This window comes from Coturnix japonica, chromosome 1, assembly GCF_054131305.1.
Source record: "Coturnix japonica strain WE chromosome 1, WE-NBRP24, whole genome shotgun sequence".
NCBI classification, from domain to species: domain Eukaryota; kingdom Metazoa; phylum Chordata; class Aves; order Galliformes; family Phasianidae; genus Coturnix; species Coturnix japonica.
In genome coordinates, this window is record NC_140663.1 from 60,986,334 (window position 1) to 61,130,512 (window position 144,179).

General features: G+C 39.0%; 3 protein-coding genes across 19 annotated transcripts; 1 reads left to right on the forward strand and 2 right to left on the reverse strand.

Annotated features, from left to right (window-relative positions):
- Positions 1-6,514: 6,514 nt before the first annotated feature.
- On the reverse strand, positions 6,515-80,312 carry ABCC9 (ATP binding cassette subfamily C member 9). 16 transcript variants are annotated; one of them, XM_085542032.1, is made up of 42 exons: positions 79,861-79,974; positions 78,726-78,765; positions 74,638-74,706; positions 72,952-73,114; positions 70,159-70,300; positions 69,589-69,710; positions 68,313-68,479; positions 67,293-67,535; positions 60,939-61,133; positions 57,302-57,460; positions 55,788-55,943; positions 52,788-52,922; positions 51,336-51,498; positions 50,709-50,749; positions 49,546-49,688; positions 47,153-47,261; positions 46,066-46,176; positions 45,448-45,520; positions 44,257-44,362; positions 38,904-38,942; positions 37,139-37,240; positions 35,711-35,795; positions 34,289-34,369; positions 33,949-34,086; positions 33,339-33,464; positions 32,685-32,781; positions 30,779-31,026; positions 29,681-29,829; positions 29,457-29,526; positions 28,529-28,686; positions 24,768-24,860; positions 22,168-22,270; positions 19,972-20,073; positions 17,233-17,353; positions 16,089-16,219; positions 14,406-14,484; positions 11,659-11,767; positions 11,338-11,441; positions 10,589-10,722; positions 10,162-10,224; positions 9,220-9,399; positions 6,515-8,143 (listed from the first exon to the last, which is right to left on the reverse strand). In XM_085542032.1, the coding sequence occupies exons 4-41, from the start codon at positions 73,094-73,096 to the stop codon at positions 9,262-9,264; spliced, it is 4,680 nt and encodes a 1,559-aa protein (XP_085398158.1). In that variant the 5' UTR covers positions 73,097-73,114; positions 74,638-74,706; positions 78,726-78,765; positions 79,861-79,974; the 3' UTR covers positions 6,515-8,143; positions 9,220-9,261. The 16 variants fall into 16 exon arrangements, with proteins under 16 accessions (XP_085398158.1, XP_015724818.1, XP_015724831.1 ...); XM_015869332.3 differs by lacking the exons at positions 9,220-9,399; positions 79,861-79,974 and adding an exon at positions 80,097-80,279; XM_015869345.3 differs by lacking the exons at positions 9,220-9,399; positions 79,861-79,974 and adding an exon at positions 80,126-80,209.
- A 24,744-nt stretch (positions 80,313-105,056) lies between these two features.
- On the forward strand, positions 105,057-115,616 carry CMAS (cytidine monophosphate N-acetylneuraminic acid synthetase). Of its 2 annotated transcripts, none has more exons than XM_015869423.3 (8): positions 105,057-105,237; positions 106,843-106,985; positions 107,185-107,340; positions 108,896-109,029; positions 109,758-109,852; positions 110,982-111,153; positions 112,789-112,939; positions 113,576-115,616. In XM_015869423.3, exons 1-8 carry the CDS (start codon positions 105,077-105,079, stop codon positions 113,806-113,808), a joined length of 1,245 nt encoding a protein of 414 aa, XP_015724909.2. In that variant the 5' UTR covers positions 105,057-105,076; the 3' UTR covers positions 113,809-115,616. The 2 variants fall into 2 exon arrangements, with proteins under 2 accessions (XP_015724909.2, XP_085398201.1); XM_085542075.1 differs by lacking the exon at positions 105,057-105,237 and adding an exon at positions 105,270-105,316.
- A 7,514-nt stretch (positions 115,617-123,130) lies between these two features.
- LOC107317127 (sulfotransferase 6B1-like) lies at positions 123,131-129,162 on the reverse strand. Its single transcript, XM_015869435.3, has 6 exons — positions 128,941-129,162; positions 127,861-128,045; positions 127,136-127,262; positions 124,674-124,768; positions 124,327-124,513; positions 123,131-123,277 (listed from the first exon to the last, which is right to left on the reverse strand). Exons 1-6 carry the CDS (start codon positions 129,083-129,085, stop codon positions 123,159-123,161), a joined length of 858 nt encoding a protein of 285 aa, XP_015724921.1. The 5' UTR covers positions 129,086-129,162; the 3' UTR covers positions 123,131-123,158.
- Positions 129,163-144,179: the final 15,017 nt, after the last annotated feature.

Here is a 144,179-nt window from a genome sequence, read left to right on the forward strand (position 1 = left end):
TCAAGGAAGCCTGTTGGGCAGTGGCCACTGGGACATGAGAGCCAGGAACACTGTCAGCAAAAACCTTTCCCTCTTCCTAGTTCAATAATATATGACATTATTTTGAGCACAGCGCACGCCTCCCCAAGCTACAGTGCATGAATATGCTTCAGAGAGTGACAGCTACCAAAAATGTTCCCCTTTGCCCTTTCAAATATTTGCTTGGTTGCCACATGCACATGGAAGTCTGGGAGTTCAGTAATAGCTGGGAAAATCTTCTGAAACCTCTTTGGGCCCTTCTGATTAGGAACACAGTGTCTAAGTGCTGTGAACACAGCCTGCTCAGGGAACAAATGGTTGGAATTGCTTGCAGGTTTGGGTTCAAATGTTCTAGGATCCATCATGCTTCTCCCTTCCTGCTGTTTCATTTGTCCTCCACCCTCATGAGTTACTTGTATGATAGCAAATATCACTTTAGAATTATACTTATCAAAAAGGGATTAAGTAAAGTGCTCAGACACGAATCTGAAATTTCCACATTATAGCTGTGTCCAGCCCTTTGACAAAATCCTGCTTTGTAATAAGTTCTGTTTGAAATTCTAGCCTTAGCTTAGAGATAGGATGGCTTTGCAGGCGTCCAAAGATGTCAAGCACTCAGCATGAGGCTTCCGCAAAGACACAAAGCTGATAAGCCATATTCGGACAGTGTGGATGAACTCTTCCCCAGCTGAACTGGCAGTAGATCCATCAAACATGAAAGAGCAGAAACTGCAAACTAAGGATGTCTGTTACCCCAAAACAGCTTTTTTCTTTTTCTTTCTTTCTTCTTGTTTCATGCAAGAGCTACAGGACAAGTCTTTATCATCCAAATGCATGGAACTCGTGCCCCTTGTCCAATATTGCTAAGTTACGTAGTAGAGTCTGGAGATGTCCTGGGGGTTTGCTGGCAGTCTTTGTTTTGCATGAAAGCTGTCTGGTTTGGAAATGATACATGTTGATGAGATCTCAGCCACTTCTTGGAGAAATAGTCATTCCTTTTGGCTTCCTCTGTCTCTGTAGTGGACCTCCTCCAGGGAGATTTGGGACAAGACGTTATGGAACATGTGACAACACATGCATCCTCGTGCACTAAGCAAACTAGGGCCAAGCCTGCTCACATAGGAACACATTTGGGGGGAGTGGGCAGCAGTTCTCCAGCCAAACCTGCTCACAGCCAGTCTCTTCTGTCTTCTCCTGCTTGCAACACAACTCCCTGCAACCTTGCTCCCTGACCACTCCAAGAAGTGCTGCCATCCTTCGTGAGCTCTCCTCGAGCTACAGGGGATCAGCATTTCAGCTGCCAGCATGTATCCAGGAGGGAGGACATGACCTTAGGGCAATTCTTTCTAACTCCATGGTTTGGGAGAGCAGCCCATGAAGCCTTTGGGCTGGGGCTCCTCGGTCGGCACAGAGAAGGGAGGAGGGAGAGGAGAGAAAAGGTTATCACATCCAACTGCATCATCCCTACAGTGATCTGATTTATGAAATCCAGCGTCGTTTAGTCTCTGTTTCCCTTACTCCACCTCTGCTCGGGGGACGTGGCCGAGCCAAGGAAGGGGTAGTTAAAAGAAATGCCTAATGCTCCAGGATATGCTGCCCAAAGTCCTAGCTTCATTCCCTTTGGAGATGACCACATCACATTATATCCATGTGGAAAACACACCAAGACTTCTCTCAACCCCATGTTACTTACCTAACTCCCTATCTTTGTAATTTTAGCTGTGTGTTTGTTTCTTTCCAAATTTCTAGTTTACAGAGAAACCCAAAGGATGCAATTTGTTGAGTCTCAGTTTTGTAGAGACTCAGCCTGTTACAGCGTTAGCTTTTCAGGGAAAGTAGTGCCTGTTTTACCCAAGCCAGACCTTAGGTCATGGCATGCTTGGTTGGCAGAGCTAAGAAATCATCTCATTTTTCAACTCACAGCAGGTACTGGCTCCTACTCAGTTCAAGCCGATGTATCCTGGCACTGAAATACTGTACTGTCACATCTGGGACTAATACGTCAGTCTCTTACTACATGGTCAATTGGCAATAGCCACTCTGGGACAGGTTGTATGTATGACCATAGAACCATAGAATCACGGTATGGTTTATGTGGAAGGGACCTTTAAGCCTCCCCCAGTTCCAACCCTGTGCTGTGGGCAGGGCTGCCACCCATTAGATCAGGTTGCCCAAGGACATCATCCAACCTGGCCCTAAATGCCTCCATGGATGGGGCACCCACAGCTTTTCTGGGCTGCCTCTGCCACTGCCTCACTGACCTCTGAGTAAAGAATTTCCTCCCAGCATCTAATCTAAATCTCTCCTCTTTTAGTTTAAAACCTTGTCCTGTCATCATCTACCTATGTAAAAAGTTGTTCTCCGGAATGCCCCAGGCATGGTTCAGAGGCTGTTTTAAGTCTGTGGGATGGATAAGGTGTTCTTCTTTTGGGGTAGATGAGGTTTCAGCTATGTGGTTGCTCTCATGGGTGGACTGTGCCAGGTTTCCTCATGGCAAAGAGCCGGCTCTGGCCTATTCTACTTCATAGTGTAGTAGAGCCCAAGAGTTGGCTCTAGGGACTGGCAAAGCTGCTTAAGATGGAAGAGTGCTGGCTATAGCAGAACAGCCACCACGTCGTTTCCCTGTGCCAGAATTTTGGAAAACCAGAAACCAGTAGAGTGTATGTGCTCATATTGCTTGGGCTGTGACAAATGGTAACTGCTGTTTTTTTTCTCCTTTTCCTCTGGTGGTATCTGGAGTAACAGAGGAAGGTTTCAAAGGGTCTCCATTTCAGCTCCTTGTTCACATTCTGCCCATTCCTCTTGCGTAACGAAAGCGAGCAAACTTGGGGTTCTCTTCGGCATAATCTGATTATGTCTCCATAAAGTTCCACAGAGCTGTGGAATGTTTTGCATCTCCATCTCTGTGCCCCCGTCCCCTTTGCCTACAAGCGACTGATCCAGCAGCTGTCTGATGGCTGCAGTGAGGGTTAAATGGAGACATGCCATTGACAGAATGCCATCTCTTGTCTTCAGATCATATTACACAGTAATTGGCATCTCTGGGCCCTCTGAGCTCATGCTGTGGTGGGACCTGGAACAGGCCCCAGACCCAAATGATTTGCTCTTAGAAACCTCCGGGACAAAGATCCTCTCAGAACTTCAGGTTCTTGACTCTGACAGAGGGCTCTAACAGCCATAGCTGGCATTGCTGAAAGGGCAAGGGCCTAATCCAGCCAGTGCGATAAAGGTACTGATAGCTGTCAGCCATGAATCTGTAACCTTCTGCATGTCAAAGCATATGCAGCTTTGGGGCATCTGTAACTGTGATGCTGAAGGATGGTGGTTCTGGACCATGTCATTTACACTGAGCCGCATTAGTTCCTTAGTTACATGGTTAAATATTTTACTGGATGTTTAAGTGGTATTTATGGATATAAGCTGGTACAGCCGGCAAAGCCTGAAGTAAAATAAGGGGAGAGGTAAGAAATGTCATGGGAATTGCTGAGAGACAGTCTTATGGGTAGTATTTGCTGGTACTGTTTGTTACATATTTATAACTCTTCTTCCATGGATGTACAACTATGTATTTTTGTACAAAAATGACTAAGATGCATACAGGGGAATGAATGCACCAGGCAGTGAAATGTGCCTACGTGATATGCCTGTTATGGTAACATCTGAGCTGGGTGCTGCATTGTTATAGGTAATTTGTAGGATGGAAATCTCTATGTGCAGTGAAAATCAAAGCAGATATCTTGCACAGAGTGAATGTCAATACAGCCAATAGAAACGAATTTTTGTTAATAAACCAGGACTTTTTTACTGCTTCTTTATGGTCTGATCAGAATATGGCTTATTGTACTAGATGCATGAAAATCATTAGCCAGGGATGTTTTCTTTCTGTGGGTAGCGTTTAACACCAGACAGATACAATCAACAGTGAGTAATTAGTAGTAACCATGTAGGAAATTGATGAAGACCTTTCTAAGAATCTCCTCTTGAAGGATGACATTTGGAAGCTTCTACGAACTCCACAGCTTCACAGAAGCCAATAGTCAGAGCTGTCCTGCCAGAACAGCGTCAGCACATCGCTAATTTGTAGGAGCTGGAGAACTCCTGCCTCACAACAATTCCTTGATAATCTGAAAACCTGATAATCTTTTCCCCACAGTTTTACACAGAGGTCGGTTCTGGCGGAGAAAAAGCAGAGCAGTGAAAAAAAACAGTGTGGAAATGATTGGGATGTTTGCATGGCAATGAAGAATTTGATTTACTGTTTTGTTTTCAGCCTTCTTTTTCTTTTGCCTCTGAATGATTTATTTCCAAAGAAGCTGAAGAGCTCCTCACATGCCACCACTGAGTTCATATCAGGGAGTTTATAAAACTTATTGGGCCTTTAAATAAGGCTTTAAAAAGACACTGCTTGATGATATTATTAAGTTAATCTGGTGAATTCATTTTTGCTTTTTAACACATTTTATAGGAGAATCACTGCTCCAGAGGAGGTTTAACAAGTAGCCGTGTGGTTTCACTATATATTTTAGAACTAATTTCTACTGGCGCTATTACACTGTGGAAGTCAGGCTGCAGTGTTCACAAGTACAACGTGCCCCACCTTTTGCTGCTTGATAGTCACATTGAAACATTTCATTTCCTGATAATAAAAATGGTTTTATCCACTGTTTTTAAAATAAAAGAAGCTTTTGCGTCAAATAAATTATATTCCACTTTGTGATAAAGTGCCTGTAGCTTGTATAAAATGTATGTGTAATGCCACCTTCATCTTCTCATGAAATGTGAGTATCATCGTATGTGAGTGGATCAGCATCTTTTTACAGTAAAGCCCTTTGCTTTGGGAAGCAAAAAGAAAACAATTAAATCAGAGATTTTATTGTATAAGGAGCCTGAAGAGACTTGCTTGACTGTATTCAAAAATGATGCTATCTGTTGTTTAAGAAAACATATTTCATTACTATTATTTTTGCTGGCATTGTTTGCACATATAATGAGATGCCAGATCAGCTAGGTTGTATTTGCTGTTTGTACAGATTGAGTTTTGTGGAGGTGTATTAAATTATAGCAGAGGTGTTCTGGCAGGAAAATAGACATGACTATTCCAAGTGCCTGAGGAGCCTCTGATAGTATATTCTTTCACCTATCTGATCTTTAATGATAGCTGGAAAAAGGAGTCAAGCTCTTGCAAATGAAGGTCTACAGTGAATTTGCAGCTTGAGGTGCCTTTTCTGCCTACTGCTTTTCCTAACGAAGTGATGGTTTCTCTCCTTAAACTTTGCCTTGATTACATCCTGGGCTTATCAGAGCTGTCCCAAACTCTCCTCACAGGAAATGCCATGGATCAGTGCTTCCTCTGCGATCAGTACATGGTGAGAAACACAACAGTTATCCTATTTGGTAACTGCATTGTTTAAAATGTCAAGTCCAAATAATTGTAACGCTCCCCAGATTCTTGAATCTTAAATAGCAATTAGCAGATCACAAGTGGCTTAGACTTACAGACGTTCTCAGGCTGCAAACACCTGAAATGCCAGCAGCCACTGTGCAGGATATTGAGCAGACAAAAGCTTCCCCTTCCTACCTGTCAGCAGTGTTGACAGCAGAGTCTTACAGTCCTGCCTCAAACACAGCTTAAAACCCCTATGATTGGATTCACAGCATATTAGCATTTTGGCTCAGTAATAGGCATAGTGGTTGTATGGGGCATATCTGGTGTATGAGAAGCAGCAATAAGCAGCTAGCTCTTACTGCTGTGATGAAAGGCCACATACAAGAAGAGCACAGAACCATTCATGACATTTTTTTTCCGGTGATGGGAAACGCAGAGAAGTGGAACTTTGTGATTATATGACATGCACATAGCGGCTATAATGCAAGGAGATCTCTTAGGCCAATGACACTTTGTTCTTTGCTGTGTCTCTTGGAACCTGTGTATGCTAAGCATAATTGCTTGAGGATCTAAGCTGTGCCTTTAAACCTGCTAGGGATATTCTCTAGTAATTGGCAAAATGTTTGACCACAAACATGTAACATTACAGTCAGTACTCCTTCATTCCTCCAGCAAAATGACTGAGGCCCGTAATTCATTTTCTTTTCTACATATTTAAATAGCAGTGTTTGATTTGCTCCATACCTCAGGAGGGATGAATGAGCAAAGAAGGGGATTCTTACCTCTCTGCCGTCTTTGGGACAAATGTAAGAGGAAAAAAGAACTAATTTTGGGGTCCTCTTAAGTAATTCAGGATGCCTGACACGATCCCAGCCCCTCAAAGCCACATAATATAATGTAAAACAGCATTTCATTGAACTGATTAGCACCACTTAAAATAAATCGGGACTGCATCATCATCAAAGTTATGCAGATAAACAAAGTTATTTCTACTTCACAGTGACCGGAACTGACAACAATGAATCCAATTAATTTTTTCCCCGAAGACAATGAAATTAAATCAAGATTGATGCTGGCCGCTTTGCTCCGAAATCTGCGTAACAGCGTTGCTTTTCCACTGTAAACATCTGCTTTATTTTTTGTTTTTCTTTGTAAGACAGAGTTCAACACAGAGTATTAATGGAAAAAAGAGCAATAACTTTTCACAGCAGTTCATAGGGAAATCACAGAAGTATTTTCCCTAGTAATATGTTCCAAGCTGAATTTTGTGTTTAGTTGTATCACAGAGATTTTATTTTTAATAAGATGAAATAAAGAGAGAAACCATTGTATCATCAAACTAAGTGTAATCTGAATTTTGAGTCTTACTTTTCTTTTGCCAGGAATTGTTTCATGTTTTAATTATATTAACAATAAGCTTAAGTGCACTTCATGTTCATTCTAAACCTTATAAAAACAGACAAACAAGATCACATTGAATATTATGAATGAAGCAGACATTTCAGACTCTGCCTTTGAAAGAATGTCTGTGAAACTCCTAGAGATTTATTGTCCACTGGGCAATTATCATGATTCAGAATCTAGCCCTATGCATTAGCCAAGTGTGGGCAATCTCTTGAAAGTCTTATGAGGTAAATACGAACATAAGTGACCTAAAATCTTGAAGATGCAGAAATCATTTGATGATTGTTCCAACATAAAAAACAATCTGAAGGGCTTAAGACATATGAAACAAATAGTGACCGGCTGATTACATGCCATTTTAAGTAGAATATTTTAGTGGAAATTTTTAAAAGATTGATTAATATCAACTTTATACATTCAGATTAATTTCAATACAAAGTCTTAAGATACTGTACAAAATGTATTCCTCTATAAGTCTATTAAAGCATGCAGAATTCCAAGATGATTTGTGTCCTTGGTTCAAAGAATTCTGTAGAACAAATATGGATGTAGGAACTGACTGTAGGGGTAAGTTATCCTTGCATAGAAAAAGTAATACTGTGCCTACTACAGCGTGTGAACTAATGTGAAGGGGAGAGTTTCCTTATTTCTGATGAATTTCCTTTCCCTCATTCACTGCTCATCCCCTATAACTTGAAGAGCAAAGTTTATGCCTTTGGAATGCAGCAGATTGCCCCAAGAGTTATGGGTTTAGATTTGTTGTCTTTTAACTTTTCCCCTCCGGGGACAGCATTCTTCTGGGGGTCTCTTGCTTCCTTGACAAACGGCACGATTTTATTCTTGGTTCCAGAATAACATATGCAGCTTGTAAGAGCACTGCATTTTTTGTGCTCTCTACAAAAGAAAATAAAGTCACTGTGTCTAAGAAAAATGCCAGATTTCCAGGAAATCAAAACTTCTGCCTCTGTGTGTGTGTGTGTGCATGTGAGCATGAAGTTTAATGGCTTTTGGATTAAGTGACATTTTTATTGCTTTCAGAAATACATGCATTGCAATGGGATTTGTTATTTTGGGAGATGGAAGTGTGAATAAAGAAGCTCTGAAAAAAAAAAAAGCTGAAAGTGATGTTACACTGAATTAAAAAATATGCATTTCATTTGTTTAAAAATAAGCTTTTAAAATACGTCGTGTGATCCTTCACATGTCAGCCCGGACAAATGAAGCAAAGATGCCGTCCTCTTGAGAAAGCAGGTTCTCAGGCGTATCATATTCTAAAATGTTCCCTCTCTTCATGACAATGACCAGGTCTGCCGTTAGGATAGTGTGGACCCGATGCTGCCATAAAGAAAAGCATACAGAAGTTTTAATTATGATAATTCTCATTGCAGTTCATTAATGGGCCTAATCAAAGGTGTATGAAGTTGATAAAAGACTTGATTTCCTTACAGCAGTATTTGGAGTAGGTCTTACTTCACAGCCTCTGGCACCTGGCCTGAAAACACTTACGCATGCACATGCCTCATTTTTGGTCAGCTAATTGCTATTATAGACAAGACAGCTGTTGGAAGAGGTCCTCTAGCATCAATGAAAGATATCTTCCCCTTAAGGAAATACAGGTGAGAAACATCCTTGCACTGTCAGGTGGCATGGCATCCTGCTCCACTCCTTGGTTGTGCACCCTGCTTGCCCATGCTGAATCCCTATTAGGACACCCTTAGGTTGTTTCCTTTTGCAGATCAGTTAGCTCCCTCCAAGATTAAATTGGTGCTTGCTGCAGGGAATAGGTTAGTCCTACAGGTAACTGGAGGTAGAGTTTGTTTCCAGTGCCATGCAAATATCACAGAATCACGTAATCGTAGAATATCCTGAGTTGGGAGGTACTCACAAGGGTCAAGTCCAACACCTGGCTCCACTAAAGACCACCCAAAATTCAACTCTCCTAGCACAGACTTAGAAGACTGATGATAGCAAGTTAGGGCACAAGCAAGCCAGAAATCAAAGAAGAGTTTACTAAAATGCACATTAAGAAATGGCAATTGGGGATCATATGAAGGCTTACTGATAGCCATAAATCTTAAAGAGAACCGGTTGCAAGATGCAGTGATTTGGTACAGGAATGTATTACTAAGAAGTGTCCAGTCAGGTGCAGATGGGACTAGTTCTAGAAGTGTGACATTTCACTACAGAGGCAGAAATTTAGGGATTAATTTAAGGAGTGTACTTGTTTAGCATCATAGATTCAATGTTAGTTGCATGTCCAGGCTTTTATTAAATGTAATTCACGTAAATAGTGAAGAAATTAAACAAATCCAGAAGCTGCATAATAAAAACGTTCTTACACTGTCATCTCAGAAGCTGTGCAGTAGAAAGGAAGAAGAATGAAAGGAAACTAGAGAGGTAAAAATAACTACCAAATAGTCAGAAGTCTTGTGAACAGTGTGGACTGAGAGAGTCTACTTGTGAGTCTTCACCAAAGTGGTGAACAAGCCGTCCTCCTTGAGGAGTAAGTTTGAGGCAGTGTCACATTCAACTAGAAAACCATCAGAAAGGACTAGGACAATATTGGACTCCAAGATGTGAGATACACGATGCTGGAAAAAAAGAAAAGAAAAACAGGTGGGTGAAGGAAGGAGCAGCCATGAGTGAAGAGCAGAAGGAAATGAAGTCAGCTGTGTGAGGAAAGCTAAATATTAATATGTGCCATTTTGCTTGAGACAGCATGTTTGGAAAGGCAAAGGTAAGGGAAAGTGAAATTTGAGTGAAAGTGACAATACTGAATGTTTGAATGGCATTTAACTGGAAAGGAATAAGCTTACCGTTAGCATGTTCAGCATTTACGTATCTAAGAATCTTACAGCCTGTTGTAAATGAGTCTGGGTTAAGTCATTCATCTACACAAACTAGTCACTGACAGCCTTGAAACCAGACTCCAGGAGACATAACTCTAATCTCTAACCACAGGACTGGATTCCAGACAAAGCAAATGAAACAGCTGTTGAAACACAAATTTATCTCTCTTTTGTAGCAGCTTTCAATAATTGTTTAGCCCATGGCTTTGGTTTCAATTTGTTATTGAGAAAAACTTTATAGTTTTTTTTGGAGGTAATGCAGATGCTGAAGTTCCCCATAAAGTCCTTTAGATCTCAATGCTTTGGTCTGGCCCACCTGCAAGATATCACTTAGTACAAAAATTCAGGTTGGTAGTATGTGTCCTATCCTGTTGCAACATCTGGGAATATTCTGACTTTGGGTTTTAGTTTTACTTTGCTTTCATAGTGATGTTTAACTGGTGAAAGTCAAGAATAACTGCTTGAGAAATAAGAACAGAGCATCTGCCAGCATTTAGTACTTACAGCTATCGTTACAACTGTGCGGTCTGCAAAGGCAGTCATCACAACCTTCTGCAAAATATTTTCCTACAAAGCAAAAGGCTCACCTCAGTTATTTCATCCTTCTATATTTTACTTCGTTGTGCATCTTCAAATATCAAAAAGACAGACTTATATTCCACACCATTCTTCATCTGTGAACCAGACTCCCATCAATGAAATGCTGCACAGGTAAAAGCAGACTCTCTAAAATATTACTTTTATTCTTTTCCTTTCGCAGTAATAATCAAACCCCAAACACCAACAGAAACAACTGAAACTAAACACATGCCAAAGGCAGAAAACTTGACAGTTTTCTCTGCTAAATAGACCTCATGTCTGACTTCTGGGTAAGATGATGCCTCTTCTCCCAGCAGATCCACATAGCAATGGAGAAAATTGCTATACTCACAGTGGCCATGTCTATAGATGCTGTGGCTTCATCCATGATAAGAATGCTGCTCTTGCGAACAAAGGCTCGGGCTAGGCAGAACAGCTGTCTTTGCCCTACACTGAAGTTCTCTCCTCCTTCTGTTACCATTGCATCTATAATAGAAACCAATTAGTAAAATTAGAACACAGTGATTTTGAGAGGACACCATGAAAGCTTTGCTTGTATGCTATTCCAGCGTGAAGCAAAATCCCTACAAAAGTTATAGTTAATTCATAGCATATATTTGAGTTATAGTTTAGCAAGTGAACCAAATTGTTAAATCTGGTAGGATACAAGATAAAATCTTAGTAATATGATACAGACATTATGGAAGGAAATAAATAGATAAGCTTTCTTCATGAAGCAGATCACAAATGAAAAGGAAAATGCTTTGTGTTCTAGATAAGAGCTACAACTCTTCTGGCCAAGCAAAATTCTGCTGAAGGAGCAGAAGTAGAAACTTTTTTAACAAACTCTTCTGACTAGTCACTCATTTATAATGTTGAGGTGCCACAGGATTTTTCTGCAGTGAATGGAAAACCAGACATTTCTTCAGATTTTTAGTAAGGTTATTTGCTCTGGCATGGAGAAAGAGTATTCATGAGGTACCTGTCAGACTCCTACATGATGCTTCAGAGTGTAAGATCCCACATAGCTATTTATGTGCATACACATTTATGCATGCGTAATGCCGTTATTGACTTATATTCCTAGTAACTTGGACATACCAAGGCCTCCTGGCAATGATTTGACCATGTTCTTCAGCTGAGCAATCTCTAGAGCTTCCCAGAGTCTATCATCGGTGCACTTGCATTCTGGATCCAAATTGAAGCTGCAAAGAAAAACAAAATAGGAGTCTTGTCACTAAGGTTACAATTCATAAAGACCTTCTGCAAAAAAATAAAGTGGAACTCTGTACCTCACTTAATTTCTCATGGACAGTCTGTGGCTAGATTGTGGTGATGTAGGAAGGTTTCTTCCCTTTTCCATCCCTTCCTGCCCACATCACCCATCACAAACACACTGCTTCTCTTTTTGCATACACCTACCGGATGGAACCACTGAACAGTATTGGATCCTGGAGGATAATAGAGAGTCGGGAACGCAGAGTGTGAAGAGGCAATTTGCTGATGTCTATGCCATCAATCACTATCCTTCCTGTTTAAAACAATAAGCAAAGGACACATGACAGAACTGCACAATCGGATAGCAGGCAGAAAGATAAAGCAGATACTTTGGGCTGGGCTCCAGCTGATGAGACAGCATGCCTCTGAATTCTCTCAGTGTCGTTACACAAACATGGAGGAGGTGAATGCATGTAGAAACACAGCCCAGAGGGAATCCAGCCTTTTGGTGCTGCCTTTCCATATTTCTTTTTTTTTTTTCCCCCTCAAATTCCTTTAAAGGAAATTAGTGGATTAATAGTAGCACTGGAAGTATAATTTATTATGAGGCAACCTAATATTTACAGACAGAGTGAGAACAAGAGCACGAGTAATTAGCCACATTCTGTATCTTCCTCTGTTCTTGACTTTAACAGTAGCAGGAGGTCTGTAATCTCTGTGCTTATTTCTTTTGCATAATACTGTATTTATCTACAGTCAATGCATCAGGAGCCAAAAATCTCTGGAACTCAAGGCTGAATAGGACAACATAACTTTTTAACACGAGGCAGATCAGGAAAAAAAAAGCACCAAAAAAACCAATCCCATACTCCAAAGCATTTTTATGCCATTCATGGTGGTTCTTACATATCAGTTTTACTTAAATATTTGGTTATGAACTAGTTACATACTGTTCTTCTAGCAGATTACTGGAAGCAGTCACATTAATCACTCCTTAAACCAGTAGTTCATTCCCATACAAGAAGTTGTAACAGCTGAGAGACTTCGTAAAGTAAGATTTTTCCACTTCTAGTCACTACTTCAGGTCAAAGAGCATATGGATCTTGTCTGAAAATCTGACTTACAGTGTTCTAGCTGTGGTAACTGCAGATATTCAGAGTGGAGAGACTGGAGAAACATATCAGAGAAACTGGAGATGGGTATTTCATAAGTAGAAAAAAGTGGGAAGGGTAGAAGGAAGCTTTTTCCTTGGATCCTCAAAGAAAAATCAGGAACTAACTAAGTCAGTAACTTCCCCTGGACATAGAAACGTCCCTTTGTATATGGGGAATCAATGGACCAGAGGAAATTGAATAAGGGTACCGTAAGGGCTATTTCTCATCAGGCTCAACTCTTCATTTTCCCTGTGGATTACTCCATGGAGTGGCTGCATGCAGCCCTGGGAGGTGCCTACAATATGTTCATTTGTTAGGGAGAACCTAACCACAAACTGACAAATATATGGATTTTCAAAGCTGCACGTATGGCGCTCTGTAATTCCAAGTTTTCATAATATTGCACTTTGTAGGTTACTCCATGATAAATATTACTGTGGCATGCTGTGGGAAGAAAGTAATGCATTTGTGTTAGAAGCCAGAGAGAGGGGACCTTTAGGAAATAGTAGAGAGGAGCTGGGAAACCAGGAAAGTAAAAAGAAGTACTCAAGCAAAACAGATAGGTGGTTCAAAGAGAGGACAAGAAAGGGAAAGCACTAAATAAAGAAGTGAAAATAGGGGAATAACGTGGAACATACAAAAAATTTACGAAATAACAAAGACATATGGAACCAAAGAGGATACCATGAATTAAATTTGGACTTTAGTAGATGTACTCAAAATCTTGTTATGCAATTTTTTAAGAACCAGGGCTCCACTCAGAATTGAGCCAGCTTAGAAACTAAATATGGATTGAGCTGAGACATCGAGAGGATTGTGCACAAAGGACAGAGGTCAACTAGAAAATACTTAGGCATTCCCATTGGGAAAAATCAGTTACACAGAAGGAACAAAGAAAAGATATAGAAGGAAGATTAAAGTAGAAAGAAACTGAAAGTTGGGCACAGATATAACTGTTTGCACTATTTATGTATCCAGGATCCCCAGTCATGAATCAGAAACGTATTGCCATAGATACATACAGGCACAGAACCACAACAAAAGCAAGTATTAGCATTACTTATCCTCCCACATCTTACTGGGATTTCCCTAGCAAACATTTGATGCACAATGACCAAATTAGAAACATGGAAATCTTTGTAAAAAAAAAAGGCAAATTTCTAGTAGTTTTCCATACACCCGCAACAGTTCACATGTATCTCTATTATAAAGGCAGGGTGCATATTGCTGCATACTAGTTCATTTCAATTAGCTAGGAGAATGAAATGCTGCAAGAGTGGAAATATAGCAGAAAGTTTCCAAAACGTTTATTCAGTTTCTGATGTAGCTGTGGGAAATTGCTATAAAATAAAAAATAATTATCATGGGAATGGATTTGTTGAGTTCATTTCTACTCCACTAATGTTATCATAGTTATAACAAGTTAATGCAGTTATTCTTTAGGGAGAAATTTAGAGCTCTAGAGAGTTGCATATTTTCCCTCTTATCTCAAAAATGGCATAGTGTTTTCTTAGAGCAATTGCCAAAACTAAAATATATTTTTTTATTATTATTTTTTATATTTTTTTTTCAGAGTGGAAGTATAATCTGTACATAATGTTTCCTGGAAGAACCAAGTGTTGCTCACAATAGGACACTTCGTACTTTGAGTGATCAGGCACAACAAGCCCCATTCTAACTGAGTATCTTCTGAGAGAGAGAGATAGGATGTAAGCGATCAAAAAGAGTCCCTGCTTTCTCTAAAGAAATAAGAAGGGAGTGGGTCTGGAGTGACAACGTACTCCAGTGAAAACTAACCATCAAATATGTCCACCATTCTGAAGAATGCTAAAGACAGGGATGACTTGCCGCTGCCTGTACGACCACAGATCCCAACCTGCAAAAGAAAACAAGATATTCCATATAAAAGGCAGCTGTAAGTCAGACTTGCAGTCCTAGGGAAGCTGGACTGGACTGCTGTCTTAGTGAGAAGAAAGGTGCTTCCCAATGGCCAGCGGCAGACATTAGAATAAAAACAGAAGACTGTGTCAAGTAAACTCTCTGTTCTATTTTTGCATTGTTTGGACTTGTAAAACAAAGGTAAAAGATGGGCTTAGGCTGTCACTGACGCTGGGGAGGGTGAGGCAGAGATTATTACACTGCTCCACACTCTAGGCAGAAGGCAGTAACAGAAAAAAAAACCACATAATTTAACAAATCTTAATTAAAAGTGATGTTTCAGCTGCTATGGACTATGCCTTATCTTCAGAAATAAATAATAAAAAACAAAGCCTGCATAACTTCTTATGGTTTGTGCAGTGCTGAAATCCACAGAGACCTTTAACTGAATGGCGAAGCAGTTACATCTGTGCACTGAAGAACTCATGTAACATGATAGAAATTCCCACTTGTCCTAATAAACAATCCTATCAATCACATAGTAAAAGCTAGGTGTATTCAAGTTGATAAAAAAAGAGTACTGTTTGTTTCACAGTGGGACATCACAATGTCTCTAATTTGCATGCAGTGGAATTTCCCTTTTGTATGCAATGGGTTTGCATGTATGCATCATGGATGATGTCCTAATTGGACAAGGAACTTAAACAGATATGCTTGGCTGAGCAACTGTGTTTTAAATTTTATTTTACAGTGTAAAATCCCATTTCTGCAATGTTAGTATTGTCTTCAGAATAAATGCTATTTTAAACACCGGGGGAAAACATTTTTTGTTTGGTTCACATAGAACTTCATTATTTCTGCTTGTTGAATCAATCCATGGGGCAACATAAAATTTGTGCCGAGGAACATGGTTTAGTGGGAGCTGTTGGTAATAGATGAATGGTTGGACTGGATGATCGTAGGTCTTTTCCAACCCTGGTAATTCTATGATTCTATAATTCTGTGACTTAATATTACTTTGATTTGAATATTCTATAGCAGTTCAGTAGCTGAAATTTAACATAATAACAGATTTTCAGGTATATTGGGATATTTAGTCAAAAATTCTTAAACAAAATAGTTCCCTTCGGCAAAATAATCATTGGAAACATTTATCCCAGGAAGATTTTATTGTTTAGTGGCTTGTGGTAGCAATGGTTATGGGAGGACGGTTGGACTAGATGATACTGTAGGTCCTTTCCAACCCTGGGATTCTATGATTCTATGATTTCTGAAATGCCAGAATTTTTATCTGTACTACAATGACATTATATGCTGAAATTTAAGATGTTCTTGTGTGCTTTCTCAGCTCTTGTTTAGTGATCATCTAATCTCATCTCACCAACTACACACGCACTGTGCAGTGGGGGTGGACATGGACATGGAAAGAGATGGGTATCTAAGAAGAAAAATGGATCTTGGCCAATAAATGATGCCCTCAGTGTATGTCTTGACCCATGCCCGTGTAACTGTCACTGCAAATGGTCATTAGTCTTGCTCTTCTGCTATGTTAGAAAACAAACTAAAGATGGGCCTGCTCCAGAAGGACCAGAAGTACAGTACCTTTTGTCCTGGTTTAATGTAAGCTTTAACATGTTTGAGGACAGGCTTCAGGTTGTTTTCATATCGCACACACAAATTTTCTATCTTGATTTCCCCCTCTTGAGGCCAGTCTTTTGGGACTTGAGAAGCATCTGGAATGGTTACAGCAGAACAAAACAAAACAAATGTTATCAGAAATTCACTTTTTATGACAGTTCCTTTTCCCCTCTCTCTTTCTGGGCACGTTCATGAAACCACTTGAAAAACCCAGCCTTCAGTTCCATGCCAAATACACACTGGGTAAAGGAGAGCCTTCTAGTACGGTAGCATGCTTGGGCTGTTTCCCAAGGGATTTCAGGACTTCCTGATGGTCATGTTAGCACTTAGCTTCCTGATCACAACACCTAAGATGAGAGAGTGAATGCCTAAGGAGCTCTTGGCAATGAAATGGGGAGAAGCAAAGCAAACAGAAAAGATCAGTGCAGTGTAAACGTGCTCTGAGGCCAGTAACCGGCAGAGGAAAGAGAGTGCAAGGAAAGATGTTGTTACTGCGTGACAACTTGAGCTGCTGACATTATCACAGCTCGTATGTCATCCTGATTTGCAAATACGTAGATAGGTTTTGTCTTGACTAAGGAGTCTGGTTGTCAAGGAAGTTTGCTGACCTTCAAGTTTTTCATCTCTGCACTTCTAAAACACCAAAACCAATCTGAAATATGTGGAGAACAAATAGTAACAAAAGAGTTGCTGAGGTCTGACTACCACCGTGCCTTTGTCTTGTAGCCCCCATTTGCTGCAAAGATCACTCATTTGGAAGTAAGGAATTTTAATGCATTTCTGGTTTTCATCTGTCTTTTAATTTACAGATTAGCTACATAGGTGTTTTGCCCTGGAACATCCTGATTGTACTCCAGTGTCATGCACTGTATCCCTGCATTTTGATTTCTACTGACAGTCACTGGTCTATATATCTTCTGGCTGCTTTTGTCTGCCTTTGTCATTCAAATCATTGGGAGCTCCTACATGCAAATACGAAGAGATTTTGGCCAAGGAGACCAATGTATTTTGCATGACCCAATATATCTTGCTTTAACAATCCTGGAGAAAAAAGAAGCCACACACAAAAAAATACCAAAACAAACCACAAAAATTTAGAGTGCGATACCCAAGTAGCCATCATAGTTCTCCGACTCCATGTTCAGGAAGCTGTGTACTTTTTTTACAGCACCCATCTGCACCTCCAGATCAGCCAGATTCCTCACCACCCAGTTCAAATAGTTGGTTATCTACATCACAAAAAGAGAAAAAGGGTAGGGTTCCGATTTCTGTCTGTGCATCTGTATGTTTGTGAGTAAAAGTCAGATGAATCTGTGAATGTCTTTAGCCTAAACCAGCACAGTGGGTCAGTTGCTGACATTACAGCAGTCCTAGACTCAGTGCAACAGCATCACATACATAACAGACTAGTCATACTCCAACACAAACAACAACCCCGACATGTTAATTTACTGCTTGGTATTTTCATCTTTCTTTTTTGGAGGAGAAGGATGGAAACATCATACCCTCCGTGTGAAGCTGTGACTGACTAGAAGTCACTTGTTCCCTAGTTCTGGAAGGTACTTTCTGTAAACACACAGACACAGAATAAATAGAAATTGGCAGCACTCTTTGTAAATGCTTCAGTTTCTAATCTTTCAAAGACTGAATAAAGATTAAGAAAGTTGACTGTTTGCAAGTACATTGCAAAGAATTTGATGGTCACTTAAATTCTGTTTCCTTCTGTGTATGTTTAGATGATTCATTTATCTCTGTGAAAAATGTGTGGTTTTTTTTTTAATAGAAATAGCAAAATATATTACCTATTCACTGGCATTTCATTCTTAGTTTTTATTACCATTTGTAATCAAACAGAATCTGATTAATTGTAAATGTACTGCTTGTAGCAAGCAACTGTTAATAATTAATTGTAGAACAATACCCAGCTTAGAGAAGCTGACTTCTAGCAAGGACTGAGTATTCGAGGCAGATAATTTTAAAGCAGTTTCCTAAGCATATGTTCCTTAGTCTGTTTGTAGAAGCCCGTTACCAACTGTTGATAGTCAAGCACCTTCAAAAACTGAGCCACTTAGGTACCTAAATAAGGGCTTAGAAAATTCAGTTTATGAGAACACCCTACAAACAAATGCACTTGGAGAAAGGTTTTGTCATTTATTCGCTTGTTAAATCTGATAAATAAGATGTTTGTTATGAATAAATCACACCGCTTCACTTCTTTTCCACTCACCTTATACAGATGCAATATGCATACAATAAATATTTTTCACTAAGAGTGAATAATAAAATTTGTTGTGAATTTAGAGGATTTAGTTGATTGTCTTGCTGATGAGTGATGAGTTATTTGCTGTTCAGAAACATGCATCTCTGTCCAGCTTTTGATTCAGAAATGTATCTACAATCATAGTTCTGTCAGATCTGATAAAAGAGTCTGGCATCTCAAAGGCCCTGCCCATAGCTTCAGCCTTCATCACTGCTCTGAAATAGTTGGCAGTGTTTAAACAAGGGAAGAGAATAAGCTTCTGAACGCCAGCTATAAACACCATGTTGCTGCAAAGCTTGACCTTATCCAGGTCCAAACATCATCCCTCTCTTAGCTCCAAAGTTTCATTAGTGCTATTGTGAGGAAGGAGAGACAGGTTCCCACTTTTTGACCAGAGCATTGTCTGCTCCAGACTTCAGCCAACGGCTAATTTGTGCTAATGATCTGTTTGCAAATACAGATTTAGTATAAAGTAGCCAAGGCAATGCAGACATCTTGGCGCTTCAGATCTCTGCTAATGAAGCAGGATTACCAGGAATGTTTTCAGAATGAAGCTGGAAGTCTGGGACAGATTCTCAGTTGCTGGCAGATGCTCACAGTGATGTAACAGTGGCTCAAAGGGGATCTAAGGCCATCCTAAGGCAGCTGCCAGGAATCATCTGCTGCAACCATGGGCTTACCAGCATTTAAAAGTAAAGCCAAATCTTGGTGCTAGACTCATACCCATACCCTCTATATGACAACACTTTCCACCCACTAGTGCATAAAGCAGCCAGCTTTTTGCCACAACCAGTTTCAAAAATTACTCCTGCCACTATCCTCATCCTGATTTTATCCCCACTCTTTTGGTGAATTCAATTATATTTTTGCTCTCTGTGATGACAATAGTCATGCCATGCTCATGATGCTTTGTCTCTTTTACTGCCTACTATGCTGAAGGACTCTTCTGTGACTCACCTTAAATTGTTCACAATACAGTTAAAATGAATTGGTTACTGTGCCACCAAAATCTTGTCGTTCCTAACCCCACCTCCTCTTTCCTACTGCTGCTTGTCATGATGGAACATGCCTTCTAGCCTTAAAGATCCCCAGCTCCATATTCATTCAGAACTGGATGAATAATGTTAGGCATCTGAGTAGATTCTATCCAAAGACAGAATTAGCATTTCAGTTTCTTCAGCAATGATTACATTGGTCTTTGGTTAAACATTACTAAGGTTATTTCAGCCTGTGAGGGAGCAGCATCTGGCAGGTTCTGCTATGTACAAGTGCAACCAACACTGTCTTGTGCAAAACAGAGTGCACAGCAGGTCCTCTTACGCACTTTAAATTCTTCTGCTCTGCTTGGGAGCACGCAGGGCCTGGGAATGGTTGTGTTTTTTTAATTGGCTCATAAAATCTGAAGCAAGTCCAAGTTGCTCTGAACTCTGTCAACTTTGGCTTGAATCCATTATTTGCAAGAATTTATTTATTTATTTGTTTTCACAATTAAGAAAGCTGGAAGATAATCATATATATGTATTTTTTTTTTTAAATTACTATAAAATGAATACATGAATCTCAAAGTTAATGTGCTTTGGTACCTACCGTCAGAGCGTACAGGAGACCTAGCCCCACAAACCCCGAGTTTGGCCCTTCGGTGATGGAAGTGATAGCTGCAGTAAGAACTATGCAAGCACCAAGATAATCCTAAAATGAGACAGAGGGAGAGAGAAAGATTCTAGACAACATTAAAACGCACTGATAATAACATTTCTTCTGTTGCACAGCACATTCAATTTATTGAGAATTATTTCTGTAATGACACCTTGTCCTTACAGCTGGGTTGCTTTTCCTGGAAAAGATCAGGATTTTTGGTGTCCAAAACAGCCTAAAGGATCTTGCTGGACACAAATGAAACAGGCCAGTACTTTCTGCAAATCTGTTTGGGCTGGGGTGTCTCCATGTAGCTTCTTCCAGAAGAGGAGGCATAAAAGAATGTAATGAGAGTGTGAAAAGAAGTCATAAGAATGACATAACATCCTTAATCACAACCTTTAAGCAAATCAATTCCACTCCTCTCTACTCTCTCTCACATCTTCTCAAATTTGAATTCGCTTTCCAAAATAAAAGTATCAGACCATGAAGGGTTTTGGAAGGATTTATACAAGTAATGCACATGTTTTTTGGGCAGACTACATTCTGTAGTGGGACATCGTGCACGGGGAAGACATCCCTAAGCCTGCTATGTGCTCATAGCCAGCAGCAAAACACCATTTGCTTGTTGGTAGCAGTAACTCAAAGCACTAAAACAGTGTAATTGTGGGGCTACATCTGGTCTATTAAGTCTTGCTCTTGCAGAAATTGCTGTGGAGGTAATTGCTGTGGAGGTTGAACTGGACTTCTCATAGGCTTTTCACAAGCGTCAGCCAATTGTCTTGATGTGTATCTATCTCCATTTTGAAGTGAATGACAGATACACAGTGGTCTCATGCAGTCATCAAGGTGCCTGATTCATGGGACTGCTGGTGTTCCCACTGTCCCACTGTTCCCTGCATGATATTTACTTTGGATTATAAAGTTAGCATTTTCCATCCTTTTTTTTTTTTCTTTTTCTTTTTTTTTTTTAATGTCCTATTTGATAATGTCCTTCCTGGAGTCTTTCCCTAAGAGATTTGAAATGAGGGCTTTGTTGTTCATGTATCTGTAGGAAGTGTCGATAGTCAGATCACAGACTCTAACTTAACTGCAAGGAAACAGAAGTAGAGTGCTTTTGAGTCTTCATGAGCAGATGGGACCAGTTGCTACTGATCCCTTCTGAAGTTCTGGGTGATATTTGTACTACTGCACCATTAGGCAGAGACAAATGAACTATTCCTTGGTAAGACCACATTATTTTTGATGCTATGATGAAGTTCAGCATGATCTCTCATACTGTTAGCTTCATGCACAAAGGGAAGCTCTGACACTTAAGAAATGAAGCACAACTTTGTTGCTCTGTCAGTGAAGGGGAGGATAACACCCTTGATGAATGAATCATGCCTTTTACTGCTTGTGACTGTCAAAATCAAATCACAACTCTGTTCATTCACTGCTGTTTTAGAGCCAATACGTGATGAAAACACAATGATTTTGCTTGCCCTCATGCTAATCACTGAAGTTCCTCACACGCTGTCATGGGAGGACCCCTATAAAAAACAGAAGCCTGTCTCACTGCCTCTGGCTGTGCTATGGATAGGAGTCATTCATTTTTAAGTTGAAGCCAAGCTCTACTTTTGTGACATTGAACAGTTCTGTACCTTACACACAGTATGGACTCACAGCAGAAGCAAGGGCACAACAAACAGAGCCTCTAAATCACAGTTGTGGGATTAAACCTGTTGCTGGGGAGACACCGTGGTGCCTGTAACAGCCCTGGCTGACTGATTGCACAGCTCAGAAAATTACTTAAAAGCCACCCTCTGCTTTGAAAGTAGCTGTTACAGGGGCAGGTCTGCAGATGCTGCACAGTAGTAGAGAAAGCCTTATTTCAAATTATGTAAATGTTTGCTCTTGCACTCTCTTCAGACAGCAGACCTTGCAACAGCAAAAGATGAGGGAGGCTCATATTTTCTTACTTCTGGCCAAGAAAGCTGAAAAAAACCTTATGTGTTTAACATAAACAATCCCGAGCTATTTTAAGTATCAGTGTGTATAATCTCAACGCGAGATTAATTCCCGTTACTATCTTCTCCTCTACATCAGGCTAAGTCTCTGTTTGCTTCCAAGGTTTCAAAACCATGGCTGGGACTAAACTGAACGTACCGTCCTGACCTCCAGCCATCTGTTGGCAGCCGATAGAAATAAGTAGGCAATGTTGTTCGTATCTGTTAGTTCCAGCATACGTTGTTTAAACCTGGATTCATGCCTGCCAAGAGCAAAGTTGTTATATTACAACACATTACACACATACACAAAACGATGAAACACTGAACTTCTCTTTCCCGCCCCTTCCCTCAACCATAGGCTGTTTGTCCTTATGTCTTTGCCAAGCTTCATGTTACAAGCACTTCCCGAAGGACCCATGCCTTTTGCCAGGGCTCTTTCAGGCCAAGAAGAAGTTACCTGGACAACTTCGAGAGCATTTAACATGGGTAAGGTTTCAGTGTTTATTAGGAGGCTATAGATTGATTTGTGGACCAGTGTTTCTCAGCTACTCTGCTCAGCTGTTTTCTCAGCCTAAGCTGAACTGCCTAAGCATTTTAGCCAACTGCAATGATGGAATAGAACCCATTTAGTCAACAATCCCTATAGACTGTTTCTGAATTGCAAAAATGAATGGTGTCACCTCCATTGTCACTTGTTTCTCCCAGGTAATGCCTGTCATGTTTAAAAACAGGTGCAAAAATGTCAGAGCACCAGAAAGTGAAGGTAAATGATGGCAGTAGAGGGGTGTAAGCAAAGTCTCTGTTGACATAAATGTATCACATTCATGATGCCTTACAGTACTTTTGAATCTGGCCCGCAGTCATGTGGACAACATTTACTTGTTTCACATTCTACAGTCAGTTCAATACAATCACTTGAAAGAAATTGCCAGACTTGATTCAGCAGCTTATCTCCTGTTTTGTCATGGAAAGTTCCTGTATTTCAAAGTTTCAGGGCTCTGCCACGAAGCACCTGTCATCCTTGTTCTGCCAGAAACATCTTTTATCTATTTATTTATTTATTTATTGCCTTTTCACGGTGGTATTTCATTTCTCTACACACAGCTTATAAACATAGCAAGTAACCTCCCCAAGGCAACAAGCGGTAACAGCAGTGACGTGGGGAGGAGCAGAGATACACTGAATATTCTGCTCGTCTGCCTTTCTGGCAGCAGAACTTCTGTTTTCCTAATGGAAAATCTGACATGCTTAATCTGTATCTTTTCATCCACCTCCAGCTCATCTTCTGGGCTGTTTTAGACTTTTATCCTATCAGATGACAAACAGCAAAGGTCACTGAAATTGCTTACTGATCCAACTGTGCTACTTTGCGAGAAGTTATGTGGATAGCTGCTCTATTTTATCCTGGAACATACTGAACTCAAACTACAGAGAATGACTAATGGGATTATTAGTAAATATGACCTTGCTGACAAAAACCACTGGATAATTCGGGATTGGTTGACAGAGGAGCACAGAGGGGGAAATGAAATGGCAGTGGTTTGCACCAGAGATTCACAGAAAAACTCAGGTGATGGTTGTGATGCCTACTCATTTTCTAAAACTGTGTTTTACTCTCTGCCATCCAGGCCAACAGAGCTGTTTTGCGAAGCAAAGAGGTGTTGATTAACTCCCAAGAAACTGTAAGCTCCTCATCTTTCTCAATAGATATTGTGATGAAAGGCCACTATAAATGTCTTGAGAAGCACTCAGCACACATCAACATCAGGCTTTAATTATGAATTACTGGTTTAATATTTCATTCTGATTGATACATCTTGTGAAACCATTTTTTGTTGACAATTGGCTCATATCTCTTCAACACAGTGCAAATATTTTAGTTTGTCTTACAATAGTCCTTTCTGCAGCACTCTGAACTTATAGTCCTAAAGCCAGCTTGAAGTGATGAAACAGACTCAGGAACTGTGTAATTTATTGAGAAGATGAGACTGATCATCTAGACTGTTGAGAGGCTGAAATTCTATTGTGTGCAGAATGAGTGCAAATTCTGCTTATGAAGGGACAACATCAAGTACTGTAATCATGCTAGCTGTAATGTAGTTGATATACAAAGAGAATTTAGTCTATAATTCCTACAGTAAGTAGAAAAAATATACTCATGGTCAAATAGAAATGTTCTCAGAATATTCTGGGATTAAATATTTGAATTTGGTTGAAAAGGCTTGGTCTTAGAATATCTAGATTGCTTTTGACATAATTTACCTGGAAAGCCTTCTAGTTGCAAATTTTCTCTCCTAGTTAGCAAGTACTGCAGTAGTGCATCCCTGCCTGAGATACAGGGTAAATACAGAAAGGTTTAGAGGCATTTGGATAATACAGCTCGTAAGATATAGCACAAATATTGGAGGTGTGATGCCTGCTCTTGCCCTGCAAAGGAGTTTCTTACTGTCCAAGTAAGGCATGATTAAACTAAATATCTTAAAAAATTTAAATAATATATCAAAAAATGTTATCATCTTTAATTATTATCATTAAATTATTGAATTATAATTAATTCAGTGAAAACCAATACAGATACTTATGTTGCTGAACACATGTGCAAGTGTTCAGAGGTGTAGCAAAACAATAAAACAAACCCTGCTACCCTTTTATATGATTGCTTAAAGTCTACTAAACCAAATAAGTTACCCTCTGACATGCTCCGAGCAAGCTATATGAGTCAGAGTGGAACCCAAGCTTCTCTCTGATCATTTTCACCTGAATGCTCTGATGGTGGTAAGGCCTTCTGCTGTTTCAGAGAAATGACAGAGTAATGGTAGCTGGGTGCTGTCATCGAGCTCCTGGAGGTCCCTGGGGCAGGAAAACAAAACAACAGCTATTACATCTCTGTCCATAGAAAAAGTACCTCATAATGGACAACAATCAACACCTTATCTATTGTACATATTCTTTTCAGAACTGCACAAGTTACAATTTCTATAGTGAATTCCTATATTCTGGCACAGAAATTTCACATTTCTCTATTGCTACAGAAGACTTTTGCAGATGACACCAAGTTGGCAGGAAGTGTTGATCTGCCTGGGGGTAACAAGGCCCTACAGTGGGAGCTGGAGAGGTTGGATTGCTGGACTGAAGCCAATGGGATGAGGTTCAACAAGGCCAAGTGCCAGGTACTGCACTTAGGCCACAGCAACCCCAGGCAACATTACAGTATTGGGGCAGAATTGCTGGAAGACTGTGTAGGGGAAATGGACCTGGGGGTACTGATTGATGTTTGGCTGAACATGAGCCAGTAGTGTGCCCAGGTGGCCCAGAAGGCCAATGGCATCCTGGCTTGCATCAAAAGTAGTGCTGCCAGCAGAAGCAGAGAGGTAATCATCCCCCTGTACTCAGCACTGGTGAGGCCGCATCTCGAGTACTGTGTTCAGTTTTGGGCCCCTCACTACAGGAAAGATATTGAGTACCTGGAACATGTTCAAAGAAGGGCAACGAAGCTGGTGAGGGGTCTGGAGCACAGATCTTAAGAGGAGTTGCTGAGGAAGCTGGGATTGTTCAGTCTGGAGAAGAGGAGGCTCAAGGGAGACCCTGTTGCTCTCTTTAACTACCTGAAGGGAGGTTTTGGTGAGCTGTGCATTAGCCCCTTCTCTTGTGTAACTGGTGATAGGACTAGAGAGAATGACCTCAAGTTGCACCAGAGGAGATTCAGGCTGTATGTAAGGAAATACTGCTTTTCCAAAAGTATAGCCAGGAGCTGGAATGCACTGCCCAGGCAGGTGATGGAGTCACCAACCCTGGTGTTCAAGGAATAGTTAGATGTTGTGCTGAGGGACATGTTTTAGAAGGAAATATTGGTGATAGGTGGGCATTTGGACTGGATGCTCTTGTAGGTCTTTTCCAACCTTGGTGATTCTATGATTCTATGAATCACCTCCCAGCCATCTCCATGGCTCCAGTCTTTGGCCACAGCTGAGCTTCTTTTGTCAGTAACGTCAGCAGCTGTCTCCTGGCTAAAACCCTGCTGTCAATTATAGCCAGCAACTAGCAACTCAAACTCACAGACACTCCAGTTTATTAGTATAATTAACATAACTAGCTCAGAACAGTTTGAAACTTCATAGCATATTATCTGTGGCTCTTACATCGTGTACAAAACAGAGCTTGTATGTCTGCAAGCTCATCCATTTCATCGTAAGCATATCGTTGGCCTGACAAAGATAATGCTTTTCCAAGTAAACCTTTCCTCATTTTCAGTATCTCTAAGTACAAAAACATGCTGAACATGAAATACGGCAGAGTATAACTGATCTAACTGTAGTGTTAATATTGCCCCACTGGTTGAAATAGAGATGGCACCAATAAAGAAAATATATGAATGAGAAACTAACTTCCTTATTTTCAAAACCTGAACACAGCAATGGTTTTTAAGTATAAAAGTTCCAGTCTCCTGGATCAAGAATGTTTTCCAAGGCACAGATACAAATACATCTTTCTTTAACACACTACTGTTGGCATACCAGTCAGCTGTTGAAGTATAAACAGAACAGGGGCCAGAGCATTAGATATTTAAACTCCTTATTAAAATACTACTATGTTTGCATGCTGTATTAGGTAGGCCAGCAGAAATAACTGCTCCATGATGCTGAATGTTACAATATACAGAACTGAATTTGTTGCTAATGTTTTGATGATAAATATGCTCTATTTCGGATTGATAATGGAAAATACACAGAGGGTTTTGAGAGATGTAATGGAAAAATACAAGAAAGAGTCTAAGTGCTGTAAGAAATACTGTAAATATTTGCATTTCTAAAAATTAGTGAAGCTTATATGTCTGGAAAGTACTGCATGCAAATATGTTATAAATACTGGACTAAGCTATTCATTCATCCTCCGTTTCCCAGGAATATATTTTCTACAAATAACCATTGCATTTATTTATTTCTATCATGAAGTGAAAGAACACAACAAAAACTTATATACCTTACAGGTGATTTAAAAAACTACCATTTAAAAGCATTTTTAAAAAAGCACTTGCTGATGCATGTTTTCCCAGAAAACTGTAAGGAGATAAAATGAATGAAGTTGTTATACACTTGCAACTGCAGAGCCAATGGATGCATGCGTGTGTGCACTGACCTACAGGGGTAATTCGTGCTGGCTATGTATGCTATGGCCATCAATATAGCTTGTGAAAAAAACAGTTCTGGAGATGGATAGAAAGTTTACTCACAGAGAGAAAACATAGTACATTCCAGGGCCCAAGACATCAGGCTTTGCTTCCTCTAGTGTATTTTAAGTAAGAAATTTAAACAATGTACACTGCTGTGTGTAGAAGGACAGAGTGACACTCAGAAGATCGTAATGGATTTATGAATGAAATCCAGGTTTCCTGGTTCCTTAGCTACCTTGAGACCTTGGTCTGCCCTGCACAGCATTAATTTGGAAAAGCAGGGAGGAAAGATCAAGGTTTCCACAAAATCTTAAACAAATTAAGCAAACTATTTCAGATATGAACAGTTTGTATTTTATCAATTCTGATATTATGGAGTTTTCTTATGGAAAAACATCCTTGGAAATTCTGAGAAAAGCTGGAGACAGTGAAGCTAAATTACTGCTATGTTGCTTTATGTCCCAGCTGATGCACTGATTTAAATATCAGAAATAACAGGCACAATTTTTTCTCGGGCTGCCTAAACAAGAAATCAGCGATACTGTTACATTCAGTTGAAAATCACTGTCTCTCTTAGATGGATGCTACAGAACAAGTTAATGCTTTACCATGTACCTCCTGTGGATACAGGGTCTGCAGTGACAGATGCTGTCTGGTAGGTCATTTTGGCTTCCATGCATTTTATGTCAGCAGGCACCTTGATGTGTATTTTTAAGTATCAGAATGTGGAGTAAAGCCAGCCAGACATCTGGCTTATTAAAAAAAGAAAATGAAAATAAGAAACATGACTGGGTTTAAGAAAAACGTTTGAATGACTTGCTTAAGATGTGTTAATAAACTATATATTGGCACTAAAAACAGAACTCTGAGACTCTTCTTGCTGAAACTTATGTACGCTTGAAAACCAGCCAAACCATTCTGAATATGAGATGTTGCTGTATGGTAGAAATGATGTTATGCAGATTTTTCTTTTTCCAAAGAAAAAGCAATGACTGACATTAATCCGGGAAGTTATTTTCCATTTGCTACTGACTCTAAAAAGATCAAAGCAAAACCTGTAAGCTGTCTCAGTTGACTAACAAATTTCAAGCTCATTGATCTCCATAGTGAATAGTGTACACATTTGAAGCAACTAGTTAGTTCCCAAAATACTCTATTTTTCATCAGCTCACCTGGAAATATTTTCTAGCTTATGGCTCAAACTCACACCTCAGAATCAGATACAAGACACCATGGTCACTATGACAACTTACCCCTTACAGTAGTTTCAACAACCTCACATTCCTACACAATTCTTATGTATCAACTTTATAAAAGAAATTTTTGGGGCACTTTTTTTAGTACATACTTGGAAGCAACTCTGAAGTATTTCTGGATGAAGTAAAATGCTATCCCAAGGGGCACCAGGGCAACAAGGAACCATGGAGTGGCATATGAGATCATTCCTATGGCTGACAGGCAGAGTAAAGTGGACCGGGTAAGAGACTCCAGGGTAGGAGGAATGTGCTAGAGCAAAAAGAAAAATATGTATAAGACAAAACAAACAAACAAACAAACAAACAAACAACAACAAAAAAGACAATAGTAGCACTACGTGCTTTTTCCTAGTCAGTGCCAAAGGGAAAGTGGAATTATATTTCTATAGGTTCCTTGATTCTTGCTTCCTACCAAGAGGCTGAATGTGCAGAAGTTAAAAAAAAACTTCTTTTTCTAGAGGTCAGTATTCCAAAGACCATTTCCACCTCAATCACATAACAGGGAAGAAAGTGAATACTGACGTATCAAATATTTAGAGAAACAGCATACACTTTCACAGAACCTCTCAATTTTACTTTCATGTTCCCATCACTCGTACATTCTGGATTGTTGCTCATCCAGATGTTTTGATAAATAGACACAGTGAAAGTATCCATCCCTTAACCTGAGTGCTCCAAATTTGTATATACTGCTGACAAAATGGACCATCTACTTATCTCACAGATACTCCTCATAGTAAAAGTAATATTCTATTCTCCGTTTTCCCGATTTGAACCCCAAATCTGGTGTTTTGCTAATCCAGTTCTCTTAACAGAAGCAACTAATCTGTTTTTGAAGTAATTAAGAACTAAGATCTGCTACCACTTTTAACTAGTTGCATGCCCTCATATTTTGAATTTGTCTATTATCATTTCCAGAGCTTCTATTTGCTATGTTTTTCTCTAATTAATACTTTAATGTGTTATCTTATTCACTTACAAAGCCAAGATATAATAAATAGAATACATTGATACATCTACCTGATCAATTATATTTGTATCAGCAGAAAAGCGATTCAGAATTAGCCCCAGTGGAGTCATATCAAAGAACCTGTGGAACAAATTAAAAGCAAAAAGTTATCTGGTTTGGAATTCCAATTTTGGATAAAAGTCTTAGTCAGGCAAAATGCAAGGCTGTGTACAGACATTTTCTAAAGCTAAGCAATAAGAACAAATGTGCAGGGATAACATTATTTTCGTTGTACCTGATTGGTCCAAGGATGATTTTATTGAGGAGATTATGATGTAGATTTTTGGCTGCTGTGAGGCCCATCCACTCCACAGTCAGGGAAGTGATGAGACATAGGACAATTCCTGCTCCAGAGAGGATGCTGAAGACAGCTACATGGTAAGTCTAATAAAATGACAAAAATATCAGACATAGATGTAAATACTAATGTTTTTTTACTGTAAATTTCCCAAGGTACTGCTCTTTGGAACTACTACCTCATACCAAATAGCTGTTATGTCATATTGCAAATGCTTTGTTATTATATTAATATCATTATTGGGGAAATAAAAAAGTTATCTTGGAACTGAGATACATCAAGTTCACATAATTAGAATATCTGTCAGTTTCAAGATCTCTCAAACTACTGGTAAGTATCCTTCAAGACCCTGAAGTAATAAAACTAGGAAGGTAGACTAGCTGGGTAAATACAAAATAAATACAGAAGTGTGTGAATGATTAGTCAAGGAGCTCGGACAACCAGGGTAGAACCTCTCAAGAGCTTGAGGCACTTTGGAGACTTTGGAAACTTCCACATTATTAAATTCAAACACTACTAAAATTCTCAGAGCAAATCAAATTTCCAATCAATCTGCCAGGCTATAAAACACTTAAGACTTCTAAAAAAATCACCAGATGGATTTTGATATTTGCAGACTAGTCAAATTTACAGCAATAAACATACCCTATTTCAGTAGTATACCTGAAGACTTCTTTTTTTATTATTTTTGACAGGCCGTAAGTGGATAGTTAGTACTTACTTAGAAAAATGGAGTAATTGACATAAGTATTAAAAAATTTAGATGAAAAAGTTTGGTATGAGAGTGCCCATTCTTCAACTATTTTCCTAACCTCTGCTTTTGGTTCTGTTTAGTCATTTTGAAAAGACTGATAAAGTTTGAATTGCCTTATATTTTTGCATTAATTACTCAGTGCATCTAATGATTGATTTTATGATATCTATCTGTCTTTCCAGTCCAAATGGTTTTGACATAACAGCAAACAATTACTTTAGAACATTTTCTCTCTCTCTTAAAGATTATGCTTTTCTGTCAAGCTCCAAAGTATGACCTACCTTTTCTGCGCTCTGAACATCATCAGCATTCCTGAATTCATTTACATTGTCCATGGATGTCCATGTAGCAAGCCAATAATCTATAGCCACTATAACTGAGTGTTTTAACAACTTTGAGAAAATCATCAGAAAGAGCAAGAAAAATCCTCCAGATGTTAGATATCTCCAGCAGGTTTTCCATGGCATCTTTGTTCGGAGCCTCAAGACAGTTGACATGTTATCATCTTCATCTTCTTCCTCTTCTTCCTCTGTGACACGGATATTTTATCAAGTTAGCTTGGATTCAGTACAATTATATATGGTTTTACTGTATGTGGTTGACATTTTTTCTATGAATTTTACTTCTTAATGGCAAAATTAAACTTATCATTTGAAAAGAGAAAATGCTCTAGACATATCTTCTTAAGGCCTCACCTACGGTCTTTAAGTAACCTATAGACTGTCTTTGACAAGATACAGTTTTGCTAATCAAATATTTTTATAACTAAAGTCTTTATTACTGACTGTATTAATAGTGGAGACTAGGTCTTTTCCAACCAGTTCTGCCTTTGTTGTACTGTCAGTAGAATTCTTTGGGTTACATGAAAGACTACAGAATGCTCACTCAAGTTTTCCAATCAAGACTCTCTGTCATCTGTTGCATTAAGAATTTCTAGTCTTGCTTTATTTAGAGGTACTTCAATTTTGTCTATTTACAAGACCTACCATTGACTGTATAATAGCTTTCACATCATATGAAATACAATTGATGGCAGTCTTCTGCTATAGAAAATATATATTTCATATATGCGTAAATATTACCATTAATATTTTCTCAAAATAAAAAGAAAATGCATCTGACAGTTTTGCAGGCCACACTTAGAGAAGAGAAATGATTACCTTCTCTTGCTTGATAGCTGTAAACTATTGTTGTAGTTGTAAATGCAACTCTTGGCAGCCCTAAGCTGACATACAATTTACATCTGACTTTGAACATTAAAAATGAATCAGCAAGTATTTTCTTCAAGTTGTTATCATTATTATACACTTTTGAAATGTGTATACTTCTTGGGACACAGAGACTTTATGTACTTTCCATAGGTCTCATAATAAGTACTGGATGATCTAGAATGTATTGTCAGGTTATGTTTTAGCCCTGAAGTTACTGATGTGCATTTTATAATCTTAATGATGTCTAATTTTGGAGGCATTCTATGGACTGTAAGGACACATCCTTCTTCCCTGCGTTTTCTATCTCATTCCAAAAAGAGATAATGCCTTCCAGTTTCTGAGATTAGGTTGTTGGCAAGGCTTTCCTGTATAGAGGAGCTTGAAAGTGACCTCAATTTAAACTCCACCAAGCATTCAGCTGATAAAGTGTACTGATGATTGCACATAGTAAGAGGTGTTCTGCTCAGATCTGCCAAAGAACTAAGACACTGTAACATTTCCATCTCAAGGACTTTGGTATCCAGCTCTGCCTATTTCACAGTGATTGGGAATCTCTTCAAAATGCAGCTGTCCAAGCCCCAGGGACCTATGACATAAATGGCAATCTGTCGTGAATTTTGCCAGATTAAACACAAGGAACAATAAGGAGCCTGCAAATAGCCAATCTGCATTCCACAGTCATTCCAGCCAACACTGACATGAGACTGCCTGTGATTAATGCTCCCATTAAGAGGAAGCCTGTAGTTCACCTTTTCCCTGGCACTATCCAATTGTTTCTTAGAACTAATTTCTCCATTTACACCTGGTGTGGCATTCCAAGGATGTTCTTGATGGGTTGTGTTGCTAGCTGCAGATATCCAGCCTCTCACCAACATCTTCCTATTTTATTGCTATGAACTGCCAGGATTGGATATTCAAGTGGAATAGCAATGATATACATGACAATAGAATAAATAAATGAAATGATAGAACATACCTTCATCTTCATCTTCCAGTTGTGCTTTGGATTCCCTGGGGTACATGGCCCTTCTAAGAGTTTTTCTCTCCAGAGTAGTCTGGTCAGCTTCCATATCCTGTAATAAGAAAGCTTAAAGATGTAAATAAGAAATAAATAAAATAAATAAGAGTGCTGTCTGCCACTGTGTTAGCACTAACATTAACCTCAAATAGACTTTATTTGGACCAGTTAGGCCACAGAATACAAAATCACAGTATTTAAGGATATATCTTTTAGAAAATCCCTCTTTGTCCACTTTATTCCTTCTGTTTTACTTGCTCATTTGGGCATGATAAAACCTTTTAAAATAGTTATTAGGGAATCCTAAATGATTATGGCAATATTAGAACGTAAGGCTAAGAAAGAATTTAGGAATCCCTTAACCTGCCCCTTGCTGAAATAGATCAATTGGGTACAACATTCCAAAAAGATGTTAAGCTAATGTGTTCTTAAAAACTGCTCATGATGGATGTACCACACACATCCCAGACAATCTATTCCAGTCCTTTAAGCTCTTCAGAGATCATGTATTTTTTCTTAGCGCCTAGTTCAAAAATTTCTTCCTGAGATGTTTTGTTTTGTTTTGTTTTTATTTAGCTGAAAACTATTTCCTTGCCATCCCTGCCTGTTTACCTTTTCCAATTCTTGATCCTGGCGATTCATCAAAGTTTTCCAGTGTTCATAGAGCTCAACATCATTGTTTTGGATATCCTTGAGAGTCCCTTCCCTAAGCACCATTCCATCCTTCATTGCTATGATCTAGGGGAAAAAGCATCCAGTAGGTCCAGTCAGCAACATATATAGCATATATATGTATAGCATAGTCACAGATGTGGATTTCACAGTGTTTGGTGTATTCAGTGTTTAATAATACTTTTTAAAGTTTATTGGCACAGCTCATAAACTGAAACTTCTATAAGCCAAGCTTATCTGTACTTGTAAAAAACCAAGGATAAGTCATAATAAGTTATAGTCATGATTGCAATTGAGTCACAATTCTCTGGTGGTTTTAATTAAAAAAAAAAAAAAAGACAAAAGAAAAAATAAAAAATAAAATGCTTTTCGTATTGTAAGATCCCTATTTTGTAATGTTGCAATTAGACACGTGGTATATAGATATATATAAAATTAAGGGGAGACTCTATTATCAAAAGTAGTAGTAGATTTGTTAAGCACTTACAGTACTAACTTCAAATATCTGTTGTTCATTACCAAATCTGCACCATGACATCTCTTCCCTTACCCAGTCAGCATGTGGTAGATACTGTAACTTATGCGTCACCAGAACAAGAGTCCTCTTGTCTTCTTGAAGAAACTTCAGAATCCCTTCCTGCATTAAATGATCACTTAAGTGAATGTCCAGAGCAGAGAATGGGTCATCCTGCAATCAAATAATAAAAAAAAGAATAGGATTTTACAAAATGTATATTTTTAATTTCAATAATTCTTTCAAAATGTAAGGCATTTGTCATTACTAATGTTTCAACTTTTTCTAATAATTAAGACCTAGTCAAAGGGCTACAGGATGAAACAGTGGGCTAGAATCCATTATTCACGATCCATATGAAAAAGAAAAATCTTACCAAGAAGACAATGTTCGTGTTCTGATAGAGTGCTCGAGCCACACAGATTCTCTGTCGTTGACCACCACTTAAATTAATCCCCTAATGAATGTAATAGATCAGATATACAGAACTGTGAATAAACATTATGACAGGAATTGGAAAATATGAGTTTTTTACAATTATACAGTTCCAATAAAAATCAGTGGTTAGTTAAATTGCTAATCCTGTTGGCAAACAAACACAATCCTCTCATAATAGTCAAAGTGACTGTTCATCAACTAATCTTGGATAAGTATGAATTATGAAGGGCTTCTCTAAGCATACTGTGCTTCTTAGATTGCAAAATCCAACTAATACTAGCATCAAATTCTGCAAGCAAAACTTGGGAAATTATGATCAAAATGTCACCTTGGAGATACCGGTGAAAAAGGAAAAAAGGTTTTCAAAATGTTGCTTAAAATGTCAATAAAATGAAAATCAAGGTGCAGCTGTTTAAAAGGAGCACATTAATGTTGTTTGTTTGTTTGTTTCTCTGCTTTTCAAGAGTTTCTCAACCATTAAAATGGCACTTTTGCTTCAGGCATGTCTACTGTATAGTTCAAGGATGAAGTGCCTGCCACTCATGCATGACCCTGAGCTGTTAGTAAACTTGTTAGTTTTTGTACCAAGACCTCTGCTATAGCTGCACGGGGCTCAATCTTGTCTAGATGCTCAAATATTTAATAAAGGATATTCGATCAAGACTTTTATGGCCATGTATGCCGTGTTGGGATACCAGAATTTGCTTTTTAAAATAAAGTCGTTCAACACACATTCAGAGTACAGTTGAGATGGGCTTGACAAGATTTTGAAAATAAAGCTCTTCTGGCTTAAGATCAGCGCCAAGTAACCCTGTCTTCCTGTAGGACCCTGCACACAATATGAGCCTTCTTCATGGTATCTTACAACAGCAGCACTCTGCTATACAAACACGCTATAAAAGGGCCATTTCCCCCCTCACTTTAAAGCCTATTTATTCTGTTACTGATGGCTACCACTGTAGGTTTCTTACACAGTGAACAACAAACTCACTGAAATAAGTCCAGTATGAATCTTTCCCAGTTTTCTTATGAAATTTGCACAATCCTCTTCCCTTGAGGATCTCTGCTTTCCACAATGTATCAAAACATGCAGTGCAGTCATTCCGTGGCACAACAAAAAGCAACATATGCTAAATACGGGGGCAAAATGTAATCTCTTAAATGAAAGACATTGTTTAAATTAATACTGTCCTCTCCAGATAAGAGATCACAAAACAATATTGTCTGGTGTCATAACACCTTTCTCAGTGTCACGATTCCTAGAACACTGTAGTAGCTCATACAGAACAGATGAGTAGCATCAGGGAGACTCTTCTTAACACACAGATTAAGCAAATATGAAAGCCTTCAGGTCATTTACCCTTTCTCCAATTTCGGTTTGATCACCAAATGGTAGTAAGTCAATGTCAGGCTGCAGAGAACACGCATCTGTAACAGCTTTGTACCTATAAAACCAATATGATCATTACAATTATTTAACTAGCCACATACTTCATTAACACAAAAACCCTGTAGGTCAAATTTCCTGCTAAGTTACTATGGCTCTGTGATCTTTGGATAATTGCAAAAATAAGTAAGTCAAAAACACTGTAAAATTCACATACGTATTTATTGGAGATCTTCACTGGCAAGTTTACTTTAAAAAAATTCAGTTACCTCAATTACTGAGTATGTTCTTCCTCACCACTGAGCAGTTTTGTTGGACTCTGGAGTATTTGAAGGCATTTTTCAATAAGTTATTTTTCTTCCCCTTTTAGGTGCCTCTTTGCTTCAGTGTGATATTAAAGGGCAAAGGATCCTTACCGTGCTTCTGATCTTTCCAGAATCAGAAAACCACTCAGAAATATTTGAAATTTGTTGTGAATTTACTAGGCTTATGGGGTGTCTCAGGTCATCTGAGGTCAGAATATTCGAGTGGTGTAATTCAGCTTTGCCCCTTTGATATGAATGAAGTTAGGCTGATGAACCGAAGAATCTAGTCCCTGACATTCTGGAAGCTTATCTGGATTTTGAGACATTTCTTTACTTTTATTAAATAAGAACGCAACCAAGCAGCTTATCAAAGAAAACACTGAGAGGAATGAAATGTATTTTTAAGAATTTAAAACAAAGTTAGTATTGCTTTGTTTTACTGAAGTCATTTTTTCCACTACATTTGTTATCTGGCCTTTTTGGAAGGATATATGACACAAGTACTGGATAGGCAGAACAAAAACCACATCTCAGCTTTTACATTCCTTTCTCCTGTACTTCTACATGAAGAATTAAGGTTATTTCTTGGAGGCACCCATATATACATAGGTGCACTGTTTTGGTCAAGTGAGTGCTCCAGCAAGCTGATCACAGCAGGATAAGGACATAAATTCTGTGGAAACATGCCTTGTATTTCTGTTTCCAGCATCCTCTGACAAACTCAAGTTCCATTAAAAGAAAAAGCAAGGCTGGATAAGGCCCTGGGCAACTTGATTTACCTTTGATGTCCCCATTCATTGCAGTGGAGTTGGACTACATGGCCTTCAGAGGTCTCTTCCAACTCAAATGATTCTATGATTCTAAAAATATGTCACCAGCATCCAAAGATGGGTTTCATCTCACATAAGTTTAGCTGCTTGAAAAATGTTCGTATGGCTTCTGTTGTACCCACAACTGCCACTTCTGCCATGTGATTCCTCACACACATCCACATCTTAGATACTCACTACCAGAAGAAGTCAAAGCACCTTAAAGGAAGCAGTCAGGGTTTCCTGTTTGCTTGTTTGTTCATTTCTGTGACTGGATTGATATTTACCTCTGTTTATTAAATGGACTCCCAAAGATAATGTTTTCCTCCACTGTTGCGTTCAACAGCCATGGCTTCTGAGCTGCATAAGCCACTGAGTATCTGTTTTTACTGTAGATAAAAAAAGAGCATTAGCAAAAAGCAAAGCACCCGCATTATGAAGTGTCTGAGAATCAGGAAATTATATGTGTTCATAAAAAATACAGAGAAACACATAGACAAAGCAGTTGTTACAGAAGTGAAGGGAAGAACTGCAAATGAGCTGCTTTTGTTAGGGCGGCACCCACTCTCTCTGCTGGTGGCACAGTCTATATCCTATGTTATCCCATGTACTCTATTCTGCTGTAAATGGCTGATACCTACCTCAACTGAGTAAATGCAATTTCAAACCAAAAGAGAATTACAAATACTCAGAATAATTATTGCAAAGAAAAACAAAAAAACAAAAAACAGATTATTTCTTTCTTTTTTCTCCAACTTTAGAATAGGTAATGAAAAAGCATTGTTCAAATGTAATCAGTATCCCTGACTCACTGTTTTCTGAAATTTTAGATTATTGTACAAGGCTGCACATACGAAATACGTTTTCTTTTGGTTTTTTTTTTTTCCAGGTAATATTTTTTTCCTCTAAGCCTATTAGTTGCTCAGTGACTGACTTGGTAGTGGCAGAGAAGACAGCTCCATACATTCTTGGAAGGAATCATTAGGCATGGTAGTGATGGGCTGATGATTAGACTTGATTATCTAAGTGGTCTTTTCTAACCTTAATGATTCTGTGTTTCTACGATTACAGTATCCCAAGTACTTACCAGACTTACTTTTAAATGTGTTTAAAATTCTCATAAAAAAGGTAAGAATAAAGAATATTCTATATTTCTGTCTGTTTTGTGTACTGAGGCAAAATTTTTATGTAATGTCAGACCTCTGATATGCTGAGATGTGTGAGGAAGCATTGTTAATGTCTTGTAAATCTAAACACCTGTCTTTCTTTTCTTTGACTGTATTGCTTCAAAACAAATATTTGATTCAATTTTTAAGGTAAGTATCCAGGATTTGGTATTGAGAGAGAGGGTGCTAGGGTATGAGTAATAGCTGGTTAGAAACAGTCAGTAGTATACCAAAATTTTAGCAGTTCATAGGCATTTCAATATGGACTAGCATGAAATATGTCAGATATCAAATAATGGTGTGAGTCCCAACCACAGCTATCTGTGCCACTACTTGTTTGCCATTGATGGCACATCTTTTTGATTTAGCTCGCCCTTCTTTTAAACCTGCAGGCCATCTCACAGAAAGCAGGGCTGGAATCACAGGCTAACTTCAGCCAGACCACAACCAGCTCCCTTTGCACACTGTGTGCCTTGCTCCATCACACAGCTGCCAAGCTGGGTCTGCAGCAGCACAAAACCCAGTGCTGAACAGAAGATATGCACATGGGCGGGTATATGTAATGATGATTGTCATCTTGAGGCCCTGCCTTGTGAGACATGGAGCACAATGAATTCCCAGTGATATCAAATATGAGATGGATGTGCTCAATATCTTTCAAGCAAGACTTTGGCCTTTCTGAGGTGCTGGACTTGAGACTGAGGTAGTGGTACAGTGGCTGGGAAAGATCGGGATCCACTGGATTTAGCACAATCTGCCAGTTATTTCTATAGTAAATGATTATCAACAGGAAGGAAACAGAGATGGCTGAAGGGTACATAGATGAAAGCTTGAGGAAATTCTGAAAAATGAGTGCATTATGATACACTAAAAACAGAGATAATACCTTCTGGATGCTTCAAAAGAAGGCTCAGTTTCATTTACACTGCAAGTTACGGTAAATGACATTTAGTAAGCAGAAAACACAGAGAATAGCTTATTGTGTAAATTTTACATACAGGGAACTGTAGCTAAGTACATATTTAAGAATGCAACTTCAGTTTTTGTGTGTGTTGTTATCTTTCAAAGAGAAAATAAACATGGTTCAATCAAAAGCATAGAACTTTTGTAAACACTACATCTTTATATCTGTTGTGCATGGTAGTTAAAACTGTGTTGTTAGAAAACTCATTAACAATGAAAAATGTGTCTTATAATCTGTTCAGCCTGACATTGTTAATGTTGCATAGGCATATGAAAGACTGACAGGCAATAATTCAGCTTCTTCATACTGTTCCACCAATGACCCGTGGAAACTGGCAACAACTCTAATGACAGATTTCTCCTGCACCAAAGAGAAGCTCTGCAGATATAATTCTGCATGGTGCAGGTGACACATTTTTGCTTTTGAACCAAAACAAATTCTGAACTGCTTTGTAGCAGAGAGATGTCATCAAGCTATGCATAGCACTGCAGCGCCTAGACTTTTATGAGGTCAGTCTCTACTTCTTAAGGATTTTCAAGAACATGCACATTCACTGACATGAATGATTTGTAGTGTCCTGTGCCCAGTAACTGACTTATTAACAGTGTCAAGGGCGTGGGATACTAGCTGAAAGAGTTCTAGACCAGCAATTATGATTGCTGCCAGGAATGATAGCACATCACTGCAACTGCAAAACCTTAAAAGAGAAACTATTTACCAGGTGAATGGAAATTGGCTAGAGAAAGAAAGGACTAAGAAAATGATATTATTGTGTTATTTGTCTCACTTAAAACAAACAACCAAATGAGCAAAACAAAGAAATCCTCTTTCCAAATCTACAAACCCTCCAGATTAAATACTTCATTACTGCAATGGAAATGTCTGCTAGCCTGTTGGAATACCATAACTGCATCTGCGCTCATAAACAGAGGATCCAAGTCTTGTAGAGGGCAGAAAAACTCTAATAGCAGAGCACTTACTGTGCCAGACTAACACAGTAAGCATCTTCTCAAAGTGCCAGAATTGGGACATGTTGCTTTCTGTGCTGTACATCAGCTCTCTAAGAACTCTGATGATTCAGGCTTCTTTAAGTGCACCAATTTCTTCATGCACCAATTGCCACAAAATATGTTTGATCAGCCCTGCTGATTATCTCAGAAGAGTCAGGGAGGCACAGAAGGAAGCACAAAACAGATATTGCTTCATAAAAGTTGATCCTTCATCAGAAAAGCTTCCCACCTTCTCTACAGTGGAAAAAAGTTCAAGGGAAGCAGAAAATGAAGACAAATGAGAGAATAAAGAGAAATCAGAATTTAGGTCAAGCCAAACAAAAAAGAAAACCTAAACTTCCTCTATTAAAAGAGCACAGACTTTTACACTTACAACAGTGCATTAAAATAGTGGAGAAAGAAAGTGATAATGTTTTCATGAATGCTTCTGGGGATGACTTCAGAAGTAAAATTTAGGAAAAAGCAAGAACAAGCCCTACAAAACACCTTAAGATTCCTCATGAGTATTATGTTTGTCATTATGATCTTATAGATAGCTTATCTGAATGAGCAAGAACAATCTTTAGAATCTTGATTCCTTAAACTCTTCTTCCTTGGATAGACATTTTTCATTGCACGCTTGATGATTACACTTCAGTTTTCTTGAATTCTGAGTTCTGTGAGAACCCACATTTTCTAATAATCCCACTAATAAACATATGCAAGGGGATTAAGTATTTGGTTTTGTGCTTTCAGTAGAATTCAGAAGGGTGATGCAATAGCAGGGCATGGGAGAGGGATGAATCTGAACCTTCTGAGATTTCTAGAGATTTTCTTTGCCTGCTAGCATTAGTAACCTTGAACCTTGGTTCAAATTTCTTTATTTATTAAGTATGGCTATCTATACTGATTTTTATTCTGTACTATAAAATATACCACAAAATGAAGTATGATGATTTTCAGTCTGAAGTGTTAAGAAAAACCTGTATATGTGGACTGATTATATTTTCAGCATATAAGCTGATCTATTAGAAATGTACTTAAGTCAAAGCTTTGAGGAAAAGTAAGATGGAAAAAAAAAAAAAAAAGAAAGAAAGAAAAAGAAAAAGAAAAAAAAGAAAAGAAAAAAGAATTTGGTTGGAATGTTGGCAATGTGTGATAGCTCCATGTATTTTAAAATAGAGTAATGCTTGTCTGACCAGGCCCAGAATCCCTCAGCCTACACAGTGAGTATGGAGGAAAAAAAAAAGGAATATAAAGTCACTAGGATACCATTGTAATGGTGGAAGATATGATAGATACAATTTCCTTTACTAATACAGGCAAGAGACCTGAGGCAAGACAAGGACTGAGCTCTACAGAGATTCTATCCAGCAGATTGGAATAGTTTTATCTAACTTCTAGTTTTTGAACCAAGCCAAAGCAGTAAGACAGCACTAGTAGATATACTGACTTCATCTACTGCTGTCTATATGGCTAACAATGTATCTGTCCATGATGATTGCATTCCAGTGTTTTCTATGAGTTATAGTGTTTGCAGTCTTTTGGTAGGCAGACGTACTTGGTGATCCTTCTAGGGAAGTGATGTCTTTTCTTAATTTTCTTGAAGTATTCCATAGCTAGCATGCAGAACAAGCCATTTGGGAGGATTTATTTTCTTCAGTAACTTTAGTTTTCCGTGGTTATCATACACAGCAACGTGTTTGCACAGGAACCAGTTCAATGGGTGGAAGATGTAACCCAAGTGAAAGGCCTTCCATTTTGCTACTCTTCTCCCTTTAACTGTCTGAGAATAGGGTCCTGACTCTGGCTTGGGCTGCAAGAGAAGAATACGTCTCTCTACATAGTCCCCATATCCATCCCTTAGATCTGAAATGGGCATGGCTGAATCACTGAATCCAGATAACCACATTCTTCAGTGTTGAAGAACTCTCTCTAGCTGATTGTTCACCAGGAAAAGAAAAAGCCACTTCCTTGTCTAACATTTGCAATGTCTCATGTAACTGGCAAGAACTGAGGTCTGGCCTGTAAGGTTGGTTCTGTTCATAATTTCACATACACTTTCTTTCTCCAACACAGCAGAATGATGACAACTCATGCAATAGCATGTACAGTTCTTACTGCAGCTAATCACAAGAGCAACAGGGCATTCAAGCCTCATGATGAACTTTCACAATAATAAATTATAGGATCGCTTCAGTATTAACAGCGGCTGAAGTCTGATACATCATTACTATACTGTATTGTTACACTTGAATTCACCTAGACTGCACTTCATACCTGGATCAATAGCTACATTATTCATGTGTGTTGAATCTCATGGAGAGGGATCTAATGGAGTAAACAAGACCTTTACCATGTAAAGGATAGGGTCCACTTACTTAGGTAAATAACTAATAACTAAAATTAAGCTCTCTGCCAGCAGTCTGAAATTATCAGCAAAAGCCATGCTTGCATCAGCTATAACATGATACCAAATTATGGATTACAATGAAAAAGATACTCAGGAAGCCTGAGACACTAGCAAAAACTTGAGTTTCTCATTTGGTTATGTGCAGACTGCTTGCTAGCTGACATTGTGATCCTACCCTCTTGAACACTGTGAAGTTTCAACATTATTTCATATTTTTTACGTAGTGTCTTTCAATGATTGCTCTGTTTCTCTAATCTAAGATTTCATATCCTTCCATAGGAACTGAGTCTCTCAAACACATTAAAAACCAGTTGTGAGAATAAGTTATATCCACGCTCTTCTGATTTCTTTCTTTTTTTTTTTTTTTCTTTTTTTCTTAATCTACTCAGGAAAAAATCCACCTCATTATGAGGTCAATGTTTCCATGATATATCTCAAAGAAATTAACCGTGGCAAGTCACATATTCTTTTTTCCATCAATGCTGAAGTTTGCATGTGACTGCACTGAAGTTAGTCTTGCCTTGGCTCCAACTATACCTACTACTCCAGTGAGATCATATGTTTAGAATAGCCAACAGTGAAATACAGCTAGAGAACAAGAAAACGGCATGCATACTAACACAGGAAAGCAAAAATATCCAGCTTTCAACATTGCTGTAAGAAAAAAGATGATGATACAGGTTCCTTACTTTAATAAGGGGATGGGGCAAAAATAATATTGGCCTCTGTGACTAAATTCATCCTTTCAACCAAAAGAGCTATTTAGGAAGAGTTTGGCTTGGTAAATTCAAGGAAACAAAACTGATCTTTAAAACCAGAGAAAAAGTCTTTGAGTTACAGCACATCTCTTCAATAACCTCTATGTAGCCTAAGCTGGAAAGGAGGTTGCTGTCTCACTTAGCTTCCATAGTTCTCATGCGCTGACTCTGAATTTATGTAGAACTGGAGAACTGACTCCATCCACAATTGCCTCCTCAACAACATCTTTTTCAGAACCTTTGCTTTTTAGTATTCAGCACCCTCAGTCTGCTTTCTGTGTGCATACTGTGAAGAGTAGCACTGAATCAAACAAGTGAGGCTTGGGCAGATATCAGGAGACATCATTGCACACATTTTATTACTTAATCCTTTTATTTCTTTCTGCTAGCAGAGTGGTAAAGTAAGTCTTTCCCATATTTCAGTACACCAATAACACCTCTCAACTGAAGAAGCTCCACCCTGTAATTCTCTCACCTATGTACAGTTGCAGCACAACAAAGCCAATTTAACAATCTAGGTGTGAATACAAATCACAGCATCAGTTTTCCTTTCACATTGGTTTATTCTATCATCCCTCCAGTGCTTCTTGAAGAATCTCATTATTGGCACGACATGAGGTGAAAATATTATGTAAAGTGTTACTAGACAACAAACCCTTCTGATGAAACACAGCAGATTTATTGTTCGTACTGCATGGCTGTTTTTTTGTTTTTGCAGCAAGACTTCCTTTACATATAATGACTACTGCAAATTAGAGCTGACTCAAATCACAGAAGGTCGTTGGATAACATTCTGTTCTTTCTATGTAAAATATTCTTTCTATTCAGGTCATCTGCTAGGGCCAGTATATTAGATATTACCAGACTAGATTTTTTCCCTTCCTAAGACACTCTACTTTACCTACTCTGACTCTGCTCTACCTGCTATGAGACATGAACAAAACAGCAATGAAAAGCATAAGTAGCTGATGATGCTTTTCAGAGAAGATCTAGGTAATGCAGACAGGTAATTCTTTAACAAGCAGTTCTGAGGCATGAAGTTTACATTTCCCACAGCAAAATCCAACTTCTCCTTCTTTACTGAAAACAACAGTTAGTTGCTATGTGATACATACTTGCTCCAGTGCACTTTTCCCTCCAGTGTCTGCATCTCTCCTAATATAGCGAGGAGAAGTGAGGACTTGCCGCAGCCAACTTGACCCACAATCATTGTCATCTGACCTATGACAGTGATAAAAAATGTATTATAAAAACACCCCAAAACATAAATAAAACAGGAAAAAACAAAAAAACAAAAAAACACATTCTTCTCAACTTTACAAGACATAGCTAGATTCCATTCCACAGGACATGAGATTGTTTACACCCACTGTGTAACCAAACAACATTGCATCTATTCATTCATGATATATACTTTAATGGAAAGTACAATTACACACTAAGCTCCAAAAGGATGAAAATATTGTTTTGACATGTATTATCTGCAACTGAAAGATCCACTATTTTTTCTCCTTTGCTGTACTATTCCTTCTTCCAGGCACTGTTTTCCTAACTGCAGTTCCTTCTTACAGTGGCAATAGGAATTTTACATTCACCATCACCACCATCATCAAAATAAAAAGTAATAGTTTTCATACTTGTTATGTAGGTCTTCCAAAACAAAACCATAAATATGTGGAACTCCTAGCCAAAAAATGTCGTGGAGGCAATAAGCTTACAACGGGCAAAATTAACAACTTGAAAGATAAATTCATTAAAGATTCTTTGACAGATCACGGCAGGAAGGTCAAGGAATGCACTGAGATGAAAATAGTTCTATACTGGGAAACTGTAATATTGAAGAAAGGCAGAAAAAGTCTGCTATATGATTGCTGTGTCCTTGTGTGCTAATTTTTGCCTGCTGCTTGGAGCAAAATCCTGGACTAGATGGACTCGTGGTCTGAATGAATCTAGAATTCTCTCTCTCTTTTTTATTTTATTTTAACTCTTTTCTTCAAAATAATAACACAATTTTCTGCAACTATCCTTTTAGTATTTATTCTTAATGTTTATGTTCTTTCTGCCTTAATATAATATGAAGAATGTAAGTATATGAAAAATATGTAATTTTTTAATTATTATTTAAAGCATTCTAGGTTAACAGTGAAGTTACATACCCAATATAGTTCACAACCTTGTTTAACTTTTGATTTTCTTTTTCTTTTTTTTTTTTTTAAGTGTTTTTGTGCTTTTAGTAATGTTAAGAAATTGAATTAGTAGCAATCTGATATAATGTATTTCATATTTAAGACGCGCTTTTATCCTACCTGTTGGGATTCTGATATTTATATTGGACAAAGTAGCTAAACCACTTCCCCATGAAAAGTATCCATTGGTCACCTGCAAAGAAATTATCACATATCATATTGCTTTGTTTGTTTGTTTGTTTGTTTGTTTTTGTTTTTTTGCATACCTTCCTTGGAGTTAACAAGAAGCATTATTTGCATAAATGGAAATGTATGGGGGAAAAAAAGTCCAAAATGACTTAAAATAATGTAATCATAAGTTATAGTTCATAATAAATGACAGAAAATGACATAAAAGTTTTGATCCTGATTCTAAGAGTGAGAGAGAAGAAGGGAAACTCTAAACAATCTCTTCATTTCTGAATATGGGATTCTCTAGTTTTTGTTCCTTTATGCTCATGAAGCCTCTTATTCCCGAGAAGATAAGGAAGCACTATAAAGAATTGGTCTGAAGAGAAGCCTTCTCATTCAGACTTTATTTTTGTTTTAAGTGCTAATTTATTTAGGCATTTTTGGCTTGTTCTTGAATTGGACAATTTTCCTTTGGAAAAGCAGCAGTAATTGCACTCTCTCTGGTACTGTTGTAGGACCGAGCAGAAGAACCTGCTTGGAAAGTATGTACTGATGTTTTCAGACCACCTTGATTGCAATATCATCTGTCTCCACAGGACGTGTTTGCCTTCTTGATGACTGTTCATAGTTTTCAAGCTGATACCTCAATGGCTGCCTCCTGTTGATGGCCTTTGTGTGCTACATCATGAGGAGAAAGAAAAGAGAAAAGTTGGAACTTGCAAGAGAGAACAGCATTTGGTTTCTTAGCAAAAAGAGAATCTGTTTCCATTTCTTTCACCATTCTTGATCACAAGAAGAAAATGCTTTTCACTATCTGTCTTGTACATTCTGTAAAATTTTAAATATTCTTAATTGAAGCATGGGGATTGATCTTTTGATGTTTTCCCATGCATAACCAACTCAAATTTCAGCTTCCTCAGCCTCTTCAAGCACTAGGTAGGCCTGCCTTACCTGAGGTAGCTTCAAACAGAGCTGTGTCAGTAAAAGTGTAATGACATATAGAGCTACCATCCTAGTTCTTTCTTGCTTTTGTCAAATTCTAGTCACATTTGAAATTATATAATCAGTTTTAAGCAGCTGAGTCAGCTAGATTTAGAAAAACTTTGAAGGGTTTTCCCAAATTGTGTGGGTTTTTTTTGTTTTTTTATGTCTGTTTTATTTATGTATTTAGGTTGGCTGGTTGGTTTCTGGCTAAAATGACTCCTCAAATTTTACTCAAATTCACTTGTGTTTAGCACCCCTAGAAAAAAAACACTATGGAATGAATTTCTATTCCACAAACTTTACTGTTGTTTTTCCAGTCTCCAGTTCTGAATTTCCTAGGGCAGGAAGTGTTCCTGCTTAAAAATGTCTGACGTACCATGATACTGACAATATACACTACAATCCACATAACCACATTTGAATTTGAATCCCCACAAGTAAGTGTGTTCTGGCATTTTTATTACTACTAGCAGTTCTGTAGAGCTTCAATGTGTTTGAGGACTCTTCATGCCATAGAAACACAAGTCCCTCAACAGAAGAGGCAAAACTGGTCAAGAACAGAGTCAAGCAAGAACCCCAAACTCCTCAGCACCATCAATCGGGCATTTGCCTCATACTGGTCTGTATGACCTCTCTGCTTTGAAATTCATTGTCATAAAACAGAACTTACAAGTCCTGTGTGCTTCTTACAGGATTCATAAGCTACAGAATTGTCCCCACCTCTCCAGCTGTCATCTCCAATCTCATCACTGAGGAGAAACTCATTCAGCTTCTGTACACTTTAAAAAAAGCAAACATGGGATGGTTAAATAAACCCAAGTTACTAAGGGTACATTTCCAGTTATCTGCAGCCAAGACAACAGGATACACCCAAAAGTTTTCCAAGAAAAGTTGCAAGATACATTCCTCTGCCTATTGGACCATCGTGTTACCCAAGTACAAAATTATATACGTGGTAAAGGACATACAAAAATAATTAAACACTGTACAGGGAACTGGAAATGAAGAGGAGAGCTAAAGTCATGTGATTTCTGCTAGAGCTCTGTGGGAATTATTTCCATCTCAGCAGATTTCTCTCCGCTGTTCTTCTCCCATGTCTACACAAGGGACTTACATAAGTCATTTACTTGCCTACATCCCCTGAAAATGCAAACACAATAGGTGCATCTTGAATACAACTTTGGCATAAACAGCATACTAACAGGACTGAATAATGCACAAAACTGCATAGTCATAGCCAGCTTCAGAGCAACACAGCAACAGTTCTCTCTATCTACTTTCATGGGAAATACAGCACACAGGTTCAATGCATTCTTCATCACAGAAGGACTTGATTCTCCTTCTGTCCCACTTCCTTTAAGTGTGCCCTAAGTATAGGGCTCTATCATCCTAGGAAAGGGATCAATACAAGAAATGACCTGCCATGGTGAAATTATGACACTGCAAAAACTAAAATCAAGGTGCAGGAGAAAGTAGGAGAACATATGACTTTGGATCAACAATTTGAATATTAATCTGAAAATGGGAAAGTAGACCTGTTTCAAGGCCTGTATGTGTATTTTGTGTGAAATTATCAATAGCTGTTCAAGCTATGGAGGCATATAATTATTTTGTCTTTCCATTATAGCTGTTCCTATCTCCTGTTTTGAAAAAGGAAACTTAGATTGTCTAACAACAGTATTTCAGTCTTTCATAAGAATATCTGTGTCAAGAAAGGATTTCTCTTCTAAAGGAAAAGAAACCTCACACTGATCATCACCCTAACAATACATAAACCATTACTTTCTGTTTGAATGAGGACAGATATCCACAAAGGCTTTCATGTTATTGGAACTACTCTTTAAATTGAAACAGAGTTTTGGACCAAAATTTTAGGGCTTAATCACAACACAAATGACCGCATATTTGATTGATGATGGATATTCTTCATTCTTCACTTGAGGATGTGATGTTCATGGGAGAAAGATTACAGGAAAGAAGTTTGTCAAAAGCTGAAGTTTATTTAGGCAAATATGGTATTAAGTAATGTTCTGAGGGATAGCCAGCTGCGATAAGGAAAACGTCAGCACAATTTTGACATCAAGGCTGTGCTAAATGTAGTGCAAAGATTTAGAGGCTAGGATGATTTATAAGGGAGAGTTGGTATTTTCCACTAGTCAGAACTCATTTTCAGAGTAGGGAAAATCTCTCACTTAGTTCTCCTGCTGCTTTGATAAATAACGTTTGTTTATTTTTTTATTTAGTGAGTGAATGTGGTGCTGGTAAATTACAGCTATGAAGCTTGAAGTCCCCCTAATTACTATCCCAAGGAAATATTGGGAAGACCAGTATGATCTTCATGTCATACTAGTGCTTGGCATCTGACATGTTACTGCCAATCAGGTGTCAGACTCTGCCTCTGCTTGGCAGTGTCTACTTCTACATAAATGCCCCATTACCACGACTATTTCCATACAGACCTCTGATGCAATAAGTGAAGGTCTAAAATTTGTCTTACTGCCAATATGGTCCCTTGAGACTAAGTGGTCCACAGCCAGGAAGATGTTTTGTTAAGTTATTTGCAGAAGCAAATGCCTGGCACATACACGCTTCTGATGAAGCAGTGCACTTTATGAGTTCCTTTTTCTTTTTCTTTTTAAAAATCTTTTCCACTTTGTGCCAGCTTCTTTACTGTCCTGCCATGCAGATCTCCTGCACTCAGAGATTAAACTCCCAAATGTCTGCCTTGCCAACTCTCCTCTCCTGCACCACTCTACTGCCATTCAGGAAAAAAAAGAATTTCCTTCATAAGAAAAGTCCTGTAGTGCTGTTTCTCTTGTGTACATAGTCCTTCAGTGCCCAATGTTCCTCCAAACATGCTCCTATCAAAAAGAGTCCATGCTACTGTTAGAAAACGAGAGGCATGGCAATACTGAATTCTCAATGAAAGCACCATGCGTTTAAATCCCCTTCCAGGTGAGCAAGTAGAAAAAACCTTTTCTCTAGCACCTTCCTTGTTGTGCTACTGCATGTAGATATTCAAGAGCTGGAGAAACAATCATAGAGTAAGTTGGGACCACTTACCTTATGATAGCCTTGACTGCAAAACGAACCACAGTGGAAAGCAGAAATAATGGTGTGACCAGGATGTGGAACAACGACAGTGATGCAAAGGCCTGGGCAGGCTGCAGGGGCTTATCATTGGTGTATGCATAAGTCACGAAGGTCTGTCACGTCAGAAGAAAAAGCATGTTATATAAAAACTCTATTGAATAAGACGGGTAAAGAAAGCAAGAAGTTTTGTTTAAATAAGGCCAGTAACTGTGTACCCCTAATGCAATTCCAGAAAATTGAAGGGAAAAGTAACTCCTGTTACAACACAAAAGATTCAAAATTTTGACAGTGATTTCAAGCAACTCAGCATTTAAGAATGAAAAAAAAAAAAAAAACCTCTTAATAAAACTGAAGCATTTAGCTTAGTCAAACCGTTAAGTACTATGAAGTTTTGTGACTGATTTCAGTGCTCTGAGGAAGTGGACAATACAGACAAATCAATAGAAATGTGTTGTGCTTTTTTTCCCCACAGATACAGCACCATAGACACATTTCACTCAATCCTGGTAAATATCACCAGCACAATCTGAGGAACGCCCTCAGAATTCGGTTTATGAAGAATTCTTACTGACCAGCAGGTGGTACTTTTCTAATGTATTAGACTGAGATTTAAACCTGGCCAGAGCACCATCAAAAATTTATTTCACCTTAAACTCCATCGTATGATTTTTTGAATACTGAAATGGTGGCTTGCAGTACATTTTGTTTCAGGAATGATTTTCACTGTTAGCAGGAGAGCAAAGCCAACTTAAAACTCTCAGAAATAGGAGCTTCTAAAAACAGGTCTTCATCCAAATTGATACAATTATGTTGAATTGGTCGTTTCTTTTTTCTTTTCTTTTCTTTTTTTTTTTCTTTTTTTTTTTTTTTCCTGGCAATAAAAGCCTGTATTTCCATTAGTCTTCAGTTTATTTGTTTTATGAACCCAAATCCCAACTGATGAAATACCAGTACACTGGAATGGGCATTTCTAATATAACACTACCTTCCAGCCAGCGGGTGCACTCATCTGCTGGTTTTATGAACAGTAACAATGGTCCTGCAGTGACAGTAGTTTTTTGTTTGTTTGTTTGTTTCTTCTCCTCTCTTTTTCCCTCCCCTTTTTAAAGAAAAGTGAAAAGAAAAATTCTTACTGCAAGAACAGCTGCTATTGGTATGGCTGCGTTCATAAAAACTAGGAATAGAAAAAAAATAAGCATCAGATTACATGACATGTAAAATAGACTTACAGTTAGTCCTATGACGTGAGAAGAATCTGTCTATTTCCAATTCATATACTTAAAATTCCAAAAAGGAAAATCCTTCTGCAGGAAGAAATTGCCTTCCATGACAGAGAGAGATCATAAACGCACAAATGCGTAAGCCAAATAATTATTTTCTTTGTATACTTCAGTGATTTAGGATAAAACATTTTATGTGCATAATTATTATGCTGCAAAACTAAATCACCTGTCAGCTCTTCCTCTGGACAAGAAATACAATTTCTATCAGTCACTTATTTATCTTTGCTGTAATCTAAGCTTCTGATTTTACCTGGAAACTCCTTACTATAAAACAACTTATAATGCCACAATTAAGGTGACAAACAAATTTCTAAAATAATCAGCAAGATATATTGCCAATATTTCTATGCTTTGTATTTGTCACATATTTTGTTCCAAGTACATTTCACATATAAAAAAATGCCATAGGCACAGCTGTGTCTTGCTCTAGCTGAAGTCAGAAGAACCCATTTCTGAGACCTAAGAATAGTTACTTACTGGATAGAGATGTATGAAGTGCAAAGGTTTTGAGACTGGTGAGTTCCTTCATTCTTGTTTCCTCTACGCTCTTACAAAATATGTGCTCCCAGGCATACAGCTTTAATAATTTAATGCCTTTTAGTATTTCATTGGTTTTCTTTAATCTCTCTGTAGAATAGTCCTTCATTTCAAATGAAAACAAGGATAAGTAATTGAAAATGGTTTGTAGTTTTAATGAGAATGCTTTTTTCCCCCCCCCCCCCAATTAATTCTCTCATAAAGTTCATTAAAGAGATAATTTACTTATTTTTTTTTTTGTTGTTTATGAATTTCCACAGGCTTTCAGTTGTCACACTGGGTAAAATAACCAGCAATTATTTCAGGCTCTTTGGAGATATTAAAATACCTATAATCAGAGGGGAAATTAAATGACTCTATTTGAAGAAGAGAAATAAAATATCCAACCCCCTCAAACAGAAGTTGAAACTCAGGGAGGCAGTATAATAGGCCGATGATGTTTGTAGGAATAGATAAATGTGTAATTGTTGATAGAATACTCATTTAGGGATTCATACAGAATGGTCATTAAAATAGGTGAGATGTTTATTCATGTATTTATCTAATCTAGCTAATTGCTTCTCACCAGAAAACAGTGCTCATATGTTTTGGTAAATCATAATCCAAATCATTTTGTGAGCCAGAAATCAGAAAAAAGCAAAAAGATTGAGACTATTTCTGAAAGTGTACTTGTGAGAACTGAAAAGAACTGAAGTGTACTGAGGAGTAAATCTACTTGCCTATTCATTTGCTTACTGAACATTAAGATAACAAAGATCCTTACATATTTGAAGACTAACATATCAAAGGTTGACCAAAAAAGTTCAAAGACCATGAAAATAAGGTTAAATGTGAGATGAAGTATTAGAAAACATTTGTAATTGGTGTTGTAGACAAGATGATAAAAAGTGTATAATAGATATTTATCAAGCAATGTCATCTAAGTTTTAGAGGATGCAAAAGCTTGGAGTGAGAGTGTAGAGTCTCTATCCATTTTAGAGGAGGACTGTACACATTCCTTAATAATGTACTCCCATAATTTATCTGTCATTTGTACTATTCGTTAACATCCCATGACATACAACATTTGAATTCAGTAATAATATCCTTTCATGGAATTGAATTCAGACAAAACCATGCTATTTGGGTGAATATAGACTCTGCAGAGAAGGCAGGTCAAGGCCCGCATACTTTTTTGGATTCTTATCTGACAAACGCTGAGGTACTTTTCTGAGGCAGGAAGGGCTGCTGAGCCATGCAAGGTGAAAGAGGAAGGGAGGGTTGTTGGAATCTAGACATGTTTTGCCTAAGCTTCTGCAGTGAATAGTTACTAGCAACAAGGACAGAATCCAAAACTCCTGATTCCCTGTTCTCCTTTCCAGATCAGAAGAACCACTACAATAAATTACTTACCAGCGTGCTCTTCTGAGCCTCAGCCAGCTTTGTAGCTATGAAGTACTGTATTGGAGCTAACAGTACAATAACAGCAGCACCAACCAAAGCACTCACTCCAAGCAAATTATAAAGTAGGATTACGCCCATTATTATCTATGAAGAAAAAAAAAAAGCATAGAATAAAATGTCCACTTTGATAAACCAGAATGATAACAAATATTATATATGCATATATTTGTTCTTCTAATAAAAAAGCTAAAGATTCACAGGAATCAAGTGAGACTTTATTTCAGGAGTTCACATTTAGAAAGTGAAGTTAACATTGAATTTTAGAAAGAAAATTAACATAGAAATCTTTATTTTTGAACACGAATTTCATGTTTTGTTTTAGTACCTGTTAGTCCTAATTCTGGACAAATATTTCCACAGAACTGAAGCAGCATCAAAAAGGTTAGTTCTTGCCCCAAAGCATGTGATAGAACCACTGGCCTCAAGTCTTATTTACACTAGATCTCCTTACATCACTCTGGAAGCATTCAAAGATCTTGGAACTCTCATGAATCATTTTTGCCTACTGTCCTCTGGGTCCTCTTCAACTGGAGACAGAGGCATTTCTGAGACAGGCACCAAAGCACAAAGCAAATGTGCGGGGAGTGTCACAAACCTGAGCTTATATTTCAATACTACATAGATCTGTAGGAAAGTAGCAAGATGCTGGCTGAGCCCTGCAAAGAGGGTAGGAACACTTCCCACTGTGGTTTATTTGGGAATGATTTTGGTGCAATTGCCATGATTCTGGTGCCAGAGCTAACACAAGTTCTACAGAATTAAGAAGTTTTGTATAAAGCTCCTCTTCAAGGTACAGAGATATCCTCAGTGAAAACAGGACATTCAGAACTAGATTCCTAATTTGAGTCAGATTTCTCTTTAAGTCTTCTTAGACAGTATCAGAAACAATTATCGGCGGAGTTGGACATTTTGAAAGCATTATTTAGCTTTTCAGGCATCTGCAATGTAAGCTAACGCCCCTAGATGCCTTTTTCTTAGCAAAATAGTACAAGGTTAAAGGTAATTTCTACTTGGGCTTAACTCTCAAGCTCTTACTGTGGGTTTCAGTCTGCAGTGTGTTGTTGTCCTTGATAGCAGGCCATACACAGGTAGATGCACAATGTATTTCCCGAGGTTATTCAGTCCTCAGCAGTCTATGGACAGTTACACTATCATTAATCATGCTGTGCAGATGCAAGTTTGGTATTTGCTATAACCTGTTCTTCCTGATGAGGGAACAGGTTTGACTGTTGCTGTTTCTTGGGACACCCATTGGAACTTATTTCCTTTGCATAAGGCAAGACAGGATAGTCCTGTCATTTTTTTTCCCCAGAGCAGTATGGTTCTAATCCAGCCCTTATTTAATAAGGGTTATTTCCTTAACTTCTTTTTTTCTTTTTCCTTTTCTGTTTTTGTTTGTTTGTTTGTTTGTTTGTTTGTTTTTCACCCCATAGAGCAGAGAGTTGAGCTCATCAGGAGGCAGTATGACACCTTACCACAAAAACAGTATCACTGACATCAGCTTTATAATACTTTGAGAAGGAAATAGTAGCAATTTTCCTTCCATTTCTACTGTTGAAGCAGAGCTGTAAAATAATCATTACAATTAATAGAGCTTAAGTGCAGGAGCCCTGTATAGCCCAGGCCACAGATGTTACTCATCAGGTGCAAATTCATGGGTGAAGCTATACTCATTCTTGAGCAAAGCTGTGGTCAAGCTGTCTCTGTGCTCACTGTCTTGTAATTCCCTGAGGCTGAACTACAGGAACCACTAAAATCAACAGAAACTTTCTCAAACAAACCTGTTAGGTTACTGGTGAGGAAAGCCATTACATGTCTTCAGCAGCTGAGACAGAAACTGTTTATTAAAGAAATAGTAAATGGTGAATTTAGGCTATGTGTATTTAATTTTTCACTAGCTACAGGAAACAGACCACCTGTTCATTTAGAAACACTCCAGTATTATCAGCATTGCTTCCAAATAAACATGGATGTAAAACAGAGCCCTCTTATTATTGACTTATTACTTGAAATAGAATCCTCTGTATTATTTCTAACTTCTGTTACTATGCAAACTTCTTCTTTCTTTTCCTCCATGAATTATTTTTATCACCTAAACCTTACCCAGTCCTATTTGTTTCCATTTGTGGCAGTCATATTGCTGACTATTACAACAGCTTATTAGCACAGCTCCAGGAGTTTCAGCAAGAAGTGTGGCTTCTATCCCTTTTTTAACTTGTTTGGTGTTGGTGGGGTCATGTGTAGGTTAGAACCATTCCATTTCTACCAGAAGCTAAACTTTTGGAGATGCTATAGGTTTCTGGCATTGTGGAAAATAAGTATAGCTCAGGTCCTTAAATGATTTAGACACTTCTGAAGGTTTCCTCTAGGTTAATAACTTTTAGCTTTGTTTCAAACACATCTGCTTTTCCCTCTTTCCTGCCTTGATAAGGACTAGATGTTTGCAGTAACTAAGGTTGTTTAGATTGGAGCTCCTCTGAGCATTTCATGCAGCCCATCAGTCCTTCCATCAGTCATCAGAGCATAATTCAATTGCTTTTTGTTCCTACTGCTAAGCACAGCTACAAGTAGGTGCTGCAAAAGCAATGCTTGGCACTTCAGAGATGCTGCTTCCATACAGCAGAAGAAAATGAAATGACTTGTGTCAGTACGGGAAGACAGAGCAGGGAAAAGACAACAGGTTATCACTCGTAAAGTCACAGATTGTACCCAGGATAGCAAAATCCTAGTCAAAAAATTCTCACTTTACCAGCCCCTAGAAAGATAATCTCCAAGCTCTAGGAGGAGATGATGGGCCACATTTCTGCATGTTAGTCCTCCTCCTGGCAAATGAGTGTAAAGTCCATTGTTAGAGGTTCCCCTTTGGATTAGGTGGTAGTCTCACACATGTATACTCTTTTCTAATGGGCTGGAGGATCCCAACGTTATGTCCTTATTTTGATGCTCTACCTGAACAGGCATAGCCCACAAATTGGGGCACAGGAACAAGAACCACATTAACTGATTTGTTTCTATGGCAACCAAGTTATTGATTTGTCCCAGCGTCATCTCTCCCATGGACAAGTTGGATGTGGAGAGCCTCAGGATCTTATCGTATATCATTGCCTGTGGAGGGAATAAAATGGCATCTATGATAAGGATGTCATTATGAAACAACAGGAGCAGCAGGATGTTTCAAAATGCAGTGTTGGTTATTACTTAGCACAGCCTTTCTCTCACATGAGACAGACAGAGGCAGAAGAAGAAAAAAAAATGAGGGCAGACTTTTAAAACCTCCTAAAGCATTACTGCTTAATGTAGACCCAAAACAGAACAAAATGACAACAAAACGTGAAAATTCAGGAGGCTGAGCAAAGTATTTTTTTAATAAACACTTGGTGAGCCTGGTTTTCTGTGGCGCTGTCAAAGAAATTATTGTTTCCAGTGCAGTAGCTGAACTCATGCAATGAAGTTTTGTACAGAATGGTTTTATATTCCTTCATGTTTCTTTCCTGCACCTGGTCATCTGTTTCCATAAAATATGTCAGAGCACAACAAGGTTTAAAATTAATTGAGTAGCTCCCAGAAATTTAAAGATAAATACTGTGAGATCAGTTGAAGCTGTAATCAAATTTCACAGGTTGTGGCATCAAGGAAGTTTTAGAAAAAAGTTTTGTTCTTTCAGGATCAAGATCAGATCTACAGGATCTATGGGATCCTGTAGAATTCCCATTTTGGCAACTGGGAATCATAAAAATATAAGGAAATGATGAGGTACTGTTTCTTCACCAAGTGCACCCCCTCTATTGAAACAGCTGCATCAATCACAGAGCAAGCATAAAGAGAAGCCTTCACACTGGTATAATATTCTGTGATTAGCTACACCTGGGAAAACATCAGTACCAGCTTCTATTTTGCACAAATTCCTGCTACTGTCTGTGGAGTTTTCTCTGCAGATGTCCTGGCTACAGCCTAAACTGAGCTGGAACTTCTGTCTCTTGTTTATAAACATGACTTCCATAAGGGGTTAATGGATGCTAGTTTTAGACAGTTTGGGGGAAGAATTACAGGGTAAAAGGGCATAAATATTCATAATCACCACTAATGTTTCACAGACAGTACCCCAGTAGAACATTGCTAGGGCAACGATATGGCTGTTGACTGTTACAGTCAGCCAAAGTAACTCATAAGTAAATACAGAACCAAAATAACACTGCTTATCTTCAGACTAACTAACACTATTTGGAAAGATGTGTTTGTAGATGCACAGAGTGAGTGTTAAATTTCTGAGTATCTACTTTTTGGTGAAATGAATTACTGCCATCAGTTTGGCAGTGAAATGGCCATTTCCAGTTTTCTGCATGAAAATATCATGACTATCTTCTCCCAGACTATAGTTGTTAACTGAGTTTTTAGATAAAGGATAAGATAAATGAAAAGATGAAGCAGGAACAGTGGCATATCATGGGAACATCTTTGCTCACCAATAAAGCACCTCGTAGATTGATGCCAGTTTCTGTAGTCACGTAGTAGGAGGCCTGCAGGAATGTCCTCTGCAGGATAAGGGCCAGGAAGAGGAGAACTGCCAAAACGTAAACATTCCTGAGGAATTCCTCTGAGGAGAGATATGAATTTGATGGATCCTTCAAATGAAAAGGAAAAATACTATGACAATGACATAGGATGGATTATCTCTTCTTGAGATGCTAGATACTAGGAAATTCAGTCCTTGCATTAGAATATATAACATTGATGGTATTCTGGGAACGCTGCAGGAATCGTAACTCTCACTGTTCTACATATTGTGTACTTCGATATAAATTAATCTCTCTGCTCATATTCCAGAGATTTAAGAGTGCAACTGTTAGCAATTCTGAAATAGTTTTTCTTAGCAGGAAAGGGACAGTGAGATTGCCATGTCTGTCTTATTCCTTAGATTTTCATTTGAATTCCGATGATTTGGCAGATAGAAATGCAACTTTGCCTGCATATAAAGAAGCTACAAATAAATTATTTTTGTAATGTATGACTGGTTTATTGCATTGATATTGCAACATTGATTATGTTGTATTTGTACATTGTTGGAACAATTCCTTCCAGGAATAGTCTATGATATCTGTGAATTCTGAATAAAAATAAAAGCGTTTCTTCAAGTATTTCCCATGAAATGAGATGTACATGCCTCAATAGGAGAAAAAAAATATTGTTTATATAATATTGTTTTCCTTTTCTAGTTTTTACATTTGCTGTGTTGTTCAGCTTCATTCAGAGAAGGAAATAAATGTATCAAAATACTGCAAGGAAGGCTGTTTCTTTGGCACTTCCTATCCAGCTGGAAGCAGGATATACTGGAATTCTAAAAAGAGGAATTTCTTCTGAAATGCCCAGCCTGATGTTGAGAAGAAAGGTCTAGTAAATCACAGATTCATAGAATCATAGTGTGACCTGCGTTGAAAAGGACCTCAAAGATCATCTAGTTTCAACTGCCCTGCTATGTGCAGTGTTGCCAGCCACCAGACCAGGCTGCCCAGAGCCATATCCAACCTGGCCTTGAACACCACCAGGGATGGGGCATCCACAGCTTCCTTGGGCAGCCTGTTCCAGTGCACCACCACCTAAAAATACTGGGAGGTAATCTGAATGTCTACACTGTCAAAGTCTCATCAAGGTCTCATTCTGGGTTACTCTCACCTGCAAAAGGACTAGAGGCAGGAGAGAGACCCGAGCTTGTAGGCTCACTTTACCACAATAACCTCACCAGGAGAGGGTAAGACTGAGCATTAGGGAAAAATTATCATGAAGATGGTCAAACAGCAAAACAGGCTTCCTAAGGAGATGTTTAATGTTTGCCTGTGTTCATGTGGCATTTGGAAAATGCCATTATTAACATGCTTTAACTTTCAGTTCCATTCCATTCCATTCCATTCCATTCCATTCCATTCCATTCCATTCCATTCTATTCTATTTTGTTCTACTCTGTTCTGTTCCATCCTGTCCTATCATATCCTATCCTACCTTACCCTACCCTACCCTACTCTACCCTACCCTGCCCTACCTTACCCTACCCTACCCTACCCTACCCTACCCTACCCTACCCTACCCTACCCTACCCTACCCTACTCTAACCCATCCCATCCCATCCCATCCCATCATCTTAATCTCATCCTACTCTCCTCCATCTATCAAAGGCAACCAGTGGGTGGGTAGTCTGGATTTGGGATGAACCAAGTGACTGGAAGGCAACTGTGTCCCATCCCTAGTCAGGTATGTCCTGTAATAACCAAGCCATAAAACTTCGAAATCAGTATAAGTAGTCAAATATTTATAAACACTTACTGAGCAAAAATAACTTCAAAAGTGCCAAAGTCTCAAACATCTACATCCTGCTGAAATAACAGGACAGGGTTCCTTCATCAGATAAAGACTCTTGGAAATGAGGGTTGCTTCAGTGAATGATTGGTCAGGTACATGCTTTCTCTTAATGTCCTGTGTCATTTAACTTTTCCATGTGAACATAGCAGGGATAACAATAACAAAGTAACTTTTGTGGCCACCTTTGACAATGTAGATAGAATTACAGGGAATTAAGGGGGAATAACCATAAAATTAAATCAATTTGAATTTGTTGAATCTAGAGAGGATTTAAAGAGAGACTCATAATGGCAAGAACAACCAAGGGAAAGTTTATCAAAATATGCAAATTGAAAGCAAATGTATTCTGAAATGTATCCAAGAGAAATAGTGACTATCTGTCACAAAGCCAGAATGTTGAAGTGCTTTCAAGTTTTCCAATTTATTTTAATCTTCCCTTTAGCCAGTGTAGATTAAAACATTTTAAAATAAAACATTTCAATGAAGAGTGCAAAAGGAAAAGGTGCAAGTTTCCAAATTTGAGATCCAGAAATGAAAATTTTCAAGCAAAACCATCTCGTTTGCTCAACATGAAAAAAAAAAAGATAAACAACAAAATCCTGTTACAAAACAAACCGAAACCCCAAAACTCTATTTCTAAGGCAGAAGGCATACTTTGCTATTTGACTCTGTGGCTCAAATCCAACATGCTGAGGTTCAATGTGACAGAGCTTTATTTGATAAGCTGTGCAATTAAACTCTATTTTGTCAGCAGAAATGGCTGAAAGTCTAAAGCCCAATTCAGAGAATCAGTCAAGAAAATGAATGTTGGAAATAAGCAGCCAAGGAGAAGATGTTTGTACAGTGATGACAGTGACATGCTCTATCTGAAAGGGAAAATTTTATTCCATTACATACCTATCCCCTCATTCAAATACTATTCAAACAAACATTCACTGTATAAAGTGTATGGGTATATTTCCATATCAGAAGAAAGAGAAAAATTTCCTCCCTGTGTCTTATCTAGTGTCATCTAGTAAAATTATTTTGCCTTTGTCTTTTCACTAGTTTTTAACAAATTCTTGTTCTTAGGATAGAAAATGTTTTGTGTCAGATGCTTATTCAGTTGTCTTATAGAGACGACTTCTGCAAATACAAGTCTCAGTGAAGAGCGAAACGCGATGTCAACTAGCATCTTCTGTGCAAGTAGTTCATTGAATAATCAACTTCTTTCATGCCCAATGCATTTCAACTCAGCATCAGGCAGTGTAATTGATCACAGAGAGCGACTACTCTCAGATCCTAGTGGAAAACAGGTTACAACAGGCTCAAACTTGTCAATGAATGACAAATGGATAGAGGGACAGAAATCAGGCAGAACCCACAGACTCCTCTTTTCTGGATTCATCACTGGGGAGCTACCAGCAGATGTCCTGAATGAAATGAGGAGGCACAGCTGAATAGCTTCATAAAAGCTGTTACTTCCCCCTAGAAGTTCAGAACTGACTCCATGAAGAGCCAGCTCTTCCAGCTGGGGGGAAGACTGCCTTGTCTCTGTTGCACTACTTGTGTTGCATTTGTGATGAAGACTTAAGTCCGCTACTTAGGTCTTTCACTTGGTGGTCTCTAACAACAACAACAAAAAAATTTACTTGAAAGTTATAACGAAACATTACAATGATGATATTTGTGCACACACAGTATTAAACACTTGATATGAATCAAGAACAAATGCTAGAAAAAAATCCTTAAATAATTTTATAAAGTTACCTTTTCTGTTGTATTTGTGTTATGGGTTGTATTCTGGAAGCCCTGAACAATGCCAGAAATGCACAAAGGCCCAGCAAAACCCAGCAAGTCAGCCAAGTAACGGAAGGTGCTGCTAAGAAGAATCGGTCGTCCAAAGGCACTGTACATTGCCAACCATATCGAGGGACTTCGATTGGGCTGATCTGCTACTTTTTTCTGGAATACAGAGAAACAGGTTGATAATGCATCAACAAGAGGCTTCCCTGGCAATATATGACAACTTCCGTTTCATTGCTGTCTGAATTCCCAAATGGTTCCTGTAGGTTTGTAAAGGCAGAGAAAGTAGCAAATGTGATATTGGTATCGGTAGATTTCAGACACCCTTCACAGCAAATTCAGATTCTACCTCCTCTTGGTAACTGTGGTTCCTCCCCTCTAAATCCTAACACTTTTCTGAACCCAAGAACATGAATACGGGTTAAAGATACTGGCATGTATATGTTGCTCTTTGTCACATGCATTCTCCAGAAAGGGGAGACATTTTCTTGACCTTTCGAGACCTTACTCCTATGGATAATCTTTACTTTCACAGCTGGTGTGAAACCACTTGATTCAGTAAAGCTTTCTGATATGAGAAAGGGATTGAAGGAAAAATCATGGAGAGATAGCTACGAGAATATAGTTTAATTTAATTTATCTGGATTTTTCTCTCTGGCATGCCTTCTAGAAAGACACACTTCTGCTTATAGCTAATTATTGGGCACAAGAGCGTAAAAGTAATGAATTATACTGGGAGGTGAGATTAAATCATCTAATGGTCCTTTTGAGCCTTTGGTTCTGTGAATCTGTGCATTATCTTCACTCATGTACTGAAGTACCAACCAGTGGATATCTCTGAGCTCGGTCTGAGGGGTGCTGGTTTTGTCAAGGTCTTTTTAATCTAAAGAAGAAAGAGTTTTACTTAACAGATCCAATGTCTGCAGAGTGGTTTCCTGTGCCTCAGGCAACAGCTTTTGACACTGTAAAAAATCATCTGTCATTTTTCAAGTAGCGCAGATGCCTGCAAGTTGTAACTGAAGCCAAGCCCTCTTGAGTGTTCACAGAGACATTTTAAGTACAGCTCAGTAATAACAAGCCTCTGGCCCGGCAAGTTATCCAACAAAAGGCAAGCATGTATGTGCCCTGCCTGGCTACTCTCTGTCATGTTTTCTCCTTTCACACTTTTTCCTTTTATGACAGTTAAACAGTGAGGTAGAATATGCACATGGTGCCAAAAATGTACAGATATGTGTGAAGGCCAGATAACTGCTTCCTGGCTTCTAGAGATTAGATCAGGCTGGTCTTAACCAATGACAAGAAGCACTGTATAGGGAAATAGTCAGCACAGGGACAAATCAAGCTAACAGGTTGCTTTCAAGTTCATCACTTTGAGAGGGTATTAGATGTGTTCTGCCCTATAGCGTGCCAATGTTCCTCCTGCTGCTGGGGCCAACACTGATCACACTGGTAGGTGCTGGTTTCCCGTGCATACAGGCACTCCTGAGCATCCCTCCAGCTGGTTGCAGAAGTCTCTAACCAAATGTGGCACAGTGTCACCCCATCTGAATTAATATGTCTAAAACAGTTCAGATGGATCTCTTCCATAAAAGGAGCTGTATCTCTCTACCACTTATAAGAAAGAAGGTTGGCTCAGATGAGGACATCTATGCTGCAATCAGCAAAACTTATGTGAGATAAATGCTACCAAAAATTCTTGGTTCTACATTTGCCTAAATGCATTTAAAACAGCTATGGGCTATAAGACATCCAACAGAATTTCAAAAATTAACATAATCATGAAATTACTTCTGATTTGGAGAAGTAGTAAAAGACTCTTATGTGATTTTCCCAGACAAAACAGTCTGAATTTATTGCCTAATGGGACTGAACTGCTTTAAAGGGTCTACTGTCATCTGCCTCCAATACAAGATCAGCATTTTAACAGTTTGATAGGAGCTGAGCTAAATTACTTGGAAAATACATCTGTTATCTTCTAGAAACAATAGCATACACTGTCTTGGGTATTTAATCAATGGTAAATTTGGTAAATGATAATGGCAAATTCTTATTTCTTTATTAAGCTTATGCTATTTCAATAGCCATTTTCACCACTGTTATAAATTTCATGTACTTGTCATCACTGCATAAAATGTATTTACTCTTCATTAGAATACTACTAATAAAATTAGCATTCTAAGAGTCAGTGGAATTGTTATTCTCCTTCCTGTTCAATCTAGATGTATTAAAGACAAAAAAAAAAAATAAAAAAATCTTAAACTTATTTTCTTTCCTTGATGTGTTGACACATCTGTGAAGACATTCCATAAGCCTTCAAATAATTTTCTTTAAAAAAAAGATAGTTGTTATTAACAGGAGGATAGAAACAGGAGGATAGAGATTTGAATTCTCTGAGTGGGTTTTTGGGCTATTAATTTCTATTGCTTAACACGGTTTCTTCTTTGCTTAATCAGGAATTTAACATAGCTGAAGTACCTAAAGTGAAGAGTGGAGAAAGAAGACTGGATTTTTTTTTCCCAACAATGATAAATTTTGCAGAATTTTCCTCTAGTGGGCTTGCAGTGTACTGTGTTATGTGCTGCAAATCTGGGATATACAACACATGTGTTAATATGCAGTTTGAAACATCTAGACTGCTTGAAGAGAAACCCAAAAATAACCATGTAGTGACAACAGAAATCAAGTTTTTTTAATCAGGATTAGGACAGGTACTACCCATGTGTAATACTTTGATTCAAAACTTTGGCGGTAGGAATTTACTTTCATACCACCAAGGACTTCTTTACCTTCTTAATCTTATTAAAAAATCCTTCATCTTGTCCAAAATGTCCTTTAGTTTATTGGGAACTGTGAACGTGTGTTAAAGAGAATGTATGGATTTAAGGTCGTGGGTGCTACCCCATGTTTATGACATGCACAACAGCTTACTCTGCAAAAGCAACCTCCCTGTCCACAGTTAGAATTTATACAGAGCACTTAGAAAGATGAGACAAAAAAATGCTGTAAGATGAGGCGTTTCAATTTCTATGGCAGATTATCTAGAAAAGAAAAGAAATGCAGTATGTTCATCTTTTATTGTATTTCTGATGGCAGAATAAATGAGAAGGAAAGCCAACTGCAGTGTGTATTTTTGTCAATAAGTTGTTTATGAAAAACCTCAAACAGCATATTTGAGTAAGCTAGATTACCGAGAGAACGTTTTAGCACTCATTTTATAGTACCTTTTAATCTGAAAGGACATATATGATGCTGTCTTACAATACGTTGTGTACGTTGCCAGGCACAAACTACTCACAAAACCAGTAACAAATGATGTGCCTTACTGTAGAAGCTGGAATGCCTTCTGCTGTAGCAACTATCAGATTAATAGCCAATTAGAATGTTGATCTCCAGTTATTTACCCTTCAATATGCTGCTTTACATTATGTTATATTAAAACAAAATTATTGATTGCTGACTTTAAGATTCTATAAACAATAATTCAGCCTGAAAATGCTTTGAAAAAAGATTTCAAAAATATCCTACTGCCAGCAAAGGAAAGAAGAAAAGGTTCCTCTTGGTGATCAGTCCCTGTGTTTGGGACACGGGTAAGGACAAACAGTGATTTTGGTAAACGGTCATCAAAATTTAACCTGAATCCTCTGTTCCATTTTATTTTATTTTATTTTATTTTTGGTAGAGTACTTGATTTCAATTTTCATTTCAGGCAGAATTAGGAAAAAAACTTAAAAGCCACACACTTTGTGTCAACTGTCTCAACAACATTTTACAATACAGAACATTCATGTTCATGTTCAGTGTCTTCTATCAAGGTGTGATAAAAGGGGACTGGAAAGGAGCAACAGCCTTCATCCCACATGGCCAAGGAGTGCAGCTGAGATAAGCTCTCTGAAGGCGCAGGCAGGAGTAAACCAACTTAAGCCAGCAGATCTGGGGGGCTCCCTGCCCCAGCTGTGGAAGATCAGCATAAAATATACCCTGGCAACAGAAACAGTGACAAAGGATCTCTTCCAGACTGCAGTCACGCTTCAGCCTGAAGAATTTAACTAATTCTGTGGCTGTTTTCTAGCCCAGCCATGCACAAAACCAATGCATTAGTTTTAGTCTTTCTGTTTACTTCAACATTATCAGTAAAATATCCATTTATTTTAGGATTATCAGCTGTTTTAGAATATTATCACAAATAGAGGCTATGATAATCTTGAGAGATTATGCAGGTTAACAGGAATAAAAGAAATCTGATCTCAGCCAATTTTTGCAAATGTAGGTGCGTGTTACCATGGGTAAAATACTGCAAGTACTCATATATGCATGACATGCACTGATGGAAGCTAAACAGTGAATGTACATGAACAACAACAGAGTTAACTTGCCTTTTGGCATATGAGATACATATTTTTGCAGGCACATGCTGTATCTGCAGATATAAATGAGATACAGACAAGTGTTTGTACTCAATCACGCACACTTGTCATTAGGAAAGGCACAGAGCCTCTAGTTCTAAGGGGCATGTAGGTACCTAAGCCTCACTGGTCTCTTTAAGTAAGATAAGGTCACCAGATGCTTCTTTGAAGATCTGGCCTAAGAGATGTATTTCTCCTTTGGTGTGAAAAGCTCGATTCCAATGACTCGGTAGATTTCTGCTTTAAGGGTCTTGGACTCTCTAATAATGTATACATTGGTTGTGAAAGGCATGCAAAGCAGCCTCAGTCTATTTAAAATATAAAGACTTGCATTCATTAGTGCTTCATTTCAGAAGGCATGGAAAAGAGTCTGCACCTCCACCAGCTACCAAGGTAGAAAGAGCTGCTCTTGCCATACTCCCCTTGTGTTGCTATTCTGAACTGTTTACTGCTTGGAAATAAGTTTACCTGGTGTGTACAAGAAAGGGATTTACATGCCTTCATCTTATGTGCTATATTTCCAAAGTGGCTTCTGACTGCCCATATCCTTCCTGTTTATGCTCGAGAACTGACAAGTATGCACAAATCAGGGAGACAGGCTCCACAAATGAAATTCCACAGTTTTGCCTAAATACATGCAGAACTTTCTCTGGAAACATCTCCACTGAGTCAGTAGGTAAACAAAAGCCAGCTTTGTTTTTCTTACTGTGTCTGGCTAGGATGGAGTTCATTTCCTCACAGCAGCTTGCATGCTGCTGTCTTTTGGATCTGCAACTAGAGCTGGCTGGTAAGACACCAAGCTGTTGCTGAGCCATGTTTGCATCCCACCAAGGATTCCCCTTTTCCTACTATAACCAGTGAGGAGGCTAGGGGTGCTCAAGACCTTGAGAAGGAGACATAGCAAGGACAGATGACCCCAATTGACCAAAGGGGTATCCCATGCCATTTCATGTTGTGCTTGATAATAAAAGCTCAGGCAAAGCAAGAGAAAGGAGGAATATTTGTCATTATGGTGTTTGTCTTCCCAAGTAACTTTCACACGTGCTGAGGCTGTGCTTATCAGAAAGTAGCTAAACATCTGCCTGCTGGTGGGAAGTAGCAATGAATTCTGTACTGTTTTTCTTGCACGCACAACACTGGTTCAGTTCGTAAGTTGCCTTTAGTTTGACTCACCAGTTTTTAGCTTGTGCTCTTGTACTTCTCTCTCCTGTTCCACCAAGAGAAGAGTGGGCAAGAAGCTGTGTGAGTGCTTGGCTGTTCCCTGAGGCTAATCCACCTGCTTCTCTTGGTATGTGTTTTTGAAATGAGGGTAGAATTACTGGAAAGAAAATTACTGTAACACTTGCCTATGCCCAAAGATTTCCTTGTTCAAACACCATTCTGTCTAAAGCAGGAAGGATTTGCTTCCCATCCAACATGCATCTCAGAGGAAACACAACTGAGCCCTTACCTAATATGGACATGTTTTTTTTTATGAGTTTGTACACTCCTGCAAATGCAAAGGACAAGAATGACTTTAATGTGTAATATTTATAAGACAGGACTTCTGAAGAAAAAGTGGAGATGTTTCCAGTTGAAACTATGGGAAAGTAGGATGTTTTCTAATTTAAGATGTTGTCATGAATATCTAAGATTTAAACAAAGCTTTCATTTTTATAATGAAATCTAGCAAGCGACCATTCTGTTATGGTTTTGGTTTCCAGTTGCTCTCAATTTGGCAACTCTTCCCTGCTGTAAATTCACTTAAAACCAAACAGTAACTGTTGCATTGGAACTTCCTATGACAAATTTCACCTTGGGACAAACAGTCCTAAGTGAAAAATTCCTAAAACTAGGATTTCATCAAAGCTGAAGAAATTCAAAGTGACACCACAGTTTTTAGGGCCAAAATAGTGGCACAGACATCTTTGCTTACCTTTTGTTCCTCGTATGCTTCTTTGAGACAAACATAATTTGTCAGCGCTCTCATTGCAATTGGAAGCTTCCCAATTGCCTTCAGGTCCACAGGTTTCTTGTGAGCAGATATAATAAGTGTGTTCATCCACCAGTAAGTCGCCTTTGAGAGCAAATTGACAAATGGCTGAAGAAACCTCACCCCAAGATCTTGTAGATCCTCTGGTGGCTTCACCTTCTGAGGGTTCATGAAAAATACGTACCTCTGGAAGGAAGAAAATGGAGAGCACGTTCTCAGAAAATATATTATTACAGGAAATTCTAAGTATGTATAATAATATAATGGAAGCATTAAATTTGTGTTCATAGATAATAATACACTGAATTTAGGTATGAATTTGATTTTAAACATGAGTCTTTCCATTCTGATAATGTAAATGTTAAGAAATTAACAACTGTGGGATGTGGGCACAGCTCTTTAACATCCCAGTACCACCTATCTCTGAATAACAACAACAAAGAATTGTTGGGATATGTTCTTATTTGCAAGGGGCAAAATATATGCTTGCTTACACCTTCACTACATATATAGTTTATCTGTGTTAACATAGAGTATAGATTACACAGTTTCACACTCATACCTATAGATGCAAAATACACGTGTATATCTGTCTGTCTGTCACTGTCTGTATGTATACACATGTGTATGCACACATACATACCCAGACAAGGGCCTAAACTGAGCATTCATATTTTAAAGAGATGCCATGTCTATAGAATTCATAGTATCATAGAATCATAGAATTGCTCAGATAAAGGTCCTAAAGATCATCAAGTCCAACCACAACCTAACTATACTACCCTAACTCTGACAATCCACCTCTAAATCACGACCCTGACCACTGCATCCATTAACTAGACATTCATAGTGACACCAAACTTGGACCAAAACTAGATGAGAGACAGTTACTGGGGCTAATGGCATTTTCACCTCCCAGAAACTGCAGATATTTATTCAGATATGGATCAAGAAACCACATACCCTAACTCGAATGACATTGATCTCCACAGCCATTAGCAGCCCATAGAGAATCACCATAATTCCAGTGATGCAGAAACGCAGCTGAGAAAAAGGCACACCGTCCTGGCAGTATCTGACAAGCTTGATAGTTTTGGTGACAAAGGCCATTATCCAATAAAGAAAGAGAGCTGTAAAACAGATGCAAATGCATATTTCAGCTATGTTAACACTGCAGAAGTTGCAGCTCTCTCAAACAGAAATATTTCATAGCTTAGTTCAATGCAAACATGGCAGTCCTCTATATCACAGACCTGCAGAATGGCCCAGGCTGATGTCAGACAGCCAGGAATACAAAATGGAGAGATTTGCTTTGCACTTTCTTTTTCCAAGTCATTGTTTTCTTTCCTGAGTTACCACCTTTCAAAAAGATCCACGACTGTAGAGCTTCGCACAATTACAAAAGTCCATTGAAGATAACCTGATGGGAAACTTTGCTTCTAAAATGAAGTAAAAGTCACTTCACATGACAAATATCATATTGCCTCTTTGAGAAAGTAGGATTCATCACAGGTGTGCATTTGGAAACATGATTATTTTAAAGAATTTGTGTAGTTTAATTACATCCTGCACTCTGGTTTGTATGACTGGTTCAGGCTGTTGAGTCATAGGTAATTGGTAAAAAATATACATGGCAGTATATTCCCATGAAACATTACTCTGCAGAGCCTGGTCAAATTCTTCTGACCATTTCCTCATCTGAGATGAATACCAGGTAGCTATGCTTCTTGAAGATAAACCTTCCTTATCCTCCACACTCCCACACGTTTGGAAAAAGTAAGTGGTGGTATTAATCATTAGACCAGATGTTGGAATCTACTGCAAAGGACGTTGAGGAAAAAAAAAAAAAAAAGCAGCAATCTTCACACGATGTCTTCTGAACAGATCCCTGTTTCAAAAGGCCTTACAAAATAGCCATTTTGAATGAATACAAGTCTTGGACATAAAATAATGAGCAGTGATAAAAAACAAACAAACACAAGATGACCACAAAGCTCGTGCTAGAAACACAATAGGCTCACTGTGTTTTCCCTTCTGAGATAATTTTAAAAAGCAGTTTTCAATGTATATCTAATAAAATGCAATATAACTCCTACAAAAATACAAGTTCTATGAGCAGAAAATTACTCCTCTCCCTTTTAATGTTCTCCTGCATTTCATTATCCTTTTCAATCTAAGCAAGGTGACTTTGGCAAAAGTACTGTTTTTTGTAAGAGTACATAATCAGACTTGGACTTACCCAAGAGTAACTTTGGAAAGTTAGATGTTTCAATGTTATGGTAATAGACTATGGATACAGTGGCAGCCACAAATCCCATTATAGCTGGTAGGAAGAGATGGAGATGTCGAGATTTCATTTGTCTGAAATTAAATAAGGCATAAATTAGTGACTTTGGTTACATTGTAACACCACTGTTACATTCATAGGTGTTCTGCTAATGTAACTAAGATGACAAATATGACTTTCCCAATGACACAAAGGTGGGTTTTTTTCTGAGTCTGTGCATTAACTTCTGTCAATATTTACTAGCTGTTGTATATTGACTGGAGAATAACGATGTGCTAAGAACAATCAGTTCTTATTATATAAGAATATATTATTATATAATATTCTTATTATATAAGAACAATCAGTTCTCAATAAATTTAGAGTTCTGAAATGGTGTTCCATCCTTTTTTGGGCAAAAAGGAAAAAAGAAAAAAGAAAGAACAGAAGCTCTCTACATCTAACTAGCAAGCATATCACATGATAACGGAGTACACTGACAAATTAAGTTATCTTGGCTATGCACCTGTTACTGTCACTTACGTATCAGAAACTATGCCCTCTGCTATTTCACACACGTGTACGAACAGGAGAGTGAATGTCAGAATCCACCGCAGATTGTGCCCAGGAAAGTGCAGCCATGTATTGTGGTGAATCTGGACTTTGGAGCTTTGGCTTCCCCAGCCTGGAAAATAATAGTATTAAAGGAGGAAGGTTATCATACAGTCAGCCAGGGATATTCTCAGCCATAGGTTATGGTTCATAGCCTAGAATTAGCACAGAATAGCTATGAGACCATGGAGAGAGGCTGTTGTTACTACCTGGACATGATCCACAATTGTCTGAAAGCCCTTAATAATTTAGATCAAACTTTGTAGACAACAGGACAAAAGAATTCCTAACACAGAAATCAGAGGGAAGAGGTCCCCAGTCAAGAACAAAGATGAGAAAGACAATAAAAACCTCTCAGTCTCACCCTATCTCACACAATAGAGGCTGGCATGGAAGGTTCAGGTTGGGCATTAGGAAAAATTTCTTCTCAGAAAGAATGGTGAGGCAATGGAACAGGCTGCTCAGGGAGGTGGTGGGGTCACTGTCCCTGGGGATATTCAAGAGGATGTGGCACTAGGGGACACAGTTAATGGGCATGGTTGGAATGGATTTATGGTTGGGCTGGATGATCATAGAGATCTTTTCCAAACTGATTAATTCTACAATTGTACAACTGAAATGATGGTGTTTTCATAATTTTTTTTTTTTTCCCCAGTAGATCATCAGAATTCAGTTGGTTTAATCAATGAATTAATTTTGAAGTTTATTTCAGATTCATCACCACAAATATCAACTAACCACTTCAGACAAGATTGTCTCTGAAGCCAGCACCCTGATGACAAGCAGAACTCCAAGAACCTGATAGATGTATTAGTGTTGGGAAGAGCTTAGGGCTGGGGAAAGGTTACCCTGTCAAGGGCTGTCCTGCATGTTGCTCTGGAAGGCAACTTGTCTTCTGCCCCTTTCCCATCCTGGTATAGGTCTGTCCTGAACCACTTAGTCTAAATGATTTGGCCCATACGTATCCCTCTTACTGTAAGCCAAATTCTGGAGCTCACTGGTGAACTTACTGAAGCATGGAGATGAACCCAAAAATAGCTAATTTAGGGAATTAAAGAAACAAAACAAAACAAAACAAGTCCAAAAATTTATTTAGGATACTGAGCATCACTATTTCAGTAACTGCATGGTTGAACTTAAAATTCAGGATGTGATTTTGTTACACAAAGATCACAGAATCCTAGAATGATTTGGATTGGAAGAGACCATAAAGATCACCTGGTTCCAAATCCCCTCCCTTAGGAGAAAGACAATGTCTCCTAATGCCTACAGTCTCATCAGGAGAGTCAGAAACATAAACAAGATTTCATGCTTCTTAGTCCATGGAAATAATTAGACTATCACCATAGTATAAAATAGAAAAAAATAACTGTATACATAAACACATTCCATATAATTTAAGATACCATGATTTTTTCCTATAGCTGATAGAAAATAGAGTGCATTCTTAGTGGCCATGACACTACTTCAAACTTAGTTGGGTAATATCTGCAGAAATATTGAAAGAACTTGTTACAAGTTGATAACATGGAATGATGGTCTACCTGCAGACCTTGCATTAACATACTGTAATTTGACTCATAGTTTATCTCAAAGAAAGAAAGACCCAGCACTGCTAAAAGGATTTCTGTTGGAGAGAGCGTGGGTTACTTTTTTTGTTATTTTGTTTTTCCGTCTTCTATTAAGAAATGTTCATTGTTCCGCTGTTTAATTATTTAGTTAGCTTGCAGTCACAGGATCTTATTTTTGATTTCTAGTTACTCAGTGTCTCATTCCCACAGGTTCCTGTCACTTGTTATTAAATCATTTCGGATTCTTTTTGTGCAATGGAACTCCTTAAATCTCTAGTTCAAATACAGTCACAAACTAAAACCTTCCACGTGGAAGATATATATTATTCCGTCAATGCATAACACCATGAAATTAACACGGAAGAAGTAACATGTCATTTCTTATGCTGTTGTCAGGAAAATAATGAATTTTTATTACATTATTGCTCTTTAAACAGATATTCAAATGTCTTTATGTACTATGATAACTTAGAGTGGCATTGTTTGACAGCTCAGGAAAAATATTAAGCTGTATTTATTTCATCACTGCATATATGCAGGATAAAGAGACAACAGTGGAGAAAAAAATTAATTAGAGTCTTAGTTTAAACACGGCTTTTTACAAGAGTATATAAACTTGAGCTCTTACAATGCCTTAAATTATTTGAGAGAGATTTATCTTTTCTTATTTTCATTCCCATGGATAAAGATCATCTCCTTTGCTCTCCTTTTGTTAGCAAATGTTGGCAAAAGAAAGTATTCCTACTTCTCCTAGCCTTAGATCCAAGACATTCTCTGAAATCTGCATAACTTCAAGGGAATTCCAACTCACTGCAATAAGTCTTCTAGCATGCAATAATAGCAAAGATTGCAAGCTGCTAATTTCAAATTTGAAGAAAGCTTTCCCAGAAAGAAGTTTCAAAGCATTTGGAACTGATTTCTCTAGTTCCCATTGATCTTCCCATGTTGTTTACTTCAGATTTGTATCTAAAATTCCCACTATTTCAAGTGGGTTTATTTCAGGTCCTCTGTGTTAAGCCATTCTTTCTTAAGAGAAGTAAATACAAAGCACCTAATAGTTTACACCACAGCCCAAACACACACATACACGTGGCTGAGTTTAAATACATGCTCAAGTGCACGTAGGATTGCATGGCTCCAATTAATAACTCACCAATGAACAAAATTGGAAAGGTGATAAAAAGCAAGAAGACATGAGGAACCAAGTTGAGGGCATCCACAAAGCAGACATTTCTAAGGACACCAGCAGTGATGTTGTATGCTGAAGCATTGTCATTACCACAAAATGCGAGCCTCATTGCTTCCAGAAGGTCTGCCTATTACAAAAAGAAAAAAAAAAAAACAAACAGAGAATATAAGAGATGTGTTGAAGTACAAGCTGACTCCCAAGAGTGCTAGCATTTCTTTTAGCCTGACATGAAATTAATAAAATAAAGAGATGGACGTGGAGCACACTGAACATCTGACAGAGGATAATGTGGTTGTGTTTTGAAATTGTTTTGTGACCTGATCATGTATAAATGTACAAGAATGAAGGCTGTGCTCTTATGAAATATATTAAATGAATATATATTCATTAATTATATTGTTCAGTGTTTTCTAATGTTATATGAACATGTGTTAGGCTGAAACAACGAAGTTTGGAAAAAATTACTTCCACTTGTAATAAGAAAACTCAAATTTACATTAGTTGAATCCTGTGTGTTACTGCTACTTTCGTAAGCCTAAGCTCTACATAATTCTGTTTGTATAATTTGTTGCACTACATATTCAATATAGCTCAAATCTTTGATATTTGTGATTTGATAGCTTTGAATTTACTAGCATTTTACATTTTTGCACTGTCTCATAGAACAACAGTGGTCACATACAGATATACTCATACCAGATGAAGTCCCAAACTCTTAATCAAAGTGAGTCGTACTGAAGATTGCATAGGCAGTAAATCAGCATTTGTGCTTGATCCTGCAAATCCTAATGGACGTGCTTGGCCTCAGCTGAGCCAAGATCTGGCTTCCATAATTTCTTATAAGAGTATCTTTGGACACAAAGATAAACTCACGCATTCATAGTTATGGAGTGTGGGACACAGCTTGATCTAGAGTTACAGCCAGCTTCTGGATTTTATCAGTCGTCTATGCATTATTCTTTTATTCATTCTTTTTCATAGAAAGATTGAATCAAAATATCTTCTTGGTAGTTTATTTTCCCCAAACTTATACTCAGCAACATAGTGCTGTAGAACATGCTGTGTAAACTTATTTTCTTACAATATGTTTTCCATATTTACCTACTAAATGGAAAAAATGACTCTAATTCAGCAAAGCATACTGTATAATTTGGTGAACACATCTTTCTGTAATAACACGGGCACCTGATTTGTGGAATCAGAACATATACATGCAAAAAATACACAAATACAGTTAAAAAAAAAAATTAGTTCAATGGGGAAAAGTGTTTTCTTTATTTCCTCAGATAGCTCAGATTAGTTTTGTGAGTTTACTTGTTTTATAAAGGCAAATATAAACTGCTCAATTACTCTCTTTGAGAGCACAAACATAAAGGTCTTCAAAAGAATACAGAGTTCAAAGAGCCAATTTGAACCTCTGCTAAACCCTGTTTTTTATTTTAAATAGCTTTTTGCTGGGTCCAGAAAGCATAATCCATGTTGAAACACATCAGCAAAACATCTAAAGTTAGTCCCGTTGGAAAGAAGGTGCAAATACAGACCCTTTTCCAAATACATCGGTGATCCATGGACTAGCATTTACCAGAAGTTAAGCATAACTTTGGGTTATATGGTAGACCATGGTCTGTAGAAATGGATGCATGTACTCACTGTGTGCAAGAGCTGATGGGCAATTCAATTTCGGTAGAGCAAAATTTGATAGATAATGTGGCCCATTCCCTAGAATGAATAGCATGATACAACCACTATCAATCTGCCATTACATTTTAATATAAAATATATTCAAAATGGCAAAAGATCAATAATGCAAAGTAGGCATTATGTTAACATGAATTCTTTCTGAATGGACTGAGGAGTTATTAAAAGAATACAGAACTTATAAAAGAATATTTCAAGGAGATTGTTTAATATGTAAAAGCTTGACATGTCTCCTTTAAGAGTACCATAATGGCAATGGTAATCTCTTGAAAATCAGATGTGTTGTTTCCTCATTTTTATTGAAGGTCAGAAGTCCAAGGGAGTTCTGCTGGGAATTTTCCTCCCTTTCCCACAAATAGGGCTCTTTTCTGAGACAGCATAGATGCTATTGTGGTCTAGTGGTACTGAAAAGCAGGGGGGATCCTGGGCTCCATCAAGCACTGAATCACTGACTTCCATTGTAGTTTTTGGCTTAGAGTCAAAAATAAATCTAGGAGAAAGGATCAAATCTGTGTCTAAGAGAAACTAAGGGAAACTGTTGGTTTTTTTTCCATTTTTCTGGAAGGGAAATGGACCACTGACCACTTGGAGAGTGCTCTCTCCTAGCTTGGAGAGCACCTAACCACCAGTCTGTAGAAGTTTCACGTTACACCTCAAGTTTTAGTCCCTAGAAGTTATCAAGAACGATTCATAGCACCTGTTCTTGGAATGAAGTAAATTTAACAATATGCTGTCTTAAAAGAAACACTGCTCTTTATGCCCTTTAGAGGAGAAAATCTGGCCCGATCAACAATATCAATATATAAAGACAGTGCCCATCATACTGGTGATTATTTTCAAGGGTGTGTATAAGAAGCAGAAATCCAGTGACCACCTTTATTAATACTCTCCCAGCTTAAAATATATTGAAGCACTCCCAACAGTGTCATGGTGCGGTGTTGACCCAATACAGCTCGTGATTTTGTCTCATAAAATGCTCATCAGATCCAACTTCCCTTTTCAGCAGGACCCATTTCAGGCCATGCATCTAGTGTCATATGGCAGTGTTAGGGAACAGAAGAGATAAGAACTGTGGGAAATATTAGTGTTCCTGTGAGCCTTCCTTCCTTCCTTCCTGGAGATGCATGTTTGAAATCTTTCACTCAAAAACCTGAGCCTGGAAATAAAGACCGTTTGGAAGATCTTGACAGCAGATCAAGAAAAGGCAGAGTGAAAAAACTGTAATCTCTCCTGTTCTGTAATACCATATTTCATATATACCAATTTCATACCAATTTTATATATAACAAGTTTTCACAAAACAAAAATTTGAAATGGAAGAACATCAGATTTAGAAATAATGTGAAAATTTCCAGTTTTGCCAACTGCTGAATCTCAATCATAGAATGATTGCGTTGGAATGGATACCAAATACCACCCAGTTCCAACCTCCTGCTGTGGGCAGGGTTATCATTCACCAGCTCAGGCTGCCCAGGGCCCCATCCAGCCTGCCTTTGAACACCTTCAGGGATGGGGCATCCACAGTTTCTCTGGGCAGCCTGTGCCAGCACCTCACCACTCTGAACAAAGCATTTCCTCCTAACATCTCAGCTAAACCTCTCCTCTTTTAGTTTAAAGCCATTCCCTCTGTCCTATCATTATTAGACCACATAAAAGTTGGTCCCACTCCTACTTACAAGATCCCTTCAAGTACTGGAAGGCTGGAATGAGGTCTCCCTGGAGCCTTCTCAAAAACTACAGCTAGATTTAGAATAGAAGATCGAACATGACTGACACCTGACCAAATTTGGATTCTTAATAATATAGGCTTCTCTTCCATTGGATTTAGTAAGACTATGTCAAAGTTCTGTCATAAAAACACTTACAGAGAGGTGAATAGATGTATATTGCTTATATGAGAAAGTGCTGCTTGTTTTACTTGGTGCAAAGCATCACGCAAGTTCATAATTAAATTCACTGAAGAGTTTTTGCATGTGGAAACAGAGTTTTCACACTACAGAGGGTATGAGGGAGAGATCAAAGGGGGAAAGCTAGGATGCAGAAGTAAATGAGTGATTTGAAGAGATTTATGTTGCAAGGAGAAGTACAGCAAAAAGCAGGGGACATTGCAACTCTAGAAGGTTATCACCTTTCCAAGGAGCAGTTACCCTTCTACACCCTCCTGTCAACTCTTCCTTGGTGATGCTGGCAGCAGCACTGAGCTTCTCTTATAGGAACTGTAACCAGGTGAACTGAGTAGCAAAGCCAGGTGTTTATCACCTCAGGAGCAGCTCTAGGCAGCTGCCTGCTACACTGAGCTCTGCACAGTACAATGGGGAGCCACACAAATATTAACTCTCAGAATTAACTGACTTCTATCATCAAGATACTATTTCCTAGATAAGAAGCCTTGCTTGCTGCAAGCCTGAGATGAGATCAGAGCTGAGCTGTGGCAGTTGCCATGCTTCAGACTCAGTCAAGACAAACTCGGGGACCTCTAAGTAACAGGAAAAGGCCCACTGGCTTCTTAGCATATCTTTCCCTGAGTGTGAAAGGAAGGGGCAGCCACTGGAAAGCACACAGCCCTCATTTTCCCATACAGATTACCAAGAACCTTTTTCTGAGCCTCTGCCCAGTTTGTAATGTTTGGAGCTGTAGGCTTATTTACAGGCAGATGGCTTTGACTACTGATCAACAATGTTTGCAATAAGTTAATCCTGACAGCCACTTTAAAACAACTAAACACATGACCCAAACTTGACTATATAGAAAGGGATGGGTTGTTTTGAAAGTTGTTGGCCACCTGAAGTGATTGACTACTATTTCTCATCAGGTTGCAGTAGCTTTTCAGCATATCTGCTGAGGTCCTTGTACACACATTTCAGAAGAACAAATGCTCATAGCTATTACCAAGAAAAAAGAAAGTAAAAGATTTCCCTGCAATAACTTCTTTTTCTATTAAACACAGTAGGCCATCAAATTACGCTGAGCTGATTGCACCAAAGTGAGTATCTCACTACGTATTTACTTCACTACTAATTACAGCAGGAACATTGTACTTTATAATAATGTTGCCAAGCATGCTAGGTTTAATCTAGCATTTCAGTCAGGGGGGATGCATTAGTGTGATAAAGACCTTTTGATAATAAGGGCATGCCCTCTGAGGGTACCAGCTACATTCAGCACCTCCAGTAAGGCTGCCAAATATCAGGTAATTTATTTATTTTTTAAATAATGTGCACTCTTGTACACTGGAGGACTTTGTTCTCAAAAATTAATGACAAATCACTCACTTTAACCTCAATCTTTACAAACACTAGAACCAGTCATAAATTTTCAGGGGTGTTTTTTCTTTCTCCCCTTAAAAAATGGCCTTTTTTAAGCAGCCAGCTGCAAGCCAAAGCAAAAAGCAGAACTTTGCAGAAGAAGGGAATGGAAAGAACAGTCAGGAGGATGGGTCCTTGATGGTGCCAGTGGACAGAGAGTCTCAGCTCTCCTTGACATCATTTGGGAATCTGATTCCCTTTTGGTTTAATTTAATGAGGATGTGAACTATCTAAACAGCAGCTCACCCTGCAATGAAATGGCTAAAAAAACTTATGCCCTTTAAGCATTTACATTTTCATCCTAAAATCACCACTAGAAACTGAGATTTTCTGGTTCTGGGTTTAAGGTGTACAGACATCGTCATAATATACTAAACAGAAATCAGTACCAAAGAGTTTCAGGAACAAAAAGCATTTTGGGGAGAAAAAAAGAAGGAGAACAAAGTATTAAGCATGAATGTGATGTAGCATTTAGCCTAAACACTTACAAATCTAATTTTAACAAACTTAAACATGGAATTCTTAAGGCATAGAGTTAATTCCTGAGATACATTTTACCTAAGCTATAGAAAAGAATACAATGGGAAAGTGGTAGATAATGTAAATTTTCATAAAAACAATTAGAACATCCTCACTGAGTGCAAAACTGCAAGAATTCTAGTTAAATATATTTTAATTATCTTAGGGTCTTTTAAACTGGGCTTAAAGCCTTCATATTCAAGAGTTTTCTCTTACCTGGATTATCACTCTGTTCTGCACGCTCTGCAAGATACAACTGTAAAGGAAAGAGCATAAATACTGTCCTCAGGTGGACCTTACTTGGGGGAAATATGAAACTTATGAGAAGTTTTTGGTTCAGTATTTCTGCTGCCTGAACTAAAAAAAAAAATCAATAGCTGCACTTTCTGATTAAAATATATCAGCTTACAGAGCATACTTGGGTCTCAGTTCATAATATATATACATATTTTTTTTGTCTTACTTATAATGTGCATTATATGCCCACATATGCCACATATGCATATATACAAGTATACATATATACATGGGTATGTGTACACATAGAGATGCAGAACGGAGAAAGTACTCAGAGTTTTGCAAAAGCAGTCGGTTCTTAATTTCTGAATAATGGAGTCTTCACCAAAGCAAGCTTTTTTCTTTACTTCCTGAATTTCATAGAGAAAACTTTCTCGAAGTTCAAGTGAAGAATTTGTAAGTTCAATGAGCCCTATGGAAGGCCTACCTTGCCACAGATTTTAGGTTAGTGCTCTACCTCCCTAAAAGCACCTGACCTAATGGAACCTGTAAATTTGCAAGAGTAGTGCTAAAGCAATGACAAAGAAAAAAAATAAAAATAAAAATAAAAATGCTGTCCATTAAAAATCCCTTTTATCCCAAATGGTCCGGAACAAAATATTGTTTTTCTTTTCATTTCTATTTCAGCTGTGACCAACTCCCCTAGATAGACCCTGCCTCCTCACTAAGCACTGTCCCGGTTACTTTGGGCCTTAAGGTGATGAATTACTTCAGATGCTTTTCAGCATTTGCATCGCTCACTGGCATACACCAGCAGCATGATCCAAACCTCACTAAAGCTAATGCAAGGAATCTCATTGACTTCAGCAGGTTTTGGATCAGGCCCCAAACACAAAGAAAATCCCATCAGCAAAACGACTAAACGCGGTACTGACTCTGAAAAACATCGCACACCAATATCAGCAGTGCTCTCACACATCCAAAATATTTATTTTTCTTTTTTGTTAAGCTCCTTAAAGCAATGCAATTTCAAGCATTGACGTGCTATGCTGCCTGCTGCAAAACCTATGACTCCACATGCTAAGACAGAACGGTTTAAAAAAAGAAACAGAACCATGAGCAGAGCGGCAAAGAAAACATCAGCAGTAGGGGACTGGAAAGCCTGAGAATGCCTGAGAATGGAAAAGGAAAAGGAAAACAGATCTGAGTCGTAATCCCAGGAAAGAACGAGGAGCAGCCCTGTCCCACAGATATAAAGGAGGAGGAGGAGGCAGTTAGTGGGGACGACAGGGGGGGGTCACTGCATGCCCCGCTCGCCTGCTGGCTGTTAGAGCAAACTCTGCAGCTTACCTTTGCAAACACAAAACCAAAATACCAACCCCAATTTTCACTCGGTTGTGCTATGTGATCAATATCATCCCGGCGGCAGAATTTTCTTCCACTTAACGAAGCAGCTCCGAGCCCTGGAGTGAATTATTTTTAGGCTGGTGATGGGAAGATCAGCTGCTGCCTCCTATCGAGTTTCCAAAGTGCACAAACTCCACTCGTCTTTCTCACACGCCGAAAAGGGGCAGGAAGCTGGGAACAGACAGGCAAGCAAGAAGCACCAATTTTTCGCCTCCTGCAGCCGCAGTCCCCTGGGATTTCTTCTGCTTGCTTTTATTTTCATTTTTACTCACTGGAGTGGTAAGAATCCAAGAGGCTGCATTGCAGTGCACAAGCTATGGCCAGATGGGTATCCTAACATAATTGACTTGGACAAGGTAGTCTAACTTTTGGCAGGCATGAGAGCTTCAGCTTTTGAGGGTTTTTTTGAGTTTGGCTTAGTTGATTTGAATTTGACAGCATAATTGTATACATTCTCCATCATGTTGAGTCGAAGTGAAAGCATAAGTCTACTCAGATATTTCACTTCACCCTAGATTCCTCCATACTCGTCACCTTAAAATCTGTTTACTAATCACAGAGAAAAGAGGAACTGAGGCACTGGACAGCTATTCTTTTGAAACAGATTACTTTTTAAGCTTGAAATAAAAGGTAAAGCAAATTTTATGCTCACTCCAGGGATAAATTTTTCCACACAACTGCCCTCGTTTACAATTTTGGAAGTACTGAAAGTTGCTACTTTGAATGAGGGATGCTCTGAAAGTTATGCCTCCTATTTTATTATGTTGTTCCATGACATCAGTGCATCTTAGCAGTGGCAGCAGTGACCGTGGGTCACCTCCACTGATGCAGATTTGTATGAGCAAGACATGCAGCTCTTGCTCCTTGCTGGTGAAAATGCACAGCTAGTAGTGGAGACTATGTTGCAAAATAGTGTACTGTAGCTGAGAATTCACTATATCAAATAGTGTTATTGTGCCCTTCGTATTTTTTATAGTTCCTATGGAAATAAATAGGAGTTGTTGCTTTCAGTGTAACCAGCATATATGTTTCTTTATTAAAAGATCCCCAAAGATCCCTTAATATTCCTTTGTTTGGAGATTTCTAAGTTGCCTACATGCAGCAGGCTTGTTTGTTATCTATTTCAGTGCCATTGAACCAAGATACACCAGGGTGGAGGAATTCCATCTTGATCATTTCATGCTACCAAGTCATAAAGCTTGAGGCCAAAAATGGTAAAGGTGTTTGAGTCAGATCTAAGACCTGGTTGCAGCACAGACCATTTGAGAGCACAGTGGTTCAGAGGCTGAGCGGCAGACCTGGAGGTCTCTGGGGCAGTTTGCTCAGACCCAGCAGGAACCAAAGGATGAATCTAGATCACTGGAGAGCAAATGGTTTCCAGTGGATTGTGATCACAACATGCTTTCACACTATGAAAAGTATTTCAGAAAACTCTGAGATGAAAATGTAGGGGATGGATGAACGTGTCCATGTAGGGGAATTCATCCAAATCTTGGCAAATGCAGTTTTTCTTTTTTTCTATGGTTTTTATTATTATTTATTTTCCTTCTGACTGTAGTGACACAAAAGAGGAGAACTCAGATCTGAAGAAAGTCGGTGCCTTTTGAAAGTACCCATTGACTTGAAACATCAACACAAAAATTATACTGAGCAACCTAGACAATTTTCAGTCAATTACACAGCAATTGATATGTTTTACTTGCTTTTCGGGTTTTCTGCTAAGTTTCCTTCCCTCTGGTGTATGTACATTCAGTGCTTTAGGAGGAAGGATCGGAGTTCTCTTATAAATCCATGTTTCGTTAAAAGAGTTTTAAAATAAAATCTTTAACACGTCAGGCGGAATTTCTGAAAACAGCTATAATTTCAGACCCAAGTGAGTGAAATTTATGATCAGACCTTTATTTATCAAAACTCCAAAAGCTTATTCACTCATTTCCATAAAATTATTTTAAAAGGAAGGGAAACAAAACAAAGTAAATGAAAATAAACATAGCAGCTGCCTGCATGAATAATTTTGCTGATTTCTAAATGAAGTTCTTTCATTTTTTCTATGTGACAAGTTAAAAGGCTTTGTAATGCTCATTTAAAAGAATTAAGGAAAGCAGAAAAGGAAAACCCTGAAATGTCAGAAAACTTTCTGCTCTGCTCCAAAGTATTTGTGACAATTCTTTTTGTATTTGTCAGAAAGAAAAATATGAGCAAATAAACAAAACAAATAAACTAACAAAAAAAAAAAAAAAAAAAAAAAAAAAGACACAACAAAAACCAGAAACTCAAAATGGTTCAGGGCTGCATTTGAATCTGCCATTAAAGGGAAAAATGAGATGATGTCTGGATACACGTGTTTGATCCCCTCTCCCAGTCTCATGTGAACATCCCCAAAGCCCAACAGCCACTGCTCTACACCTCCAGCTCATACTGCATCCTGCCCAAACCAGACCCCAACCTAACCCTGTTACTGTCCCCATCCCTGACACTGGATCTGCAGAGTTGGCAGCTCAGTACCACAACTACTTTACCTGGTGACTCAGAGGGGAAAATAAGTGGGTCTTACAAAACCAAGGAGTTTGGGCTGCTGGCTCTCATGCAGGCAGCGGTCAAATGCCAGAGCCCATTAAGATGCTGGTGATGCTTTCCATGCTGCTTGCAGGCTTGCATCAGTCTGAATCAGCTGAACCCAAGGGGATCTAAATGATGGATGAATACCAGGAGTGGGAAAAGGTTTTAATAGAGTAATACTAACTTTTGTGAGTCCAATCCGCTGTGACTGTGGATTAATCTGCCACAGCTCCCTTTGGAGCACTTTCCACTCTAATTGTCTTGGATTGTTTAACACACTACACAGCAAAGGGTTCTGTGCTCTGGACACAGTTCACATAACGAGCTGACCAAGAATATGAGAATATGACTACAGCTCTCTCAGCTTTTCCCCATATTGTAGATCAGTCCATAGATTTCCCTTTACATGTATTTCATGGCTCACTGATGCTTACAGTCAAGTAAAAGAATCATGGAATCATTTAATCTCAGAATGGTTTGGGTTGGAAGAAACAACAGCGAAAATTCTGTTCCAACCCCTCTGCCATGAGCAGGGTTTTAGGGCCCCATCCAACCTAACTCTGAATACCTCCAGTGATAACATTTTCCACACAATTGCCCATATTTACAATTTTGGCAGCACTGAAAGTTGCTACCGTGTACCACAGAATTGTAGGGGTTGGAAGGGACCTCTGGAGATCATCGAGTCCAACCCCCCTGCGAAAGCAGGCTACCTACACCATGTTGCACAGGTAGGCGTCCAGGTGGGTCTTGAGAGCTGCTCTGAAAGCAATGCCTCCTATTTTATTATGTTGTTAATGATGTCAGTGCATTTCAGCAGTAGCAACAGTGACAGTGTCACATCGGCTAGCGCTGCTTGTTACAAATGCAGTATGGTGCTCTTGTTCATCATTGGTGAAAATGCAAAGCTAATTCTGGTAACTGTTGAAAAATAGCATACTGTAGCTGAGAATTTGCTCTTTTAAATAGTGTTATTGTGCTCTTCGTATCTGTTGTAATTTCCATGGAAACAATTAAGACAAATTACTTCCAGAGCAACAATTGTAGAAGCGGCCATAGACAATTCCTCTTCACTCATTGTGGCCCAGGAAAGCTGGGAGGTCGGACACCAATGTTTTAAACCTATGTGTATCTTTCATACAAAAGCTTTTTGTTAATAAAACTGTATAGGCAATTCTAGGTGTAAATTATATATGCCGTGGTCTATCAAGTATTTATTCTACTTCTAAATTTGTCATGGTACTGAACACTAGAAGTGCTGTGTCAGAGCTCTTGCCATCATATAAAAAGACCAGACTGACACAGATTCAAGATTAATTTTAGTTATGCTGACAGTCTTATTTAAAAGAAAAAAGGTTTCATATCATTTTAATTTTATCTCAAAAATAAATATAGTTCAACCAGAAATTGTTAGTGAAGTAACAAAACATCAATTTTCTATTCTAAGTTTTTTAAAAAATATATTGGAAAATGCAGCCTGGTCTTTGAATAACTTCTCCGTCTCTTTTAAATATTTATTGTGATTAAGCTCGGAAAGAGAAAGCATCAGAAGATCGGTATTATTTCAAATATTTTCCACAGCTTTTTAAAAAGTTATTATTCCTTGTTTCTATGGGGAAAAAGTGTTGTGGAAAATATATACAGCAAAAGTTCAACAGTGCAACCTAAGTAGAAAAGAACTCTATATGGAGAACTACAAGAAAATCCCAGACTCCAGACTTCATTGCTATAAAAGGTGTACAGAGACACAGAGCTTGAGCAGGGATTTACCATCCCTCTGATCTCTGATGAGCAGCAATGTAAGTGGTGATACCCAGGCACCAAATGCAATGCTATGTTTATCTTAGTATTTTGAAATGCTGGCTGAATTAGGGTGAAATGTTGCAGTTTATTCAGAAGTTTTCACTGCTGCAAGTATCCGGGTTGCTTCTGCACAAGGCTTGTAAGCACAAGGCTGAAACACAACTTACTGTCATTACCACACACATCCTTCATGATGCTTCCTCACAGCGGTTTTTCAGGGGCTAACACTGGCAATATAGACTATTATTGCACGTTGATCCTAAAATCTCATTTTTACAGCAGCCAAGCTAGTAGTCTGATTTTATTCTCTCAGCAAATGTGGTAAAGCTAGGGAGAGGATAATTTTCTCCTATTGAAGTCAACAAGGTGCCTATCTTGACTAGTCCCCTTTTTCAAATTTTGGCTTCTAGGTACATCATAGCCAGAAATTAAAAGGGTTTTTAGGTGTCTAATTTCAATGCAAATGCCTGAAAGGGCATCACAGAATGCAGAACTCACCTCAGTCAGGATTAGATGGCTGCTAGCTGGTTGCTTATGTCTGACAGTAGATTCCCTATACTGAATTTGGAGAGAAAAGATATATTTCTAGACATTAATTCTTTCCATCCTAAAGTAAGAATGCATCCTAAAGCAGACACTGAGAATTCATTCTCCTCTGGATATGACTATTTCACCTCATAGACTAGCAGAGTCTATATGGTTGTTTTAAGTGGTTCTCACACTAGGGAAGTTATTTCCTGCTGCTATGCTACGTTTAAAAATGAGAATTATGAACCTAAATTACTGAAGCATTTTTGGAAGTTCTATCTTGTATCTATGTCTTCCCTTTCTTTCTTTGAGATATGGAAATGGCATAGCAGCATGAAATATCTTTCCATGTGACCACTTTATGTTCCAATGTATAGCAAGAGAGTCTAAAAGAATGTGATAGAAAGAGCAGTAAATATGACAGGTATCTGGTAGAATCACAGAATCACAGAACTGTAGGGGTTGGAAGGGACATCTAGAGATCATCGAGTCCAACCCCCCTGCCAAAGCAGGCTCCCTACACCACGTCACACAGGTAGGCATCCAGGCAGGTCTTGAATATCTCCAGAGAAGGAGACTCACCACCTCCCTGGGCAAGAAGTCATCCCACCACTATTACTAGACAGGTAGAACCCACACAGTCCTCCTACAACATCTTTTACCAGCTCTGATTGTAATTTTGACACATATCAATCATACTCGACCACTGCTGTGCTCTGTGCTGGCATAATTGCATAAATGTGAGGAAAGATAAACAACCAAAACTAAAAGAAATACAGGAAAAAATGGAATTCATTTGCTTATGCTAACCCAAAATGTTGACATCTGCTGTATCCAAAACACATCATTTGTTTTGTTATTACCACCATATATATAACACATTCTTCAAAAAGCCACTACCATAATAGGATGCATCCAATCCTTACGAAGGTCCATATCATTCTCTTTTCTTTTTTCAGACAAAATATGTAGTGCAGTCTCCTGTGTTTCTAAAACAAATCTTTAACCATAAAGGGTCCTGCATTTGACTTCTATCTTAAACCTTAAAGCTCAGTCTCTGAAGTTACATCTCACAAGCCTGGAAGCTTTATAATAAAGTCTCTGTTAAGGTTTCTGGGAATAAAGAAAGACTTCTATTAAAATTCACTTATATTAAAAAGGCAAAAATTTCAAATATCGGTAAAATTCTGTATATATTTAAAATTACCATGATCACACTTTATGTTATATTTGAATTAATTATGTACTGTCTGGATAGTTTAGCCACTGCAGTATAAGTGCAGTATCTGGGGAAGACTGAATATGTTTTTTTGACTTCTCAACTACATCTCTATTTAGTGGGTACTAAATGCTAACTACCTTGTCTTTTTCTTTCCTCACTGATGCCATCTGTGACCTTTGCTGGAAATCAGGAAATGGTAACATAAGTCTAAAGTGTATCTTACAGCACACAGAACTTTATTACACCTCATGGTTATAAGGATTAAAATCTGTGACAGAAGTTAGACAAATGCATTAAGATTAAAATATTTCTACTTCTTTACAGTAGGACATTGTCAGTGATAGGGCAGTGAAAGGCAATCTCTTAATAGAACAAACAGAAGAAAACTGATGAAAAACAAATAAAAATATCCTACTCAGTGATCAGCACACTGGAGAAACACCATGTATGAAGGAATGCTGCCCCCACTGTCTCTATGAAAACACCTTCTGAAGCTCCTCAGTAGGGTATACCTAAGGTACTTCTGTAATTCTTCATCATGGTCCTGTGACAGCAGCCTGACTGCATGGTCAAAGGGTTTGTTAAGTTTAGAAAAATCAAGATAAATTGTTACAGCACAATTTGGTTCAGTTCCAAGACAGCAATAAAGGTGACACTATATGGTACAAAATGGTAGAAAATACAAGTCTTTGGGCTGGAAATAACAGCTCCAGTAGAACAGTAGTAAAAAACTAACACCACAAAGTGCATAATGCTTCCAGGCAGGCTCTTGGCAGGCAATGCAAGATTTATTAGCATGACTTCAGGGAGATTTATATCGTATTTGCAGCAATAAAGCAAATGGCCTGAGAAATGTATGAGGGAATTAAACCGAAATTCATTAGTGTTCGATCCCTGTTTTACATCCTGTCCCTGCAATATCTGTGGGCTTGATAGGGAGCACTACCTCATTTCAAGTGGACTAGCAGATTATTTTGTAACCTTGCATATGAAATGCTGACATGCTGAGGCAATGTGGACAACATCGAAAAAACATGACCAGATTCCTTCCAGCAATATTTTCAGCTTGTGAATCTGTAAGCCAACCACACATGATCCCACATGCAGCCATTCGAATTAACCAATGTATCTCTCATCCTAATTATCTCAGGGTGCAAGCTATTGTATGTTCATGAGTATGCATTATGTGTTACATATCACTTACCATTCTGGACACAGTTGAAAATGAATTCGATTTGTATGACTGAGATCCAAATCTGGTTTTATAGATGTTTTGAATTAAGAGAGCATTTTACTACCTACAGTGAGACAGATCTTGCAGGAACTAACTGCTAGATGTAGCTAAGGAATGCCTGAAAGCAGTGCAATATAATTGGTACTGTATTTGAAGCATAAGTCAACAGCCATTAGTTACAAGAATCAACATACATTACATGTTATGTCTGAAATGTTGTATTCAGAATGTAGAACTCCCATATCCCTTTTCAGAAAATCCGAGGTAGAAACATGAGCTCATGAAACTGGAATGCAGTACAGCCAATATATTTTTCATACTTTACATTGTGTCCTGAGCAACTAATATATGTGCACATTCTTTTATTTCCACTTAAGGAACCCTACAAACAACCCTCACTTTATCTGTTACTGTGGCAGTATTATATTATCGTAAAAAGTAGCAAATGATTAGTCTGATTAGTGTGGCTCCACAGAACAGGGAAACACTGTAAGAAAACATGAGGAGAAGAAAAATAAAAAAATAATCCTAGGAGAATTTATGTTTTTGAGGGAAAATACAGTTGCACACTGCCAGTCTACCTACATTAAGCAGACAGTCTTGTAAGACAAGATTTTGCAAGGTAAGACTGGATGTTTGGCTAAAGCAGTTTGAAAGGAGAGATCCAAGAGAAAAAGAGGTCAGTTTCGGAAAAGAGCACAATAGTGATGAGGACAGTCAAGTTAACTGTGTGCCAAATGTGTTCTGATGTTTCTTAAATTCATATGCTCCCTGTGGTCGGAAAGGATACCTTGTTCTGATCTTTATCATTCAGCCCAAGTGACAAGTGTTTAATCAAACTGGTTCTGTACTACCTGGTAGGAAATCCATGACAAGGATAGTTCTTTGAAATCATCCTGCTTTGAAAAGATAATTAGTAATAATAATAATAAAAATAAAATAAAATAAAATAAAATAAAATAAAATAAAATAAAATAAAATAAAATAAAATAAAATAAAATAAAATAAAATAAAATATTTTTTAAATTTTCTACTGATGCAAAATACAACCTTTTTTCTTATTTTATCTTTTGCTCACTCTTTTATTTTCTCTCTTCTTTTTGCAGCAGAACACTGAGAAAGAAGCTGGAAAACCTTCTATTTGGTGTTTTGGGAGTTCTTACTACGTCCTATTTGTTGAGATGAACATTCTGACAAAATTTTGGGAAGTCTAATGCAAGAAAAATGTATTTTTCTGATTCCTATGATGTTCATTTCAACATTCTCAGGATATTAAATGCTAACTTTAGATCCCATGCTTTGAAAATCTTAACTTCCCTTCAGAATCAGTGTTTAACACTGTTAAGTACTTTCTCATTGAAGCTGGGAGGAAATGCTGATTCCTGGCACCCTTGAGAATCAGATTTTCTGAGAAACTTACCAGAGCTGGAAAGATACATATATAACATATGAAAAAAAAAAAAAAAAAAAGGAAGATCAGGAATGACTGGGATGACAGAGTTACTTAATGTACTAATGCATTTTGTTATGCCTGAAAAACCCAATACAACATAATCCGGATAAGTAAAACAAAATGAAATGCTGTTCTGAAGTAGATTACATTCCCACTGCATTTGCCATAGTTTCTGTACCCACTTTATGCACTCAGAAACACGATTCTTGTTCAGAAAGATCTCTCTCTCACAAATATGCATTACAGCTTTCACCATGAAGATTTACAAAGCTTGTAACAATAAAACAATAGTTCCCTTACCAAAAATTTTGTATTTCATTGTCAGCAATCCCCATTAGAAGTGTTGATACAGCATCCATCATAGTCTGGAGGTATCTACAACAATATTTTTCTTTAGATCTTTCAAAGAAGTGTTGAAGTTGCTGCAGTCTCAGCAGCTGAACAATCATCTCATTCAATGTCAAATACAAAAATATAAACAGTCTCAAATTTATAAACTTTATCTTGCACAGACAGAAGTCTTCAACAAAAGTGAGTTTGACTATATGTAAGGTTCCTGACATGGAGCAGTTTGAAATGATCCTGATAATATTTTAATCTCCTTTCCATATTGAACACTGGTAACAGATATGGAGCTGCAGAAGGAGAGTGTTCCAGGGGAAAGTTCCTCCTCCCCATGAGTGGTGCTTGCTATCAGACCCCATGAGCATCACTCCCTCTAGGTAACACATCAGTGAATACCAAACGTTCTTGGCTTGAGCCAAGATAGTATCTGATTAGGGAAAATGGGAAGAAAGACATGAGGCAATTTTGCTTGAAGAGAAAAATGGTTGTCAAAGGAGGTAGAAGCAAATCATCATGGTCAGTACAGCCATGACCAGCACCAGGAGATCCATCTCCAGAAAGGCAGTCATCCCTTTGAAGCTCTCTGTGCACTTGCTCCTTGAGAAACAGCAAATCCAGCCTAAGAAAAAGGCTTATTTCCATGTCAAAGATCTATTTTCAGGTAGTCTTAAACAATTACTGATGCTGAAGGAGATGTAATGCATTTCAAATACTGCAGTAGGTAAGAGAACGTGTAATTGGCTCCATACACTGTATAGATTTTTACAAGTACTGTCAAAAGCTATTAACTTTTTTCCAGCAGTCATTTCGTTAGTGACAAGGTCACTAAGACATCACATTAGTGATGTCTAATCTGGTGAAGACTTCCCAGGACAGCAGCTTCCTGTGCTTGAACAAAGATCTTTCTTTTGAATTACTTAGAAAAAAACAACCGTCAGTCTCCTAAATTGTTCTAAGACATTGCATACAGCATGTGATGTATCATGCATGCAAACTGCAGCTCAAATAGTCGAAAGCAGATCACTGCACTGAAGAGCAGAAAAGACCACATCTAGGCCAGTCTTTTCGATGTGGTTTTGAAATACAATTTGAGGTAGAGCAGTGGAACTTCAGTTTTCAGTTCCACATTATAAAAAATTCCAGAGCAGTTTTCAGAGATTTTGCTGAAAAAAACATGTCAAAAAACTTGCAAAGATTTTCTCCAAGACACTGCAAAGAAAAAAATGGAGAGCACATTGTGTTGCAACAGCGGAGGCCCAGGGTTCGAATCCCCCCTGTGGCGCAAGTGGTAGAAGTGCCGCTCTGCTACACAGAGGCTCGAATCCTGGGGGGTTGGACTCGATGACCTCTAAGGTCCCTTCCAACCTGCACGAGACTATGAGACTATGAGACACATGAGCCACCTAAGGCACTTGGTCACTCTAATAATCTCTTGGCTATACCAGCCACCTGTAAAATCACAGTAAGTCAATCAAAGCTGCATGATTAAATTGCAGATGCTTTGAATGCCCCTATGTCTTTATTAACAAAATAAAATGATTATTTAATCTACCACCAGTGTATCATTTTTGTGTTGTTTTTTATTTCTTTTGTTTGTTTGTTTCTTTGTTTTTGGAGGGGGAGGGAGATGAAACAGTAAAATCTATCACAAATGTGATTTGGCATGTATTCAACGACTTCCCTTCCCAGCAGCAATTACAAGTGTGATATGGCTCATGTTCTGGTGTGGGCAGTTCAGAATGATTACTTGTGAACCAATGAGTTGGAGTGTGAGAAACATCTTTGAAAAACTTCCCTTGTAGTGAGGCAGGAAGATTGTACGTGCTGACCTGAGCACTGTCATACGCTCCACAGCTGCGCTGAGGCAAATGACCCTAAAGAAACATGACATGAAATATCCTTGGGTCTGAGAAGACAGTTAGCTAAACACAAGGCCACGAGAGAAATGAGAACTCTCTGACTCCATCGGACACTGCGTAAGCAGTGGGGAGCGGGAAGTAGATTTCCTAACAGCGTGAATTGCAAAGGTAGCATCAGCAGACCCTGATCTCTGTCTGATCTTTTGTACAGCCTTCTGTGATTCACATGCTCATAGAAAAATTACTAAAAGAACTATTTATCTGACCCCACAAAATGATTTTCAGGCTGAGCATGTGCTTTCTATCCAGGGCTTGCTCTGTGGGTCATCAGCCAGCAGTGAGGTTGGAAACAGGAACTGGTCCAAACAACAACACTCTACTGTACTTGTTTCCCATCCAGTTTGAGTCCTAGATACAGAGGGAGTGTTTACATTGAAAGGAAGAGCAACATGTGTATACAAGTGAATCATTTCATTAAAAGGAAACTGCCATCTGGTCTGTACCTGAACGTTTGAGTCTGGAAGAAAAGGAAATAAAACTCAGCACAGCCATAAAATAATTTAAAAAGATAGTAACTAGGACTTGAAAATGATATTAATGGCATCTGCAGAAGCTTTTCTTGTGTAATAATCATAGATACCTGCCTGGAAATCTTCCTTCAGTAAAAACAGCTGTCGATTTTACATAGTTCTTCGTGGGCACACATCAGCATCAATATTAGAGTACAAAGGGTAATTTAGCAGAGTTCTTATTCCGACTGCTGATGACTATCGTTCAGCTCATTTTACTTCTGTACAGGACGGTGATAACGCTGCAACAACACTGTCACTAGATGGCAGTGTTCCCTCCCACTGCCAAAACAGCACGCAAACACTGCCCTTGGGCGTTAATTCCATTACATGGCTCTTACAGGAGCAGCTTCAGGAGACATAACAGAGTATTAGCTACAAGAATGTATGTGATTTAAATCTACTCCTTTACACAGAGAAAAGTATTAATTGCTATATACCAGGAACAAATAAAGCAAGCTATGTACTGGTAAGACTTTCAAATCAGAAGTTTCTCATCTGCCAAGAATGAATGTGCCTTGCAGTTGGTAGATCAAAACCATTAGTAGCAGTCGGGGATTGTCCATGTCAGACAGAAAGGAGGAACTATATACACAAATTCCTATGTTTCAAATGGAATATTTGGTAAATATGAAAAATAAACATGCATTTCATAAATAGTTTAACGCTTTTTAAGGGAAAATGGGCCACAGATTGGTGGTGTTTATGGACTTAGAGAGACATACTGTTTAAAGACATAGAGCAGAGATAAAATGAGCAAGTGGGCTGCTAAATTTATACAGAATTGTTAAAAAAAATATTAAGAGTGCTACGGACCCATCATGAGTGGAAAAATGTGCGTGAAAGTAACAGATGAGACAGCAGAGGGGTGAAGAAGTAGCCTGTACTGCTAATGAAGGACTCCATTCCTCAGACACTGTTCCCAGAGCTTTGTTCTCAGCAGTAAAATTGAGTAATGGGATGTTTAGGTCAAGCCCCAGAAGCCTGCACTCTGATAAGAGCTGAGCACAGATGACTTGTCAGCAGAAGATGCTGTATCCTGACAACAGGAAGATGGCAAGTGGGTTTCAGTATATGACATACTGCATTCCTTTTCCTGCTGGACCATTAGAAAAACAGATGCATATTTCAAACAAAAGAAAATAAAATGTGCAAAAGCAGCAACTTTGCCTAAGACTTATAGAGACTAAAGTAAGCAAAATCCCCAAAGGACTACCCTATAACAAGCACTGATTCCTAAAAGGTTTGAAAGATCTGTCAGATAGATGGTACAGAAGATGGAGGATACAGTAGATCCCATGATGGGCAGTTCAGTGAATGTTCATCTGAAAGCAGACCCCAATGATCAGTACTAGTGATTGTCACGGTTTGAACTAAAAATCCACCTACGTCCGTGACAGGGGGCCGTAGGCCCCGGAGGGGCCCTAGGCCGAAAGGAAAAAGTTAATTAGGAAAAGAAAACAGCAGCAACGATCTAAGGAGGCACACTTATTTACTAAATACTATATCGAAATACAGGATAACACAATATAATACAATATAATTGAAAATTGAGCTAACGAATCAAGCAAAATAGGAGAGAGAATGAGTCCCGTAACCGAGAGGCCTACTGTGAATCTAGGCGAACGGCTGAAGGCTCCCACACACTCCCCTGAACGCCAGAACTCGAAAGACGTCAGTCTGTTCTGCGACAGAGTTAATATAGAGTCCAGGTCCCGTGACCTATCGTGTTGTTCCCTGGGAGATGTAGTCTTCTTCTATAAGTTGCAGATTCAGTAAAATTATTCATGCTTTATATGATGTTATGATGTGGAATACTGATAGCAAAAAATACAAAATTATTAAACCATGACATTCCACCCCTTATTCTACATCATTACATTATGTTTATACATACATACACACTCATATGTATAATTGTGAATAATCAGCAACCTTATTTTTCTCAACAATTTATATTTATTCCATACAAATCCCTAAGTTGAGAACAAAACTCTATAACCTAACCTACTATTTATTAATTTTGAGAAAAATGGCAAAACTGCCAGAAAAAGGAAAACATGTCAGCGGTAGAGGGGAAAAGCAGCGCTAGTAGGGCGTCCCCCACATCAAGGTGCACTCATCCTTTCCCAGCCACCACAGCAGATTTCCTTTTGACTTATACTTCTTTCCATGTGTGCTCTACACATGCATGGCCAGTGCAGGATATAGAGTCCAGATGGAAAACTTGCTTACAGAATGCCTAATTAAGGTATATAGAGAAAAAGTGTTTCCTTAACATTAATCCACTCTATCTTAAGTCCTATACCTAATTGAACTATTCTGTACCTAATTGAAATATTTTCTGAGACTCTACCTATATATTTATGGGAAAATCATTATCTGCACTCCCCCAACATCAAATTCCCTTGTGGTACACATTGAACATTCCCATTTTTGTCCATCACCCACCATGTGCACCCAGGTCCCTGGGCAAAGACAGTACCCCGGAGAGGTTTGCCCTTTCCAGATGCTGGAAGGACCCAAACTGTTTTTCCCAACACGCTCTTTATGTGTACTACAGGAACCTTATCTCCCTCCACGGTACGTAGGGAGCTGGATTGGTTAGGACCATTACGATTACTAGATCCTCGAGTGTTGACCAACCAGGTGGCTTCTGCTAAATGGTTCTCCCAGTTTTTATACGTTCCACCACCCATTGCTTTCAACATAGTTTTCAACAACCCATTGAATCGTTCAATCTTACCAGAAGCTGGTGCATGATAGGGAATATGGTAAATCCACTCAATGCCATGATTTTTGGCCCAAGTGGTTACAAGGGAATTTTTAAAATGGGTCCCATTATCTGATTCAATTCTTTCTGGAGTGCCATGCCGCCACAGGATTTGCTTTTCCAACCCTAATATGGTGTTTCGGGTGGTAGCATGGGGTACTGCGTATGTTTCGAGCCACCCAGTGGTTGCCTCCACCATGGTGAGTACATAACGCTTACCATTGCGAGATCGTGGCAAGGTGATATAATCAACCTGCCATGCCTCTCCATATTTATACTTTTGCCATCGCCCTTCCCCCCAAATAGGTTTCATCCTCTTGGCTTGTTTAATTATGGCGCATGTTTCACAATCATGAATAACTTGAGCAATAGCGTCCATAGTTAAGTCCACCCCTCGGTCTCTGGCCCACTTATATGTTGCATCCCTTCCTTGATGACCTGAAGTCTCATGGGCCCACCGAGCTAGGAATAATTCACCCTTGTTCTGCCAGTCCAAGTCTATTTGAGCCACCTCAATTTTGGCAGCTCGATCAACCTGATGGTTATTTTTATGTTCTTCAGTAGCCTTACTTTTAGGCACATGAGCATCTACATGGCGCACCTTTACAACAATGTTCCTTATTCGGGCAGCAATGTCTTTCCACAGTTCAGCAGCCCAAACAGGTTTACCCTTTCGTTGCCAATTATCATTTTCCCACTGTTGCAACCACCCCCATAAGGCATTTGCCACCATCCATGAATCAGTATAAAGATGAAGCATTGGCCACCTCTCCCGTTCAGCCACATCTAAAGCCAGCTGAACAGCCTTTACCTCTGCGAATTGACTTGATTCTCCTTTACCTTCGGTGGCTTCTGCAACTTGTCGTGTGGGGCTCCATACAGCAGCTTTCCATCTGCGATGCTTCCCTACAATACGACATGATCCGTCTGTGAACAGGGCAAATTTCTTTTCGTTTTCTGGTAGCTCATTGTATGGTGGTGCCTCTTTAGCACGTGATACCTCTTCTGTAGGTGGTGTTTCAATTTTTTTACTCTCAGGCCAGTCCATGATCACTTCTAGAATTCCAGGACGGCTGAGTTTTCCCATTCGAGCTCGTTGAGTAATTAATGAAATCCACTTACTCCAAGTGGCATCAGTAGCATGATGGGTGGAGGGAACCTGTCCTTTAAACATCCAGTTTATTACTGGCAAGCGAGGTGCTAGAAAAAGCTGAACCTCTGTCCCAACTACTTCAGAAGCAGCCCGAACCCCCTCATACACGGCTAAGATCTCCTTCTCAGTCGGAGTGTAGCGCTCCTCAGACCCTTTATATGCTCGACTCCAAAATCCTAGGGGTCGGCCTCGGGTCTCTCCTGAGGCTCTTTGCCACAAACTCCAGGTGGGACCTTTCTCTCCAGCAGCAGTGTAGAGGATGTTCTTCACATCCTGTCCCGTCCGTACTGGCCCCAAGGCCACGGCATGGGCTATTTCTTGTTTTATCTGCTCAAAAGCCTGCTGCTGCTCAGGACCCCATGAGAAATTATTCTTCTTCCGTGTTACCTGATAGAGAGGGCTCACTATGTGGCTGTAGTTTGGGACATGCATTCTCCAAAAGCCCACTACTCCCAGAAAAGATTGGGTCTCTGTTTTATTTGTGGGCGGAGACATAGCAGTGATTTTGTCAATCACATCTGCTGGGATGTGACGACGTCCATCTTGCCATTTTATGCCTAAGAACTGGATTTCCTGGGCAGGCCCCTTCACCTTGCTGCTCTTAATGGCAAAACCAGCTTTCAAAAGAATTTGGATTATCTGTTTCCCTTTCTTGAAAACCTCTGCTGCTGTATGGCCCCACACCACAATGTCATCAATATACTGCAAGTGCTCAGGAGCATTACCCTGTTCCAAAACAGCTTGGATCAATCCATGGCAAATTGTTGGGCTGTGCTTCCACCCCTGGGGTAAACGGTTCCAGGTATACTGAATACCTCTCCAGGTAAAAGCAAACTGTGGCCTACATTTTGCAGCCAATGGGATGGAAAAGAAGGCATTAGCAATATCAATGGTGGCATACCACCTAGCTTCTTTTGACTCCAATTCATACTGGAGTTCTAGCATGTCTGGTACAGCAGCACTTAATGGAGGTGTGACTTCATTCAGGCCACGGTAATCTACCGTCAGCCTCCATTCCCCACTGGTTTTACGCACTGGCCATATGGGGCTGTTAAAAGGCGAGTGCGTTTTGCTAATCACTCCCTGATTTTCCAATTGGCGAATTAGCTTGTGAATGGGGAGCAATGAGTCCCTATTGGTGCGGTACTGCCGTCTGTGAACCACTTTGGTGGCAATTGGTACCTCTTGGTCTTTTACCTGGAGCAACCCCACAACAGAAGGATCATCTGACAGACCAGGTAAAGTTGACAGCTGCTTAACACCATTTGTGTTTACAGCAGCTATCCCAAAGGCCCATCGATACCCCTTGGGATCCTTGAAATATCCCATCCTAAGGTAATCGATTCCCAGTATACATGGAGCCTCTGGACCAGTCACAATAGGGTGCATTCGCCAGTTTTTACCAGTGAGGCTTATTTCGGCCTCCAACATAGTCAATTCTTGGGAACCCCCAGTCACTCCATGGATATAAATTGGTTGTGTCCCTTGGTGACTTGAGGGCATTAGGGTGCATTGTGCACCAGTGTCCACCAAGGCTTTATATTTCTGTGGTTGAGATGTGCCAGGCCACTTAATCCACACAGTCCAGTATACTCTGTTGTCCCTTTCCCCCCCCTGGCTGGGGGCAGGGCCCCTCTATTGTTTACCTCGTTGACTTGCAGCAACTGGAACTCTCCCCCGTTTGGAAGAGTTCACCTTGGTGGTTGTTTTGGATTGTAATTCTTTCACTCGTGCCTGAAGTGCAGAAGTGGATGAGTTATACCACTTCTTTATATCCTCCCCATGATTACTCAAGAAATACAACAAAGCAAAACGTATGGTCTTATCATTGTCGTTTGCTTGAATACGAGGTGTCTTATCGTTGTCATTTGCTTGAATACGAGGACGTCTCTTTTTTATGGTTGAGATTTTCGATGATACAGGTCGAGAGGAACTCATGTTGTTTAGCTCTCTCAATAGGCGATCGTGGAAATCCTGGTTTCCATCATCTGGTACCACCGTGGATTCATCTACATCAGGCACATTAGCCAATTTGTCAATAATATCACTTTGTGTTTCCTCCACTTTGTCTAACCTTTCCACTATTTTTTTTTCCCATTTGGACAATGGCTGAAGTATAAAGCTTAACTTCTGTAGCGCTTATAAATAATTCAAGCTCCTGAAGTCTGCTAATTAGCTCATTTACAAGGGGCTTTCTTTCCCCTTTGCCATATACCAATGCAAGTGCACTGGCATGCTTTTCTGGAGCTGCCTTTGTAAAGTCACGCCACATTTGTCGTGGAACGTGGACTGCTTCAGGATCATGTAATTGGTTTGGATTGTTACGATTGAACTGGGGGCTGTAGAGCATTTCCACCAGAGCCCTTTCTCTCAAAAATTGGATACCTTTCTCCATATCAGTCCATTTCTTTTTCTCAGGCTCCAAGTCCCGTTTAAAGGGGAATCTATCTCTTACCGCTATCAACATCCGCTTCCAGAGGGTGTAGGACCGATTTTGGCATGTGCCTATACCTCTGTCCACACGTGAGTCCCTGGAAATGCTACCCAGTTGGCGAGCTTCACTGCCATCGAGCCACGCACTGTTGGCACCATTGTCCCAGCAGCGAAGTAACCAAGTGACCATATTTTCTTTTGGCTGACGTGTGAAATCCTTTCTCAGATCTCGAATTTCACTCAGTTTAAAAGATCGATCAATAATGGTCGTAATACTTTGCTCACCTTTTGCTCTATCAGGAGTCCCAGGTGTTAATGTTGGCAGCTGTGTTGATGAGGCTGCCCCATCTATAAGTTTGGACTCGAGAAATTCTCGTAAAGAAAATTTAGCTTTTGGCTCCTCGTCTGACTCTGACCCTGACTCTGACGCTTGTGTTATTTCCTCCAGGCGACCTTCCTCCTTCTTCCTCTCTCCTAACTTTCTCTCTCCTAACTTTCTCTGCTCCTCTGACTTCTTCTCCTCCTCTAACATCTTCTTATACTGCTCTAACAACCTCTGCTCCGCCGACTTCCTCTGGTCTTCTGACTCCTCCTGCTCTCCTGAGTCCCCCTGACCTCCTGAGTCCCCCTGCTCTCCTGAGTCCCCCTGCTCTCCTGAGTCCTGCTCTCCTAACTCCCTCCGCTCTTCTAACTCCTTCTGCATTTTCTCTATCTGAGTTGAAACTCGTTTTGTTTTTCGCCCTCTTACAGGGGCAACCAACATTGTATCTGGTGCCCCCGGTGGTTGGTTAAGTTGGAGTACATACGGTTCAGACTTGAGGGTGTCGCATTCCGCCCTGAGGACGTTATAACTAGACTGGAGGGCGTCGTGCTCAGACTGGAGAGCGTCGTAGTCAGACAGGAGCTCGTCGTACACAGACCGGAGGGTGCTGCGACTGGCTTTGAGGGCGTTGTAGTCGGCCTTGAGGTCAGTGTACAACGAGTCAATAGAGTCATGTTTGACCTGGAGATCGACGCACTTACACAGGAGGGCGCTGTGCTCGGACTGGAGAGTGTCGTGCTCGGACCGGAGGGCATCGCGCTCAGTCTGGAGAGTGTCATGCTCGGACCGGAGGGCATCGCGCTCAGTCTGGAGAGTGTTGAGCTTGGTCTGGAGGGCATTGTGCTCGGTCTGAAGAGTGTTATGCTCGGACTGAAGAGTGTTGTGCTCGGTCCGAAGGGCATTGTGCTCAGTCTGAAGAGCGTTATGCTCGGACCGGAGGGCATTATGCTCGGACTGAAGAGTGTTGTGCTCGGTCTGGAGGGCATTGTGCTCAGTCTGAAGAGCGTTATGCTCGGACTGGAGGGCATTATGCACAGACTGAAGAGTGTTGTGCTCGGACTGGAGGGTGTCGCAGTTGGATTGGAAGGCATCATGCTCAGTCTGGAGAGTGTCATGCTCGGACCGGAGGGCATCGCGCTCAGTCTGGAGAGTGTCATGCTCGGACCGGAGGGCGCCGTGCTCGGACTGGAGAGCGTCGTGCTCGGACCGGAGGGCGCCGTGCTCGGACTGGAGAGCGTCGTGCTCGGACCGGAGGGCGCTGTACTCGGACTGGAGAGTGTTGAGTTGGGATTGCAGGGAGCTTTTCTCATCCCAAAGTTTTTCTGCGTCAGCTCTAAGACTCTCTTTCTCGTACCAGATTGAGTCTCGTTGGTACAGGAGATCTTTTCTCTCAGCTTCAAAAACTTTTTCTCTCTCTACCTTCTCATCCCAAAGTTTTGCTGCGTCAGCTCTAAGACTCTCTCTCTCGTACCAGATTGAGTCTCGTTGGTACAGGAGATCTTTTCTCTCAGCTTCAAAAGCTTTTTCTCTCTCTACCTTCTCAGTCCAAAGTTTTTCTGCCTCAGCTCTAAGACTCTCCTTCTCGGCCCTGAGACTCTCTCTCTCAGCTTCTAAAACTTCCCTCTCAGGAATGGTATTGACTAAGGCCCGATAAGCATTAGCTAGGCCCAAAATCATTTGTGCCTCCTGAGATCTGCCTGAGCCACAACATTCCTGCCTCAAATATGCAATCAAACTCTCAGGATTCTTCAAGTGTTCAGGAGTGAAGCTCCATAACACTGAAGATGTCTGTCCTTTGAGAATCTCTTCAAAACCTCTCCACACTCCCTGCCACTCAGTATTCTCTGGTTCTAGGGAAGACTTCCTCCGGATGTTATAAATCCAGATACTGAGTGAGATTATTACAATAATCAACAGTAAGATCAGGGAGATTAAGAGTGTGACCCACTGATCATTCAAAAACTGCATAAAGGATTCATAGAAAGAAAGAGGAGCACGCTTAAAAATCACCATTTCTGTATAATTAGTTGCATTAGTTGCTCCCTCTGGAGCTGTATACAGATACGAAGTGAGCATTGCTAACCATGCTTTCAATCCATTATACAATTGTATAGCTCCATAAGGAAAAGTGGCTAGCTTAAACATGGCCCAATATGTTCGGAGCGTCTCAAAAAAAGAACCAATGGCACACAGTCCCTGGTAAAACAAATTTAGTAGAGAAAACATCTTTTTTCCTCCAATAGAGAGAAAAAAGTAAAAGAAAACAAAGCTCAGCAGTGTTTATAAAATATACCGGAGTATTGGCAGTCCGCCTGGACTTTCAAGGTCAAGCTCGCAGGTGCAGAATCGCAAACACGAGATAGCTCCTTAACAGGGAAAAAAACTCGTAGCTCTGTTAAAAGCTAAAAGAGCAACAGAAGAAAACACAGAAAAACAGCAACTCAAAATGCCCGCATTCTCCACCAAAATCTGTCACGGTTTGAACTAAAAATCCACCTACGTCCGTGACAGGGGGCCGTAGGCCCCGGAGGGGCCCTAGGCCGAAAGGAAAAAGTTAATTAGGAAAAGAAAACAGCGGCAACGATCTAAGGAGGCACACTTATTTACTAAATACTATATCGAAATACAGGATAACACAATATAATACAATATAATTGAAAATTGAGCTAACGAATCAAGCAAAATAGGAGAGAGAATGAGTCCCGTAACCGAGAGGCCTACTGTGAATCTAGGCGAACGGCTGAAGGCTCCCACACACTCCCCTGAACGCCAGAACTCGAAAGACGTCAGTCTGTTCTGCGACAGAGTTAATATAGAGTCCAGGTCCCGTGACCTATCGTGTTGTTCCCTGGGAGATGTAGTCTTCTTCTATAAGTTGCAGATTCAGTAAAATTATTCATGCTTTATATGATGTTATGATGTGGAATACTGATAGCAAAAAATACAAAATTATTAAACCATGACAGTGATGCTTCTTGTTCGGATACATCTGTTACACTTTGTTCTTAAGTTGTGTACTTCCTATCAAAGCATTGCTCTAACCACGCAAGAGATTAATAGCCATCCAATGTACCCTCAGGCATGTCCAGCCTATGGCCCAGGGGCCACATGTAGTCCAGTCCAGCTCAAAATGCAGCCACCCTTTGCCCCATGCCATCATGACGGTGGCTCTGCCCTACAGAGCAGCCCATCCTAGCTTTGGGTGTGCACCCATTGCTCACAACAACCAAATATAGGTGTGCTGTCTGAGCTGTTTTGGCTGAAACCAGAGCAAGGGAGGGGTGCAGTTCAGTGTCAACTCAAGCTACAGCAAATAATAGAATGCATCTTGATACGCTGGCTAAATACGTTCCTGTGAACAGAGAAAAATACGAAGCTTCACTTTCCATTTTGATATAGGAATTTTGATAAAAGTTTCAAGATTACTAAAAAAACCCACCAATTTATATTTGTGACTCCATTTTCAGTTGACTTAAACAAATTACTTCAATTTTTAATCGGAATGTATAGGCTTGTTATTAGACATTCAACTCAAATATGTGATCATGTCTCTTTACCAGACTTTTTTAAGACTTAGAGAAAAATATCCCTAGCTTCACAATCACATCTTATTCATGTAATCACTTTTAGACAGTACACACATTTGCGAACAACTGTTGTCAAGGACTAAGTACAGGAAGAGTAAAACTTCATCAAAAATCTAATGAGCACCTTGAGAACTCACTAAGAACTGCAACAACAGCCACTGAATCTGACTGATGCTAACATCACAAAAACATGGTCAGATATCCCTCTTGCTTTATGTTTTTAATGCTCTCTTTAGGTTTTAACAAAAAATATTAACAGTTAAAATAAGTTTTCTTACACATATACATTACTAATAACATATATTTTGAGGGCTGGTCCAAAAGTAATGCCTCTTGTTTTATTATGTTGACCCAGAACATCAGAGGAGGACATTGCAGTACACATATGGCAGTAGAGGCTGAGCCTTCCCACCAATATTCCATCACATTTTGTTACCATGTGATGGCAACAGAAAGGGCAGTATGGCAGAATGGAGTCTGATGTGGAAGTACATATAAAGCAAGGGTGTGTCACTGAATTCCTCCATTAAGAAAAGTTGCATCCATTGACATTCATTGATAATTGCTGAATGTTAATGGAGACTGAACAGTGGACGTGATCACAGTGAGGTGGTGAGTTTCAGCAGCGAGGACAGCAATACTGAATTACCTCCACTACTACAGGTTTTGACAAGCACGACACGCACTCTTGCTCACTGCTGGCAAAAATGCATAGCTAATGGTGGTAACTATGCTGCAAAAAGTGTTCTTTAGCTGAGAATTTGCTCTATCAAACAGTTACTGCGCTTACTGTATCTGTTGGAAAATAAGCAGGAGGCTTTACTTTTGGAGAAGCCTATGTATATGCAGCCCAAGACAATTCCTCTTTACTCAGTGTTGCCCAGGCAAGACAAAAAGTTGGACATTCACATAGTAGATTATCTCATTTTAACTGTGATTATAGTAACACTTCAGCACAGATCTACTAATACCTCAAATTTTGTTCATTTGTCCCCCTGCTCATATGCACAGACACGAATTAAACGACTTTTTTTCTTGAGCAACAACACTGTGTGTTACTTTATAGCAACTAAACTGTGGTCAGAAAGGAAATTTGCAGATTTTATTATCCCCAGTGGAATAGTATGGCATGAAACGTTTTCAAAACAGAGTTATTCCCACTAGTTTCACTAGCACATCAGCATACTTCCTTGAAATGAGCTGGTTTGGTCCCACTTGTTCAGAGATAGTCCGACATGACAGGACTGAGGGCAGGCAGGCTGTACAGTCACAAGACTGTACACCACATTACGTGACGTGGGAATGTCAGCTAGCACTAACGGAAGAGCTGAATCCCTCTCCTCCAATCTGGGAAACCTAAGCCTGCAGGCTATTATATAAAACAGATATTACATAAAACAGAGTGCATGTTCCAAAGAAACAAAGTATTATATTCTTTGTTTTGTTCTCCATAGCTTTATTATTAGAATGGCAAATGTTCATATCTTCAGGAGCAAGATGTCAGTACAAATACAGAAAAGACAAGTCAGAATACATTTAGGTTAGTAATACATATTCAAACTAGCTCAGAGTTGAATTTTATCCTTGGATATTTAAACAGTTGGCTGATGAAACCTGAGTTATCAAGACTAGAAAGCATAAAGTGCAACCTACATTAAAAATGGGAGGAGAGGAATAGCCTGAGAACTATCCACTATGTCTGCTTCATTGGGACATAGTAACAGCTCATGCACGTTGAGACTCAGTTCTGAAGTGCATGCTTGATCTGACCTAAAAACCTTGATACAGATACATTTGGACCATTAGCCTGATCCTTGATCTGGAAAGAATGCCATAATAAATAACCAATAAGCTTAGTTAAGTATGTAAAAAAATTCTATCAATTAACTGCAGTCAATAATAACTTCCCTGGAACAGGTCACATTGGTATAATTTCAATTTACAAGACCAAGCTTGTGGGTACAGAAAGACAGAGCAGATCTCATACATACACCTTTAGTTTAGGAAAAGTCTTGACAATATCTCACATACCTTTCACACAAATAAGCTGAGGGAACACAGTTTATGTTAAAATATTTGACGTTGGAGACAGAAGTGGATGTTTTAGGAATAAGTTCCAGATTCTGCATTTGCTCAGGTATTGCCAAATGTAAAAACACAGCTGGGAGCTGTCTGGCTATATAACAACTCTTGCAGAAGCAAAGCAAACCACTGTCTGAATTACACCAATATTGTGCAAGAAAAGAAAAGCTATACAGAGATGTACAATCTGCAAGGCACACAAGGCACTAATTAACTCTCCTACTTCCCTCTTTTTCAGTGTTCTGCTTAATATTTGCATCTAGATGTGGAGTCCTCAGTACAGAAGAGACACAGACCTGTTGGAGTGCATTTAGAGGAGGGCTACAAAAATGATCCAAGGGATAGAGTGAAAGATCTGGAGCTGTTCAGTCTGGAGAAGAGAAGGCTCTGGTGAGACCTAATAACTTTTCAATATGTAAATTGCAGCTGCAGGAAAGAAGGGGGCAGACTTTTTAGCAGGTTCTGTGGTGACAGAACAAGGAAATGGTTTCAAGCTTAAAGAGGGTAGATATTGGTTAGATATAAAGAAAAAATTATTTTACAGAAAGGGAGGAGAGGAACTGGAACAGGTTGCCCAGAGATGTGGTGGGTGTCCCATCCCTGGAGATGTTCAAGGTGAGGCTAAATCAGACACTGGGCAACCTGATCTAGCTGCAAGCAGGTAGGAAACAGAAGCAAAGAGCCAAGGAGGATTTTTCTCATCACATTTAAGAGTCTCCCTGAGATGACTCTGCCCTCTGCCGGGACTCCTCACATGACAAGGACGTGATACGGGAAAACACGCTCAAATTTGAGATTTACGACGGCAAACAACGGAAAACTACCGCACTTGCTCATCTCGGGCTTCCACAGCCGTACTCACAACTAGGCGGAGCATCCCACTCACAGCTAATAGGACAACAGCCTCTAACGGCCGCCATGACACCTCCCGTCTCCTCCCCTTCCCGGTGTCAGGACTACAGTTCCCATCATGCAGGCAGCACTCAGGGAAGGAAGGCGGCATGGAGACGGATGAGGCTCAGCCTCACGCCCATCTGGCCGCGCTGGTGCTGGCCCGGGGCGGCAGCAAGGGGATCCCGCTGAAGAACATCAAGCTGCTGGCCGGAGTGCCGCTCATCGGATGGGTGCTGCGCGCCGCCATCGACGCAGGCGTCTTCCACAGGTGAGCATGCGCCGTCGGACACCTCCCGGGTTGGGGGCTTCCATGGGCCGGAATGAGGAGGGTGATGGAAGGGCTGCGGGTTGGTAGAGGGAACTGGGGGACTGGGCTCGGTGCTCTGCGTGCTTACACACTTGGAATATTCTTTGGTGCTATTCTATGGGTTTTACACGCTTCTATCTGGCTATTACATGCTCCTACGAGGCTGTTAAACGATTCTGCCGTTTACCAGGGACAAAAAAAAAGAGAATTTTCTACACACACACACTAATAGGTGAAGTTAAAGGCAGTGCACATTGAGGGTGCTCCTGGTATGCGGCACACCTGGGTGCAACTTCCTGATGTCAAGCTGGTGGACTGTGCTAAGGGCAGGGACTTGACTCACAGGGTTTGCATTGAAGTGCGGAAATGAGCGCCAGCCAGGTTGAGTGCAGGGATTATGCACCATCTTCCGTGTCTTCACAGCTGCTGTACTGCTGTCTGCTCTGGAAAATCTCTTTTATTCTATTCTAAAAAGTGCAACAAGTGCCTATGACTTTATTTGTTCATAAAGGAGCGGTGTATCGCTACAAGATCATTGGTAATTCCTTCCTCTGTGTGAATTCATTCTGCTTTGTGACTTACTATGAATATAGGTTTTTCATTTTGCCCATTACACAGCCAAACTCTGTTGGTTAAGTGGGCAGTAACTGTTTGAATTAGCCAGACTTAGGCAGCTTATGGAAAAGACTTCCTCTTCATTTGTTTACATGGGTGTGACTTGACGTGTCACTGTCAGGTTCAGTTGGGCTCTGATGATCTCATGATGTCTTTGAATGGAAAAAATTAACTAAAGCACCATCTGTTATGTGTAGTGCATTGAGAACACCAACATTTCTGAGAGAATAAATGTTCTGCTCATAATTTTTGGTTTTATATGTTGCATAGGTGTTTGGTTTTTTGTCATAGTGGTGATAGCAACCAGGTGGCTTACTCAGGCGGAAGTGTTTACCATCCCCTAAAGTTTAGACTTGGTCCTTCCCTTTGTAAATGTTTATTATCCCTCGACTGTAACAATCTTGTCTTACCGGTGTTAAACGTTTCTGGTGCCAAAACTGATGTGTTTGTCACGTGAGCAGCTCCTTCTCTGCGATTATATGAAGCCTATCTAAGGCACTTTAAAATTCTTGCAGAACAAGCAAGTTCTGACAGAGCGGCACTTTCACTTACTGTAGGCCTTGTTTCTGAATCCTGCTGTTATCCTAAGTACATCATTCAAGCTAGTCACAATTCAATCATATTTTAGCATGCCTAGCATTGTGGTGAGTTGGCATTGAATTTTCTGGTTATGCATCTGAATTTTATGTTTCTTAAACTGCTTGTATAAATGGCAGGCCAGGCACCTTACAACATTAAACTGAAATGCAACACAGGCTTGAGGCTTTACAGTCTTTGTTCTTAAAAGTGCTGTGTTGGAATGATGTAAGGTTTTACTTCATAAATACATTAAATAGTTCCCTTAATTGCCAGTTATAGGACAGGGTGTTCAGGTGAGCAGATTGTGTCAGACAAGCATTTTGCTGGATATTCTTTATATAATCATTAATTTCTGTCAATGTCTGCCAACAGTGTGTGGGTGTCTACGGACCATGATGAAATTGAGAAGGTTGCAAAGCAGTTTGGTGCTCAGGTTCATCGCCGAAGCCCTGAAGTATCTCAAGACTCCTCTACCTCCCTAGAAACTATCAGAGAGTTTCTTAATCATCATCACGGTAAATCAGTAATGAGGCATACTGAGCTTTTATGTCATAGGTCCAGAGGGGTGATTCAGTTACTATTTAGAAAAATAACTAAAGTAAATAAAAGATGGAAAGATTTCCTTCTTTTGAGACCTCTGCTCATCCTATGCATTGGGGTTGTATATATTAAAAATACTCATTGTTTCATAAATGTTTGTTTATTTTTCTTCAGAGGTCGATATTGTAGGAAATATTCAAGCAACATCTCCCTGTCTACATCCCAGTGATCTCATAAAAGTAGCAAATCTGATTCAAAAGGAGGGATTTGATTCTGTTTTCTCTGTTGTGAGACGGCATCAGTTTAGATGGAGTGAGGTAAAAAAAGGAGGTAAGATTTTTCTGTTAGTGGCTACAGTTAAAACTAGTCAAAGTTTTATTCAAGTGTTTGTTGTTTGTACTCAATACACTTATATTTGGAAACTGTCATGAGCGTGGGCTGGGTTCCTGTGGAGGTGTGAGATCACTTTTAAGTATTACTGTTTTAATATTGCAGCTCATTACTCAGCAATCCTGTATTTGGTTTCTGGAAGTGATAAGGTGCTGAAAATGTAAATGTTGTTAACATGCCTAGACTCAAAACATAAATCCCAAGTTTACAAGTTTTTGCCTGCTTGGTGTGTTTTGATGATTTTGTGGACATGACGCTGAGGCCGTGTCTTAACCAGGGAGATCTTACCCTGCAATAGCCAATAAGTTGCAAGTAGTATGAGGTGAAATCTTAGTGAAGACAGGATGACAGCCTCCTAGCCTGGAGCCTTAAGATTTGCATCAGCCTGCTAATTTCTCTGATGACTTATATGAAATTGCAAACTGCCTTTGATTCATGAGGACTGAGCTCATGGTAATTAGCTCATACAGAAGAATATGACTCTTTTTCCTAGAGCAAATATGCCTCTGAGCTACAGTTGCTAAGAGGACTGAAGACTAAACTCTTTATTTTCAAATAAAGATTGTATTTTTCATAGCGGTAAAGTACCTCTTGTGCTTGTACGAAGAACTGTACCCCATTGTCTGTGTCTCTCTTATTTCTGTGATTAAAGCATATAAATGTTTGGTTCCTTTTTTCTTCAAAATGCCTCGTTCAGATATTGTCTCATCTGGTCTTCTATTGGGTTTGTTTTTTTTTTAAAACAAATGTGTTCCTCAAATATTAACATTATTCTATTGAGACATATAATGCTTCAGATGTACTTTTTTTTCTGAGTTTACCAAGTGTCATGCTTTAAAGGAAAATGAAATAGGTGAAGCTTGATACTAGAGGTAAATCTCTGCTCCCTGCTTCAGTTTCTGCTGCATGATTTGCTGACACTGACAAGAGCATGGGGTTATGTGGGATCTTGTTTGTTCAGAAACGCTGTTTTGTTTATTTGCAAAAGCTAATTGGACAAATTGAAAATAGTTAATGTTATGCATGTCTCTAAATAGCAATTATGTTGGAGAAGTGCCAAAATACTTCCACAGATAAAATTTCTCTTCCCATGCTCTTTTATTACTTTATGTATTTCAGGTTGGTCCCCTCGGCTCTGGGGTACTTGGGGCATTCTGGTTTCTAGGTGTACATAGCTGAGTGTTTTCTATGTACCCTCTCTAAAAGCTAAACTCCCCCCTACCATGTACCAGGAGATATTAGGGCAGTCCCCCCATGTTATTTTCCATAGTTCTGAAAAATAGCAAGAAATTTGGTGATTCTTTGTAAATGAGTGAAGGCCATGAGAGAGAATAACAAAAGGAGGTGGTGACTGAATTGTGTTCTTCTTAGTTTTTCAACAGAAGGTTTTTAGAGAAAGTTGTTAAATGATTCTGAATGAGGATTCTGGAAAATCTGTTTTATTTATTTATTTATTTATTTATTTATTTATTTGTCCATTTCTCTCTGTTAACAGAAAACAAAATGACAGAGCCCCAAAACCTGAATCCAGCAAAGCGGTACCGGAGGCAAGATTGGCCTGGGGAGCTGTATGAAAATGGCTCCTTTTATTTTGCTAAGAGGCATTTGATCGAGAAAGGCTACTTGCAGGTTAGTGCTTCTGGTTGTCATGGCTCTTTATAATAACTCATCTTTTAACTCTTGTCACAGTGGGGTTTGAATTCAATGTTATGCTTCTGTTTCTTATGCAGTCTGCTAACAGCACTTTGGCCTCAGGACAGTTGGCTTATTTCTTGCAATATGACAGGACAGATTGTAATTAGGGCAGTTCAGAGCACACATATTTGTATAAATAATATGTTACAATGTATATGTTTAAACCTAGAATACTGAGTTTCAGTAAGTTTATTGTATGTATGTAAACATTCAGTTTAGTATTACTGAGTGAAAAGCTTATGTTAATGCAGTGCCATAAGGCTTCTTACTTTACAAACTTGTATTCTTGGGCAGTTTACACCCTTTGTCCAATGCGGGTTTTGTACTGTGGTTTAAAAAGTCTGTTACCCTCTCCTGATGTGTAGAGGGTACTGTGTAGAACTACAAATATAGTCCCTTACCTTCCTCATGCAAAATTGGTTTGCCATCCTACTGTATTAAAAGACCTGCTGGAATCTGTACATCCTAATAGCTAACATATACCATATTCCTTGAATGCATGCATGCTTGCATGCATATCACTGTTGATGGTTCACTTGCATTTAGCAACTGTGACTGCAGTATAACCAGATATTTAGCTTTCATTACAAAGTATTAAATTGTACCATTTTGTAGTTGTATTAACTCGAGCAGAAAATTGTAATGGATTCTACTTTATTTAGGGTGGTAAAATGGCCTACTATGAAATGCGTGCTGAGCACAGTGTGGATATTGATATAGACATTGACTGGCCTATTGCAGAGCAAAGAGTGTTGAGGTAAAGACACTGTAATTCCTTTTATTTCTTTAAAATTAGTAACTGTTTCAAAGAATGATCATGTGAACTTGAAGGTTTCCTTTTTTTAAGTTTCAATTTAACAAATTATTCAAGATAATTGAAATACTTTATTTTTCCTTTCTTTGTTAAAATCATCTGAATTATCTGTGCTATATACTTACACGTGCTTCTTATTTGTGTAAGTTCAGTCTAGGGAAAAGGGAGATTGTAATCCTCAATATCTCATAGCAGTGTGTTAACAAAATCCCTGTTTTTTCTTGCTGTTGTCTTAAGCTTACATGGCCTGGAACATGCTTGGTCATGCATGTGACTAAGTCATAGAATTGTAGAATCACAGAATCACAGAATCACAAGGTTGCAAAGGACCTACAAGATCATCTAGTCCAACCACCCTCCTATCACCCTTACTACGCATCAAGCTATTAATCCATATTTTGTAGCACCTCATTTAGATGCCTCTTGATCGCTGCCAGGGACAGTGACTCCACCACCTCCCTGGACAGGCCATTCCAGTGCCTGACCACTCTCTGAGAGAGAAGGATTTTCCTTATATCTGATCTGAATCTCCCGTGGTGCAACTTGTGGCCATTTCCTTGGGTCCTATTTGTTGCCTGGAAGAAGAGGCCAAACCCCTTCTCATCACAACCTCCCTTCAGGAAGTTGTAGAATGTGAAGAGTGGTCCAAATAGAAGACGTGGGCGGATTACATCTTGCCTGCTGCCTTTTATTTGCAGCTACTCTACATTTCTATAAGGAAGTAGAGGATGGTATTTGAATGCATTTGCTGTACCTTTTTCATTCTTTAATCCATTTTACTTTTTCTCAACACAAGTGCCATATAGAACATAACATTTTATGCTACGTAAGTAAATCTCATTCTGATTTTTAAATGGAAGACATAACTTACTTGTCTTTTGGCTTTGTAGTCTTTTTTTAATTGAAGAGGGAGAATCTAGTTGAAGAGTGAAGATACCAAGGGAAGACCTTAAGGGGGAAAATGAGAATTTTAAAGCCAGTTCTTCTGCCTGGAGTTCACAGCTTTATTTGAAATATTTGTTTTTGGAGTGCGCAAAAACTTTCATCTGAAAAGATAATTTCTTTGTTTTAGCTTTGGATATTTTGGTAAGGAGCCGTTAAAAGAAGTGAAGCTATTGGTTTGCAGTGTTGATGGATGCCTGACAAATGGTCGCATTTATATCACAGAAGATCACAAGGAAATGGTCTCCTATGATTACAGAGATATTATTGGTATCAATCTATTAAAGAAAAGGGGAATCCAGGTGAGGACTGTTCTGAAGTGTAAGGCTTTATTATTGTGATAAATCAGCACAATACTCTGGTTCAGGTTTGGGACAAACATTGTTCTCAGATTCCTTAGAGGAAAATAAATATGTTTTGATAACGTGCTCAATCTCATCTGTGGCAACTATGGTATCTTTCTCCTTCCGTCCTTGAAAAATGTGGAAAGACATTTGTATGGCGTTTTGATAGCACACAATATGATTGGTGCTGTTTAGTCTAGACACGCATTAGCTAGCAGTCGCTTCGTATCATGATTGTTTATTGTGACATGTCTCTGCTGTATAGATTGTGTCTTTGCAATAGCTTTACCAAGCAGAATTATGTTTGTTATCTCTCAGCCATGTAAGAAGAGATACCTAGGAAAATTACTTGGCTCATCCTAGGTGACTTGTTATTGCGGCAGAGGAGAAATCAAACTCCAATCACTTTCATCTGCGTAGTTGCTTTAACTGTAACTTATGTGGTAACAATTTGATGTAAATGAAAAAAACAGAAATTATAAAGTAGGTGCTTTCCTTAGTTATTGCTGTTACTTTTTTTATTATTATTGTTGAATTGTGCTGGATGGCATTATTTGCTTGCATTCACGTGCAGTTAGCCTTCTTGTTATTGTTTTCTGCATGCTTCTACCTTTAATATAGCTTGAAGAATTTATTGAGGTAAGATCTAGATACAGATTAGGGCTGCCTTCTGAGGGCCTAGTCTGAGTCCTGTTGCATATAGAAGTAGGCACAGATATGGTAAAGCTAGTTAAACTCCAAGTAGGCCATTGCAAGATACATTTTGGGGACTTGGAGTTTGTTTTTAAAAACCTCTTGGGCTTTGTGCTTCATTTGCATTATTTCTAGTGTATGCTGCTAACACAGTCTTACTCTGTGCACCAATTCCATTCATTCTGTACTTAATGCCAAATACTTATTAGTATTTAACAGTGGTTAGGGATGATAAGCTTGTCCATGGCTTGGAGAGAAAATGTGGAGAGATTATGTCTTAGATCTTTAAAAATCTTGCTGCAATCATCTTCTGGTTTTAGCCTACCTTATGTATTGTTTCTAAACTTCACATTTGAATTTAAATAGAGATTAATATGCCACAACACTTCAGTCTGCTTAATGGTCTCTTGGCGTGCTGAAGTCTTTCTGTAGATAAAACGTTAATGTTATTACATAAAGGAATCAGGAAAAATACTTCAAATTATTTCACTTTTACAAATATTTCAGAAACTGTCCTCAGAAGCTCTTTGATACCCTACTTTGCCTTAGATTAATTGATACTACATTAGATAACAAGCATGGCGTTGTACTGTGGTGTATCCAGTGTTTCATTTGGTACACGGTGCATTTAAAAAGACAAAAGTAAACTTCTATTTGGGAAGCTCAGGGAGGCCTACAGAATGATATTTTACTTTCCGAAAGCACTTCGTAATTCAAGACTGTAATATGGTTTTTTGGGGGGATACAAATCACTTCTGTTCTGAGTTCTGAATGAAGAAACAAGTCATGCAAGACTCTGCTGATACCCGATTATGCTTCTAAGATAAACACTTGTATTCTTTTTTCATAAATCAACTTGCTTTCTTTAGGTTTATGTTTTAACTTGACTTGATTTAATAGGTTCGACTCATCTCTGAAAGAGATTGTTCAAAATCCCTGTCAGCCATGCAACTGGGATGTGTAGCAGAAGTTAATGCAACAAACAAACTACAAGTCCTGGAGAACTGGCGAAAAGACATTGGTTTAAGCTGGAAAGAGGTTGCTTACTTAGGTCAGTTTCTCTCTTTAAATCACCCTTTTGCTATTACACTGAATTTAGTGGGATTAAAGTGCAATCAATTAACACATTATCACCAAAATCAGATGTGTATTTTAACTCTCATTTGGGTACTACAATCTAAATATTAAATGCAATGATGAATCACTACTGAATTTTGTGTGATGTATTAGTTATGTTTATAATGTGATTTAGAAAAGCTTTTCATATTACAGAAGTGTACAGTTGTAGTTCACAATTTGAAATTGATGGTAATTTGTTTCAGATTATCATACAGATTCTACTCTGAATTAGAAACAAATAGCAGAGAATTAAAACTGAAAGCTGTGTGATCCTGTTCAAAACTGTATTTCAGTGACAGCTTAGTTGCAGAGTCCTGGAAGTGCTTCCTCAGTTGATCAAACAGCATTACTCTTCGTAAGAGTACAGCTTCTATCCTTGAAATATTATATGTAAAATATGATCAGTGTTCACTTGAAGTGCTTTTGAGCTTCTTGGATAAAAAAGTGCGACAAAAATTGAAATTTTAATAACTAGATTAATATTTAAACAGAAAAAAGTGTTGATTTTGCTCAGTTTTTCTCCTCTGTTTTGTTTGTTTGTTTACATGTCTGTACTTTTTTTCAATAGGAAATGAAGAATCTGATGTGGAATGCCTGAAGAAAGCTGGTATGAGTGGCGTGCCTGCTGATGCTTGTGCACTCGCTCAGAAGGCCGCTGGTTACATTTGTAAAAGCAGTGGTGGCTGCGGTGCTGTCCGGGAGTTTGCAGAACACATATTCCTTTTGTTAGAAAAAGTGAACTCTGCAAGAAAGCAAATGGAAGAAGTGAATTCAGCCAGAGGGGATACAGGGAGAATATGAGAACAGCGGAAGTGGAAATAAGGAACTAATGAAAAAACAATAACGCAGTTGTTCTCTTGTTTTTCCACTTCTTCCTTTCCTAATACAGTTTTACACTGTATTAGAGTTTTAAAAATGTTTCCTTCTAATTTAAGGTTCCACTTTGATTAAGTGCTGACATACGTGATTGTAATTATGATTATTTTAAAAGCTATTTAAGTGCAATTGAAGAAATACTATAAAAGTAACGTCCTGTAGATCTGCTCTTAATCATTACACTTGTTCTACAAGAATGATGTATCTTTGTTTTATAATCTAGATATATGCAGTGAACAAAGATTTTATTTTATTTTTTTCATGATTTGTGGATTTGAAATCCACACTTAAAAATTTTGTTCTGTAAGGTGTGGTCACTTAATGTACGTTTCCTCTATCAAGTATCAGTATGATACTGTAGTTATATGGTAGCTTTTCTTGAGGTGCCTGTCTCTCCAGTAAGGAAGAGTTCTAGCGTAATCTGAAGAGGTCAGGGCAAATAAATGCCAAACCTTTTCCTGTATTTTAAAAAGTCGAGTCAGTGTAAAACTAGTTAATGTTAGTATTAGTTAAGAAGAGTGTTTAAGCATGCGTTCAATTTAAGCAGATAAATAATTGAGTGACGTTTGGAATTATGCCTCCTACCTTTTAATCTGGTTATGTTGGGTTTTATTTAAGTGCTTAAATTAACATAACTAAATGCTTTACACCAAATTTGGAACTAAATCTCCCATTAACCTTGAAACCTTTCCTTTGCATAAAATGTGTTTCCTCATGTGGAGTCTTCATTACGGCTGCTAATGGTTGTTTTTTTTAAAAAAAAAAAAAGTTAATTGTATGGAAAAGTAATTGCTGTGGGAGAAAAGAATCATCATCATTGATGTTTTTGGGTTTGTGTAAAATACGCTGAGATTATATTTAGCATATTAATTTAAAGTTGGTGTAAATACATTTGTATTTATGTAAAATACAGTTCTTACTGGGTTTTGATTTGAAGAACTCAGTGATCTGTAAACATCTATCGAATTGACATTGAAAATAGACATCTGTTTTCAGTCCTTGTATTACCAGTCAGTCAGGCTCAGCCTTGGGTTAGACTGGAAAAAGATTAAAAAAAACCAAATAAAATCATGGCCATACAAGCAATTATTGTCAAGATGAATAATATTGGTCTATCATTTTATTTTACGTAAGATTACGTAAGATCTTATTCAACGTAAGATTTCCTGTATCTCTTTCCAGAATAAGATCTACTGATTTACTGCTTTTTGTTGATGAACTTTGTGTTTACTTCTCTTTCTATTTTAAATTTTAAGCTGAAACACTTTTACTACCTGTAGCAGTGAGGTAAGTAGGTGAATAGTCAAAACGCGAATTAGCTGCACTACTGCCCTTTTCAGTTATCACTTAAATAATTCAATTCATTGAGTTTTAGGGCTCTGTGCTGGATAAAATTCCATTGATAACAAGAGCACCATATTTTGGACAGAACTCTGAACTTTGGTACAGGTCAATGAGTCATTTTACTCACATAAACAACGTGATAAATTGTAGAAGTCCAGATGGTTTGAACAATTGAGTTTAATAACGTCATTTAAAATTGGCCCAGCTCCTGTTTACTTCACTTTGTCATGGTCAAGGTACTTAAGTAACTTTATATTCACAGAAAACTGTCCTTGAACACATAGATCTAGAGAAGTTGCGATGAACTTGACTCCCATTCCTTTTATGTAAGAGAAAGCAAAAGTATGAGTAAGTGCAACTCTTAACAGAAATAAAAGCTCTCTGTACTACTTGTAGGTTTCTGTTTACCTCAAGAGCTCTTCTAATGATTCAGCTACTTGCTGAATGTACTGCAAATACTGTGAGTCCTTACGCCAAACCTCTGCATCTAACAAAAATAAATGCAGAAAATGTTGTGAGTGTAATGAGCAGAAAGAAGTGGTAGCTGATACATGTTTTTACTTAGGCAAATTCCTTTTAGAAAAATCTGGTATAAGTTTTAATTGGACGTGTCAGAAGACACTGTGCAATTAAAGTACTCTAGGGAAACTTCACAAAATAAAGGTAGTCTGAGAATATAGGAGGTGAAATCCACTGTGTGAAAGTTTCCGATTTGTATTGCAATACAGAGAAAGCCTGACTATGAAGCTAGAACATCCCAAGAGATGCCTCGATCACTGTTTTTATGGAAGCTCCTCAATCATATGGAAGGTTTAGGTGTAACAGAGTATTAGAGATTGAGAGGGTGAGTTTTACCATAAAGGGAAGTACTGAGTTGATCTTGAAAGATGTACTGTTTGCTGACTGTTTTCCACTACATACCCTTGCACTGTAGTTGCCTTTCACTAGAGGTGTGTAGTTCACTGAGACTAGACTTCAGTGGTCATTTTTGTTAGAGTGAACTAACTTTGCAATACTGTTGCTTTGGTCATCAGACTTTGAGGGGGGAAAATAGTGCACATTTGCTTTTTTCAAATTGTCTTAAAAAAAATGGGAAGTCTGTAAAGAAAACAAATTACCCCAAATTTTAGCTAATATAGGATATTTATCACAGTTGTGACAACTTAGAAGGGTAATCTACGTAATAATGTATATTAGACAATTAACTGGAAATTGAAACAATTTTCTTTAGCCCTTTTGGATAAGAATGGTCACAGAGTGATTTGTATACCGCAAACTGAATGCTTCCAAGTCTACGTGATGGGAATTTACCCCATGAAGATAGACGTAATCGATGCCTAAATTAATAACACAGTGCACAGTCAGTTACCCAATATCTTTGTCCCTATCTGCTGTTGGAGATGCACCTTCATTGTTTGAATCTGTATGGTAATCTCATCACTGTGGATATGTGTATCTGTGAAAGGTAGGATTTGTGATTTTTTTGGCAGGATGTTTTCAGAAAACTCTGCTTTTGTGTAGGTCTCACAAATTCTACTGGTTTTGACTGGTTGCTCTTGTGAGGAGTTCTAAGCAGAGGGCAGAAGGATGGACAATAGCACCCTATTGCTGTTCCTTAACCTCCGTTGGGGGTTAGAGATCAGTTATCCTTTCACCTGCTTTGGAATCCATGACGTTTTAGTCTGGTCTTTGCCCTGGTCAGTGTATGTCTCTCTCAAGTTCTGTGTTATCTCCTGCAGAGTGATCCGATGTGTATTGACTTAAGTTCTTTTCAGGTCAATGTGAATCATGTAAATCTCAGCCTGGTGTGTTCAGAGAGATTTTGTACTGTTTCCAGTTCGTAATACTTTTAGACTTCAAGCACACAGCATTTAAATGGCATTTCAAGTGTCCATCTGGGAAAGCTCACTTTTTCTTTCAATATATAATATGTTATCTACTAATATTCTCTTTAAGAGTTATTTCCTGTTTCAAGAAATACAGGATACCCAGCAGGACTAATTATCCTAAATGTCAGTGTTACAAGAGCAGTAATAAGACACATCCAGTGGAACAAAATCGCTCAACTGCGCATGAACCTGTGAGTTTTTAGGAATGATAAGAAGAGTGTTATAGAGCAAAAAGGACAGAAATCATCATTCCACTGTATTAATCAGAGATTTTCATGTATCTTGAATACTATATGTTCAGTTTCTTACATGTTAGAAAAGATGATATAAAACAGGTGATAAAAGGAAGAAATCAGCTTCTGTGTGAGCAATAGTCAAGTAAGAATTCTTCACTTTAGAAGGATGACTGAGGGGAGTTGTGTTACACACCCAAAAAATAAGAGAAACAAGGAAAGACTATTCAAGAAATGAAGAGTTACCAAAAGTAAATGCCCAAGAAACTTCAATTTGCCATGTTGTTTGCCAGCTCTTTCTAGTTTCCCCATGATCTCCAAATGTCTGCAGCTTACAGATCTCTGAAGCTGGATATGGCTTTCAGAAACTTAGTAATCCTCAGCACACTTCAAACAGCCTTTGTCCTTGTGTTCCATGTGTCTGATGCATGATATGTTTCCTCATGTTCTGAACCTTGGTTTCTTCCTCCTGTTTCTTGTGTGGGAGTCTCCCAGGTGCATTTTTATTCTTATTTCACAATACTTATCAGTGGTTCATTCTGAAGTAGCAGTGCATACCTCATACACAGTAAGGAAAAGAACACGGTGTTACTATTACTACTAGGTATTGATCATCTAATCTTCAAAACAACTTCATAAAATAAAGCAAAATTGAGCACAAAATCTGTGTAAGAATGTGGAGACATCAGCTAAATTTGGATCCATCAGTCAGTAAATTGCACAGGAAGTTCTCAAACAAAATGTAATTGGAGGTTGGAAAAACATTCAGGAGAATATCGTGCTTGTCCTGTTTGTTCATGTACACTTGCAAACAGGTTTCTAGTTTAAACTGACAGACATCTGAGCTAGCATGGTTATTCAAATTGAAGTTTCATGTGGAGATAGTGAAGGGTTACATCCCCAGATTGACTGTGATTGCAGTTGCGCAGCTTTTCAGCCCATTTAAGAGCTTAGCTACTTTTATTCTCCCACCTTTTTTCCCTTATTACATCTTGCTCACAGCAATGCAGCTGTAGCTTGGAAGAAGACATGTCAACAGTGAATCCTTTTGATCAGTGATGCCCAGCCACGGTGGTGCAACTGATAGAATGAAGCCAGGTCCAAAAAGCTTGTGAATGGTGTGGAACAGTGATGTAAATGGAGATAAAAAGTTTCCACACATTTGACTTAACCTAAAGATTTCTTCAAGGTGTTTATAGTGAACTGTTTTTGGATTTGATTCTGTGAATGGTACTGTATGTTCTCTTAAAGGATACAGAGCTACACTTGAATGAGACAAGAGTATGAAGGCTTTTTTAGCAGTAGTTTTGATGACTTGCCACATCTACATAATTGTTTCTTTGTGTAGTCTCATTATAAGAAAACAACCATCATCAAGACATGGTGCTTTTTACTTCTTGCTCTGGTTTGCTTAATACATGGCCAGGTTTTTATCATCTTCTCACTGAGCACCTTGCAGCTAATAAAAGAGTAAGGCTTCCCAGGTATCTTGCTTATGTTTTTAAAGAGAGCACACATTTGATTTACGGTGAAAGTTAAAAGATTTGGGGGGTTTTCAAGGTAAGGTTGTTGGCACTGACAAGATAGCAAATAATTAAGCCAACTGTATCTGTGTCTTGCAGTGTATCTGTGCTGCGGGTTACTGATGCCCCTGGCAAGAAGCAGGGTAACTCAGTCTAGGCTGCTCCAGCTAAGTTGCTGTCATTGGCATCTGAGCACGGCTTCATGCTGCACTGCATTCACCTGCCAATGAAGTCCTGCTGTGCCATTTTTTTTATTGTAACGTTGGTCAATGTATCCAGCAGGTAATGCTGCAGACCAATTCCTCATCCCTCTTAAACAACTAGGCAAGCGGCTGCAATTGAGTAGCAGTGATACCACCTGGCTGTTGGATTAGGTCTGGGTAGTTTACCAAGGTCATAAATAACAAACAAACAAACAGCAACAAAAACAAATAAAGCAGATCCCAGTTATCCTTTGTTACAATGCAAAGTCTTGCAGACAGAAAAGGAAAATCTGGTTTTATTTCTCTTGGCCATTAATATTTGCTTACGTGCCTACAGTTTGTCATACCATCCATCACTCTGTGTAGATTCTCAGTGGTTACAGCCCAACTATCCCCAGCTAAACTCTTGCAGACATGGGCAGTCAGAAACAAGGACATTGTAAGCAGGTTGTGCATCAGGACTGTCACTGGGTACCTGGAAACTGGCCTGCTCACCTCAGACCTATGCCTGGTTCCCTTCATAGTCCGTTTCTGTTTTTAAGCTTCATAGGGCCCTGTGACATATGAACTCCCATCCTGATGCAGGGGTGTGCAGCTAAGTCACTGCAGTCGATAGATGTCAGTGAAGAACAAACGCTGCGTTCCTTCCTGCCGGCAGAGCTTGCTGGATGGACGGCTGTAGAGCCCGTGTTGGAGCAGACACCTGTCTGGCACTCAGGGGCTGTAAGCGGTTTCCAAGAAGGCCATTTCTCCGCTCAGCGCTGGCCTGCAGGATCAGTAAGCCCTCAAAAGAGGCACGGCAATGTAATTCGTGACTTCGTGCTTTCCCGTCGCCGTGGCTTTCCCTCGAGCAGCGGTCGGTGCTCTCCGGGCCACAAGGTGCCGCCGCTCCCTCATGCTCCGCCTGTTCCCAGGGCTAGGGAAAATATGATTGATTCCCTCCCTTCTTGTCCACAGTAGTCTTCGTAGTCAGTTGTCCTTGCCTCTTCGTGATTTGTGTCTGAATCTTCTCTCTCATCTGTCTGTTGATTGTGAGGAAAATTCCATGGAAATCCCTCGTTGTTCACCATGTTTACTTTTCTAGATGATAAATGGGTACGTGTATACACTTATTTGGATCCCCTGAGCATCTCTGCTTTGTCTAAACCCAGTGCATGCACCCACCAACTGAGTGTAGGTCCTTCATCTGGGTCAGGGCTGTTCCAAGCACAGATACATGTTGGGACAGGACAAGGGGAAATGGTTTAAAACTGGAAGAAGGTAGATTTAGACTAGATAATAGGGAGAAATTCTTTACTGTGAGGGTGGTGAGACATTGAAACAGGTTACTCAGGTTGTGAATGCCCCCTCCCTGGAGGTGTTCCAGGCCAGGCTGGATGGGGCTTTGAGCAACCTGGTCTAGAGGGAGGTGTCCCTGCCTATAGCAGGGGGTTGGAACCAGATGGTCTTCAGTGTCCTTTCCAACTCAAACCATTCTATGATTCTATGATCTCCAGCCCTTCTCTACTTCACTGTGGCTTCTGAATTCAAAGATTACCAGAACTGGTTCCGATTCTTACCCTCTCCTGCTCTCCTCTCACCTCTCTCCTTGCCTTCTTCAGATCTGATTATTGTACAACATGTTCTTGAAGCTATTCCAGGAGATTTTTCACCTGCTGTTGTCTTCTTCCCAGAAACGGTTTTAGGCATCAAACTCTTTGTAGCAGAGCTAATGTGTCTTAAAGTCAGGCTGTTAGGATATTTACTTACTCTCTTTTGGGAGCTACTTTGAAAGTTCTAGATGCCATAGGAAAGAAAAAAGAAAAACAGGAGCTTTACTTGCATAAGCAGCTTGCTTTCTCAGGCTATCACTCATAGCCAGCCAGCTACTGCACTCTATGTCCATACTGTCTGCATTCTCTGACTAAAGCCATGTTTAGAGCACCTGGAAACGAAAAGTGCTATCGAATTATAAGGTATTTCTGAAAGAAAATTTGTTTTAAATGTCTGTTTTGCTCTGAAATGCAGTGCAGGAGATCAGGCAGCAGGGATACTGCTCATTGCTTTATATAATGGTATCCCTTCAGCCAGTTCAGGGGCATATGCTTTAACCCTCTCTCTAGTCCAGATGTCATGTCCACACACTGTCCCTCTCTGTGCGGTATGATACTGTGAGCACATGCATGAATGCTATGTAAAGCTAAACAAATCAGTGTGACTCCTGCTGCCTCATTCTGCCAGCCCAAATCAAAAGCATTCCTTCACCTCTCTGATGCTTTCCTTCCCTTCAGTTAATTGTACGAGGTGATATTTGGATTTCTTTATTTCTCCTTTTCAAGTAGGTCTTGAATTCAGATGGGGGAAAGGCATCTGTGAGCCTTTGTCTGTCTCAGAAGTCCTACTAATATTGTTATTCCCTTTCCTCAAATGCTCTGTGACCTTTAGAATCATTGCCATACTCACTTAATAACTTAACAAACACATCTATATTAGCTGATCTCTTTCTATTTATTAATAGTGGAAGAAGGACACCTGAAAGGCATCCAAGGGTAATAATTGTTCATGACATTTTGAAAAGAGAGAGATTTTAGTATCAGAGGAGTTGCTTTGACTAAACAAGTTTCTGGTTTCCAAATGGGTGGTCATCATAAAACAGTGCTCAGAGCAGCATCTGCCTTGAATTGGGTTGAACTCACATGTGGAAGTGGAGTGTTGCTAAGTAAGCTTACCTCTCACTTATGCCCTCAGCATGTAACTACCTGTATCATTCATGCAGATGCACACCAGTCAGTACTGAAGTTACCTTCTGCAAGCAAGGTGTGAATTGAAAGAGTTGTGTGTCTAGAGAAAGCATGAACTGTTCACTATCAGTAAGGTCTTACCACAGCTTTTCAGAAACAGCTCACCCAAAGGATGCGCAAAGCACAGAGGAATCAGAGCAAACTAACGTTTCTTGTCTGCATGAATTTCTTCTCAGACAGTTCTTGCTGGGAATTATGTGGCTGGGGAAGAATAGTTATGGAGCAGAGTACTTAATTCTAGCTTGCAAAGCAAATTGAAGGTACAGACAGAAACCACATCACTCAGTAAATCATAAGAAATGTCTTCACTCTGTTCCTAGAATAGTCCCTAGATGTGAACACAGACAGATGGTTGTTAGAATACCTGTCTTATCAGGGCAGGGTAAGCATGTCTTGTTTGCTTTAAAGTGACTTTGTGTACTGCTCTGTTTGCCACAGTGAAACTATTGTATTCTACTGAACGAGAGCTGTGAAATAAAATGGTTTCATCAAAACACTGGAAATAGGCGTTTTACAGGAAGAAAGTAGAATGAAAAAACATATAATGTTGAAATCTGCATGGATTTATATTAGTTTCATTGAAAATACAGTTATTATACAATATCTAACACAGAAATAAGTTACAACAGAGAAGCACTGTTACAAAAAACAACAAGCAAATCAAACACAACAAAACAAAATTTTATACACAAACTTAACTGCAAATCTTCAAATGTAACACTATGTTTTCCAATTCTAGCATCAATAACAATGTCTGATAAAACAGGCACTTTCCAAATCACAGTAGATGAGGAAGAGGTTGAATCTAGGAGTTAAATGGTCATTTTTTATATGTTTTCAGACATACAGGTTATTACAGGATTATTTTTTTCTTAATATTTAGGTTAAATTTTTAAACCAGATCCAAGAAGTCCCTTTGCATACACCTAGAGCAAAAAAATAAATAAATGTTGAAGTAGATTTACATGTAAAAAAATGGGTCTGACACCTGGCTATAAAACCATGAAAATCTGCCCTCTGATTGAGTTCAGTTCCAGAACTGTGCCAGAATTTTCCTGTCCCCAGATCTCCATTTTACAAGCCTTGTTCACATTCCTATTGTTTGACTATGTGAAAAGTAAGGCTGATAGATAAGTTATATTTATGTAAACAAGGTAAATGAATGTGGTCAGTGCTTCTTCTGTCTTTGTGGCGTCAGTTCCAAGAGCAGCTTTTTTTCTTTAAACTTCTCTTAGCTCCCATCCAGATTTTCCCAACAAATGCTCTGTCTGCATCTTTGGTAAGTCTTGTTGTTTCCATGAATTTAGAATTCATAGGTGAGGTGTTTTGCCATTTTGCTGAGTTTCATTTTCTCACCGAATACTTCTTCAAACCGTAAGTTCTGTTTTGGAGTGAAATGGTTCTTCCAGTCACCAACAGTACCTGGAGGAGCAGGGGCAGAAGAAGAACAGTGAGTCTGGCAATATGCAGCAATGAAACAAATCAAAGGCAGACCAGTTTTATTAATGCTGCAGTTGGCACAAATTGTTATTGTGTTATCAACCATAGTCTCTGTGATAGGTCATGATAGGTCATGATTATGAGTAATTCATTTATTGACTTAGTGAGACTTTGATGGGAGAAGCTGAATCATCATCCATATTAAGCCCTAAGGCTTGTTTCTCATAATGTGTCAGCTGGCAGTGCCAACAATACTAAGTGGCACAATGAAGAGTAACAGGTTTTCAAGGTGGAAATAGAGCTCTTTTTCATCTCAGCAGAGTCATCTTGCCTCATCTTAGATGTCTGCCATTAAAGGTCTCTACCTGGGTTCTTCCAGTAGAGGCAAATGGTTGCTGGCTGAAATTCATCTCACCCTTGTCAGCATATAAAACCTAGTAGCAAGGAAACAGCTCCTGTGCATGTTTTTAAGTCACATATGAGCTATGAACCGCTGAAGATTTTACAGCAGATCCCAATTTGGCCAAGACCTTAAGGTGATCTGTTAGGTCACAGGATGCTCTGAGTCATTGTCAGCATATTTCTTGTTTTTGGAACATTTCAGTAAGATAACAGGGAGTACAGAGGATAAAGGCTACCACCAGAGTCCCTCCTAAGAAATGCACCTTTTCCAGTCTAGCAAACCAAGTGACCTTCACTGGTAATTCGAGAGGAGACTCATAGAGGCTTGTGAGAGACTGAGAGTAAACTTTAGATACAAAAATGCAGATAAAGAGTAATGCTCTGTGAACTTTTCTTTAAACTCCAAAGCTCATATAGAGCAAACGCTTCAGAACCCCTTCCATGTTCCTCTAGCGTAAACATGCATTTGCAACTGAAGAGCTTAGAGAACGTTTTGTAAAAAGGCTTCAAATCAGAGAATCCAATTGCTGTTTCCTGGGAGTGACTTAAGATGTCTTCAAAACCATCTAGGCTTCTGTTGGATAGGTCCTAATTGATGATTCTGTATTAAGTTAGGACAATGAAGTTACCTTTTCGGAAAATTAGCTTCCTGTTGGATGTGAGGGCACAGACGGTGTGACTGGGATCACTGTTTTCTTTTTCTGTGTCTTTTTTCATCTCTGAAAACGATGACTTCTTGCAGATATCTTGGATATCTTCATCACTGATGCTTATGCCCAGGAATATGCTGATTTCCTTCACAATCTTGGGGAGATTCTGAGATGAGGAAGAATAAAGCTTTTATATTTCTGAGATGATAATCAGACTTTTCTTTGTTATGTAAATTATTGTTTTCATCAGAATTTGCTCCTTGATAGTTTAATTATTTCTATTTATCAGTAATGAATTCTGAAACAGGAACAGAGAGCATGTTTACCTTTTTCATGTCTTCATAGAACAAAAACAGTATATTTTTGTCATTTTTATGTTCTTCCCAACTTAGGAAATGATCAAACCAGGATCCACAGACAACTGAAAAGAAAACCCATACAGATTAATGTGTACTTGGTTAATAAATAACTCCACATCTCACAAACTTTTAGGGGAATGGTTTCTTCTTGGTCTGTACCCTATGTATGTTCCTCTAAATCTGATTAAATTCTTTTTGTGAAGTGATTCAGATTTACAGTCCAAAGAAATTACCATTTCTGTTAGAATATATATATATATATATATTTAATATTAAAATGACAGGTTATTATGGAATATGGCACCATAGTAGAAATAAATCCAAATCTAGTGGCAGGCCTTTAGTGAAGGCAAATGTATGGGCAGAACAGGATCTGAGCATCTGAGCAAATATCTGTAGATCTGTGGTCAAAGTAAAAGAAACTAGGAAAATAAACTAGGAAATAAATGAATTATAAGTATAAATATCACACTAGGAAACAAAATTAGGAGTCTGTTAAATGGAACACACTATTGCTCTAGCAAAGAAATAAGAATATTTTCAATAGTCAAGGAAGAATTGATCTAAAAATTACTTATTATACAAATACATCAGTCAGCCAACCACACAGGTAACTCATGGCTTTATAACTGACTCATAGTACTTGCTTTGTCTGAATAATAGGAAGACAGATAAATTTCAGCTTTATTTTTAAAAAAGCAATTCTGTCTCTTCTGGTTCAGAGACAAGACTGGCCATGTTGACAAATGAGCTGAACGCCTTATCCAGGATACTGAGAACTTCATGGACAGAGGAATTGTGAACTGCAACCTTGCATTATGCTTTTACCATAAAAATAAAATATTTAAATATCGTAAAGGATGCCATTTTGTTTGCAAACATTGAGACATATTTAGGTATTTTGCTGAATGCTTTAGCCTGTATCCACCTGCTGCAGGAAAACCTTGTCTAATTGTAGAGCACCTGTGCACCACAGTGTGCAATTAAAGCCTGCTAAACCCCACTGGGAATGCACCCAACAAGTGCACCTGCTTCCCTTTAGCCCACATCTGTGCAAATGCCCAGTCCTAACAAATAGGCAGGTTTCCAAAATCATGGAGTCTACACATAGATTTGGAGTATCTGCTGCTTTTCTTTCCTGTTTCTATCAGGGTGATAACCTACTTATCAAGACAAGTGTCCAAATAAACCAAGTTTGCCTATTAAAAAAGAAAAAAAGAATGAGTGACTTTTAGGTTCTATAAGCTCTTAGACTATAAGACTGCTATTGTCTCTGTTGTCTCTGCTGCTCTTGAGCTTTTACTCTATGGGTTAATGCTGTAGGGGTGAACCATCCTGCCTCCAGTACCTGAAAGTCAGAGGCCCTTTTGGCTTTGATGACCTCTCTCCCAGTTGCACCTCTTACATAAATTTATGTTGTAACCAACATAGTTATCTTTTTGTACCATGTGTAAGCATAATGAAAACAGCAGAAGACTACTAATTTACAGACAAATGGGAAATGCTTTTAAAATTTGGTAGTATCCTCTTTTCTTTTGTTTTTACTAATTGATGTTCAGAGGTGTTACTAAACAAGCAAAGATCCTGCACATCACTGAAGCATGTGTCTTAGGGCTGCTCTGAACAAGGAGCACAGGATCCACAAACCAGTTGAAAATACAGACTGACTTCTGGAGCCTTGATACAAGCTGACAAGGGCTGCACTGGCACTTTGCTTTGATATTTTCAAGCTCATCTATCATTGTTGCTGTTATCACCACTGTGGGTGTATAGTAGGAACACGTGTCCTCAAAGGAGTAATAAAACACTAAAAATGGGAGTGAATAACAGAACATGGTCCTGTTGTCAGGTTCCTTGCCACTGCTGCCACTCACACAAATCTCAATCATGTCCTTGGTCTTTGGACCCCAGGATTAAGACAACATATCAGGAAGAATGTGTTCAGAGGTGCTTGTGAAAGCGTCTAGACTCCCTCTGAAGGGTCACCTAAGACCACCTTCAAGATTAGAGAAGGCACTAAGCCTGTAAACATGGCTCTATGAGCAGCCTGGAGACAACCTCTGTGTGTGCCACCTGCCCTTCTGAAGGACACTAATCCATATATTGCCCTCTGGGCATCTTCAAACAATGCCTATGCCACCAGCCTGCATCCACCTGTCAAAATACATCCTTGAAGGGCTGAAGACAACATCCTATTACTTGTTCTTAGTTTAGAATTGGAATTTATCTTGGAAAAATAATAAATCTGAGGATTTGTGAATTAGGAGTTCAGCAAGGAATTTTCACATAATTAATATTTCTTAACTGTTTCTGTTCAGAATAATATAATAATAATAATAATAATAATAATAATAATAATAATAATAATAATAATAATAATAATAATAGTAATATAAGCTGAAAGAAAAAATTGTAACACTTATCCTTACCATCTCCTTCTAAGAACAAGTCAAGGAAAGCAGTCCAGGTATCTATAGTGGGAAGGTTTGGATTCTCTTGATAGTAATGATACATGGAAACTGCAGTATCTTTTGGATTTCTGCTGATATAGATCATCTGTAAATGAAGACGTTATGGTTATTAATGGTGATGTCCTTTTTGCTTTGTAGGAGCTGTGTGCATAAATGTGGCATTTTCACATGCAGTTCCAGTGTCAAAACCCTTTCTTCCAGGGTTTGTCCATCCTTAATGACTAAGTCATTAAGATAGAAATGTATTAGTTCCCGTTAAAGCAGAAGTAAACAGTAGTTAGCAAACACTATCTTGTAGACAAATGTATGTTTCCTACAGATGGGTAATGATTATGCTTTATCAAAGAGACTGTTTTCTTTTAACTCCTGAGTTAAACAAACTCCCACACCTAATATATAAAACCATTCCCTTCTTCATTCACAGAACAGCTGCAAAATGTCAGTTTTTACCTTTCACTGAAATAAGACTTGTCCCAAAAGTCTGGCTTTGGATACTCCCAAAACTTAGAACTTCTAAGATAAAATCTGAGGGCCAGAGTTGATTTTTATAAGTCTCTCATGTACACAGCAAACCACTTCTGGAAACTGTAAGTCATTTTAAAGTGTTTAAGGATCAACTAGACAGAATAGATGCCTAACAGGCATTTAACATATCTTACGGCTTTTATAACTTTTTGACTTACCTTACATTTTTTACTCTTAAAATGCTGAGGCAACATGTTGTAGTCTAAGTGTGTTGGTATGATTCTCTTTGATGACAGCTGATTCAGTTCCTCCAATTTGGACACGTCTCCAAGTTCAATGGGAGTTGTTAATGTAACTGGAGTATTGTAAAGCTTTGTTATGACTCCTGCAAGCCAGTGAGTGCCTTCAGAAAATTAGTTTTAAGGAAAAAAAGAAAGAAGGGAGAAAGGAAAGAAGATTTGTTAGTGAGAAAATATATGGAACATGCAGTCTGCATGTGAGAACAGCTTGCTAAACCCCAGGATTCAAGAAACTCTGTAACTGAGTGTTCCTTTTGGCTCTAGATCTGTAAGTACTGGAAAAATTCTTGTTGTGGATAAATTAAAAACTCTGTGAAAAGCACTGATATTTGTATCAAAACAAACTCATTGGATACATGGAATAAAATTCTGTTTCTTTGTTAACCTAGGTGATTATATTATTCCTATTGCTTATTTTAAAATAACCTGTTTTTCAGGGAAGGAGGGAAGGAATCCTTATAGTAACTGCGGCTATTGGGAAAATAACTAATTGAGCTTCCACCCTGATGTGAGTTTCCATGTGTGTGAGAGCTGAGGAGAGAAGGAAGAAGAAATATCTACAGACAAGAGTCATACAAATGACTTAATACACCTCTTCACTTGCTCATAATTAAATGCAGAAAGTCCTCGGGAAAATTCTTCCAGTACAGATTTTGCTTACAAGAAACAAAAATCTATTTGCTTCTGAATATGTAAAACACCTGACAATATTTTGTATTACAGAACCAAAAATTATTTAAACAAATAGTGTTAGGGTTTTTTTTGTTTTTTTGTTTTTTTGGTTTTTTTTTTTTTGTTGTTGTTGTTGTTGCATTTGTGTTGGTTTGGTTCTTTTTATTTGTTTGTTTTGTTACTTTAACACTGACTAAGAGAATAACATACCCACATACTCAAACATCCTTCCCTGTTTCTTTTATACGAACATTTCACAAGTAATTTAGGCAGAGAACATGAAACAATTGACACATCTTGCAGTTAACATACAAAAGTTGAACTTACCAGATTTGGGGTAGGAAACCAAAAGGACATCATCTTCTCTAGCATCAAATGCATCCAAGGAATTTAAAAGCTCTGGAGAAGACCTGGTGGTAAAGGAAATCCCATTAAACTTGTGAATGAGTTCTGCCTCACTGAGGTTGGACATGTTTGCTTAAGCCTTCGATTCCTGCAAATCAGATAGCAGTGAAATGACGAGAGGGTTTAAGAGTAACCTCTAGGTCAGATGGCTTGAAGTAACAAATTGAGACCAACAATACAAACCTCAAGCTTATATAGTTTTCTGTGCATCTTGGATATCGATTTTTCAAGTTAGTTGATAAAGGCAATTGAAATATTAGAGGTCATTTGATAAATAACAGAAATGCAGTGTCATCAAAAATGTGTGTCGTCATTTATTAGCTTTCAAGAGGAGGAAAAGGAGTGATAGTCAAATTATATTAACTGTGGGAAATGTCAGACTGATCATTACATGTTGTCATAAAATAGGATCAATGTAATTCAACAAGTTATATGAGGGCTGCTCAGAAAGTAATGCTTCCTGTTTTAAAATGTCCCACAAAATCAGGGGTGGATGTTGGTGCAATGACAGTAGAGGCTCAACCTTCCCACCAGTATCTCATTACATGTTGTGGCTGTGTGACAGATGGCAGCAGGGGGGCAGTTCAACATTTGATCAAAATTACCTTAAGAAATATGAATGAATCACATGAAAATAAACAGCTCAAATTTGAATGAAAGTATCTTAAGGTGTTTCATACTTCAAATTGCATTTTCATTGCCATACATTAATCTTCTCTGGTGTGATGCCAGGACCTACAGTCTTCAATATTATTTTTTTTTTTTCTGGATTTCTTTCTGTGCTTTTGTTGCTTGTTTTCTAAGCCTCAAAAGTTTCCTGGAATAAGAACAGCTGTAAACTGGCCTTCAGTCATCTTCATGTTATTTTCACCAACCACTCCATGATTTCAGTATTCCCATTGAAAATCTGTAACATATCCTGCTGAGGTCCTTCAGAGTATCCAATTGAACTTGTAAATCTGCATGTAAATCTTGTGGGGGTTAACCAAACCTTCAGAAATTTCCTGATCCTCTTTTTGTGGTAAATAACTGCTTAGGTTTAATCATTGCTGCTGACTGCCATATGTACCAAGGATGAGATGATGGAGATGTCCTTCTAAGGAACACTTGACCCACTGAAATTACAGACAAGGTGTAAGGAATGTTACCAAATTCTGCACATGCTTTTTTCTAATTAAATTTCCAGGAAATAAAAACAAAACAAAACAAAACAAAACAAAACAATAGGAATGATTTGTTTTCCTTCCTGGGCATTACTGCCAGCCTACCAGTCAAAGAGAAGTCAGCAAGTCAGGAAGCCTATATATTCTCATCTGTTTTGCCAATAAACTGTTAAACAGGTACAGCCTATAAAACATGCTCTATATCATCAGTAAACTCAGTCCTGCAAGGCCAGGCATGGATCAGAGTAATGTCAGTTATGCTCTGGAGATGTGTGCCCTAGCAATAGGGATGAGAAGAGAGACAGGGAAATCTTTCAGGAATTAATGAGTTGATCACTGGGACATTTACCTCAAGTACTGTGCTCAGTTTTGGGCACCGCAGTACAGAAAGGACATTGAGGTGCTGGAGCAGGTCCAGAGAAAGGCAGCAAGGCTAGTGAAGTGCCTGGAGAATGTGCCCTATGAGGAGAGACTGAGGGAACTGGTGCTGTTAGTCTAGGGATAAGGAGGTCGAGAGACATTATTGTTCTCTTCCAATACCTGAAAGGTGATTGCAGTGAGAACGTGGTTGGTCTCTTCTCACTGGTGACAGGTGACAGGATGAGGGAAAATGGCCTCAGGTTGCACCAGGGTAAGTTTAGGTTGGATATTAGGTAATGCTTCTTCACAGAAAGGGTTGTTAAGCACTGGAATAGGCTCCCCAGGGAGGTGGTCAAGTCACCATCCCTGGATGTGTTTGGAAACGATTTGGATGTGGTGCTCAGGGTCATGATTTAGCAGAGCGTTGTTAGTTAGGGTAGTGTGGTTTGGTCATGGTTGGACTCGATGATCTTTTCCAACCTGAGTGATTCTATGATTCTATGACATCTCTAGTTAGGTGCTTTGAACATGTACTCATATTTCTGAAGAAGATGGGCCACTGCATAATATCCCAGCCCTTTCTACTGGAAAAATGAAAGGCACAAGAAACACATGGACATCAATTCTTTTTTAGAATTTGAAGGACCTATCAGTGGAACCAAGCTCAATGTTTTTTCCTTGTTCCTTGACCTGAAGACCTAAGTTACTAACACTTTGCACTTCATGGTCTAAACTCTTGAAAATGTATCTTCTGTAAAGAAATTTCACTTTGTATACTTCAATGAAATAATTTTGGAGGCATAATGAATCCTGTTTCTGTGCATTAGTCTGAACTTCTGAGAGATTTCTAAGGTTATTTTGCAATCATCATTCATATGCATTTAGTATAGGTTAAAAGAACTATTACCTTGACCTAGCAAAAATAAGCTCACTGTAAAATATATTGTTTATTTACTATGCCTTTTCCCTTCAATTTCTTCATATGTACTTATTAAGCTCTGAGTCAGCATACTTGCCTAATCTAATCACTTGCAACCTAATTAATCATTCACAAAGGAAATGACCAAGGTGTAAAACAGAAGCAATACAGTAGCATGGCAAATTCCAATTCTTTTACTTCATCTAAATTACTTCTTATACTAGCTTCTTTTTTTAGAATCCATGTAAATCCATGGGGAAATCAGTGCTCCTTAACAAATCTTGCCTATGCTTAAAAATAAGGCCTATTCTGAAAAGTGTGCTCTATCTTGAATGCAATGATTTAAATAGAAAGAGAGCATTCAGCACCTTGCAGGACTGCGTACAAACTTCTGTTTTCTGTGCTAATGTAACAGAAAGAGAGAATGGGTTTAAAAAACATGAAGCCAAGTCCTCCCTCCAGCTTTCATCATCTCTTTTGTCTGTATTGCAACACAAAATATAGACTATAGCTTTCATGTTTGGCAATCTAGTACTAAAAAATTCCTGTGTCGCATAACCTCCTCCACAGATTCTGAATAACTTCTCTCAACAGAGCATTGTTCTTGTCTTGTTCTTGGCACTGCTATCAATGAAGAGGGAGCACACATTTTATCAGCAGGTTTAACAGAGACCAGCTTTCAGGAGAGCAGTCTTGAATCTGGAGTTGGTGGGTGAACACTGGGCTGCTTCTGCCTCTGTATCAGACTTACCTTATGCTGTCTGTATCCTTGTTCTGGTGAGTGAATTCATTCCATTTTTTTTGAACAGCACAAAAATTGAGCTGCTTCTACCTTGTCACTTCCACATCAAGCTCACCCTTCTCTTTCCAGTTTGGTAAAATGCAGCAGCATGTGCATTTCCTTTAATTGCAGATCTCTGTACTGAGCCCAATCACAACATTGATCCCCTTCAAATACATCTCAGATGGTAGTACTAAGGGTGATGTAGTAAAAAATATGCAGGAGAAATCAATTGTGTTGTTTACCTGACCTAAAGCCATACAATATATTGTTGTCATTTTGATGAATGAATGGAGAGTTAGAAGAGACATTGGCAATTGGTGCACCTTGAATTGTTCCCAGCTGCCAGGTGATGTGACAGTCAAAACCACTTCATCCACAGGGCATTTCATTACTTTGGATTTCCAAATGTAGACCCTGTGCTCAGTACGCTTCCTTGCAGTTCCTGGGCTCTTGCATGTGGGCAGAAAAAAACCCCTCTTCATTTCTCTGTAGATCAGTGCTAAATACATACTGTGATTTCACAGCTCTGATTTCAAAAGTTTGCTATCTGTAGTGATTACACCCACATTTAGGTATACTATATACTATGAAGAAGGTCAATGTGCAGAGTCTTTTTTTTTTTTTTTTTTTTTTTACAGCAGGTCAGATTATAAAGTTCCCTGTCCTCATTTGATCCTTTCCGCAACACATCATTGCCCAAGTATATTTTGTGCCAGCTGATACAACTAATCATATTGCAGAGCTGAGCTCTTTGGAGAGGGGCAGATCTTGCAGGTAAATGTCATGGCTGAGAGATGACTGTCACTGAATGGCTTGAGTTAGAAGGTATCTCAAAGATCATCTAGTACCAGCTCCCCCACTGTGGGCAGGGTTGCCAACCACTAGATCATGCACTAGATTGGGTTGCCCAGGGCTCCGTCCAGTTTGTTCTTGAACACTTCCAGGGTTGGGGCAACCACAATTTCTCTGAGCAGCCTATGACAGAATCTTACCACACACAGTTAAAAATTTTCCCCAGACATCTAATCTAAATCTATCCTTTTTTAGGTTAAAATTGTTCCCCCTGTCCCTATTACTATCTGCTTGTGTAAAAAGTTGTTTTCCCTCCTACTTATGAGCTCCTTTTAAGTACTGGAAGGCCATACTGAGGTTTCCCTGGACTTTCTCTTCTCCAGACTGAATAAGCCCAGCTCCCTCAGCCTATCTTTGTAGGAGAGGTGTTTCAGCCCTCTGAGCATCTTTGTGGATATCTTCTGGACCTGCTACAAAATCTCCACATCTTTCTTGTGCTGGGGCCACAGGCCTGGATACAATACTGCAGGTGGGACTCATGATGGTGAAGAATAGGGGAACAATCACACATCCTTGCTCTGCTGGCCACTCCTCTTCTGATGCAGCCCAGGATACAATCTACCTTCCAGGCTGCAAGTGCACAGTGCTGGATCCTGTTAAGTTTTTTATCTACCAGTAACCCTAAGACCTTCTCTGCAGGGCTACTTTCATTGAGTTCTTCTCCCAGGCTGTTTGTATATCTGGGATTGCCCTGGACCAGTTGCAGCAACTTGCACTTGGCCTTGTTGAGTTCCATTATGTTCTCATGAACCCACTTTTCAAGCCTGTTGAGGTCCCTCTGGATGGCATACCTTCCTTCTGTTGCATCACCTGCACTCTTCGGCTTGGTGTCTTCTGTGGACTTGCTGAGGTTGCTCTCAATCCCATCATCTATGTCACTGATAGTGTTGTTAAAGAGTACCAGTCCCAGGACAGACTCCTGAGGGACACCACTCATCATTAGCTTCTATGTGGACATAGAGCTGCTAATCACAACCCTCTGACTGAGACCATCCAACTAATTCCTTATTCACCAAGCAGTCTACACTTCAAATCTGTACTGTACCACCTCCTGCCCTGCAAAGGCATGTGATGGCTGGTACTTTCAGAAGAAAAAATGCAAAAAATATATATGAAAGGCAAAAAAAGCAAACAAAGGTAAAAGAGATAAGACTGCACACGTGAAGCGAGTCTCCATGGCAAGTACTTATCTGTTAGGTTGGCCAGTTCCCAGGTCCTCAGGGTAAAAGGGGAGACCTTATTCTGCTTATCTATATTATTGTATCTAATGGGCAGGCTTACTGATACAGAATTTCATAATAGCAACTGATGAGTCACTGTATTGTTGCTAGTGTACACATTGATGCTTGGTGATGCCAACTGGTTTATATTTTGATTTGTCAGCATACCTACATTGAAACTGCCTGATATTTTGAAGTATGCATTCAATACTAGGTCAATGTATTCTATAAGAGGCCAAATAAATTTCAGCAAAAAGCCTTCTGAGAGGTGTGTCCTACAGAGATCTACTCATTGTGGAGCATCACCGCACACACAAAACAGAGCAAGGAAACCTGAAGGCAAATACTACCCTGTCAACTCTCACCCTGCCATTAAATCCAGCAGCTACTGGAACCAGCTGTTGAGCCAACCACAAGTAACCCTCTGATGACTTGTGGGCACAAACCAGTAGAAGGAGTCTTTAGGAGGAGTCCTTGTGTCCATACAGTGCTCCATGAGCAACCTGCTGCACTCTATGCCAGCTCTCTCTTGGGTCTGACCCAAAGGACCAGTGTATCTATTAGATAGATACCTTAGATACCTATTAGATGCCTTCTATATCATCATTAACGAACAACCATTTTGTGTCCTGAAAAGTGCAAGATCTCTGAAGTCCTTTAACTTCCAGAATAAAGTTGAAAAATCTGGTATTATTACTAACTACATCAGAAAAGCTATGATCTAACTGAACTAAAGTAGTTACCCCTTTTCACCTGGCTAGAAAATCAGAATCTGGTCCAAACAAATTAAACTGACAATTTCTAGAGGCTGTTGAGCCAACATTCACATCAAATTTTTGATTTGTGGATCCACATTAAGACCTTCTAAATATCATCCAGGTCTCCAGGCTTAATATCTCACACTGACTCTGTTTTCTGAGTCACCTTGCCAAAAGATACCGGTTAATGTGATTAAGGTGTGCTGTGAGGAGATTTATTAGTTCATTTTTAAAATTCAATTTGATTTAGAAGGTTTCACATCTTAACCAGCTTCAGTAACTTCCACTCGCACCAACAGCATCCTTATTAACTGACTGTGTAATTTCTTCAAGTGAGCTGTAATCATCCTACTTTTCCAAAATTCTCCCATCCTGTCAGCTTAGTAGTAACATCATGAGCAATTTTATTTTTCTCTAAAGAAAAGTAAATGTTTCTGAAGACCAACAGGTTAAAAATAAATTTGAGCAAATTAGTGCCAGTGTTACAGATCTAGAATTCCAGCTGCTTTTCACAAAATTGCCCTCAGTTTCCTGCATTTACAGATCATTATTTCTCATACTTGCACCATCCTGTGATTATTGTACAGAAAGAAGAAAAGGGAGCAGGACGAGGGTTAAAAAGAAAATTTATTGGAAGAGAAAGAATGCACAGTTCTACACAATCAATTGCAGTCACTTTTCCAACACGATCCTTTAAGTAAAATAACATACAAAGAGTAAATACAAATATCTATATCCAGACTCACGTTTCTCCAAGGTTCAAGCATAGCTAGTCTTTGGCTCAAACCCATATATTTATTTTAAGAATGCTTCTTCCTGTATTACACGACTGTAAGTCTAGTGCAGAAAATGGAAGATTTAGAACATGCACTGATTTGAGTGGGAACAGTACAGTTATACATGAATTAATGAATCTACCTTTTTAATTTTGAGGTCTGACTGATGAGAAAGAAAATACCGTGCGGCATGGAAATAGAAACACTTCATACAACAAGCTGCAAGAGTATTCTTTGCAGCAGTTCTTGACTACTGAATACAAAAATGGAATATTTATGTGTATGGCTTCTTTAAATGTGCGTGCAGAAGTCACACATATGGAAGAAATGGTTCTAGAATGTGAGAATGAGTGTATGAATATGTGAAATGAATACATGTAAATGTAATCCAGACTTCTTTTTGTTCTTAATAGCAGATAGATCTTCAAAGGCATGATTATGATTACTGCTAACATCTTGCAAACTTGTTAGGCCCATTCATTTCCTTCAGGCTTGTAAAGTTATTTATCCTGCTTACAGTGAAAGATTTGCCATCAGTGTTCTGTCATTGTTGTCAGACACTGCAATAAGCAATGACTACATCACTTTCATTTGATGTAGATATATGAAAATCTTCAAACATTTTTTCCATTACTTCTGTTGCTCTTTTGGTAAAATATGAAAAAGAGGCATAACAGAAAAACAATGCGGTCAGCCAAGAGCAAGCATTTTAATGCAGAATTAATGTTTATTAGTTCTTGAAGCACAAGTCTAGAGATGTATTTTTTGTGCTGAGCAGTAAGCCACTGGTTATTTTGAAATGCATAGATAACATTTTGACTGATATGAATTAATTTCTAAATAACTGCAGATTAGATTTATGGTATTTATTTATTCACTTACTGAAGAGCAGCCAGTTCTACCATTAAGGCAAATTTCTACTGACTAGCAACAAACAGAACTTAGTCTAGCAAAGATCCCTTCTTTTATAAGTACATAAATTAAGATCCCTTATTTTACAAATCCATAAATTGAAGTGTGGTAAACAGCAGTGCTTGAATGCTCTTCCTAATTGCTTTCAGTTTTAACTTCTACAATGCAAAGATCTTGATTTTAGATAATAATATAAACATTGAACTTGTTGGTTGTAAAATTCATAGAAGTAAAGCTGTTATTTTCTGTAGGTACAACTTTGGTCAGTGCTCTCAGATCTTGTCAGGCATTTCAGCAGGCATGCTGGTAGCTAATGGAGAAGCTGGAATTTCTCTCTTCTACTCTGATTTCCTCTCAACATGTACTGCTCTGCTTTCCTTTCCAGCCCTTTCCCACCACCACTCCCTTGTGGATGTGTGCTATCAAGTAACTGCCATAGAAACGGCGAGAAATATGATTTGTACTGACACTTTTTGCTTCTCTGTTGGCACATCACAGCCAGCAGTTTATTAGAGGACATCAAATCAGACCCTTACCTGCAGTTTCATCTCTCCTGCTGTCTTCATCTCTGAGCCTTCACTCAGCACCTCTGAAAGAGTCTGCACACTCTCTTGAGAGAGAGGAAATGAGAGGTGCAAGACTCAGACATACAAGAAAATGATAGCTTAAATGGAGGTCTTGGAGAGGTGCTCAGAACCGAGGTTTAAGTCCATGATCTAACTTACGTGTGAGTGGGTTCAGGGGAGGTGATGGATTTTCCCGGACTCAGGGCCAGTTTCCCACACTCGGGCTGTGTGCTCTTCTCTGCATCAGCGTACATGGTGTCAGCTGTGCAAGAGGCTCGGTCTCTCTCCTTTCTAGCTAGATTTCTGAGGAGCAGGAGAGGAGAACAGATCAGCCATGGCTCCACTTGGAGAGAAGTTTCCTGTCTCTTTCTTCCACCTGAGACCCTCAGCTCATGCCATATCCCCCTTCCAGATCCACCAGCATCTTTCCTTCACTCTCACCTCTGCATTAACCACACTTGTACCTCTTCACTTCTACTTTCTGTCTCTGGTTACATGCAGTCCTCACAATCCTCGGCTACTCTTCTCTTCAACCCTTTGCCAATAAAATGTGCAAGTTTTATTCTTTAAAAAGTCCTTTAAATTTCCCATAGTTGAAAGCATCTCTACCTGACAGCATTTCTCTTTCACAATGCTGATAGAGACTGATGGTGGCATTGGTTGTTTTTTTTTTTTCCTATTTCTACCTATCATATTCAAGTTAATATTGTCTAAATGAAGTTTGGGTGTTATAGCATCACAGGCAGGATGATTTTGTTCTTGAAAGAAACAACATACTTTTAGGATCTGTTTCTCATGCAGAAACTAACCCTGCAATTTGGGTTATTTAAAATGGATCACCTGAAGTGTGACATAACCAAGAGACAATCAAACCAAACCACGAGATTCTTAAATTAATTTGAAATATTACAAGTGATTTGCTATATTGGACATATTAGGAAATCAAAACAGAGAGCAGCCATGTGACAAGAAAAATAATATTCTTACTAGTGGTCTCTTCAGCAGTTACAGGAGCACCAAATCCATAATCTACTAACAATACAATCATTTGCAGCATCGGTAATGCATGCGAAAAAGAACCAAAATGCTGTCAGGAATGTATTTGCAGAATGTAGGTGGTGTGTGCACAAAATCCCCAAAGTACGTAATATTCTCTGAATGTCCATTCCAGCTCCTTTGAATGCTGTTATACCTAATGGGACAAACTCTCCGCTCACATCTGCTTCTACAGCCTTATTATGCTCTTATGGCCCACTGTATCTAAACAACCAAAGGAAAAAAGGGAAGTCAAATGAGCATCTGAACAACCCAGTTTCTATGGATTTGCCACAGATCTCATATTAAATTAGTTTCTGGAGGATGCTGCAGCTGCTACCTAGAAGATCAATCACTTGAGTTTCATTAGATTTGACAGCTATAAATGTTTCTAGATGCCAAATCTGGTAGGCTCGGATTAGTCTCCTTTAAAGTGAAATCACACAAAAGTGTAAGCTTAGGGTAATTGTTCTACTCAGAACGTATAGAAGGTTAAGAGATAAAATTTTTGAGTTTGGGTAAATGACTGTATTTGGAAAATAAAAGTAAGAAAGAAAACATTGCAGAATCTTTGAAAGTAGAAATACAAGTATTTATGTTACTATGTTTTGGTATAACACAGTAACAGGCACCACAGCATGTTCATACTCAGAATTACAGATTTCTTGCTCTGGGAAGTTATTCTGCTATTAATTTAGAATTATTCTGCTGGTTTCTTGGGGAAACATTGTTTTCCTGCTTCTCTGAAATATAATAAAATGTTTTGAAAGCTTAATAATCCACTGTAGCAGACAGATTTCCTATGCAATGACCTCTTCCAAAGGCTATTGTCTATTCACATGGAAAGAAAAGGGAACTTCGTTCAGCAACACGGAAAGTGGTCCAGTTCTCCACTTTAAGTAGATGTTCTGAGAACATACTGGGGAGAAATGCTTTCCTGTGAGGATGGTGAGATACTGGAACAGGTTGCCCAGGGAGGTTGTGGATGCCCTATCCCTGGAACAATTCAAGGCCAGACTGGATGGCTCTTTGAGCAACCTGCTCTAGTAGGTGGTGCCCCTGCCTATAGCAGGGTGGTTGGAACTAGGTGATCTTAGAGGTCCCTTCCAACCCAAACCATTCTATGATTCTATGAGTTGTACATTTACACTGGGAAGTGTCTGCTACTGTAGACTACTTGCCTTCTCCCTAAGTTCTGTCAGATCACTTTGCATAACAGTGTCCCCAGCAGTGACATGGATGTACTCCCACTGCTTAGTATGGTATTCAAAGCACTTTGTAGCTCGGGGAGAAATTAAAGTGTCAGGAATCTGGTCCATTATCTAATCAATTTCTGTGAAAACCTGAAGGTAGATGTATGAAGTTTTTTATCTACTGGTAACTCAACAGGATGAACTTAATCAAGAGGTGTCATACTCAAGCTAGTAAGAAAATGTCCAGTTGTAAGTGTCCTGTCTATACCAAAGATGTTGTTCATTTGTCCTTGTAGAGCTTGACTCTGCTCCAACAGAGATTCATGAATGTGTTTCTACAGACTGATAATCCTGCTGGTGCTATTTCACACATTTTTGAGAGCACAAGGTACTTTTACAGGGTGCTCAAGCTTCCTTAAATCAGATAAATCAAGGCGTAGGGAGGTAATTCAAGAAGAGTCTCAGAGAATTTCCACAGTGGGTTTTATGAAGGATTGTTAAAAATGCCTGGAGTACCAAGTGACCAAGGTGAATTTTTTTAACAGCAGCCCTTGGGAGGGGACAGCATTTATTTAGGCACTGACTGAATTCAAGCAAAGGATGGAGCTTCCCTTGAAGCTCCTGCACTGGGTTTGAGCCACTGGTCAAGATGTGAATCACTGATAGGGATGTGCAGAACCATTACAAATGCCTTAAGCTATTCAGTCCTTGTGGGTTGTTGTTGTTATTTTTACTAGTTGGATTTTTTGCTCAAGAATTAGCATCTGTACTTTGGCTTTTCCAGTGCTCCTAGATTAAATCTCCTCATCCTTCAGAGGTCTGTTAGCAGAGTTTGGTAGAAGAATTTCCACTGAGGAAAGAGAGAGGGATTCAAAGCATAAACAGGTGGGTATTCCTGTAGGGTCTGTATTCCATGAATAAACAACAATAAAAATTGAGGTACAAGTCTCCATTCCCCAGGGTGTTACCTATTAAAGATGCCAGGATGGCATTAATGAAGGTTTGATTAAACATGTGCACTCTATAGAAGAATTCAGTCCAAGACATAAATAAAATTTAGTTTGATGATCGGGAAATTACATTCTCTAACTGCCTGTTTAGCAGCTTAGCTCCTTCTACGTCAATCTTCATCCTCTGTACATAACAGTGCTCCCATTCCCTTCTTCAGCCGAAACAGAGCCAATGGGACAAACATGGAATAATTACAGGAATTAGAATGAACCAACAGCTATGTTTTAAGACATTTATTTCTCAAACAGATATTTTGCCAAGGTCACCTTCACATGAGAGGTTTAATGTCTGTTGGCCATTATATAGAGGATAGAGATTAAAAAAGTAGCTGGATGAGAGTGATACAGTACTTTCTGAAGTTAGTATCTTCATAATGTGTGCAGTGGGTAACACTATAGGATTCCAACTGCATTTGGAGCTGCTATTTGCAGCTGTGATACACGAATGTAAAACTGACAGAGAGGTGAGGAGGTGTATATGGAAAAAGGAGAGGCAGGAAGATTGCCTGTGGCAGGCAGCATGCTCAGAAGGCTTGTGAGATGCCATGAAAGCAAAAATTCTGAGAACTGCTTTGCTTTAGCCATAGCGGGGGGTACAATGTCAATAATATGAGGGAAGATAAATATATGGTTCCCATTAACTTTGGTGAAATACATGCAGCTAAGCCCCTTAAGGGGAGCTCCAACAGCTGGATCTAACCATGTAGATAATTTACTCTGTCTGTTTTCATGTACTTCTGTTTGGTTGACCTGCTAGAAATTTCTAATTGAAACACCAGCTTTGTAAGTAGATGGAGCAAAGTGTGCACAACAGTCAGCTGTGTTGTTATACTTTCCAGTGGAGATAAGTCACTGCAAGCCAAGGAATTATAACAGGAGGCACTTATCCCTGTAGCAGTTAAAATCTCAGGTAGCTGCACATTATGTAAAATTTTATGCTGACTGTGGTGCTGACGTAGAGAGGAAATAAATAAAAGAATAATATAGGATATTTAGCTGTTTCTATAGTCATATGAACTATAGCATGCTAGGATTTTTATCCATTTTAAAATATAGTAAAGTCCAAATTGTAAATAGGGGTCCATCTCCAAAGCTGTCAAAACAAATGCTGTAAATTAAACAACACTAATACGTACTTTCTGAAAATAGGAGTATTTATTTTTCTGGCAAAATGTAACTTGGTCTGGGTTTTTCACATTTTGGGATTCTATCAGTGTTGTAGTTTGGGGGAGAAAGATATTGATTCCATAATGGCTACTGTAAAAGGGCCATTTTCAAATGAAGAGAAAATAAAATTCTTCTCCTCATCTTTATCTATTCACTAACCAAGAGGAAAATACTTTGGATTCATTTTTTTATGAAATGTATGTATGCTCAGCAAACCCAAGTGGTTTTCTTAAAGATAGATTATTCTGAGAAGACTTCTTTGTCCCCTTTGATTTACTGTACCTGCTCTCTGAACTGGAATGGCTTTCTTCTTGAGACAGACTGAGAGAGAAGTACCTGCAACAACAGTGTGATTCCTCAGGGAACTGGAAAGGGACTGGAAAGCAATCAGAGATGATGGTATTCTGCAGTAAAGACAATTTCTCAGTGTCACATCACCTTGGAAATACCCCAGCAGGTGGAAAAGAGACTCTGCCCCCTGCCTCTTGCTGTTGTGTTTTGTAATAGCTTCTAGTGCCCTAGGGGCAGCTAAATGGGTTTCTCAACTCTCTATATCTATGATACTGCTCAGGCAGCTCATCTGTGTGTCACAGATACTGGTTGAAACCAGCCAAACCAAGCTGACAGAGAATTTGAGTCTGGCAGCCCTTGGATCTTTAGAATACCATCAATCTCTAACTCTGACTATGAAATTTTAACCAAGACTATGGCTATATAGAGAAAGGCTCTGGGGGCTTTGCTCATCTAAGAAGGTGGTTTTTTGCCATGAGGTTATTTGCAAAAGTGAAGAACTGGGGGGTGTGACACAGTGGCAAAAGCACTGTAACTCCCAGAAGGGCAAGGTGATATTCACCAGACAGTGGTGGATCCCTGCCCTGTCGTTGTCAAGCAAAGCATGGCAATTTGAGAGAGAAGGAGGAGTGGAAATGGATACCGGCTCAGTGAAGTGGACATCTCCCATCCCGACCACCCTTGGCTCCCCAGGTGCCTCTGTAAAATATGTTTGAGGCCCTGGAACTCGAGGGAGAGGTGAGTGAGGGTGTGGAGGGAGGTCCACCCATGAGGTTGCCTCAGGTGAAGCAGCTGACCCCACGCCTCAAGACTGCCTTCACCCAGAAGGACAGAAGGGTGGTTGGCATAGGCAACTCCTTACTGAGAGGAATGTAAAGCCCAATATGTTGGTCTGACCCTACCCACAGGGAGCTGTGCTGCCTCCCTGGGACACAGGTCAGGGACATTTCTAGGAAACTTCCTGGACTGATTCACCCTTCTGATTATTACGCCTTATTAATAGTTCAGGCTAGTGGTGATGAAGTCTCTGAGAAAAGCCTGAGGACTATCAAGAAAAACTTCAGGGAACCGGGGCAGGCAGTTGAAGGAACAGGTGTGCAGGTGGTTTTTTCTTCTATACCTTCAGTGGCAAGAAAGGATACTGAGAAATCCAAAAAAACCACCTCACAAATAGATGGCTTAGAAATTGGGGCAAATACGGGAATTTTGCTTTTTTTGACCACAGAGCAATTTACTCAGCACCTGGCATGATGGCTGCAGATGGAAGTAGCCTGTGTCCAAGGGGTAAGAGGATCCTAGCCGAGGAACTGGTGGGACTTACTGAGAGGTCTTAAAACTAGGTATAAAGGGGGAAGGAGGCTGGTAAGGGTGACACTGTTATGGGTGTGTACTACAGGCCCCCTGATCAGGAGGAGGAGGTTGGTGAGGCCTTCCATAAGCAACTGGAAGTAGAGTCACAATCCTGGGCGCTGGTGCTTATGGGGGACTTCAGTTATCCAGGTATTTGCTGGATGAGCAACGTGACCAGGCATGCACAGTCCAGACAGTTCTTGCAATGTGTTGAAGACAACTTTCTGGTGCAGGTGGTGGTGTTACAAGGGGAGGGGTGTTACTGGACTTTATTCTCACCAACAAGGAAGGACTTGTTAACAAAGTAAAGGTCGGGGGCAGCTTGGGTTGTAGTGACCACGAGATGGTGGAGTTCAAGATCCTGAGTGGAAGAAGCAAGGCAAAAAGTAGGATTGCTGCCCTGGACTTTAGGAGAGCCAACTTTGATCTCTTCTGGGATCTGCTTGGAGCTACCCCATGGCTAGGGTATTAGAAGGTTAGGGGGCCTGAGAGCTGGTCAGTATTTAAACAGCTCTTCTTCCAAGCTCAGGATTGGTGCATCCCTGTGAACAAGAAATCAGAAAAAGGTGGCAGAAGACCTGAGCGGATGAGCAAGGAGCTCATGCACAAACTCAAAGGGAAGAAGAAGGTCCATGAAATGTGGAAAAAGGGCCTGAGCACTTGAGAAGAATATAGAAATGTCAGGGCCTGCAGGGAGGTGACAAGGAAAGCTAAAGCCCACCTGGAACTGAATCTGGCAAAAATGAAAAGGATAATAAAAAAGGCATTTTTAAGTATGTTAACAGTAAAAGGAAGAGTAGGGAGC

What these genes read in the sequence shown, in the direction of transcription:
- ABCC9 (XM_085542051.1), bottom strand. Translation starts at nt 79,886, where the DNA reads ATGTTTTCTTTGCCGCTCTGCTCATG. An exon ending in TGTGGGCTATGCCTGTTCAG is followed by an intron (nt 52,923 to 55,787) that starts GTAGAGCATCAA and finishes TTTTCTTCATAG; the next exon opens with ATAATAATGGGCGTAATCCT. An exon ending in GCAGTCAAGGCTATCATAAG is followed by an intron (nt 47,262 to 49,545) that starts GTAAGTGGTCCC and finishes CTTTTTTTAAAG; the next exon opens with TGTACAGAAGCTGAATGAGT.
- CMAS (XM_015869423.3), top strand. Translation starts at nt 105,077, where the DNA reads ATGGAGACGGATGAGGCTCAGCCTCACGCCCATCTGGCCGCGCTGGTG. An exon ending in GACGCAGGCGTCTTCCACAG is followed by an intron (nt 105,238 to 106,842) that starts GTGAGCATGCGC and finishes GTCTGCCAACAG; the next exon opens with TGTGTGGGTGTCTACGGACC. An exon ending in GCAGAGCAAAGAGTGTTGAG is followed by an intron (nt 109,853 to 110,981) that starts GTAAAGACACTG and finishes TCTTTGTTTTAG; the next exon opens with CTTTGGATATTTTGGTAAGG.
- LOC107317127 (XM_015869435.3), bottom strand. Translation starts at nt 129,085, where the DNA reads ATGTCCAACCTCAGTGAGGCAGAACTCATTCACAAGTTTAATGGGATT. An exon ending in CTTGTTCTTAGAAGGAGATG is followed by an intron (nt 124,769 to 127,135) that starts GTAAGGATAAGT and finishes TTTTCTTTTCAG; the next exon opens with TTGTCTGTGGATCCTGGTTT. An exon ending in GAAGCTAATTTTCCGAAAAG is followed by an intron (nt 123,278 to 124,326) that starts GTAACTTCATTG and finishes CTGCTCCTCCAG; the next exon opens with GTACTGTTGGTGACTGGAAG.